The sequence below is a fragment of the Melitaea cinxia genome, chromosome Z (assembly GCF_905220565.1).
Source record: "Melitaea cinxia chromosome Z, ilMelCinx1.1, whole genome shotgun sequence".
In the NCBI taxonomy this organism is placed as follows: Eukaryota; Metazoa; Arthropoda; class Insecta; order Lepidoptera; family Nymphalidae; genus Melitaea; species Melitaea cinxia.
In genome coordinates this window covers 16,813,224-16,957,402 of record NC_059424.1, presented here as the reverse complement: position 1 = coordinate 16,957,402, position 144,179 = coordinate 16,813,224, and the positions used below count along the sequence as shown (strand labels likewise).

Sequence of the window (144,179 nt, the reverse complement as noted above, 5' to 3'; positions counted from 1 at the left end):
ATATTGTATAATGGTTCAGACCATAAAAATGACTTAAAAAAATATATATTTTTGATTCATATTTACAAAGACTCGAAGAAATAAAATTAAGTATTTGGTATTTCATAATTATTAAATTAACTACTCGGAGTTTATTACGGTCTTAATAACTTTCACCATAGGAAATAATAATAAATATAATAATCATAGGCTCTAAAACACATAATATAAACCGTCACAAAAACAATATTTCCGTTAATATTTTTAATATTTTTTTTTTTCTATTAAGTTCATTATCGACATCCTTATATCTACACCTAATCACAGTCAATTCAAATGTACATACATATTTGTCTCTAAGCAATAAATATGTTTTTCCTACAAGAAATAAAAGACTATCGAAAGCGTAAACATCTCAAGAAATACATTACGCATACTAGGAAATGAAAGAAAAGAAAAAGAAACAATGAAAACAGAGATACACTTACACAGATAACTTGCACTTGCCGTTAAAATCAATGAGAACACACTTCCTTATAAAAATAGGAAATAATAAAAGTGCATTGCATAACGACTGAGTCTATTTTTGTTATTGTTACGCGGATATTGGTTTATTTTTCAGTTGCACAACTTGAAAGTGGAGCACGTCCGATTTGTTGCCTTTTTGGTTGTCTCGCTAACCGCTAGTGACATAATTACTATGAATTTTATATTCACTGCATTTAATTCGTGCGTACATTATACAAATATATTCACTTATTACCTATATTTTCATATAAATTGTTTCGTATTATAAATTTTTATTTAAAGTTGTTATTATCTCTGTAAAAAAAATATTAGGGTCGTTATTGTATTAATTAGGCATTTTAATTGAGATACTAAGGATTTTATTAAAATTATCTGTTCTAGAATACTTTTTTTAATATAATAAACTCTACGAGTAGTACTCTTCTCTCTCGCATTCGAATATGTGCGTACATTTAATATAATATTATATGTAGCATGAAATCGTGTTACAGGCGATCTTACGCCTTCTAAGCTTTTTTATATCTTTCCTTATTAATTTTAGCATTAGCCTGCACTTAAAAGTGGTTTAATGAAATAATAAGTAGTCATAATAAAATTTCGCAAAAACAAGTCAGGATTTTACGCAGTAAAATTAAAGATAATTAAAAAGTATTTTGTGACAAAATAAAATAATCAATTTTATGAGTGATAAAGCAATCATTTGTTTTAAAAAGGTATACTTATTATTTTTATACAACTAAATTCAATCGTACATATTAAACTCATATGTATTCACAACGTAAGCAAATAATAGACTTAATAGAAAAATAAAGATCACCAATTTTATATATTTGTTTATTTTAACAAAACAATGTAAAAAGATAACAAAAAACACTAACAAAAATTACAAAACTAAAACTAACAACAAAAACTAGGTTTATAAACTTATTATTATTATTAAAAAATCATATTTTATTGCGTGTGTTTTAAACAAGTGCAATTTTTAAAAACAAATTACCGATTAATTGATGGTATAAGTTAATTTTTTTCTTAATATCATGTATATGCAAATGCACTTATGATTAAGGATAAGTCCTTGATAAGCAGGTTATCAAGCAAGTTTTAAAACAGATGAAGGATTGTTGTAAACGTTTCGCACTCATAAATTAATAATTGAAGCAAAGTGTGAGACTATTACTAAAATTAATACCTATTAAATAAAAGCTATTTGGTATTGTTTTCAAACTTAATTACTTATGTTTTAGGCCTACTACAGCTTAGTAGACAAAACTTTCGACGCCTCCTGTTTTGATGGTTTGCTGTATACCAGCTTCCCTACTAAACGAAGTAGGTGAATCGTCGTTGAAACCTTCACCTTCAGGAGACAGATAAGCAGTGCTACTGACATCTCCTATTATTATATTATCGGGGTCATCAAAACCCGTAGCTCCACTTATATCATTGCCAACAAATTGAGATGGTTGAACACTTGGCAAAGCAGCACCGTGAGTTGGGATTGATGTGGCAAATGCTGCAGCTGATCCAGTAACACCTCCAATATTACCATATGAAGTCGGCTGTTCTATTTCTGCAAAAGGATCGTGACTGGGAACTTGAGCGGTACTTTGCTGGAATGTCGAGAATTGATCGTTTCCTGAAGTAGGTGCAGCGTTTCTTACATATCCATAAGTTGATGGATACGTTTGTGATAAAGAGTTAACCGCCGTGTATACATCATCATCGCCTTCGTCTTCTTCTTCTTTTACTTCGTAGCCATGAGAAGGTGTTTTTTCGAATCCCGATTGCGTTCCAGGTACCGCACCAGGTAAAGAGTCAAATATTTTAACCTGTTTAACTGTATGTACTACACCATGTAGGTGCGGTGAACTTGGGATATTTGGCACTGAAGGTACGAAGGAACCATAATCACTTGAATATGAAGGGCCAGTATTGTAGTTAAATTTAGGTGGTTCGTAATTTGTAATTGGTTGATCATAGCTTATTGATGGCGGATCGTAGCTAATAGAGGGTGAATCGTGATGCTTATGCTCATGGCCGTGGTGACCATGATGGCCGTGACTGTTATGACCATGATGTTTATGATGGCCATGATGTCCACTATGTCCACCATGTCCGTGGTGGCTAGAGTGACCCTTAGAAACCGAGTGTGTAGACGTTTTCTGATGATGGTAATGATGACCGTGAGGCTTGTGTGGCTTTGGTTGGTGATGATGATGATGATGATGGTGGTGATGTTCCTTTTTAGGCTTGTGATGATGATGATGAATAGTTATTACTTTTGTGTGGCGGTCATGGTGAATAAATTCTGGAATGTGCAACTTTACGTGATCACTGAAAAGAAAATATAAGTATGTAATAAATAAATATACCCATAATTTAAAAACAAAGTGCAGTAGAGTCGAAATATATTCAAATCCTAGTTACATTTCTTTAACACGTATATGGCATTAAATTTATCGCTTAAGCGGCATAAAATTATAATAATCTGGTCAAGATTACAACTAAATTGTTAATACATGCGCATAGCTTTACACAGGCCACATACATAAAAGTTTTAAAATAATTATTGTAATCTAGTGATACATACTGATGTTTTTTTCCGTGACCTCCCGCATCGCTGTCGACGAAAAAGACGAATAGTATCAAAGAATACTGAATTAAATCCATCTTCAATTCACTTCAGTTAACTTTTAATTTAACGCCTGTTATGAACTATGATGAAGGGGAACAATATTCACATTTTGTCAACTGCTCTATATTATATTTATATAAATCGGAAATATTTGTTATCGTAATCCACCACGAGATATCGAGCACTGCACCGTTCCACAGCGGCACTGGTATGAGCAGCAAAATATTGTGAGATGACCATTTATCTAATTTCACTTAAATAAACCCGCGATGTCAACAAAAAGACCACAATAGACTGTATCAGCTAAGTGGGCAAGTGTTCTCGATAGCTCCTTTCATTTTATTTCAACTCTTGCTCCTATCATATAGAGTTCAATTTACAATACATCTTGATTTATTTGAATTTAGCTTTTATGGGTACTACATGAAACTAATATTTTGCTACCATTCCAAAACATTCATTGAATGAGGCTACAGATTGAATGCCGTAACTTTATTGCATATTAAAATTATTGGGTTGAATTGTCCGCGTTATAACTATTACGGTACATTTACGGTACATGCTATAGGGCTATTGTTGATTTTTAACTATATGTTCAACTATCCATAAATATAATATATTTAAAATTGTCTTCGCGTTGATTGAATTAATATTTTTTAACAATCAAGCTCTAATAAATAAAACTGCTGATCCCTGTAATAATTTCAGATTATATGTGTATTTAGGACTCATTTTGTTTAAACTAATTTCAAATATTATTTGGCTTAACAATTTATTAAAGGCTTTTTAGCAATTTATTAACAAACCTTGCTCCTTCTGCTGAGCTTTTTTTTTTTTTTTTTAATTTCAATGGAACACCATCAAATTTTTTAAATTACCTTAATTATTGTATATCATTTTGATTGTATCATGCCCCTCCATTCTAGTACTTAACTTGACAATAATATGAGATTTTTTTTAATTCAGATTAAAAAGACAATACTATATAATAACTAATAAATACATTTTTGATACGTTTTAATTATCATTAAAAGTTCTTGATTTCGATACACTAGGTACAATTCTAAGGTAATATAAATTATAATAATTAACAACGTTATGAATTTATAGAAATAGAACTAATTTACATAGTAATTTAAAGAGAATAATGAGAGAGAGAATATATACGCGGTTGAATTAACAGAATACGAAACTTGTCATATACAATCAATACGAAGTCACCTTGTTTTTTGAGGCATCATATGTTTAACATTAACAGCACAGCACAACACTTGATAAAGGAATTCAAAGAAAAATAAGAGATAAAATAATAAATGCTAAGTAGCTATTTTCATGATTATATAATTGTAACGTGACACAGTTTCATGACAAAAGTATAGTTAAGTAACGCAATTTGGATATAAAAATATGCACTGTTAAATAACGCTTCATTATAGTACTTTTATTTTCTATAGTAAACCTTTTGCAATTGTATTGGTCAGAAATATAAATAGTACTTAGAGATAATAAAAAATATTATACGTACTTGGTATTAAAAAATCAAAGATTGAATTTAATTCAGTATGAAAAAAAAAAAGAATAAGAATATATTTATATAAAAATATATTTTTTTAGTAAATTAAATTTATATCATGAGAAAAGAAGAATTAAGTTTTAAGAAGAATTTCTTAATTTACTAACGATGTTACAGTGTTAGGTTAAAATACTTGAAGGTAATAAAAGTAGGTAGTACTTCTAAACAGATCTCAATATTTTGTGTTTTTATAAAATTATAGTTTAAGATCCGAACTAGACATGATTTTCACTCCCCTAACGGATAAAACATTTTTTATATCTACTTTAGTTAATAAAATTTGCAATAGGGTTGGCCGAAAAATTCCTGGTCAGGTCTATTATATTCACCGACCGCGATTCAAATCAGATTTTAGCAGACAACCGCAATAAAAGTGTTAAATTTGATGAAAGTTTTATTTATCTACTTGTATCTGTCAATCCAGTAGTTATGCTGCCCTATACCCAAAGGTTGTCTGGAAGAAATCGCTCTTTTAACGATAACACCGCCTGGGGTGCAAGAAAGAATATTATTACTAATATTATTATTCCAGTAAAATAAAAGAGAACCCAACAGTTGCATTTTATACAGGCTTCATACTGTCGATTGGTATTAAATTTATTTTTTAAAATTATAGGTGCATTTTTAATTACATTTTTTTTCGGTTTTGAGTTAACTATATCCCTATTCAACTTATTTTTAATATACTAAAATAAATATAAAATTATTTTCATTCCATAAACAGACGTGTGAAGTTTGTCCCTAGTTCGGATCTCCTACTATGACCGTTTTTAGTTGTCACTGATATTATGATATACTAGCTGCTGCCCGCGACGTCGTCTGTGTGAACACTATACACCACCAAAAATACCTACGATTATACATTTTAAAATAACATTCATTTACCCGTTTCTTCTTTACATTTCATATCTACAGAAAAATCTCATAGACGGCGCTGCTTTAAAATTGTCTTGTCTACTTATATTCATTTAATTATGTTTATCGGCTTAGTAACTTATATTGCGTAATTTTTATAGTGTGAAGCTAGCTTATATAGCATGGTTATTAACATAATAACAATAACATTCAAATATGCGTCGTTAGATTACACGTTGTTACAGAATGCGTTGAGGAAATAAAGGTTCACTGCTCGTTCCCGGTAGGTGATAGCATGATAATATGTAGACTATATGTTGACCCGACTTCTTAATAATATTCGTGCCAAATTTGAAGTAAATCTATGCGGTGCTTTTTGAGTTTATCCCGGACATATATACAGACAAACAGACAAAAATTCTAAAAACTATATTTTTGACTTCGGTATCGATAGTAGATCACACCCCAAGTATTCTTTTAAAAAAAATATTCAATGTACAGTTTTGACTTTCCTACCATTTTATTATATGTATAGATAGATGTACGATTGTACGTGCATCATAAGTACATAACCTATTACTTAGAATAGGATTTTATATCATTTATTAAACTTGAATTTTAAGGTTTTCATAATACTTTATAATATTTCGAAAATTATTACAACGAATTTATGGTAATAATGAACAAAAAAGATAGATTTATTTTGAAGAACAAATATAATTAACAGTTTTCCGTAAAGTAAATGTTTGTTTAAATACGAATACATTTGTCAAAGTTGTATTAGTACCTACGTAAGTATTATATTTGTTTGAAGTTTAGTTATTATTGTGAAAGCTATAGAAGATAAAGTATAATTACAAAAATGTAATAGTTTACTTCCTTGGACGTTATATTTGTGATAACTATAGACAGCGATCGCAAACCCATAAAAATCTGCCGTTTTTGCTTACTTACTTTGCATCTACATTTTCTTCGTCAATATTGCCGAACTATTAAAATCTGCGGGTTAACGAATATCAAAATTATATTATACTAGCTGTGTCCACAACTTGATCCGCGTGGAATTTAACAAAAACGTTATTGTTCAGTTGACAAAGTTATTACTTAAATAAATAAATTTCTAAAATAATAGCAGTCTAAGTTATTCCCTACTACATCAGCCAGCCAGTTAAAGTCTCGTCAAAAGCGGTCCAGCCGTTTCAGTGATTAGCCGGAACAAACAGACAGACAGACAGACTGACAATATAATAAAATACATATGTAAATGATGCTAATATATATGTAAATGATGTTATTTTAGTAAATGTACTATGTATATGCTTTTAGTAAAAAGCGATTATTTCAATATTACAAACAGACACTCCAATTTTATTTATTTGTATAGATAAAATTAGATTTTAAATTATGAACTTAGTTTGGTAACGTGACTGAACATTCGTCGATCAAAAGTTTGTCAAAGATTCTGTATATCCTCATCATATATTTGCAGAAACGCAGGTAAGCCACCTGAGAAACACTTAAATCTATCTTAGTGACTAACTTTCTAAGATCTTCATCACTGCGGAATAAACACATAGTACTAGCATAGCACGGGCATCCATAATTTAGAATAGCTTAAGATACTATTTAATATTGAATACAATCTACGATTTCAAATTGAAATTTTAAAGGATAATGATTTTGGGTCGTTCGTAGCTGGATTTACTGTAAATCTATTTCATTTAGTTCTTCATCTTGAGTTTTATTTCCAATTAAATTTATAATTTCCTCCTAGGATTTATTGGTATCCCTCTAGAACCAATTAAACCATTATAAATGTTTAATTAATCTATTCTTCATTCGTTTACTAGCTGTAATAGTGTTCGTTGTAAATAAAATAAAGTTCTAACAACCGTAGCCATTATTTATTAGTACGTGGTGTTCTTAATTTTAAATCCACTTTAAGCTATTTTATCAGGTTAGAGGGCTTTTTATAGCTTTTCTAAAAACATGCTTAAAAAAATAATATATATTTTAAGTAGATTACGTGACAAGCGTGTCAAAAATTCTCTTTATAATTAATTATATAGCAGATCAACCGCTCTGGTGTAGTGGTACGTGTACCACGCGTTTAAATGCCGACGGTTTTGCGGGATCGATTTCCGCTCCGCTTTCCAGATTGGATGTCTGTCCTTGTGGGTCTCTCCATCTTGCCTCAGAGAGCAGGTTAGGCCGTAGGTCCCGGTTTTTATTATAAATACCTGATAGCGAATGTTACTCAACAGACATCGAAACCAGTAAGGAAGAGAAAGAATGTTTGTATAAATACAAATATCCATCCCGTGTGGGAATCGAACCCGCAAACCGTCGTTGTTTTAGACGACTACCCGTACTACTAAACCAGAGAGGTTGTTTGTTTTGTGCGTTAACTAAACTTAATTCTTGACAGCTACAATTTTAATATTTTTCATATCAATTTCTGTTAGTGGAGACCGTGTTTTGGCAAACGAAGTGTGGGACGTCCTCCGGCCCGCTGGATCGACGATCTACATAAGATGCTGGTGTGGGCTGGATGAGGATTGCGGAAAACCGAGAGGCGCGAACTTGGGGAGGCCTATGTCCAACAGTGGACTGCAATAGGCTGAGCTGACTGACTGTCTGTAAATTTTTTTTGGCACTCAGCGTAATACTTATATTCGTCAACTTGCGGTAGAGTGGTGAAGTGCAATCAATCCTTTTTCATAAAAGTAGATACTTTTAGCCCAGTGTTAGAACGTTTATGGGCTCATAAAACTTGGTGCAGTGTATACTCTGCTGTGCAAAAAGTGCTTTTGGTGGTATGGAATAAAACAAGTTTTTTTTTATAAAACGTTACTGTAATTAAGCATAAATAACAATTGAACTCGTCAGCTCTTGTGATATCTACAATAGTCAATTAAATATTTTTTATTTTTTTATTTAAATATTTATCAGCATGATAATATTATCCGCAGTAATATTTGTCGTGAATACGTATATTACTAAGACTACACTTATCCGTTAAGTTCAGTATTTTAACAAAAACAATACCTAAACATTTAATTTGATAAAATTATAATGAAACAATTTTTTCGGATTTTATCGCGGTTTATTAGGATTTTTACATGTCCGACGTTTTGGATACTTTACAGCAACCATGGTCAGAGGAGGAAAAGTTGTTTCATTATAATGAGTGAAATTCGCGTAAACATTAGAAAAAAATAATATGATATCTTTGAATCTTTGTTAATACCAAAATATACATATATTTTTTTTATGAATACGAGAGTATTCATGAAAAAAAAATAATTATTTCGGTAATAAGTTCCATGTTCAAAAAGTTTTGCTACTAGGAAACAGTTAGTTCGAGTTATTTCAATTTTTTTTTGTGTGATTCTCTTGTGGTTCTATTTTAAAGTTATATTGGTTGTTTCCTAATTTATTTATTTTTACAAAAATATCCGTTTTGAAGGATATTATCCATGAAATGATGAAATGTGCAAGGCATTGTATTTGGCTGTTTCCAGAATGAATTTATCTCGCTTTTAATATTGCATGTCAATCTTCTCGCTGGTGTTAATTCTCGAAGTGATGACGATTGCAGCTTAAAGGGAAGGAATTTTTGTATTAAACATAAAGATGTTATATATATCATGAGAAGTTTGTGAAGTTTTGATGATAATTTATTTTTAAGTTTGTTGTTTTTTTATCTCAATAAAAGCATACAAACCATCAAATATTTTTTTATATAGATTCTTTCATAATTCATGCAGTAAACAAAACAAAATAACTTCGCATAGCGTGTATAGATATCACTAGCGCTGGCGTTACAAGTAAAATATTAAAATAACAATTAATAACAATTCAATTAGTTACAAGCATAGAAAAATTAATTATTAATAAGAAAACAGTCTTTGGCATAAAGTCAGAAATACCGTAAATCGATTCTTAAATATTTTAATTTATGTTAATACTACTAAGTTTGTACAAATTTTTTGGTTTTATTATTATGCACCACACAATGTTATGAACACCAAAAGATATCTAGGTGAACAGTCTGAAGCATGAAACCAGGGGCTTGTTGTTCAATGTAGTCCTGAAAATAATAGATAATTATTCTTCAAACTTTTTTCCTTGATTCATTTTAGGCAAGGTTATAATTTCGAAGTAAAAATTCAAATAATTTATTTCTTCCAAAACATTTCTAGCACGGTTATTTCTGTTTACATTTTAATAAATTAAGAATATCATTTACGTAAATCTTATTTTCCCTCAATTTTACAAAGAAATTATTTTTTTAACATAAATTTATTTAATTTATCAATAAATATTACCAAATTTATAAATTAATTGTACCTAGTTCAGTAGCGACTTAGACCCGTAAAAAAAAGAAATTGTGAAGTTACCTATTCCAATCTGAACTTAGGAATTTTAAGCCGCTTTGTTTTCACTGACGTCTCACGTGGAACATCTGGTAAACCTGCTAGAGGAAGATCTAAAGGTGCGTCTGGTAAAAATTCCGGAATTCCTATTTCCGGAATTCCAATTTCCGGATACACAATACTTGGTATGGGATGATTGGGCGCAATGATCGGCGGCTCATCAAGATGCATGTGGTGAAAGTGTTCGTGCTCCTCCGCCGGCAGTATTTCATCGAGATGTTCAAGATGATCATGGTAGTCATGATGATCATGATGCGAATGATGGTGATGTATGGTCTTGAAAACGGTGTGCGTGTGTTTGATTTTCTTCACCTTATACGGCACGTGAATGACCACCTTTTTCGTTCGTCTGAAAAACAAATGTATTCAACTTCTAATTAATTTAGTTCCCATCTAACGGCTTGGATCAATTTGTAGTATGACTATTATTTTTTTGGCTGTGTTTTTTTAAAAGAATATAGTACTTCAAGGCTTACATAAATTATTCTGTTCTGTTTGACGACTTTTTTTAGTTTACATTTTTTTTACGTATCTAACAAAAAAGAATATTAAATTCAATTATTCTCACGTAACTATTAATCAAAGTTTTACATTAATTATATTATTATTAAAGTTATAGGTGCGTGAAGATACGGTTACATGTGTATTACGTGATTAGGAACAAACAGTTAACGATAACCCCGCTAGTAGTTTTATAACAGTAATGTACGCTTATTTGCGTTTGAAAAGTTAATGTTTCCGACATAGGCCAATGATTTCAAGATTTCCTTGTTATTGCACGTTACAATATTGTATAGATACTAGGGCTCCCTCGCGTTTTCACCTGCGTTTATACTTATACCTGAAATTTCGTTAATATGGATCGTAGCGTGATGTTTTTGAGCATTTATAGTTTTTACATAGTACAAGATGGCAATGTCTAAATATTAAATATGAATTTATTTAATTAATGACTTAATTTGCGACTCGGCAGGAATGTCGGTTGAAAAGTAGTTTATGTGTTATTCTCGATATCTATGTACAATAAGTTTAGTCGTTGTGACTCATGCAGTGACAAACATCCATCCAGAAATTCTGGATTCTTTGTTAGACTTTATTAGACTAGGGGCTTTGTCACGTTGAACTCAGGTGGTGGGACTCCTGAACTTCGTCTCCCTCCTGCAGACGGCGGAGGGATTGACTTGGAAAGGTTGAGCATCCCCACTAAAGTGCCAGCGGAAACAAGATGTGAGTTTTAGTGGATAGTCTGGCATTGCACTTTAGGGTGCTCCAAACTCCCGTCACCCTAGGGTGGCGACTGGCGGTGCGTAACCTGCAATTCCCCATCTAAAAAGAGGTTTTGTGATGTCTTGCGTCATGACTCGAAAAATACTACGCACTTGAATTAAAGTGAAAATGTAACGTAGCTTATACGTTTCAGGTCGTTAACAAATGTTATGTAATACACCTTGGCTTTCTTGACGAAGCTTAGTAAATTCTGATCTCATCTTATTTTCTATATTTTTTTCTTTTCTGAGAATAACATTGTCATACAATAAATATATATACTTTTTACTCTTTTTTTCATACATTTTGCTGTAGTTATGCTAGTTTGATTAGTTTAGGAATTAAATAGTTACTTAATTGATTGCAACAAAGCACGCAGAAAATGGTGTGCAGTGATTTTTTTTTATTTAATTGGTCAAGTGTTTCCTAAACATTTTCCTAACAATGATTACAATGCGGTTACAAGAAAAACAATCAATTGTTATGAAAATTTTAAATTAAAGTTTAACTTTACTGCCATATTATTAATTTTATTTATGTAATCATAAACAGTACTACATATCTTAACTCATTAAAAAAAAATCTCACCGCAAAGGTTTTAATAAATCTGTATCGCTGTCATAAGTATGCAAATATTATCGGCCTTCAAAATATACAATTTTTTATTATCATTCACATTTGTAATATAATTTTTCTTTTTATTTAATACTAGCAGTGCCTGCGATTTCGATTCTTTAAATTGGTATAACTTTTTTTATTTATTAACCGATTGACATAAAACAAACACTAAATGTAAAGTTAAGCTTACCACAATATACTAATATAACAAACGCACAGGCAAACAGACAAAAATTATAGCAATAATTGTTTTGGGTGCTATTTGCGTTGATAAAGGTCCAAATATATTTTTTTCATACATCTCTCATATGTATAGACAGCGATCCGTTACATTTTTATTATATGTATTGAAGTGAAATTGACACGGTAATAACACATAATCAACACAATTATTTATGCAAGGAGACGTAATTGACACATTGGGTAATGTGACAGAATTTTTAAGATAGCTACGTTTTGTTAACAACAAATAAAATTATTAGACATTTGTATTTTTATCTGACTTCAAAAGAGGAGGAGGATACTCAATTCGACCGTATATATATTTTTTATGTAGGTATGTTCGGGGATAACTTCGTCGTTTATGAAAAGATTTTGATAATTCCTATTTTGTTGGAAAGGAGATACCCAACTCCCAATAGTGGTACCATAATAAGGAAATCAGGATCTGATGATGGAATCCCAGAGAAATCTAAGGAAACCTTCGAAAATCGTAGTGACGACTCGTGTGTTTGTTAATTTTTTTCGTCTACTTACGTTGTATTACTTGTCGATGTGATTGATCGTTTTTTTTCGTTTGCGAGCAAACACAATTATTGTTCTAGTTCCTTAATATGTAATATTTATTTGTTTTTATTAATAACTAGTTGTGCCCGTTTGGCGACTTCGTCCACGTGGAATTCAACAAAAAATTAGTTCAGACCGCAGCGTTACAACATAAATAAATTTCTAAAAAAAAAGTAGCCTAAGTTACTCCTTACTATATTAACTATCTGTCAATGAAAGTTCCTTCAAAATCGGTCCAGCCGTTACAGAGATTAGCCGGAACAAACAGACAGACAGAAATTGTAAAAAAAATATGTAATTTTGGTATATGTATCGTGTTTACATCCATATGCATTTAGTCAAAAGCGGTTATTTTAATATTAAAAACAGACACTTCAATTTTATTTATTTGCATAGATAAAAATTGAATAAAACTAACTTAAATTACACAGAAAGTATTGTAGATTCGATTAAATACAATATAAATAAATGAAGTGTCGTTGTTAAAGGTCTAAAAATTTGAACAGTTACGATAGAATTACTCACCCTTCAATGTTGGTAACAAGGATCGCAAGAAATACGGCCAGGCAGAAAAGTAGCTGTGGAAATACATATCTATATGAATACGACATTTAATTCTAACTTAAAAAGACGTCAACTCTAGGAGATACACTGAGCAAGCATAATTTAACTATTATAATATATAAATAAATAATATATACATATTTTAGATAACTGTTTACTTATAATTTTGATAGCTGTATGTGTGTTGTGTGTGTGTTACAGATACTAAAGTTGAGTTCGGTCTGAAATGTCAATTAAATCTACAATTCGAATCTAATATTATACCTACGGATTAATTTATTTCACAAATGATATTTATGAATTAATAATTAGCAGCCTTAGATCCAAAATTATTATAATGAAATCGTTGTCGTTTAGCGTTATCTAAAAATTAATGAAAATATATATTATTGAAGTACACAGAAGTACAAATATTTTAACTACTTTTACAAAATTATTTTAAAAATATTGAAAAAGCTAACACAGATGGAAATATTTTGGTTTTAGTAATTAATAAAAAATACGTCATTACGAAATAAATATAACTTACTAGTTGTCGCTCATTGGACGAAATTCGACCATAATTATTTTAAATTATAAGTTTGAGTATTATTAAGGTCGTATTGTCAAAGACTATACTTCTATAATAATAAACAAAAGAGTATATAAACGTCTGTGTGTCAAATACACGGTTGTGTGTGTAAAGTTTTTTTGTTGATTTAATTTATTATTTATTCACAATTTAAAAAAATACTGGCATTCTGCACTCCTTCGTAAAAACTACACACATAGTTTTTGTTTCACGTATTAATATATAGACAAGATATTTATTATTTTAATTTTTATTTCCTTACAAATTTAACTGAATACAGGATTTTCCTAACGTGATAATATTTTGGCTATTTAATATGTATACGGTAAGAAAAGGTATTCTAAAATATCTATTATCAAAAAATATCAGTAAATCACTTTCAATTAAAAAAAAAAAGTTTTAAAATGTGTACAAAACTACCACCACGTAATTTGATACTGTTATACATTTTTAACGCCCACGGTCGTTATTAACACTCTTGATTCTACGGGACTTACCGATTCTCATTTGAAACTCTAAATATTTCGGTGACGTTGCCACTCCTGATCTTGGGCATGTAACGTCGTCGAAATATCATCCGTTTCAAAATGACAATCGCATATAATCAAAAAAATTAATACTTCAGCCTTTCGCAGTCCACTACTGGACATAGGCCTCCACAAGATCACGCCAAAAATAGCGTGAACTCATGTTTTGCCCATAGTCACCACGCTGGGCAGGCGGGTTGGTAACCGCACGGCTGGCTTTGTTGCACCGAAGACGCTGCTGCCCGTCTTATTATCCCGCTATCGGTCGGCTTGTTAAGTTTCAAGGTAGCAGTGGAACTGTATTATCTCTTAGTCGCCTCTTACGACGTCCACGGGAAGAGAGGGGGTGGCTATATTGTTTAATGCCGTAACCACATAGAATCCCGGGGTATTGCGTGTTTATTCCATAATCAAATTACAATTTTTTGTCACATCCTTCACTAAAAACATATTCTAGACTAGCTGTGCTCGCGACTTCGTCCGCGTTGAATTAAAAAAAAATCACGAGAAAACAAACATAAATTTCTTGAGTTTATAGTGTTACTACACTTTATTTTATCGTTGTTGGGGTGGTAATAGTTGATCCAGTACAATAAAAATTTAAAACAGCCTATAAAATAAACAAAAACACTGAATCCTCGTACCTAGTCAGGTGTGAGAAAAATACTGCATTCATTATCATTCATCAAAATTAGTTAGAGAATTTGAACCGACTTAATATTATGATTTACGTGGAAATTTTTGTTTCCTTTTTGTTAACTATATAAACTTTTGGGTTATCGGAATTACAAAACGACTCAAATAATGACTACTTTATGCGAAAATTTAAATCTTTTTGCACCACACCAACATGATGTTAGTTACTACGATGCTAAAACAAATTTTTAGCGCTAAATCATATTCTTAAAATTATTTATACAATCGCCGATAACAAACAAACACAATAAAAACCGCAAGCAAAATGAAAATTGAAAGTTAATAGTTAAATAATTAGCATCGAGCATAAGTGTAAAAACCGAACATACCACCGAACGGCAATCCATAGTGGTAGCTATTGTGTACAAACAATGTAAATGAAAGCACCACTAAAAAAACTGGGAAAAGCTCGCGACGGCACCGCGGGAATCGATATTATTACACGATGCAATGTTACTGCACGTGAAGACGATTTAACAATGAAAGCCGATGCAATTGTCAATACTTATATATGGCACACAAATAAGCAGATACGAACCCGCCCATCCCTCATTAGAAACCTACCACCACACACACGTAAATAGCTAGAACGCTAGATGATCTTTCTAGAATTTTTAAATTGATTTTCCGATCTATTTAAATTTTAAATGTTTTATGTCAATGACTGATGTAATTGCTATTTTGTAATTTGAATCATACTCCATCTGGAACATCAATTATCATGGTGGTCTTCCTTGAACTTCAATTACACGCGATTATCTCTTATTATTTTTAAATATAACGCTCCAGTTTGTCTTAAGCATTTTGATCGGAACTAAGTAGTGGCTTCGTCAATTGAATATATTTTCATGTAGTTAATGAAACTTAAAAGATTATCAATTAATTAACCAATCAATGACAAGTAAATAAACATTAGAACATGAGTTGTCAGATGATTATTCAATCAAATATCATTTTTTAATATAGTTGCTCAAAAAGTGGCGTATTGCAGGGACGTATAGCGTTCGGGATGTGGTCTATTACATGAGCAATTCTCAAAATAATGCTGAATGATCGTTGTATTGCTGTCCCATAAATTGACTTAATTTTTTTAAATGGTAGAATAATATTATGTTCAAGATAATACTTAAATAAATAAAATCACTGAATTACTGTTTACATTCCTGCTTTCATTCTTATGACAAATTGATAATTTATGAAAAAAAACAAAAAAAGATAAACTATTGAGTGTGCAAATGTATGGAGAGTGATGTGTCCCATTTAGCAGTGTATGACTTTCTATTAGTTTTTTTTTTAATATTATGGGCTGACATTTAATTTTATGATGCTATTTTACGCTGTTACTATCAATTTATCACTCGAATATACAATTTTGCGAAAAACATTGCATATTTTAAAAATAAATATATTTTATAACATGTCTTTAAAAAGTTCCTTTTGTATTTTCTTATTTTGTTACGTGTTTTATGGAAAATATTTAAAAACAAGTTAGTAGATTATGTTTTTCTGTGCACCGGCAACATTTGAGAAGAACGAAAATCTAAAATTAGCATTGCATCCACTTTTCGAATTTATTTGAAAATACGTTTCATTGTGTGGTGCGCGCCGGATTCAAAATTTTCTTCTTGTTTTGTAACTGTATTAACAAGGGTAAGTTTATAATTTTTAATGTTTATAGTGTTAAGAATTGATAATTGTTTAATACATTTTTGATATCTTATCACCTACAGTCGATTTTATCAGATTTTATTGTAGAAATAGATGAAATGAAACTTCTGGTCTATGTTCGTTACTTCCTCTTTGGTTACTTTTGTTTGATTATGTATAAGAAGAATATGAAGTAACAAAATAGGAAAACGTAAGGCAGAGTCTACATTGCATTGTTACCCAACTATAGCACAATATAAGGGAGGGTTATTTTTGACTTTATGTCTATAAGTATTTAGTTCTTTTCTCGGGTTCGAGGTTCTCAGTTTGACCTGTATGTTTGTATGTATGTACGTTGTGTTTGGATGGGGTTTTCACCATTGAGTAGCACATTTATTCAAAGTATAAGCTTTTGTCCGATTTCCAATGATTTTTTGTGTTTAAGTGGGTCGTAGATGGCTTAGATTAACAATTAGACCCAGTAAGTAGGTGGCACTTCAATCGGGTTCTAGGGTTAAATTCTACGATTTTTTGTTGTGGTTCTGAGTGTGGTTTCCTGAATTCCCCTGATAATCCTGATTCCTGATAATGATTTCATAATTATAACTAAATAAATAATAATTAAGTTTATTTGATATTCCATTTGTGATTTAGATATACTAACCTATAAGGATTTTTGATTTATTTACTTTAGAATAAGTATAATTAATTTTTACGTGAAATGTGATTGATAGTACAGTATTCAACATATACATATATTTAAAATACTATGCTCGAACAAAATTTGTGATTTCTAAGATAGCTAATTAACATCATTCTCAATCTTAAGTTCGAATTATGTTAAATAAAAACATTGTTTTGAATTGTGTATTGTATATACTCAGCCTTATAAGTTCTTGTTGTGTTACCAAAGTTCCTACTTTGTTATTGTCCTGATAGAGATGACCGATTCTTCTATTAATATTTAAAATTTAACAATTTTTTATAATAATTAAGAGTGTTACAGCATAGATTGTTGATTTATTTTGTAATTTTAATTAAAAAATGATTGAGATTCTGCCTGTGAACTTAATAATTTAAAAATTTTTCCAAGCAGGTGTTCCAAAGGTAACGAAATGGACAAAATGTGGTCTATTTCTTCTAAAGTATTGATCTTATAATTAAAGTTTTCCGTTCTCTGTCTGTGTTTTCATTTAAAATATTTAAAATTTATTAAAAAGGTTTGCAAACTTTTACGTGTTTTCATTTTTAACGAATTTTATTCGGTAACGTAATAAGAACATTTTTAGACCATTGTCTTAAAAACTTATATTTTTTCCAAAAAATATTAAATAAATAAGGTAGTTTTATAAAAAATAGTCAAATTTGATTATTTCTTTATTAATTGGAAACATTAATAAGTAGGATACTGTCATTTTGTTTTTTAAAGTCAAAATAAAAATTATTCAGCATTATTTTGAGAATTGCTCACATACTCGTGCTTTTTTTACCTTTCCCGAACTCGTGCGTTCTCTTTCCTAACTGTCAAAATAATGTCTATTAAAAAGAAAAACCAACCATGAAGTTTTTACTCAAAAAATTCATAGAAGTTTTTATGATTCATGCAAATACGTATATTTCTAAAAAGAAGCTACTAATTTGTTTCAATATCAGATTTAATGATTTGATTGAATGAGTTTGGTTAGGTTTCATTTCATTTCATCTCATTAAATTTCATTTCCATTTCATATCAATAAAAAACTTCTACTGAAGACTTGGCTGTATGGGCATAGTTCCCTTTGCCTACCAGAATGGTTGAAGAAAAAAACTCTTCTTATATTCTACGGTTGGCGCCATTTTTTTTTCAGAAATTTTCTTTTTATTATTTTATTAAATTGCTTCATTTTTTCGCAACTGTATTAAAAATAGTCGTTCAGTACACGTGCGGAACCGTCATTGCAACTTGTTCCGACTGTCAACCCTCGCCTTCGGCTGCGCCTCGGCTCGGGTAGACATTTGTCGGAACTCTTTGCAATGACAGACTTTTTCCACACTTGTAATGAAATATACTATTACATAATAAACAAACGGAGCCCATTAAAACCATTATCTGTTTAGGAAATATGTATGATTGACTACTTAATTATTAATACGCTGCTAGATTGTATATATGTAGTTCATTTTAATAGAAACTGTGTCTATAAAAAGTATGTGTACTATTCGACAAACATCGCGATTTTTGGCTGAAGGTTAAATTTAATCTGCCAGGAGTATCCTTCGGGTTAGAAAATAAATACCAACATAGCATTCATAAGTTAAGCTCCACGTCATATTTGTATTGAATCATGTCAACTTTATAAATTATATGGTGTACTGTAGTTTAATATTTATTTTTATTCATCATCATCATTACAACCTATACAGTCCACTGCCTGGACATAGGCCTCCACAAGTTTACGCCAAAAATAAAGTGAACTCATGTGTTTTGCCCATAGTCACCACGCTGGGCAGGCGGGTTGGTGACCGTAGGGCTGGCTTTGTCGCACCGAAGACGCTGCTGCCCGTCTTCGGCCTGTGTATTTCAAAGCCAGCAGTTGGACGGTTATCCCGCCAACGGTCGGCTTCTCAAGTTCCAAGGTTTGGTGGAACTGTGTTATTCCTTAGTCGCCTCTTACGCCACCCACGGGAAGAGAGGGGGTGGCTATATTCTTTAGTACCGTAGCCACACAGTACATTATTTATTTTTATTACAAAGTAAATAAAAGTGATACTGTGTAATCAGATCTACAGAGATATTATATAAATTTATGGATTGTGCAAAAAAGTAATACATACCTGAGCAAAACACATGAGTTCACGTTGTTTTTGGCGTGAACTTGTGGAGGCCTATGTCCAGCAGTGGACTTTATAGGCTGTAATGATTATAATTTTTTCATTTCTCATTCAATCACTCGTCTCAAGCTTTATTTTAAAATAATGGCAATAAATTTTCTTCACCATATTTACTTCAGATGCCTAGTTATTATAAGCTATATCTGCAACTTTTATTAGTTTGGAGAAGTAGCCGATACGTACGATAAGTGCAGATATTAAAACTTTCCAGTTACTAGATTGATGTAATGTGCTGCCAAAATAATCGAAACTGTAAAAATAAGGATGAGTGCCTACGTTTTATTATTCTAAGGTGAGAAAGCTTCTTGCGTGTAAACTTCATGGAACTTTTTTAATATATAGCTAGATCAGCAAGCAAACGTACAGCTCACCTGATGGTAAGCGATTACCGTAGCCTATAGACGTTTTCAACACCAGAACCATCACAACCGCGTTGCCGACCCTATCTCTAGTTCTCCCAGGAGCTCTGGTCACCTTACTCATCAAGAGGAATACAACACTGCTTGAAAACAGTAATTTTTACGTTCACGTCGGCTAGTTGCTGTGACAACTATGCATACACGTCGTCAAGTTTGTAGTAACTGAGGTAGGGCACAGCAGGAAATTTCCTGCTCAGAATCCTAAATTTTCCAGCAGCCCGACTGGAGAAGCAACTGAACCTTATAGAAGTCACGGCTAAATGACACCCCTCAAGTACGAGTATTCTCTCTTAAGTAATGTAAAGCATTTTTTATCATTATTATTATCAGGTTTTTATTTCTGTTCTCGGAAAATCATGTGTTCCTTTAAAAATATTTACATATTTACGTTATCGACAAATTTTAAGATAATATTTTTTTAACATTGTAATAGAAGTACGTTAAGCTTTTAAATAATTGTAAAATAGCAAAGTAATAAAGATTTTCAGTAGTAAAATACTTTGCCAAACTCTAATAGAGTGAATGATTGCGAATATAAATCAAATAATCATTCAATTTCCTCGTAACTTACAAGTAATAGTTACGATTATTACACGCGGTATTCGTATTTCGATTGATATCTAGAACACAATGAAAGTAGTGACGTAACTTCCTGCCTCTATCGGCTGCCACGTTTCTGCAAAAAAAAAACAACGTACACGCAGATACGTAAGAAAAGTGTAATCATTCACTTACATTTTGTCACTACTATGGTATTTGGTGAGACGTATACGGATTGTTCTATTTTTATGAACATTGTGAAAATAAAACACCCAAAGCCACTTATTACACAAAAGCCATACTCATTATCCTCTTATTTTAATAAAAATTATGATCATTATTGAACTGTATTTTTGTGATTGCGTTATATTTAACAGTAGTTTTCTAAAAAATCTGTTTTTGTTTTATATGACACGAAAAATTTAAAATAAAATAAAAAAAAACATTTATTTATTTTATTATTAATTTATTACCAATAATACACGACCGCACTAAATCTATCAGTCTTATGTAAATATAAATAGAGAAGTGAAATAAATTATAACACACACGTATCATTGGTGGTATATGTAAAGTTTACTGTTTAGTTGTCGTCTTAGGAGAGTCGGCGACTGTCATTTGCTGAGGAATTTGGTAAGACTGGGAGTAAGTTTGGGCGATGTAGGGACCTGCTCCGGCTTGTTCCTGTAACTTCTCAGCTTCCTCCGGCGCCACTGGACACATGCAGGGTACAAGTTGAACATGCTGAAGGGAAACTGGAGTGAGGCTCGCTCCAGCGGGCACGCTTATCGGTATCGGTGCCATGTTATGTTGCATTTGTATTTCAGGCTGAGAATACTGCTGAGGTTGGACTTGATAGATCTTTCTTGACTCGTAGGGGTACATGTATTGATATCTGTACGGTGATACAGGCTGCACCCAGGACTTCTGTGACGATTGGCTGCTGTAACAATGGGTTTCATTTTAGCATGCAAATCGTCATCAGAACGGCATCGAAATTAGATACAAATAAATAAGTCGCAAAGGCAATATCGCAAGCAAATAAACACTCTTCGCAAATGCACTGTTTTTATAAAACAATGTTTAGTAAATAAAATAATATATAAGTTTTACAAACTAAATTTTACGTTGGTATTATTAATAAGCACCTGTGAAAGGTTTAAACCTAAGTAAAAATTGTAAATGTACTACTCAAAACAATATCGAGGCCACCGCTAACATTATTAAAACTGCAATAATATTCACCAATAACTATAATTTTAGTATATTAATTACACACTAAATTCCTAATATTATATAATAAATATTTGACAATAATTATTTATTAAACATATTAATTTTAGTAGGTTGTAGTATTTAAAAAAGTTAAATACATATAATATATATATTACTATTTGTATGTACGGAATTTTCATATATCTAAATATTTAAAATATAATATTTACTTATAACATTTAGAATCACTGTTGCCTAATAAGGCCAAAAAAATATTGTTTTAAGTAGTACAATGATTGTTTAAAACCTACCCTGAATCTGAACCCCATTTCAGGAAGAATGCTTCCGTAGATGCTATTAACGCCAAACTGAGAATGATGCTCACCTGAAAAGGTAGATTTTTTTTTACATAGAAAAAAAAACATCTAAAATTAATCTATAATTTGGAAAATTATAACAAAACATTATTAAACTAAAATAAAATAATTAATTATAATAGTTTCTTCGCAATAGCATTATGTTTAATTAATATACAATTATGTATTCGGTGTTACATAAACATTTATACATGTACCTCATTATTTAAGCGTTTAAAAGTAATCTTATAAAAACAGACGCAGACATCGACATTTTATTGTGTTATTTAATAAGGTCAAAAAAGTGGTGTAAAGTTTAAAACAGTACTTCAAAAAACCGACGCTTTGCAAAAATTTTAATGCTGAGTTTAAATTACCAAATTCGTGATTGTCATTTCATATATCTGAACTAGGATAGGTTTTGTTTCTAAAACATAACAAATGAAAATTGATTTGGTAACTATAACTCTATCCTTTATTTGTGGATTCACTTTCTACGCTGAGTACCGCAGATACAGTTTTCTGAGTAAGTATGTCGTTATGATTCATCAATTTAGAACAGGAGGGCTGGTTCAACTTTTGTTCTAAGAATCGGAAAAACAATTCAACGGGGAAATACTTCATCACACAATTCATCACATATACAATCATCATGTTTTCCACCAACCCACATAGGAGCAGCATGGTGGATTAAGCTCTGATCCTTCTCCTACAGGGAAAGCAGTAGGATGAAGCGGAGTGGCTACAGGCTGAAGCAATTTTAGTAATCCAAAAAATAAACCTTGAAACCATTAGTACAGAAAACATTATTGTCTTAATAATTGTGTTTGCAGGCAAACGAAGAAAAACCGACTTCAATAATATCGACAAGTAATACAACGTAGGTAGACGAAAAATTAGTCAAGTAAATACACATTATCAAAGATTACTCCAAAAGTTGTAATCAGATCTCGATGAAATTTGTATGTGACCACATGATAAACATTGGCTTTCGATTAAATTAAAAATCATTAAAAATCGGTACAACCAGTAAAAAGTTATGCGGATTTTCGAGAGTTTCCCTCGATTTCTCTGAGATCCCATCATCAGATCCTGGTTTCCTTATCATGGTACCAAACTAGGGATATCTCCTTTCCGTCGAAAAAAGAATTATTAAAATCGGTTCATAAACGACGGAGTTATCACTGAACATACATAAAAAATATGTATACGGTCGAATTGAGTAACCTCCTCCTTTTTTGAAGTCGGTTAAAAAACTCAATATTATGTCAAAAGCTAGTATTATTAATTAGCTACCTGTGATCAACCACAGACTAGAAATCTAATTAAAACTGAAACTCAAAAACTGATTGAGAAATACAATCAAAGTTTGACAAAATATACGTTAATCAAAAAATCATATAATTTTTGTTTCCTAATATTTTTCGTCCGTTATGATAGGTGATAGAAAAAAATATTTTAAAACAAAAGTTATTTTGATAAATTAACTCAATTTTATATGAGTTAGCTTTTGCGTCAATTTTTATTGGTAATGTACATAATAGATTAGGCTTATGTATACATATAATAACATTTTATCAGCTCTTTTTTAGCTTTGTATTGTAGAGGCTGAAATCAAACTTTATTATATTAATTTTCGTTTGCCTACGTGTCTATCTATATGTCTCTGCATCTTTTCTGCGGATGTCGCCAAAAACTTTTAAATATATTTAAATCATACTTGATGTAATTAGAGTACATACCACTAGTAAGCACACTGCGTACTTTTAATACCAATATTCATCATGGTACGGTGGGAGAGGGGATGAAAAACAAAATTTGGAATCGCAAATAAAGAAGCTTGAATAGTTAGTACTCGTAGATATGTTAATTTTCATTCCTAATTTTCATTGATAGGAACTATGTAACTCTTTGTTTGATTTGTCATCTTACTAAAACTATACCTAATCTAAACATTAGATAACGATCGCTAATAATTACTAAACTTACTTTATCCTACAACTTATTTATAGACTATAACACAGAAAGTAGCAGAAGTGGTTCCTATACTTAAGGGTGTATGAAAGGAGCGAGTTCCAAGTCCAGTCCTCAATTTAAAGGTTTAATAAAAGTTATACAAATATGTTTATCGTAAATTTAACAATATATGTTGGTATAGATGGGAAGAAAATGTTGTAGCCACAGAGACATTTTTTATGTTAATGTAAAATTTGTATACGCTCTATAACTCCTTGATAATAATAGATTAAAGAGTAATTACAAATTCGCAATGCAATACACACACTTATAATATGGTTGTATAATGAAATAGATAATTTATTTTAATTTAATAGATTATTCATTAGCGGTACTCATTGTATAAGCACCGTTAAATAAATAAAAATTAAATATTTTCTTCTTTTTATAAATAATGAAAAAAGCGTATTACAAAATACCTTGTAACGTTCTATTTTTATGAATTATGTAATTAATAATTAAGTAATATAATTATTTACAGTAGCGTTTTATACTTTTATGAGTGAAATAAAGATATAACTAATTTAAAATGTGTAAAATGTTATTAAAATAACTCAAAGTTCAGAGTCATGTGAGTGTCAACTGTAACATTAATACTTACATTGTTCATAAATATATATAGCCTATAAAACTGACCAAATACAAAAAAAAAACTGTATTACAAATTAAAACTGTACTAAAAATTTTTTTTTTTTTTTAATTAAGGATTTGTACTAGGATTTTATTGGTTATTATTTGTTATAGTAGCTATCGTAACAAATTTTGGGAGAATTTTCTTTACGGAAGGAACAAAAGGATGCACAAAAGAGTCTTTGTAATATGAAAATAGAATAACAAATAAAGGCAATTGTCATTCGTACACTGTTAAAGAAATTCTACTTATATCTATAATATAATTAATCATTGCAGTCATTACTTACAGTTAAAAATTATACATTCGAAATCATTCAATGATTAATGACCCTTTATTATTTTAATAACGGTTTGTCAGTAATCCTTTAAATAGACCTATAATCACAAACTGCAGACAGACTTACAAATGTATCCAAGTAATGTATCATAAGTCAATTACTGTCTTGTTAAAATCAAACCCCATTATTCATCGTAACACAATTCGTAAATGATAAATTACAAAATATTATAGGCAATATGAACCCTTCTAGATTGTAGGCGACTTTCTTTTGTTATTACTTATTTATTTTAATAATAATGTGACCGTATTTTGTTCTTGAAATTAATATGCTATTTTCGTGTTCCTAAAATAATATATTCGTTACTACAAGAACTATCTATTGTATAACAAAAAAATAATGAACTGTGCATGCATTTTTCAGCTCGAATGTCCATGTAATAGTGAGAAAACGGCTGTGCCACGCATTTTGGCTAAGGTGTAATTAGGTTTTGTCGAGTTAGGACTTGCAGATTAGTGTTAGAAACTTAAGTCATCAACATCAACGTTGGTCTCGTCTGGCCAATATTTTACATGAAAATTGTTTACTTTATAAAATTAAATATTTACATTTTGATTATACCTATATTCTTTGCTGGGATTATATTTTTTTTTTCTTTGTAAAATTGATCAATTATTAATGGAAAACTTTTTTTCTGACTGATGTCAAATTTTTAGTTAAGTTTTAGTTAAATATTATAAAAGTAGATATATATTATATCGTACTTAGGTATATCGACTTTGCAATAATAATTTTACGCAATTCATTGAGTAAGTATTCTATCCACAAAACAATTAATTAAGTTGTTGAATAAAAGTTTTATACTAGAGTATATTCAAACAGTTATCAAACATTACCAAAATGTAACAACATTTAAATTAAGTTGTTCACACATATGTAATTTGCATTTAATTACTACAACAGTTGTACAATTACTCTTCAGGTAGACTAGACAAATTATTGTGGTATTATATCGTATATTTTATAGTATTTATTAACAAACAGTAAATAGAATAGTATTCTTAATTACTAAATTACTATAAATAAGTTAGTTACTCGATATTTTAATATAATCAATCGCGAAGTTACATGTAACTACATTGTTTTTTTAAACTCATTTTTACTTTTTTGAATGGGATTGATTTTAAAGAATACGGTAAAAAATAACTTCATTTAGTTTTCAAGCACCAAGAAGCAAAGAAGTTAAAATAAGTTGCAAGAGTATTAGGAGTTACTTTTATAAGCTAGGGTGATGATTTTGTCAATTTTCTTTTTATTTCTTTTGATTTACTTAATACTACTTAATTACCCCAATTGATATTGGACTCTTTTGAAAGTCAAATATTTGTTAAATATTTGAACAAAGTAATCGTGAAGCTGATCGAAATAATCGTAGATCGTTTATATTAACAAGCAAATTTCAAAGATTTTTGACAGAACGAAGTCATAAGTATTAGTAAAAAATATATATATATATAATAATGTGTGTAATATATATCAAAGCTATAAGGGCCTAAAATAATCTGGTAAAGTATGAACGTTATAGGATTTTGTATCGTTATAGGATAATTAACCGTAATTGGTTCTACACACACGAAATATACAAAAAATATATTCAATTCTAATATGACAAAGATATATATCGTACGTAGCATTAAATTTATACAGATATATACACACATCTGTCTACACGTGTTTACTGTACATTTATATTTTCTGTTTCGCTGGTAAGAGTAATTACTCGTGTTGGTTAACATCTTTTTCAGTTTTTTTTATACTACACACCAAGTTTATTATACGAAACACAAGAAAAAATTGATAAAGCATTTTAAAATAAAGACAAAGTTAAATTAATATAACCCAAAGCGAATACTAAAAACACTTGCGACTAATTCATCAAATTAACAATGAAATTAATCTATACAAATAAATAAAATTGGAGTGTCTGTTTGTAATATTAAAATAACCGCTTTTTACTAAATTCATATGTATGTATACATGGTACATAAGTAACATTTAACAACAAAATAACACCAAAATAACATTTTTTATAAGTTTTTTCTAACTAGATAACTGGTGTAATAAGGAGTAACTTAGAGGCTGCTATATTTTAGATTTATTTTTATAACTCTGCGAACTGAACAATAACTATTTTGTTAAATTAAACGCGGACGAAGTCGCGGCCACAGCTAGTTAAGTTGATTTTTTTGCATTCATTAATTTAAATTTATTAAACATCATTATCATTTATTTCACTGAAAGGCGAGACGAGGTAAAACAATGTCATTTATAAATTGATAAATTTGAGATTTATATCACCATTCGCTTACCTATACTCTTAGGTTTATACTAAGCCTTGTATAAAAGAAAAATTTCTATAATAAAGTTTCTACAATATTATTTATGTATGGTTTTTATTACGTACGTTTTCTTTTGCGCAATGGTCAATGCATACGTTTGTGGCTTTTGCTCTGGCGGTTGCAGGTTCGATCTCCGCACATGACTGGTGAGGGTGTTTGTGTAGTCATTGTGGGTCTCTCCACCGTGCCTCGGAAAGCACGTTAAGCCGTTGGTCCCGGTTGTTATCATGTACACCTGGTAGCGATCGTCATTCATATTAGGGAATGTATCAGCAAGCCCCCATTGGAGCAGCGCGGTGGATTAAGTTCTGATCCTTCTCCTAAATGGGGAAAGAGGCCTATGTCCAGCGATGTGACATCACAGGCTGCTTCAGCTTCCTTATGAAATCGCCGTCGATTTTGTTTTAACTTTAAAATAACTCTTCATGATAATTAATAAATTATTTATCACATTAATCCATTTTTTTAGTAAATTTAAAGCAACAAAGTGTCTAAAATATAATTATATCTGTTGATCTATATTTAAACGTATTTATTTTCGCGTAAAAAGCAACCACGTTTTATTAATTTAAAGAACCCATTCATGATAAGATCGGTCCGCCGATCAATTTTTGTTATTTTCTAATTAGTTTAACTGTCAAACCCAGTCGCATGTTTGGTAATCATGGTTAATTTTCGGTTAGTCAACAATCAAGTTTGCTACGACATTACTGTAATTGTAGAGATTATTTATGCGGCTGACTTGTCTGCCGGTGAACGGCCGTCTTTATTTATCAGAGGTGTCGGCAGCTGTCACAATGAAAGCGTCAACAAAACCCATGATTCGATGCAACAATGACTTGCTACTTTCAGCCTCTCATTCACCGCCACTATGTAAATTGAAATTTCGACCGACAATAGATAATCGTTGATGGAAAAGTAAGCACTAAAGATCAGTAAGTGTACACAGAGGAATTATTTGTTTGTCGGATATTTTATAGACGTCAACAGATTTCTTTATTACAGTTTTTGGAGTTATTTTTTGAGTCCAGAGTTTTTCGAGTGCTCTGATGATTTGTTGATTTTTTTAAAAATATATTTGGTTTCAGAAAAATTAAAAGATGAATAATTGTTTAAATAATAGAACTATTATGTATAATTTGACAAACAATGTATTAATCAGAAATCACAAATTAATTTAATGTAAAATAATGTCATTTATTTGTTATGAAAAACACTTTATACAAATAACTCACCACTGCCTTCCTACAGCAGTACATTGCACTTGATTTATTTAGCAACTAACTTAAAACCCTAGCACACCAATTAACAACCCAAGACAAGGGCAGGTTATTTTCGTAAATCTTATAAAAAATAAAACTTGTATCGGAATGAAGATGCGCGCACCCAATCCAAACGCGGAATGACCGATCCCCGGGGACCACTCGTTTTTTATACACGATTTCAGAAACATTCCGACCCTAAAAAGCCGGTCCCCGACTCGACCATGAAGTATAATAATAATCTTATTAACTTATCTACACTCCTATCTTTACTTAGAACGTACCGTTATATTCGCCCGAATTTAAAAAGGAGTTTCTTAGACACTGGCCACTTAAGATAATTTCACACTTTTTTATGGTCCTGGCTAAGTGTTACTGGGCGAAGGGAGAGGTTCGACGGCGGCGCTCCGGTGCACTAGTAATGGCATGGGAAGGATGTGGCCGACGGCCGTGTCTAATCGAGACGGCTCTATTACAAGTCGCCTTGCTCAAACCGATCCATGACTAGTCATGTTTCTCGACGCGTGAAATCCTAAATGGGTGTAGCGTCAACATTTACAATGAAAGAACAAAAAAATTTCTATCGGTCCCGTAGATGCTTAATTACCTCTGATTGATATTTTACTGAGGGTCTTCATTACTTTTTTGATTCATTTCCGCTCTACGTCGGGATCGGAGGATTGGGTTTGTGTTTCGAGCGACGGTGTGGGATTTATCGGTGGGTGGGTTCATTTTTATTATGCCGTTTTAAAAGGTTTATAATGTTTAATTTTGATTTGGATTTTGATAGGAGATTAACAGAAGACTAGCTATTAAATGTAAAACAATTACGTATATGTATATTGTTTCAAAAGTATAACAATTTATAATTTATAATCTTTCTGAGTCTCGAACAATTGCTAACGTTTAATTTACAACATAATTATGAACATACGTTATATTAATTAAAAATCATGAAATATTTTATTAAAATAGAAATATTTTAATTGCTAGATTTTTGAGCACATTTTATTTCTTGAAATCGATTACCGTAATCAATCACATATGTCCTCACCTCTGTCTGGATATCAGGTGCTATTTAGAATTTTTCACATTATGATCTTAGAAATACGAAAATGGAAAAATTATAACCGGTAATGGAATACAGGCATTAGAAATATTAAGTAATATTACACATTGTAAATAGTATCAGTAAAAATTGTAATGCACTGTTATGGTTCTAATGTTGTTCTAGGCCAGCGACGGAAAATGGTAGCGAGATAAGTCGATTCTTAAAATAACATAACGTAAGGGCAATGTAAGATATTACGACTTAAAATGATTTTGCATTGCGTAATACATCGCGTAGGCCTTTGTAACATTTGTTTATACTTGTCAGCGGCGACTAGAGACCACTTCAGGTAACGCGAATATAAGTGACATCGTAAGTCAGTTTTTAGCCATAATGACTGTTTGAGCTTAATATGTATATGTACCTAGGCTCTATGGCTATGTAGCGTATATGTATCCCTAGAGTTAAGGGATTATCTACAGGATTTAGTAGTATCCGTTATTTGTTTATTTATTTACACGATGACTAAACTAAACTGACCTATCAAATTTAGCTACAGTTTAAAGTTAAGCGTTTGCAGAGACGTAGCGAGCTTAAACGCGCGCCCGGGGCACAATACCTTTTTACTACCCCTTGCGAAAACCATATAATATATCCAGAATTTTTTTGTTTTGTGGACCATTTGGCGCTCCTTTGTGAGTAGCGGCCAGGACAGGATGCCCCGTCTTGCCCCTACCCCCTCCCCTCTCTACGCCACTGCATTTGTTCTTACTAAAAAATAATTATTTCAAAACACGTGCCTCTACGATGTAAACGTACTTTAAGCTATCCATTCAGACTAATATTAAAACCTATTAAAATATTTTCAGTAGAAACGACACATCACTACTTTAATGGCCTAAACAGGAGACCCTCGAAACATTAAAATAAACCATTGTGATAGCTTTTATTCCATGAATTCACTTAAACTGTCCGTCTGTCTTTCTAGATAACAAATAATGGTCATTAACGGCACCGTCCTCTATGATATATAACTGCTATCAAAAATAACGAATGACCCGTCTCCGTCGAGATAAGCGAGAAAAGCAGCCGTAAAGGCACCAAAAATCCCTTTTACAGTTACGATGACATTCTTAACCCTCAAAGTAAGACAAACAACATTATTACCGATATAAAGCACTGCTTATACTTATGCTTTGCATATGAAAACGATTAAAATTTCAACGATTTGGATAAACGCTACTCGATTTACATTAAAAACAGCTCTCATGGCACAGCATGCTGATTCTGTATTTGAATCCAAATGAATTAGTTGCATCTGTACAAGTTATTTTGAAAAGAAATGTTAGAATTGATCTTTATCTTGACATTCGATTTATTATATACATATTTCTTTCTAATCGATTACATATCTTATCTTTTTTATGTTTGGGAAAATAGTTTTATTTTATGATTACAGTTAATTTCCTCGTGACAGATAACTAGTTTGAAATATTTAAGGCTCTCGATTAACGTTGAAATTTCTACTCTACGGTTAAAATTTCGGTTCTGCGGGTTGCGGGTTCGATTCCCGCCTGAGTCTGGGTGTAATAAAATTTTTGTATTTATATATTTATATATGTATTATTTCTATGTTGTTGGAGTAGATAATCATCATTAACGATCTGGTGCCTGGAGAAATACCACAATAGTACCATACAGAGGAGGCTCTGTTTACGCGTGTGTACTGGAATGTGTATTTTTTCCGAAAGTCTTACTGAGCTTGTGGTGATAGGAATTGAAGCTTTAACTGCAGAAAAATATGTCGTCAGCACGCAGCCCTGACTTAAACCCCATTTAGCACACATGGGACGAACTGAGACTACGTGTATGTCTGCGGAACCAGGTGCCAATCACGCTATAAAATGAAAGAAGCTCTAATAGAGGAATGGCAGAAACTCTGCAGTATCGCTTCAAAAAACTAGTAGAAAGTATGCCAAATCACCGTATTGTCAGTTCGCGGAGGACAACACAAAGTACTAAAATGCGTGAAAACGCACATCTGTAACCAGCCTACATTTACGATAATACTGGTAGAACTACGCATTTTTATTTATTTTACATTTGTTAAAAATAAATGTTTGAATTATTATTATTTTTTCATTTCAGCAATTACAATATTTTATAAACTTAGTCTTTATTTCATAAATCTAGGTCAGACTTTTGACGATATTGAAGTTTATCTAACCAATCCTTTTTTTCACTAGCCCGTTGGCGTAGTTTGTAGTGCTTTCTGCCCGGATTGCGGGTTCGATTGCGACCTGAGTCTAGGTGTAATATATAGGTGTATAATATATAATGTTTACTTACATGTATAATATCGAAAACAAAAATAAGTAGCTACCTTAACACAGGTAAAACATCCGTTACTTCTGCGACTTCGAATCGAACCCTTCGGACCGTTCAAACTCCGCAGAGCAGTTGTCAGGACGCCAAAGAAGACACACCACTAACTCCTTTGACTTAAGGACCGAGTTACCACGAGTGAGTTATTACAATGCGAGAAGAAGGGGTTTTGAGACGTTGAGGAAATCGGAGAGGCTCAGATATCAGAGAGGAGATCTCAGATGAGATCAAGGAGGCGTTGGGGTCGGCGAGAAATTAAAAAAAAAGTATAGGGACGCTATTGAAACTTCCCTAAAAGAGTACCATAGAATGGTGTAAGGACGAAACTGGACAATATCATGCATAACACCTTCAGCAGTGACTGCCCAGTGAGAGGGAGGTGGGACGAGCTGGCGCGATCGTTCGTCGGGTATTGCTGAGGGTGCGTTGGTCGGCACAGTGGTGCATCAAAAAGAAGTCTCCACATCCATGGCACAGACGGTCTGCTGGAACTCTGGATTTGGAAGAAACTTGAAAGCTTGTTGCAGAACAACCTTCCTGCAGAACACAAAGGAAACAGCGCGCGTCCTCCGAATCCCGCAAATGGTTTACAAACGGGTGCATGGGCACAATCTGGGCAGTAGTTTGCGGTATTATTTCTGTCCCTTTAAGGTGCAGCGTGATGCGGTGCGGTGCGCTGCGGTGGTGTTGGTGCTGCTGCTGCTGTCTCCTTCTCGTTCTTCTATTGTCACAATATATATATATATATATATATATATATATATATATATATATATATATATATGAAAACTTCGCGTCACGATGTATGTTAATATCGTCGATAAACTCCGAAACTACTAAACTAATTTTTATGAAATTTTGTATCTGTAATTTAGTCCAGATTGGGAGATAGGGTAGTTTTTATCTCAATATTTGTTATTGCAAATTAAATGTTTGTTATGCGACTTTAGAGTGTATTTATCGGTTAGTGCTATAAAATTGTAATAGATGGCGATTTAGCTTCTACGTTACACAGATATCCGGTAGATGGCGCCGTATTTCTATTTCTAGTTTATAGATGGCGCGATTTAATATGCAATTTACTTATATTTTCCTGTTATATATAAAATTTAATATAACAAATTTTGAAAATATTAATTTAATTATATCAAAAGAATCAGTAAAAAAATGATTCTTATTGACTACGCCACAGCAACGCGTGGCTGGATTACCATAGTATAGTATAGTAGTGGATATCAGGTACCTTATAACTTTTTACTGAGTTTTCGATTTTGATGATCCTTGTTTTAAATCAAAAGCTGATGTTTGGTCCCACTTAAATTTGATCGATATCTGGTCACTACTTTTTGAGTAATCTTTGATAACACGTTGACTATTTTTTCTTATACTTACGTTGTATTACTTGTCGATGTAATTGAATTAGTTGTTTCATTTGCGAGCAAACACACAGTTGACAAGGTTAGTATAATAATACTAACCTTGTCAACTATAAGCATTAAAAAAACCTGATTTGGTGCAGTCGTTTAGAAGTGATACACGTATACACAATATTTTCAATTAATTCCTATGTAGGTATATAAAAGATTAAAGTTAACTGTTTGTAAGATGTTTGATATTATTGATTACACATGATTTATTGATCTTAATTATACATACGTTTATTTCGTACTAGCGACCCGCCCCGGCTTCGCACGTATGCAATGCTGATAATAAATATACTACAGAATGTCTTTATTTATAGTGTGAAGCTAGCTTATAGCATGGTTATTAACATAATAACAACAACATTCAAATATGCGTCTTTAGATTACAAGTTGTTACAGAATACGTTGAAGAAATAAAGGTTCACTGCTCGTTCCCCGTAGGTGATAGCGTGATAATATGTAGTCTATATGTTGACCCGACCTCTTAATAATATTCGTGCCAAATTTGAAGTAAATCCATGCAGTACTTTTTGAGTTTATCCCGGATATACATATAGACAAACAGAAAAACAGACAAAAATTCTAAAAACTATATTTTTGGCTTCGATATCGATTGTAGATGACACCCCAAGTATTCTTTTAAAAAAATATTCAATGTACAGCTTTGACTTTCCTACCATTTTATTATACGTACAGATTTGTATAAATGTCTTAAAGGGTGCTAGCATAGGATTTAAACTACCTACTTCAGTGACCCAGTTACTGTGAAATTCGATTAAAATTACTTTATTGACAGAACTTTGCTGTATTGCTAATATTCTACTACTTATTAATAATTTGAAATCATAGAAATATTCAAATATTTATTTAGATGGTAAGCCAATTAAATATATAAATAAAATTGTAATATTTGGATTATGTGCCGTTATAGACATAAGCATTAGCATATTTATTGCGCTAAAGTATCTTCAAAACCAACTATTTTTTAATTAATTAAAATACCTTGGAGTGAAGGACAGTAATTTAAACTAAATTTACTTAATGACTTACGCGTTTCAAACTATTAAAATATATCTTAATATAGAAAAATTAAAAAAAATGGACAGTTATTTTAAAACTTGTGTCAGTAACCCATTCCCTTAGAGACTAGGCTTTTTATATAATTAATGTTTACGATTCATATCCCGATATTACAAGAAAAGAAAATTAACGGGAAATCATTGAAATCAATAATAAAACTTGCAGGTGCATTTATATACGAATGAAAATCTCATGCTACAAACAAAATATAGGTATATTTCGTTTAACACAAAAGGATTATTCTTCGTCGTCAAAGTTGAATCTTCTCATACCGTCAAACCGAAAACCGTAGGCGGCTGCGTTTTTCACATCAACCAGCGCTGGGTTGCGGTGCTTGTAGAAACTTCCATGACCGTGCGCAGGTCGCGAAGATCCATTTGGTATTCCATGCGCTTGACGTGGATAAAACGCCTCAAATTCACCGTTAGATGGCAGCACACTCTTTAGCTCTGGATCTTCCGGATCATACGGTCGACAGATAGATGTCGTCACTACCATCAATAAAACAATCACGTGTAGTAACAACTGCAATAAAATACGTTGTCAGAAACTTTCGAACGAAAAATAATAAAAAAGACAGATTACGTACCATAACGGTTGGAGATGCAAATGAAGTGAGCCTTGTTAAAGGTGCGTGTTGCGTAACAAAATGTGACAGGTCTGTTCGATACTCGATCACCTTGGCGGGGAACGTGGCTAAGCCTAACCGCCGTCTGACCTGACGATCATCCAATACGCAACACTTTCCCTTTACAGTATCTGTGTTACCTCTTACCATTAACAGGCGGACAACTGCGCTCTAGCAGTTTGCATTATATCCATACAGTTGACAAAACGTTTTAGCACAAGGATAGACTCTATCTATGTGAAAACAAATTACTTTTTTCTTAACTCATGAAACATGTATTTCTTTTATTTTTACTCTGTCAAAACCACCTTGAAATATTTTTTTTTTCTCTATAAATGATATTAAACATTTAGTTTAAAATATTTTGCTATTGTTATGGTGAATAGTCTTTGAAATTTATCTATAGGTATTGCAGATAACAAAATTGTAAGTCTTTACGCGTTACCACAGCAAAACATTAATTTATTACATATAGGTACTTTTATAAAATAATTTCTAACTACTTGGCTCGCACATTTAAAAAGTTCTAACAATAATCTGACTCAAGTTTTTTGGTCACGAATTACGCTACGGAAAATCCTACATGGACAAAATGTTCAAAATATAACACTGATAAATACTTACTGATATAATAATTAGCAGGGATCGATTTATTGAGAAACCTACTATTTTGCTACTAAATATTTTAGTCACTAAAAACTATTTCATTTTTTTTTCTTTTAATATCGGTACGTAAGTGACCTTGTTTCTAAAGTTTCGAGGCGCATAGCCAACATAATACTTCTGACTAGCTTTTATAAAGCATAGTTTTGTGTAGTAGCCACGTAGTTAACGAAGCGCAAAATAGATACTAATTATATTATTTTGGTATATAATACTTGGTAAAATTGTTTTATTGTATTTTAATTTTACAATCGTAGCGACTGTCATATAATTTGTTTCAAACAATTTTAAATCACATCTCTGACAAGACCCAATCAGACAGCCAGACACGGAGGAACGAAATGTGTTTCACTACATTGCGTAACTAAAAAGAGAAAGTAGACTTTAAATGACCATGAACTGACGAAGATACCAAATGTACTAAGTATTCTTTCTTTATGATAAAAATATATAAGTATTAAAAAAAAAGAATATACCTACTGTTTATATTTATAGATGTAAGTATTGTCATTACATGGATAGGTCTCCTGCTTTTTTTTCAACGTGGGGAATATCATTCATGGATCCCTCCAGGGCGGGGACGCCATAGGGTTATGTCAGACTCCTACTGACTAAAAACAACCACGTGTGAGCAGTCGTCCGCCTGAGTGGGGCGAGATGGGGTCGCACTAGCGTTCACCACCTCGCCCAGGCGGTAGGCCCGGATGACACTTCCGGGCCCCGGCACAATGGTGGGATGGCCTCGCTCACAACAAGGCCACCCCTCAGACGTGTGGGGTCGTGTCGTCCGGCCCCACTATTACGAGGGGGGGGGGAGGGCCAAACCATCTCCTCCTTGCCCCCGTACGTCTGCGCCGGAATGGGTCATCTACTTAACTTAACTGGTGAAACAGGCCCTTAAAATCTTTACGAAATGATTCGAAATTTGGGATTGTAACTGTAACGAAAATGCAATATGGTAGTCATCAACATTTACCTAGCGACTTATATAGTTTGTAATTTTGTTTTGTTTTGATCTTATTATAGACTAAGCCCGATTATGCCAAGTATAAAAACAAAATTAAAATGAAACGTAGCCGAGATCTACAAAATTATTGGAAAGTGAATAATTTACGTACTTACTTAGCTGTTATTATATATTGACCTATATTACTTCTATTGATATTACCTTTCCACTTCAAAACCGTTTAAAAATCTCGTATGTTAATAGATTTTTTGTTTTAGCTGGAACAAAATGATGATTATGATTCGATATGATCTCGAAGACGAGTTGTTGATGTAGCTCACTGTTTTCCAAAAGACAAGAAAAAGGCTGTCATGGGATTTTCAACTTTGGCATACAAAGTATGAAACTTATAAGGGAGGGATTTTCAAACTATTCAGATGCAGTAACAACACTAACACTAATTTCATCTTCAGAACCTCCGAAAGTATCGTGTAGTAGCATCCGTTCTCAATTATATGAATGTTGAAAACAAGTTTATCCTAGCTATTTTCGTTTTCAAGAACCTATAGGTAAACACTTACCTGATCATCTTCAGAACCTCAGAAAGTATCATTCAGTAGCATCCTTCTTAATTAGATGGATGTTGAAAAAATGAGTAAGTTTCTCTAACTCGTACATTATTTATATAAATAAATATTACCTTAATATATATAACTTACGCGTAACGTTGTCTGTCTGCGATATACTCCTAAACTGTCTAATCCATTTTAATCAAATTTGCACTCCGTCTGAAGTTTGACCCAACTTGAAAGGTAAGCTATATTTTATTTCGGTATATATAATTATTATATTCAAGAAAAAAAAAGGCGGTACGACGTTCGCTAGGTCGGCTAGTAATATAATATAATAAAACAAAAATAAATAACAAAATAAACAAAATTTCTTGTCTCTTAGAGAACGAATAAAACAGGTAAATACAATAACAACGCTGCGACATATGTGTTTTCTTGCATAATCTTCAGGTCCTTCTAATCTGTGTGATTATTAATACGTATGCATATTGATAGATGGCGCCAAAGTAAGAAATACTTGCACAATGACAAAATCTTCCAGGTAATTGAGCAATGGAATGCCCTAAGACCCTAGTGATGCTAAGTGATCATCATGAACAATGGTAGAAGTCAAATTTTGTCTATACTTTCTAAGAAATTTTTACTTTAACTCATTTTATCAATAACATAATAGATTTATTATTAAAAACTATACAAAAAATAAATACACCTCTAATTTTCAATTGATTTATTTCTTCTTTAAGTAAGCCCCCACAAAACAAAAAGATATTTAATATTATGTCAAATAGTATAATAGATAAAATATACATTTGCTTACTATATTTTTACATATAAATGTCTAGATAATTTGTTGCTCAGACCAATTTACTTAAAATCTAATTCTTTCAAGATCGTAAATGAAAAAAGAAAATTTCTTTTGACCAATTATAATTACTTAATATACAGTGAAATTGTCTAATGATAAATAATATATAACGGTGATGTTCCAACCCGTCGAGGATTACGAATTATTGCAAACACTACGTAACATTAAAAGTTTAAGATATCTACTGGAATATAATTATTATGATGGAGAGCATAATACTTATATATCAAACAGTCGGAGAATTCGGATCGTCAATGGAAGTGATATTTAAAAAAAAAGCACTTTTGACTATTTGACTACTGTTCAGAATCAGAAGTTACAACGACATAGTGGTAGAACTGCTACCACAAAATGTCGTCAATTCAAATGTCATTAGTGTCAGTTGGAATGCCTTTATTCATTCAAATAGTTATTAAATTCGTTTATTATGAATCAACTTTGAAGAAAAAAAGGCCATATTTCCGTTGACGACCTTTCCTTCTTATTGTGGGCGTAACACATACGTTTGCCAGGAACTTGTAACATCGTTATAATTTACATATTCGTAGGTGCTTTGTGTTGTTTAAATTTTCGTGACAAACGAATGCATAACCGATAGGCCCTTTAATTACATGACATAAACCAACATCTTGTCGGCAATAGTAACAAAGTAACTTGTTCCATGTTTATTTATTACACTCTAATTAACAAACTCGCTAATCAGCTAACGATCCTAACATACAATACAGGCTTGTTCCGTTGACAACTTTGAATAAATAGCACGTACATATAATTATTTCTACAACAACGAACGGTTTTGTTCACTATTAAAAATATAATGTGGCTATTGTACGCTAAACGCTAATATTATAATGTTCATATAAGAATGTACTCGAAGATTAATTTAAAAACTGCTACTATCAGTGCAGAAATAGCGCTTTGTAGCTGCGGTGACCAGTCTGCATGCATAATCATTCCACAATGTTAGATTTTTTTTTTATGTCACTAGGTCGGCAAACAAGCGTACGGCTCATCTGATGGTAAGCGATTACCGTAGCTTATAGACGCCTGCAACACCAGAAGCATCGCAAGCGCGTTACCGACCCAATCCCCAATCCCCCCAGGAGCTCTGGTCACCTTACTCACCAACAGGAACACAATACTGCATGAAAACCGTATTATTTTGCTGTGATCTTCTGTAAGGTCGAGGTACTACCCCAGTCGGGCTGCTCCATATTTTGAGCAGGAAATTCCTGCTGTGCCCTACCTCAGTTAAAAGATTGACTGGACTATTAACGCAATAATTCGACAATTTCAGAAATCGATTAATAGAATACCAAAAGTGTCAAAGTCAACCGTAATATCGATGATGACCGATCTAACATTGTGACACGACCGTAATAGCAGACTAAAGAGTTATTGTGTTCATTTTTTTAAATTACAATTACCAATGTTCTTTGCACTGTAGTATGAGTACTTATATACCTATTGTTTTTTATACCAAATATAAATAAGACAACAGCTTATAATTGTGTCGGTAAGGCATGAATTGTATTGCATGGTGTTTTAATGGATAACGGTATAATATATTTAACTATCATCATGAGGTAGTCGACTGTATATAAATACATCGACTACGAAAAAAATATTAGGCACATTCATTTGACTTTTTTATATTAGTTTGATGTGATATTCTATTTTGCATATTACTATTTATAACCTTTGAAATAATCATTAAAATGCACATTTTTGATATAAGTTTTATAAAATAACTTTTTTTTTTGTTTGGAATAACAATTTTATAATTGATTTTTCGATTTTTTTTGCTACATACATACATATATGTATGTTTGTACTCTAGCAAATATTTTACTTTTTTTCTTTTGTTTAAGTTGTTATCAATTTCAAGTTTTACTAGGCGTTGATTTACTATTGCAAAAAAAAAGAAAACAGAAAAATGTTTTTGTTATTATGTTTCTTCTAGTTGTTATGGTCAGTTTGTGTCATTATAAAGATTTGTTCTCGTTTATTATAATTTGTATATAAAAACACAAAAAAAAATATAGAACGCCTAATTTATATAATATTTTTCATTTTACTTTTAGAATTTAGATTCAATGTTACTAAAGCTGTTATTAATAGTTAAACTTTATTAAAATTATTATTGCTTTAGTTATAAGCTTAATTATACTTTTATTAAAAATATGCATTTGACTTACATAATCGAACTCCTTTATAATCTAAGAACACAAAAATGTCACATACAAATATCGATAACTAACCCACAACAAAATTTAATTAAAATTACAAATTACTAAAAATATGTATTAAAATTATAGCATTAGAAGCACCTGTGAACATTTTTTCCGAATATTTTATCTATGACAATGATGGGTATATATTATCCGGTTTCTATATTTAAAAACGATTCGTTTTACGAACCGTTAAAATTAGGACATGTTATCTTTGGATTCTACGGGACTTACTACGAATAATAATAAGAAACTCCCGATTTTTCGACGTCATTGCAGGCGCCATAAAAACTTATATACAACATGTAATGTTTAAAATTTAACCGTTCGTATACAAAACGAATCGTTTGTAATACAAGTATGTAGTTATAATAACTGTTCATTTTCACTGAATTTTAACAATAGAGGCACTGAGTGTGAACCAGTTGCGTTAGTTGTTTCAATATAATATATGAAATATAAAGTTTATATGTTGTAGACTATTAAAATATTCTAGGCACGCTATGGTAGTATTTCATTGTATACAGGTAGTTTCAAAATGAACAACTTCAATTACCTTACACGTTATTAAGGTATACCTACCTATTCAATCATTTTTGCAGTAAATTTCGATATGAACCAAATTGTTTCTTATTCACGTCCTACAATCTAAGTCATTAAACTTCAATATGTGAGTCGCATTTCTTTATCGTAGTCTATGTCGTATAAATATTTAGATCTTCATCAATTGATCAAAAATTACAAATATACGATCCACTTACAATATCCAACACGGTTTATTGATAACCGAAAATCGGAATCGTGCCTGACGATAAATAATACCTCAACGGAGGCCCGAACGTATAAATACTTCAAAGATTTCGAAAAAAATAAAATCTATGTATTTAAAAATAAAATTATAAATATGTGAATTTTTTTTTTGATGAATGGTGAGGATATTAGGCGTAATAAAAAGCAAAGATCAACAATCAGAATATCCAAAAGATACAGTATCAATTTCAATCTATACCTAGGCTATATTACTTACTGTGTAATATATATTATTAATAAATAATTATACTAATTTAAGGAAAAAGACAAATGAAAATATATGCATATATAAATGAAAAATATAGTTGTAAAAACTGGATTTAGAGGCCGAAGATTCCGCCGAAATTTAAAAGAAAGAGTCCACTGTTAGTGTATTATGATTACCCGTAGGTATTATACATTCGTAAGTATTAAATAAGATAAATTACTCGTTTTTAATATAATAATAAATGTTTTATATATAACAGGAATTATATCCCAATAAATGTTGCAAAGAAAGAAAAAAATTCAATTAAAATCATCTGCTATCGCTGAAATAACCTACCAATTAAACTAATAAACCACTAGTAATCTGAATCACAACTGCAAGTATTGCCTAAATTAACGGAATAAATCAGGAAATATCAAGCGATAGAACGAAAACATTGTAAAAACAGCAGAAAAAATATTATTAAAAAAATATTTTTAACAGTTTTTTATTTTATTTCATAACTGTATTTTTCGGATACTTTTTCAGATAAAGCGTTGTACGGAACGTTAATTCTTAACATGTTTAAAAAGCTGCAAAATATGTTCGTGTCGTACAAGTGTAGAAAAATAAATACTTTTTTTAAATATTGATCGAGGAAAAATCACCTCAAATTTAAAATATTTAAAAAAAAATAAAGAGATCGTTCCTATAATACAAGATCTGTACTAAATTTTAAAATTACACCTTTTTTTAAATTTTTACTGTAATATATATATATATAGAAAATAACAAGACTTTTACGACATTAAGCGTTCATTACACTTAGATTAAATACTTAACATACGGTTTTTGTGATTTGAACTTTTTAACGCATGTTTTAGTTTCACATGCAACTGTCGCATTAATATTTAAAAAAAAAAAAAAATGTGATTTCAAATAGTGAATGATTTGAGTATTCTTATGACAAAAAAAAAATATGATACGAAGTATCTACGGTAACTTTTATTCTGCTTCTGAATATCAGGCACCATTTTTTTATATGCCCGTAGTAATAAATGAAAAATAATTTACTTTTTTCATTTATATCAGTGATAAGTTCTCTTAAAAATGAGAAAAATCACATGAAAATTACATTGTGTATTTTTACTACAGCTTATTCCTACCACCCTTCTAATTTTCTTACTCCTAACACTTTTCCCCTTTATTATTTGTGATGACGTTGCAGATACATTGTGTAAAATTTACTTAATAAAAAAAAATATATATTAAATGTACAAAAAAACAAGTTAAATTATGATTTAATATAATATCACATTACGTATTTTTTCGCAATGGCAACACTATATTATTATTAAAAACTGTATAAAAAAATAAATACACGGAGAATAATTTTCCCATATCAAGACGTACTTGTTACATGTATTAGTTATTTTCGCCGAAATTATAATATAACAAATAAATATATTACTATATATATATATATATATATATATATATATATATATATATATATATATATATATATATAACGCGACAGTTGCATGGTAAAATTCCTTTTAGTTCATAAATGATATCCTAATTTATATTTTAGGTAGAGTTCAGTACATCTAGTTTTTCCTAAAAACTAAGCAAGATATTTTTTCTGTGCCCTCAGAAGTCACTCTGGTGTTTCGACTAATATAAAAATAATAAGGATAGACCACCACAAAAGTAGAAAATACGAATTATAAGTTGCTGTTATATATGAAAAACCCTGGTATTGCGACGAAAAGTCGCGCGGCATTTTGTGAATTAAATGTTTTAAAACTTACAAATTACGAATAATTTTAGATCAACCTTTACAATAACATTATCGTCAAAATGTATATTACCTGTTAGTAACTAGGAGCAGCTAATAGTTAATATAAACGTTTTAAACATTAGCAAAATTGTTGAGAAATAGATCTTCATCCCAAAGTTACTACAACATAAATAGGTACCATTTGTATGCAAAACAAATTCGTAATATAAAAAATAACATTTCACAGTGATATTAACACTGTAGGCAAAGAATATTTTCACCTATTAACGTCCGAGCTAGCGTGATTATTTTTCAATATTAATGACATCCAGGGTTTCTCATTAAAATAGCGTAAGCGCATACCGAAACTTAGGCCGAAATAAATCTATTGTCTGATCAGTGCGAGTGCGATGAGTGAGAATCAACATCTAGACAGGTTGGAATCAAAAACAGACTATATATAAAGGGTAAGCCAACACTCGATATATATTTCAAAAGCTCTAACATTCATAATCTTCCCTGAATAATGAAAAACATATTAAGACCCGTTCCTATATTCTATAAAAGATACGCTTTGGTCACGAAACACGATATATCGGCAATAAAAACGGTCCGTAAGCAAAACGAAACGTTTCGAATATAGGAACCTGGCTTTAGACATTTGTACTATACGTATTCTACCGACTACTTTTGTGGTTAATCCCTTTGAAGATCGACACCTATGATATTAAATCACGATATTATAAGGCTTAGATTCTCTTGAATATGTAACATATGTTAAATGCACGAGTCGCCGCTACACTACACATGTATAAACCGCATCAGTCAATCGTAAATATAATTTGTCATTTAAACTTATAAAGAGAAATAAATTAAACATCTGAATATACACATAGACAAAAAAATCACTGTTGTTCTAGCTTATCGGCAACATAGCTGTATTGCCACGCATAATGCGTTTCAGCTAATAGCCATTTCGGCTAGCATAGCCATTTTTGCTATTATATCTAGGTTAGTGGTTTGAATGGTGAATACTGTTTGTTTTACACACTATACAAGTAACTCTCCAGCTTCGTCTTGGGCGAAGGTTGGGTGAAAGGCGAGAACCACAATATAGAAAAACGACCAAACACTGACTGTATACTCTTCCATCGAGATTTGCGGACCCATCGCGCTTGCTCTTTCTTCAATTGTTCGATACCCTGCAAGACAATACTTTATATTCATCTGCTCTTGACTGACTCAAAAAGATGTATAAGGACTTTGACGTGTGCGTATCTATAAAAAAAATAGTGGTCGCTCAGTGGTCGAAATTTGACTATAATAAATAATTAATTTAAATTATTAGTTTGAACATTATTAAGATCCTGTTGTCAAAGACTATACTTCTATAATAATAAACAAGAGTATATATGTATGTGTGTGTGTGTTAAATACATGGTTATGTGTGTTAAATACATGGTTGTGTGTTAAATACATGGTTATGTTTGTTAAATACATGGTTATGTGTGTTAAATACATGGTTATGTGTGTTAAAAACATGGTTATGTTTGTTAAATACATGGTTATGTGTGTTAAATACATGGTTATGTTTGTTAAATACATGGTTATGTGTGTTAAATACATGGTTATGTTTGTTAAATACATGGTTATGTTTGTTAAATACATGGTTATGTGTGTTAAATACATGGTTATGTTTGTTAAATACATGGTTATGTGTGTTAAATACATGGTTATGTTTGTTAAATACATGGTTATGTGTGTTAAATACATGGTTATGTGTGTTAAATACATGGTAGTGTGTGTAAATTTTTTTTTTATTAATTAAATGTATTTATAATGCATAATTTAAAAAAGTATATATTAGCATTCTACACTCATGTCATGGATAGACAAAAATACTCACAGTTTCATCGTTCCATATAGCGTGAAGTTGTGTACCGAGCATAACCGCAGTGAATATAGCGAAGAGCAACGCCTCAGCGATAAGGAACAATAATAGCACGACAGTTGCTGGCGGGGAGTACGTGCTACAATCGCGCCACTCGTGCCTTATACACGTCACGAATTGATACACTGATAGAGTCAGAGAGTGGATCGATATTGCTGCTATGTAAAACTGGAAAGAAGAGTAAACGATATAATTATACGAGAAAATATAATTAATCAAATTAAGTAAGATTTTGGAAGCAGTTCTGTTTTCATTGTTTCTTAATATAATTATTTGCTCGTAAACGAATTTTTGGCAGTTTTCTGATATATACTCATAATTTATTAACTTAGGGACCAAAACGGATTCCAAATTCGGGTTCAGCGCATCGAAATACATAAACTTAATTGGGTCTGGTTATTACAGACATTTCTAGGAATAACTCAAAAAGTACTCGTCGGATTTAAATCAAATTTAAATGGTACCACAAGATAAACACCAGCTTTCAACCGAAAAAAGGAACATCAAAATCGGTGCATCCACTAAAAAAATATGAGTTTAATGTCGAATCGAGAACCTCCTCAAGTTTTTTAGTCAGTTAATAAAGTTTGCCATACTAAATATTTGTGACAGCTTAAACGTTTGTAATATAGCATTAAGAACAATGCTCTGCAAATTTACGAATTATTTCTCGAGACGCATAAGCTCTTAAAACATTAATTAAAGACAAAGAAGCACACCGTAAAAAGCACAAAATATTTTTGATTGTTCTCGCCGACACAGTTATTAACCCAGGGGCAATGGTGGTCCATTTTTCTTATGCAACGCTGGCATACAGAACAGTGGTGGGCGCGCTCCGGTTTTATACTACAACACTTTGTGCACTTGAATATCACTTGCCCTTCCCGGAAACTCATTTGTTTTATCATCTCTTTTGTCGCGTTTCCTTTTGGTACTGCGCCCTGAAAATGCAATATAAATATTTTAATATATAATAGTTTGGTAATAAATAAAAATCGTATATGATTAATTACGTACAGAGTACGTATCAAAAATCGTTGTACGTACATCCGCACTATATCTAAATAATAATTGTGTTTGCTCGCAAACGAAAAAAAAAACCGACTTCAATTACATCGACGAGTAATACAACGTAGATCGACAAAAAAATAGTCAAGTAACTGCGCGTTATCAAAGATTACTCAAAAAGTAGTGATCAGATCTTAATAAAATTTATATGTGACCACATGACAAACATCAGCTTTCGATTAAATTAAAAATTATTAAAATCGGTACACCCAGTAAAAAGTTATTGCGGATTTTCAAGAGTTTCCCTCGATTTCTCTGCGATCCCATCATCAGATCCTGGTTTCCTTATCATGGTACTAAACTAGGGATATTTTCTTTCCAACAAAAAAATAATTATTAAAATCGGTACACCCAGTAAAAAGTTATTGCGGATTTTCAAGAGTTTCCCTCGATTTCTCTGCGATCCCATCATCAGATCCTGGTTTCCTTATCATGGTACTAAACTAGGGATATTTTCTTTCCAACAAAAAAATAATTATTAAAATCGGTACACCCAGTAAAAAGTTATTGCGGATTTTCAAGAGTTTCCCTCGATTTCTCTGGGATCCCATCATCAGATCCTGGTTTCCTTATCACAGTACTAAACGAGGGATATCTCCTTTCTAACAAATCGGTACATCCAGTAGAAAGTTATGTGGTATAATACAACGTAGGTCGACGAAAAAAGCGTCAAGTAAAAACGCATTATTAGATATAACTCGAAAAGTAGTTGTTAGATCTCAAATAAATTTAGATGGGACCAATTCGCACACACCACCTTTCGATTAAAAAAACATTTGTCGAAATCGGTCCACACGGTCAAAAGTTCTGATGTAACATACATAAAAAAAAAATACAGTCGAATTGAGAACCTCCTCCGTTTTTGGAAGTCGGTTAAAAACCGGAACACTCGTTATCTAATATATTTTAAACAGGATATAATCTCTCTTAAAATTAAAAAGCTACAGTTAATTTTCTTGAAGTCACTAATATTAAGAGTTACTGGTTCGTATTTAAGAATATTTTAGGCCCGGTATCTACCCCCGTGAAAACGATTCGATTTGCTTACGAACGGTTAATTTCGAACATATCGTGTGTGTGAATGATCATTTTTTTAAATATAGAAAACAGATTTTAGTGTTAGACACCAAAAGGAATGCTAGGCTATATACGAATTTCGTACCGATTTTTTTTTTATATTTCCTTGTAATAACGGAATTTTTGCGCGATTAATTTTGATAAAGAAATGTACTCTTAAAGTATATATTAGAAAATAAAACATCACACGATGGTCAAAAGGAGCGCAGTACTAACGAAAATTTTTACAAAATTGAGGAAAGTCAGTAGTCACAGTCAGTTAACCAAACTGTTTCGACTTACAGGATCCGTGAACATTGTCCTCAAGTGTGAAGCGAAGGCGAGAAACGCGAGACTTTGAAAGATGAAAATATTGATGTAACTGTATATAGGGTACGTCGACACTCCAGGTAGAAGCATAACCATCATTACTACGAACTCTGCATACAGTATCAACAGCCATGTCAGCACCGCGCATATTATGCCGCATATATCCTGGAATAAAAATATACCAATAAAATCTCATCTCTCATATATATATGAATGTTTGTCTGTGTGTCCTTTATAGAATCAAACTATGCATTTAATCACGTCATGATCTTCAGCAAAGTGTTGTGGATAAGCCTACAAAGATTTCTGAGTTGGTACGACATAAAAAAAGCGTAGCAAAGCGCACAGGCTAGGGCTAGTGCTGTGTATATATATATATATATAGTGGAATAAATGTCTTGCCAAATCCAGCCCCACTGGACAAGTACCTAAACCTTATAGAAGATCGCAGCTAAATAATAGTCCTCTTAAGAGTATTTATTGTGATTCTGTGGTAAGTAAGGCAGCCAGAGCTCCTAGGGAGGGCTCCGGTATCAACAGCGAACAGCCCTTCTGTCCGTAATAATAAAACTGTTTTATTTTGAATGTTTGTTTTTTTATTCTTTTACAATAAAGTAAACTTAAGTCATTTGTGTATTATTATATAAGTATTATTATTATAATACTATTAGTATATAAAGGCAATAAATTGGTCAATCGAAAGCAAAAAATATGTCAACAATAGCACTGTCGTACGGAATTAGATCGTTCGATATTCAACTACCCTCACTTATTATATCACTCGAGTTATTCTGACGTGTATAAAACGAACAGTGCAACCGCTGCTAAGGCAGTCTTGGCTCTGGCTTGGCACGATACACTTGTTGTATCCTGCTAGTAGCTTAACCTAGACTCATTCAATAATTAATTTGTGCAATCGAATTAATTATTACCTATTACGATTAATTTGGCTAGGCGGGACGTATAACTCGAGCAGTGAAGGTGAGCGTTGATGCGCATTGCAAAGGGGGCCTCCTTAAACCTACACCTGGGTCGCAAGTCCTAGGCACTGCTCTGAGTTACTCCCTATGCCACACGATAGATTGGATCGTTATAATCATTTTAAGTACTACCTACATGGTATTGTAAAGAGTGCGAGTATAACCTACGCCCGTGCCTTGCAAATATAGAAAAGGAGCCTTTCCAATCAGTCGAAAGACTACATCAGAAGTGGGATAAGATCCACCCCCACTTTCAAAATGTAACTAATTCAGTTAGTTACATTGAACGAAAAAATGTCTCTCTTCGCTTTCGGTATGGAAGCTATTTCAGAAAATAGCTGAAGCTATAGGCCCTCCTACGACCTCCTGACGATACATCTGTTTTTAGCTAGTGTGCAAGTTAGTTGCAATATTTGGTGGTGATTAGTGGGTACATCGATCATCATTTTATTTTCTTTTATTAGTGGGTACATCGGTATTTTAGTTCTTTCCGTTCGTTCTGTTGTATTCTTATCGGTTAGTAAGCTGGTTAAAGGGGCCATGTACGCCCGGGGCACGTTATGTTACGAAGGGATGAAGGGGCCTAGCACGCCCGACCCACGGTTAGTAAGCTGGTTGAAGGGGCCACGTACGCCCGGGCCATGCTATGTTAGGAAGGGATGAAGGGGCCCAGTACGCCCGACCCGCTAGTGTATTACAGTCTCAGCGTTTTGGTCAGGAATAGCCGAACAGTTATTAATTTCACTCGTTACAGTTGTATAGGTCGGGAGGAGTAACGCCGAGTTGGCGGATGCACGACATGGACGCACGAGGTCGTGCGATTGTCAGGGTTGGCCGTGTCAACAATAGCACTGTCGTACGGAATTAGATCGTTCGATATTCAACTACCCTCACTTATTATATCACTCGAGTTATTCTGACGTGTATAAAACGAACAGTGCAACCGCCGCTAAGGCAGTCTTGGCTCTGGCTTGGCACGATACACTTGTTGTATCCTGCTAGTAGCTTAACCTAGACTCATTCAATAATTAATTTGTGCAATCGAATTAATTATTACCTATTACGATTAATTTGGCTAGGCGGGACGTATAACTCGAGCAGTGAAGGTGAGCGTTGATGCGCATTGCAAAGGGGGCCTCCTTAAACCTACACCTGGGTCGCAAGTCCTAGGCACTGCTCTGAGTTACTCCCTATGCCACACGATAGATTGGATCGTTATAATCATTTTAAGTACTACCTACATGGTATTGTAAAGAGTGCGAGTATAACCTACGCCCGTGCCTTGCAAATATAGAAAAGGGGCCTTTCCAATCAGTCGAAAGACTACAAATATATATAAAAAAATACACAATTTTTGTATTTATGTCTATATGTATGTATATGTGTATGTATGTATGTACGTATGTAATGTATGTATGTATGTATGTACGTATGTATGTATTTATGTATATGTTTATGTATGTATGTATGTAAATAAGTAAATATATTAAACGTTGATGTCTCAATTTGTACACCTACACTGACACAATACCATCTCCTCTACCCCTAGATTGCCTGGAAGAGATCGCTTTTTAGCGATAAGGCCGCCCTTTGTGCCTGATGATACTCTGTTTAAGTCCATAATATATATTATTTCTGTTTTGGTGTACAATAAAGTGTATTGTTATGTTATGTTACAATTATCCCAGATAACCACTTAGAATTCCATTGGTAATTTTTGATTCAGAAAACAATTATACATACTTGCGTGTACAGTCGTCATGCGGACATTAATTATTAGACTCAGCGATTGAAGAAAAAGTGCGTAAATTCCGTTCAACTTTGAATATCCAAATTATTATATATAGTATATTTACGGTAAAAGTATTTTCTTATTTACTATTGTTTATACGAAAATTATTTATTATTGCAATGAATAGATTTAATCTTTAGCATCTCACAGCTGAGAAAAGGCCTCTTCCTCCATGTAGGAAAGGTGTTTGAATCTAATCCAAAACGATGAATGGGGGAGAATTTTCCTACTAGGACTCACCACTGTAACCAGGTGCCTACGCTAACAAAAGTTTACATACTCTCCGAGGCACGGTGGAGAGACCCACAAGAATCCAGAGAAGAAAAAAATATTTTTACAAACACAATTATCTATAAGCGGGGTTCACAGCTACTACACTACACGTATTACCACATGAGAGCGTTTGTCGAGTTATAATATTTGACGACTGATAGGTTCAGTGTTCACGGGAGCTGGAGATTACGGTAATAAGGTTCGATTCTCACTCGTAACCTGTTTATATGATTATATAGGATATATACATATATTTCACTTCATCATCATCAGCCTATTTCAGTCCACTGCTAAACGTAAGCCACCCCCAGGGTACGCCAAATGATTCGATCACCCGCTTTAGCCATTCAGTCACTACCAGCTACCCTATTCCAGTCGTCATTCCGTCTGGCTGAATGGCGCCCAACACTATGTTTGCCGATCATGGCCTTCATTCGAGAACCTTCTTGCTCTACCGACCATCGATTTGACGAAATATATGACCAGCTCACTCCCTCGTACACTTCATATGTCAGTCACTTTCGTCTTCTGCCGGATCGTCTCATTTCGGACTTTGTCCCTTAGTTAGGTACCGAGCATAGACCTTTCCATAGTTGTCTGAGTGACATGCAGTCGGTGGGCTATCTTCACCGCCAAGTTCCACGTCTCTACGTCATGACTGGTGGGCTCATTGGTCGAATACCTTGGGTTTAGAACATTAGGGCAAGGATGTCACAAATACGTGAAGCGTTGTATCTGAGGAAGGGCACAGAAAGAAATTTCCTGCTCAAAATATGGAGCAGTCAGGCTGGGGTAGTCCTCGACCTTACAAAAGATCACAGCTAAATAATACTGTTTTCAAGCAGTGTTGTGTTCCTGTTGGTGAGTAAGGTGACCAGTGCTCCTGGGGGGGAATTAGGGGTGGGGTCGGCAATGCGCTTGCGATGCATCTGGTGTTGCAGACGTCTATAAACTACGGTAATTGATTACCATCAGGTGAGCCGTACGATTGTTTGCCGACCTAGTTATATAAAAAAGGCCTTTGTTCGGGTCTGGCACAAAACTCTTTTGATTTAGAAACCATCTAACGATCTCTCAAAGTATTATACAGTCGTTTTTTTTTTTTTAATAATAACAACGTACGCGACCCTAACATAAAGACAGCATTTACAGAAAAAAATTGATGTATTTTATACAAATAATAAAAAAAAAAAAAAAATAGTAATACAAGAAAATTAAAATTGTTTTAACAGCTCCTAATAGATATCGGACTAATATTTCGAATGACAGATATAACGGAGTAAGATCCCAAATCCCCAATCCCCCTTCTTTTTTTTAACCACATGAAAATAACTAAAGTTAGTACCATCTTACACTAGTATATATAGCAGCTAATATTAAAAATTAGTCCATGGGTCTCAGCTAGTGCATATGTACATACTCGTATATGTTTACTGTAAACATTAATACTACTATATCTAATATATAAAATTCTCCTGTCGCGGTGTTTGTAGTTAAACTTCTCCGAAACGGCTTGACCGATTCTCATGAAATTTTGTGTGCATATTGGGTAGGTCTGAGAATCGACCAACATCTATTTTTCATAGCCCTAAGTTATGGGGGGGAATAAGGGGGGTTTATAACATATACTGCAAAACAACGTTTGCGGGGTCAGCCTGTATATTATATTTTGTCTATCAGAAAATAATAAAGGTCGGGGGTGTGAGACATGGACCGTAACGGTCAATAAAGTAGGAATTAGTCGATTCTCGCTTTCCAAAGCGATGTGCAATATTAATCGCCAGTTACTGTAATTGATTATCAAAAGGTTTCTTTTCTATATTTACTATTGTGCACTACATAAATAATAGACTTATCTACGTATTTAAATATCTGAAGGTTTCACGATAATAAGAGTAGACAAGTATGTAATAACAATAACCAAAGAATTGCATTATCTCACATCGTTAACTCGTATGAAAATAATACTATAGATGATCTTTGCCATCTTGAACTTCATAAATTTTAATGACAAAGCCCTATTTTCTTTTTATTTTTAAAACTAAATAATAACTGTATAAAACTGAATAACTATATATTATGACTCTCCGATTCTTCGTTATTTACAAAAGTTTCTTTTGTTGATAGAAGAACACTGCTAAATGAAGTAGAATTTAAAATACGGAAACTCAAAAATATATCCAATGACGTACCAAAAAAAAAAAAAAAAAAAAAAAATTAAAATAATAATAATAAAATTAATCTATCGTTTTGTGCTGGACGATCTTGTAGGAAAAAATGGATTAATCGGGTTAGACGGCCTACTAAATTCTAGTAAAAAAGAATGGTTACATGGCCAACTAACTGTAATTTCTTCGCTTATTTTTTTAAGATGCTAAACATCGTGCTAACTAAGCTGAAGAGGACATACGCTGTACAAACGACCCAAATATAGGTATCGGCACCGATATTGAGCGTTTAGTGAGAGTGGAAATCACTTTGCGCATCGTGAAGGGGTCGCAAACAAATACTGAACAATTAGTACAAAAATTAGTTATATATTTAGTTACTAATTAAATATTTAAGTAAAGTTCAACCTTTCAATATACGTTCCGATAAATATAATACAAAATAAAATAAATCATAATCAATTTTCTTAACTTTTTTACCATATGTATCTTCTATAAAATGTTAAAAACTGAAAAAAAAAAATCGGCTGGTTTAGTTACATTTAGCGATAAATTTTTATTCATATCAATAGGTTAAGATTAATATTTCCAACAGTGTAAGGTTTTTGCCAATGAAAAAGTATTTAAAATACTACTTTTTTAATCATATGCGGATATAATTATGATCTGATGATAATATATGATATATGAGATTAATAGCTTTCGAAGGTAGTATACTAAAAATCTATGAGCTATTTTATGTAGCTTACGATTTGATTACACGTCTGATCCTTTACAATTTAAAAATAATTAATCCTTCATAAATCACAATATTCACTTTTGCAGTACGTACAACTACACATACTTCACGTATTAGTAAATGGTGATTTTAAAGAAGCACAGTTTTCGTTAGAAACACGAATTACTGATAACGTCGCTAATAAAGACAAAGTAATAAATCTGTAATTAAAAAGTCGTACAAAAGAATCTGGATAGATAAGATTAGCTTTAGATAAATAGTGTGTAACACAAGACTGAATAACATTGAACTTCCTTTATAGAGGCTGTTTAAAAATATCTTACTTGCTTAATTGACTTGCTTTCCGCTCGCGACTACGCTTGCATTGATTTTTTTTAATAAAAACGTTTGACAGAACGAAGTAAGCAACTAGTATGAAATATATGTGACAGATATTTTGAAAGAAAAAATGATTAGTGTTTACGAGATTAATAGATAACAAAACAATTATTTTTAGTATTTTTACCAGTCTCTATGTTTTTTAAGTCATGAAGCAAAATTTGCTGCATAAAATCGAATAGTGGATTTTATAGTTTTGACCCTACAGGTCTAACTTTGGTTAATTAAATAGGTTTGTTTCTGACACCTAGAAAGTATCCACAATTCAAGAGTAAATTACTCCTTAAAAACTAGTCAAGTCCTCTTTTAAACGTTTTTTTAGGCTATTTTTAAAATAAGAGTCAACTTAGTTTGTTAGTAATTAAGATAGATCTAATTCTTAGTAAAAGCACCTGATGTACTGTGATAAACTTTTGAATTATGATCGAATTTTTAAAATGAATACCTAAATTTTGGTAAAATTGTAATAATAATTTCTATGAATATAAATAATAAGCAAAGTAGACACACAATGTATTTGCTATAAAGAACATATACGCACATATAATAAGCAAGATAAGCAAGATGAAATAATAAATAAGTAACTTTTTTTTAATTATAATAATTAATTTAGAAATTTTAAATGAGATTAAAAAACAAAAATTTCGTTCCTATTTTACACCTTTTCAATATCTGCTAGTAGTAGTAAATAAAGAGTGTTGTATAGTTACCCGTATACACCAAGCTTTCCCTCCGCAACAACGGTTATGCATATCCTTATCTGGCCGAGTGAGAACCAAACATTCTGGATCTATCTGATACTGACTTTCCATTTCATCTTCATCTGAACTATCGTAAAATTCTCGTATCATTTAGTTTATCTATCTTCTTTTGCTGTAAATAAAAATTAAATTATTTATAAACATAGTTTACAAGGCGCAGAACAAAACCATTTCATTTTAATCAAAAATTAAAAAAGTATTCACAAAAGAGGGTTTAAAAACGTGGATTTTACTTTTTTTTTTAATTTATCAACACAACACAAACAACAATGTTTTTATTTTATTTTATAATTATCATCTGAAATAGGTTTATGTATAGAAACACAAGTTATTCCCGGCGAATGCAAGTTGCAACTGCAGAATTTGGATGGAACATCATTGATTTTACATATTATTTATTCTGAACTCCTTTGACATTTACAAGACATTTAAAATTTAACAGAAGACGGAAAGGAAACCAATTAAAGTTATGAATGCAAATGCTTCTATGTATTTGCTGCAATGGTTTATTAAAAATTAATATGATATGTTAATTAGACATAAAATTGTTTTTTTTATTTTTATTTTAAATACTCAATAAAAATCATTTTTTTTTATTCAGTTGTAGACATGATTCAAAATATATATTACTAGCTGTGGCCAACGTTTTCCCTCTAGTTAGTTTGATGAAAACATGTACTAAAATTATATAAAGCCTATAAAACCTTCCATATTAAATGGAGTATGTAACACAAAAATAAAATTTTCCTCAGTCCTCTCTGATATTAGTACATTCAAACAAATAAACAAACAAACTCTTCACTTTCATATGATTAAAATCCAATGAGTCACAGACTAAATTTTGTTAGAGAATTTAACATTTACATTTGCTTTATATTACGTATATGATTAAAAGATGCATTACAGTACATAATGATATAATATAAACAATCAAAGCCTTCTTAATATTTATGTAAACATTGCATCTCACAGTAAAACAAATAAGCCAGAATAAGTATAAACATAGCAAACAAAAGAAGAACAAGATAAACTTAATTTAAAAAGTTTGTTCCTATTTTAACTTATTAAATTTTATATTTTAATGAAATTTAAAGTATTACTTTTCATACTGAATTGATGCAAAAGATAAGTATGTCAATGATTAATTCAAAAGAACCATTTATGTATAATATCAAAATGGATTTAATAAACCAAATTTATTTTATTTTTCTGTTAAAATATATGAAAAGAGTAGGTATTAAAAAAAACCTAAGTTATGCAGTGCAGTTGCAAGCAATATTACGACTTACATCTTAAATCATCAATAATTAGAGAATAAAAATTCGCCTCAACAATGTAAAGATTTTATGTGAAAGATTTCGCATTGCTAATAAGAATAACAAATTCGACACGTTTAGAATGGGGCTAGGATTCTTATAATATAAACGATTTCGTTAAGCTATTAAATAATTTGTTAAACACGCTTAACTTCAAAATCATAAATGAAGTTAAACGTATTATTTATATAAATATTTTCTTAAAGGTGTTTGTTGTAATTACCTTGTTTTTTTTTTTTCGTTAAAGTGCAGTCAATCAAATTTGAGGGTCAAGGTTTGTACACAATGTTTTTTTGATACATATTTTTTGAACCTGAAAACAACTATTGTACCGATAGGTAGCTTTAAGTATTTTATTTTTTCACTTAGTTTTGCATTTCAGACTTATTCATTCAAAATCGATAAAACGATACGAAATCGCTCTCTCACTCGGCACGGCGACGATGTAGCAATTAGGATTGCCATTTGACGTAAGATAACATTTTTTTTTTGGCTTGAAACCCTCTCTAGCTTTCCAATTACAGAGCATAATGCGGCTCAGTGGTACAAAATGTCGAACTGTGCTAGATGCTTAATTGGAATGAGAATTATTTCAAGTTCACCAGCAGAATGCGCTAAATACAATGTTGAAAAAAAATAGACAGCAACCTCATCAATGTTTAAATAAAGTGATAAATAATAGTAATTAGTCGAAAACTATTTACGATTATTTTAAGAAATTCGGATTTTGATTATTTCATTAATTTTTTAAATTTTTTTCAGTAATTTTTTTAAATGAGTTCTATATATATATACTTTTTAATTGAATAATCTTACCAAGATGATAGTGATGATGATGATTTATCGAATACTACGAGTTTAAAACAATCAATTAGTTAATTATAAAATAAAATATTTGATGACAAGCTGTCGAAAGCAAAGAATAGATAATTATCTCGAATGTAGTCAAAGCTTTCGAAATTTTCGATTATCACGAACTACTGTATATCATCTGATAAGTACGCATTTTAAGAATTCAGATTTTTGAGTTTTAACTATTTATACGGTTCTTAATATTTAATTGAATTTTTTATTTAAGTTTCTTAATATTTTTGTGGTTTATTGCAAAAATGGAACCATTGCGGTCTATATCAATAATAATTAATATTCAATTTCATCAACATTCCGAGTCATTCGCTGTGTCATAAGTTGGATTCTAATGAAACTGAATGATGGTATGTGAAGGTTGATGAAGATGTGAAGGTTTTCACACAAATAAAATATATATATCAAAAAATATCTTATCTATCTTATTCGTTCGCTCGCTCGCTTCAGCCTGTAATATCCCACTGTTGGGCATATGCTTCTTACCCCATGTAGGAAACGGATCAGAGTTTAATCCACCACGCTGTTCCAATGCGGATTGGCAGATATATTTCCTACTATGAGTAACGAACGCTATCAGGTGTACATGATAACAACCGGAATCGACAGCTTAACGTACTCTCCGAGGCACGGTGGGGAGACCACCAAAATATTTCCTTATAAATCTTCAAGCAGTAGTTGATTCCAATATGAAGTTTACTAATATTTATTGTGGTAGGCCAGGATCTTTACATGATGCTCGAGTTCTACGAAGAGCACCTTTTTAAGAAGGATCTCACAAAATATTTTCAACAATTAAATATTACTAACGATATTCTAGATATAAAAATTATTCGATTAATTAATTTTCTTCTACTGAGTTGGTATCGATTGTACCGTTATACGCATCACGCAAAAGCAATACTTTTGAATGTGCTCGATTGTGCGAAGCGCTGCTATCGTTGAAACATAATAATAAATAAATAAATAAATTTGTTTAGAGATTTTTTTACCTGGTAAAGGAATTAGTAAATTATTGGAACTTATATAAACATATAGGGCGCAATAATTAATTTAAAAAATTTCAGACAAATGAAATTAACTCAACATTGTTACCAATGTTTTCACCCTATGGAAAAAAATCTTACAAAACATGGACAAATGCAAACCAAATTCTCATATAGGGTTATGAAAGTCTATGAGATCTGATAGATTCTTATAACTCGGTATGAGAATTTGGTCTGCATTTGTCCATTTTTCATCAGAATTTCCATAGGGCTAGACATGTCTCTAGGCTCTAAACAAGTCTTTAACGACGTATACTCAAATATGGGTGCGAAAAAAGAGCATTAGCTACTTATGGCAGTTTAACTTTTTTTTCTTTACAATTCTTTATTAAATTTCTCTATATGGTGTACAATAAAGAATAAATAAATAAATAAAACTGTATGTTTAAAAGCATTAAGGTGATTGATAGTACAGATCTCATATACACGCAGATTAATATTTAGACAAGTCTTTCTTCTTTTTTTCACGCACAATCTTAAACAGACGATGATTTATTTATTCAGCGAGTTCACGTGTGTTTTAGGAGCGATGGCCGCTGAAGCAGTCGTGTCGTGTGAGAGTTATGATCGTGCAAATGCAATGTGAGAAGTCCGAAGGGGACCGATGAGGACCGATAATCTACGTAATATTGCGGAAAACTGGGGTGCTTGGCCTAGCTTTGAGAGCCTGTTCAGCAATAAACTACGATAGATTGAAATGATTTTCTTATTTCTTTTTGACTTACCGTTGTTAAAAGTCAGACGGCTCAGACATGAAAATTAAATTAAAATTGCATTTAACAAAATGCACGTGTTTGATAACGTGCCCTTAGAAGTATACATATATTTTTGAGATGATTATTTGTTAACCATCAATACATATCGTAAAAATGTAACGGATTGCTGTCGGTATATGGAAGATATATGAGAAAAAATATTATTAGGACCTTTATCAACGTAAATAGTACCTAAAACAATGATTATTAGAATTTTTATCTGCTTGTCGGTGCGTTTGTGCACGCTAATCTCGGAATCGGCTTATCAGATTTAGATGTGGTTTTCTCTAATATATTGTGATAAGCTTACCTTAACATTTAGCGCTTGTTTCATGTCAATCGGTTCATAAACAAAGAAAATGATGCCAATTTAAATAATCACGTTGAAAATGTAAATATTCAAAATGCGAACAAATTCGCAGGCACATCTAGTGCATTTTATAATTATTTTAATAAGTCAGCAGTGTGCCTACAATACTAATGTACATAAATAAAAACATTTCTTGATAAGATTTTTATGTTATTCAGAGTTCAAAATTTAAATTGTTAAAATTACTAAATGGTTTTCATAATAATAATATTTTAAAACGTGGCAAATAAAATAATGAAATTAATTTATTTAAAATATTGAACAAAATTTAAAGGAATTTCTGGACGTTTGCCACATAGAACAATGATTTTTCGTTTCAAATTGTGACGTATTATACAAAAGTTGAAATCTGTCACTTTGAGTTTGAATAATTGAATAGATCGTATGAGTTTAGGATACCTAATTACCTAATAATACTATTTTTCTTTAAAAGTCTAAAAGAAGTCAGATATATTTGGACTAGCTTGTTTGTAAAATAAATTTTTAACAGTGCTATTTAAGTATATCTTGTGTTATTTTGAGTTGCCTGTAATTGATCTCCTTATTGATATTAATTCAGGATCCCATTTCAAGGAATATTTCCAGTTGTAAACTTAACATGGTACCGGTAAGTACTTCTCCATAAACATCTAATGTGATATACAAATTCTAATCTTTAAAAAAAAAAAAAAATTTAACAAATAAAATAATTGCTTTTCTGTTAAATCACATATATATTGGAGTTAAACACCCAAATTTTTCAAGAGATAAATTAATCCAAAAAATGAATGAACTTTACATGGGATGTTGGATATTATTTTGGAATTAATTAAATGCAAAAAATCAATATATCCATCAGCTTAGTCAGGCCCTGATTATGCTGGATCCTTCATTGGTACATGTTAATGATTGTTTTTTTTTGCATATTTCAGCCACCAAAGGGCAAAGCCCCTACAAGAGGTGCAAAACAAATTCACACCGAGAATACTGCATCAATATACTTCTATCGTAATATATCTCTTTGTGCGGCTTTGGTTTACCATACTGTAACTATTGGGTTTTACTTTGATGAGATATCGGCGTTTACTATTGTAAGTTTACTTATATATTTTTATATCTCTTAAAGAAATGTTTTAACATATTCAATTTCTGTTGATAGTAAGGGATATAATAGGAAGGGTTATTTATTATTATTTTCTAGTTGTTTAAATAACACATATGTACTCGTAAATAATTACACTTTTACCAACCGAACCGACTTTCAAAAAAGGAAAAGGTTTTCAATTTGATTGTACTTTTTACTGTGTATACTGATTTTGATGATTTTTTTAAATCAAAAGGTGGTGTATGTTTTGTAGTCCCATTTAATTTTTTTTTTGAGATCTAACAAGTACTTTCGAGTTATATCTAATAATGCATTTTTGCTTGACTATTTTTCGTCGACCTATGTTGTATTATACTATGTGACTTTTTACTGGGTGTACTAATTTTGATGATTTTTAATATAATTGAAAGCTGATGCTTATCATGTGGTAACATTTAAATTTCATTGAAATCTGATTACAACTTTTCAGTAATCTTTGATAACACATATTTACTTGACTATATTTTCATCTACCTACTTTGTATTACTTGTTGATGTAATTGAAGTCTATTTTTTTTGGTTTGCGAGCAAACACAGTTATATTTGATTGTATATTCTAACTTAAATGCTTTGCTTCCATTTTAAAAAAATATATAAATAATTGTGTTGCTCGCAAACAAACAAAAAAAAAAAACAACCGACAAAGCCAGCCCTGCGGTCACCAACTTGCCTGTCCAGTGTGTTGACTATAACATAACACATAAATTCACGCCATTTTTGGCACGAACTTGTGGAGGCCTATGTCCAGCAGTGGACTGCGATAGGCTGGAGAGTGAAATGACACACAACACCTTTCAATTAAAACAAAATTTACCAAAATTGGTAGACTCAATCAAAAGTTCAGATGTAACATACATAAAAAAAAAATACAGTCGAATTGAGAACCTCCTCCTTTTTTTGGAATCAGTTAAAAAATGTCTTATAAGCTAGAAATTAAAAAAAGAGCTTTTATCTAATTTATTCTGCTTTGTTAATTATGAATATGGAAGTCAAATTGCGAATGTAATCATTTTCAGTCAGTTTCTTGTACGACTTAGCTGTGTTGGTGAGACAAAAATTATATTAAGAATTGATATTAATTAAAGTTATTTGAATCTTAATTATTAGTTAATAATTGATTAAGTTATAATGGTCTTTAATAACCTATAAAGTTGTTCTTTAAATACATTAATCAAGTTGCTACAGCTTTGTTGACAGCAGTCCTGTAATTTCACCTATGTGCAGCATATAACACATATATATTTAACTAAAGAGTACTTTCCAAATAATAATAAAATATTCAAATGTGTTAAATGTACAAAATGCATATTTGAAAGTTCAAATGACATGACTAAGTAGTCATAATACCAATTTAAGATTATTCTCTTTACTGAGATCTTTTGTCTTTGATTTTTTTGAGACATTTCATTTTGGAAAGTTTTTAAAATTATTAATGGTTGTTCAAGATTTGCTCTCAACTAAATCGTCTTGCTCCTCCAAACATTGTATATAACTAATAAAAATGTTATGTACATGTTTTGTATTAGCAAATAACATAAAAATAGTTTTGCTCATGTGAGCTGCTTCAGACTTTTAGCGTCTATTAGTATTTAAACATCTTGAAATGATTTTCAGATCATGAACCTTATAGTCTCAATACTCTACGTGGGTTGTCATCAAGTTATGTCCCAACTTAGTGCTCCGCGATTTTCGGAGAGTGGTCAACTCATTGATCCTGGCCTAGATCTGAACATGGAAGGAGGAATTGGAGAGTAAGTTTTAAGCTTACTACTTACTTATTTATTTATCAATTAATATTATACAATATATGTTGTTGTTCTTGTGGGCTCAATTTTCCGCATTTAGACTCAATGCTGGTCCATTATGCGTGAAAATACAATATACAATATATATATATATATTTAATTCTTTGTTCTAAGTTTAGATTAAATTTCGAAATATCAACATTTTAGTGATGGTAGAAAAATAAAATGTAGCTCATAGACTTATAATACAACTCTTAGTTTTGAGTGCTTCATAAGTTTGTTTCTAAATATTATTTTATTATTAGAGAACATGAACAATTAATACAAAAAATTTGTATAAAAGTTTGACTATGTAATAATTTAAATTAAAAATCTTTCCAGGCATATAAAAGATATTGTGATCCTGACGGCAATGACTCATGTCCTAACACTCTTTTCAAACTATTTTTGGTTTATGTTGCTGCTTCTACCAATCCGGGCCTTTTGGCTAGTCTGGGTTAATTTCCTTGGGCCTTGGTTCTTTGAAAAGGCACCAGAGGACACTGAACAAGATGAAAAGAAACGAAAAAAGATGGAAAGGAAAATGAAAAGGTATCAACAGTAAATGTCATCGAGAAGGCTATGAATTTATTGTCAATGTCTCAAAGTTTTCTTATCAATTTCAATGATATTGATCTTATTGTACCCATTATACAAAGGACTAATACAGTCAAACTTGGTGGTGTGCTGTTGAATGTTGGGTATGAAGAAAAGTTGACTGTGATTTTTATATTTGAAATGGGTAATTAAAAAATATAAAGATACATTTCTAGGACATCAATAGGTACTGTTATGAATCAATAGGTTAACTATACCAAGTTCGTTTGTAAAAGAATTTATTGATATGTAATTTAAGATGACGATAATTTAATTATCTAAGTAATGTTAGTGTCAACTATAATTTTTAAATATGATTGTGATGTAAAACATCTTTAATACATGTGTTAATTATTACTTGTTCGATAATGATAAACCAATAATAAATGAGCTGTTTTTTTATTAAGTGTTACATTTCAATACAATTATGTTATTTTAAATAAATATAATGTAGGTATGACTTGGCAAGTCAATTCTCTAATTCGTATGTATTAGCTAATTGAATATTCCGTGTTTTCGAGTATTGTATTGAATAAATGTCGGGCTATTTTAAATTTTTACAATTATATTCTATTTACTATGCCAGTTACATGTATCTGAATTCTGAATAAACTGTCATCAGCTCTCATATTGTTTTTTTTTTCATACAAGGGTATCTAAGAAGTGGACCTTTTTGTAAAATTCTTGCAATATAATTTATCTGCAACATAGTAATAGAATAAAACAAAGGATAACTATTTGCTTGCAAACGAAAAAAATAAATAAATACGATTTCAATTACTAATATAAAATAGTCAACTAAATAGGCATTATTAGAGATAATGTGCTCGGCTGATCTCTATTAAATTAATGTAAATGGGATCACGTGACAAGTATCAGTTTTCGATTAAAAAAAGTAAATAATAGTAAAAGGAAATGACTTCACCCAGTAGAAAGTTCTAAAGTATAATACAACGTACATCGACGAAAAAATGGTCAAGTAAATATGCATTATACTAGCGATAACTCAAAAAGTACTAGTCAAATATCCTTGATATCCACCTAGTAAAAAGATCGAAGGTAATATACTTAAAAAAACGAATACACTTTTAGACCACACGACTAAAGTAAAACTTACGAAACGCAACTCTTTCTATCTTTACTAGCTCATATCTACCTCTCAACTTCCATTCGCCTCGCCTGATCACACTTTTCGTAACGTTCTCGTCACGTATTCACCAGCTTACTCCCCAAGTCAAGTGTGCCGTCCAATTGAGAACTCCTCCTTTTTGTGAAGTTTAAAAAGTATAAAATTTAAATTTATGACAATTGAAATTTTTGAAAAATTGTTATTTTTTAACCGACTTCCAAAAAAGGAGGAGGTTCTCAATTCGACTGCATTTTTTTTTTATGTATGTTACATCAGAACTTTTGAACGGGTGGACCGATTTCGAAAAATTTTGTTTTAATCGAAAGGTGGTGTGTGTCAATTGGTCCCATTTAAATTTATTTGAGATTTAACAACTATTTTTCGAGTTATATCTAATAATGCGTTTTTACTTGACGCTTTTTTCGTCGACCTACGTTGTATTATACCGCATAACTTTCTACTGGATGTACCGATTTTGATAATTCTTTTTTTTTTTTGGAAAGGGAATATCCCTAGTTTGGTACCATGATAAGGAAACCAGGATCTGATGATGGGATCCCAGAGAAATCGAGGGAAACTCTCGAAAATCCGCATTAACTTTTTACTGGGTGTACCGATTTTGATAATTTTTAATTTAATCGAAAGCTGATGTTTATCATGTTGTCACATATAAATTTTATCGAGATCTGATAACTACTTTTTGAGTAATCTTTGATAACGCGTAGTTGCTTGACTATTTTTTCGTCGATCTACGTTGTATTTATTACTTGTCGATGTAATTGAAGTCGGTTTTTTTTCGTTTGCGAACAAACACAATTATTTTCTAACTTTGTTTGAAAGGTACCTTTGTGTTGACGGGGAGATAGGAAATTCAACAATATCCAAACTAATGGAGCGAATCGTTCGGGTTAAAAGTTAATTTAAGACTAGCCCGTTGGCTCAGTTTTTAGTGACCCTGCTTTCTGATCCGGGCGTTGTGGGTTCGAGCACCCCGAGTCTGGGTATATATATATATATATATATATATATATATATACTATTTTATCGAAAAAAAAAACGTAGCTATACCAGTCGGCTGTTACTTATAACACAAGCTTTAAGTTGCTTACTTTAGGAACAGATGACCGTGTGTGTATGTTGTAAAAATGTATTTATTTATTTATTATTTATTTGATCCTTCAAAATTCTAGGTCATTATTGTGGGAAGTCCAAAGTTGATCAGATCTATACATAGATTGGTCACTTGTATTGAAGACGATGAATTGACCCCACTTCGTCGTCTTCAATTCTTTCTTCCTTTGCCTACTAAAATTGCATTAGCACAATCACTCCTTTTACCGATTCTTGAATATGTAGATGCATGTTTCTTAGTTCTTACAGAGGAGCAACTTAATAAGCTTGACCGACTTCAGAATCTTTGTATACGGTTCGTATTTGGGCTTTGCAAATATTTAATTTTAAAATTAATGTCTCCGATTTCCGCAAGAAACTCAAGTAGCTCCGATTCGCTTTCACAGGAATACTCATCTACTTTTTCTTCTTTACTGTGTATGTACTTTTTAATCCTGATAGTCAATACCTTAAAGAATGGTTCACATATCTTTGCAATACTCATAAACGTTCTACTAGACCCGACTCCAATTTACTTCTAAAAATTCCTTCTCATACATCCTCCTATTCTAATTCCTTCGTTGCTAAAGCTGTCCGCCTTTGGAATTCTCTTCCGCTTCCAATAAGACGTGCTTCTACTCCAGCCTGTTTTAAGCAACGTCTAAAGAAGTATTATTTGTCGCCTAACATATAATAATTTTCAGAATTTAAACATACATATTTTATATCAATATATATTTTACATTTATACACGTATATTATACTATCTTAATTTATTTATGTATGGATATTTGTATATGTATATGCGTATGAATTATTGAATCTATCATACACTATTTTTATTCATCCTTAAGAATATTGTACACTTAGTCTTCCTATCCGTCACTACTACTTTGTGTCCTGTGCCCAAAGGTGGAAGACATCGATTCAGCGATAAGATCGCCTTTGAACATCTTTTTTTTTGTTACTACTGTTTGTTTGTATTTTGGTATATAATAAAGAAGTACCTGGGTGACCGAGCCTAGCTCGGTATTTTTAGTAAATCGTGTTTTTTGGAATTCATATTTAAATTCGAATTACATATTTATAAAATATGAATAATATTTTTTTAAAATAACGAGTGCAATTAAAAAAAAGGAAAAAAATAATTGATCAGGGGACATAGGGATTTGAACCATGATCTCCTCGGTTGATCCCGACCGGCCGATTTCCCACCGAGCTATTACAACTTTAATGACAGTTGCGAAATTTACCTTCGTATTCTAACGATATTGTAGCTATTTTTTCACTCCCTAAAAACAGGGATAAAACGTCATTTTCTAAAAATGAATCCTAGTTAGATGGATTTATCTCCCCCGAAACCTCCTATATACTAAATTTTATGGAAATCGTTGGAGCCGTTTCCGAGATTCAGATTATATATATATATATATATATATACAAGAATTGCTCGTTTAATAGTATAAGATATAGTATTATTATTATTACTAAAATATTAGTGTATATCTATGTTTTTGTAACCATCCTCTACTATAAAGTAATTTGAAAAGAATGTTTATAGTTTTTCAATCTAACGTATTCCAAGATGGATAATTATTGCTTGAAAATCATAAAGCAGGTCATGCTTTAATAAATTACACACACACACACATGTATGCAAACAGTAAAATCGATACTGCGGTTCCTAGGTAACGGGCCGCGCAGTTAGCGCATCAAATCCCTACCCTACTCTACCCTATTGATTTGTCTGAGTCGTGTCGAAGCCATTGGTCACTATAAATAAATTCGAGATCCAAACACCTAGCAACTAATAGCTGGTACTTTTAAATCAATATAGTAGTGTAAAGCATTGGTCGCGCATCAGGCACCCTTATGTACCCTACATACACTATTGATTTATGAAACAAACTACATAGTTTACATTTATGCTATTACTTTTTGCAATTTTTAGTCGACTAGCGAAGAAGAGTAATTAATACATTTTCAAGCATTGTTTACTTCTATTCTTTAAAGCCGAGGTTCCCAAACTTTTTTTTCTCAAAGACCACTTTCAAAATTTTGCTGGTTGCGGTGGACCCTCTGCAGCTATATGGGGCCATTTTGATTGTTACCCCATAAATTAAGTGTAAAAGGCCTACGCGGGCGATGTGTCGGGGGATTCGTCGTCCGACTTGCACGGTCCCCCCAAGGAGGGGAGGGCGCGCTTCGTGTTCGAGTGCGTCCTCCGAGGTGCTTTGCACCGCGGTGGGCCCGAAAGGGCAAGCGCCGGCGGGGTTGCGAAAGAGCTGACAGCGTCCTTGTGATCCCGCCACATTGGCGTACGGCAGAACACACGTGGCGGTTTTTATTCAGTAAGAGTCTGAATCCCCTCCGAGCCCCCCCTACCGGAGGGTGTCCATGATGGATTTTCCCAACGTTAAAAAAAAAAAAAAAAAAAAGTGTAAAAGGCCTGCCGTTCCATAATTCCATTAAATAAATAATTGGGAGAAACATCCGGATTATATTCCGCTGATATTTTTAAGGCAGCCATTCCATAATAGAATCGAGTCAAGGGAAAATATGTTCTAGCTGAAGGTTGTGGACATGCCCACCGTATTCAAAACGGTGGACCTATCGACACGTTGTACTGAGATAACTTTTCGTGAACTTGTGACTTACGAATTGTGAGCTCCCATTTTTTGGCCATGCCAACGTAGACCCCCGTCGAGTCTCCCGTGGAGCCTCTGGAGTCCACCTGGATCACTTTGGGAATCAATGCTTTGACAGTCTAATGACTGTCATCATCAATGACTTTTAGTTACACATTACAGCCTTAAAGGCTAGATGGAATGTAACGTTTTAGGTGTTAGTCTGTAGCTATATTTATGCGTAGGCACCTATTCCGTTTATGTTACTCATTTATTTCGTATTAATTAGCAGGGTATGCGGTATCGTCCGCACATAAATTCAAATAACTTGCATAGCCAATTTTAACTAAAATAAAAAGTAATTGTTACTTAACATATTTTATGTTTTTTTTTAAATATTTATATAATTCTAACAATGTGTTAACAACAGAAAGAAATGTTCAAAAACGATAGTAATGCCTTGCTATCATATCAGTGGTATATCCATCGTTGTGGGCACCGTGGGCTTGCCGATGACCGTTGAAGTGGAGCCTGTGTGTTAGCAAACGCAATGTGAAACGCTCTCGTGCCGATGATCTGTGTAAAATCGCCGATGCGAACTGCGGAGTGCGGAGAACCGAGAAGTATGGCCTGAACTTGGGGCTGTCTAGCAGTGGATTGCAATAGGCTGAAGCATGCGTTGTATTTTGTAAAGTTCTATTCATGTATTTTTCATTGTGTTGTTTTGATGCGGCACTAGCGCCACGTTACGGTGTGACCGTGGCGCTAATGCCCACGGCATGCACTGGCTTATGACTTTTGAAATATGATCATACATCGTTTAACGATCTTTTCAATATTTTCCGTTAGTTAATTATTACTTACATACTACTTTTTTTACTAAATTTCGGCTACCTTACTTAATACAGGTAAACAAGACTATTCGGTAATAGTATTATTGCGCAAAAACCATCTGTATTACGGTACCTATTGGTAAGTATCTACTTCCCCGGTCGAGTTGCTCCAGCTTTCGTGCACAATAATTCCCGCTATTTCCTACCTCATGATTATTTGTAAATTACAAGTCAGTTTGGACGATATTCATTATTAGTGCTACAAATTAATCCTGATTTTAATATTAGTTTACGCTTCAGCCTGTAATATACCACTACTGGGCATAGGCCTTTTTCCTCATGTAGAAAAAGGATCAGAGCTTAATCCACCACGCTGCTCTAATGCGGTTTGGCGGATATATTCCCTACTATGAGTAACGATCGCTATCAGGTGTACATGACAACAACCGGGACCGACGGCTTAACGTGCTCTCCGAGGCACGGTGGGAAGACCCACAAGGACTGCACAAACACCTAGACCACGGCAAACACCTGTATGGCCAATACAAATGTTAGTCATGTGCGGGGATCGAACCCGCAACCGCCAGCGCAACAAGTTAGAATTCATGGCCGTGACCGTTGCGCCAACGTGGCGTCAATATTAGTTTACAGTAGTGGTATTATATACTTTAGCAGAATGATAATTTAAAGTTTTTACGACACATTTATATCGTTTCTATAAAGTTGTAGTATATACCCGACTAGAAAAAAGGTCAGGCTCAACCAGATCATGTATCTGGACCAGATCAGGATAGAATGAGGCATGCCACATCCGGCAAGCTCTATCAGGACCAGGTCTGGTCCAGACAAGAATAGCCTGATGTAAAATATAATCAAGTATGGTAAGGCATACTGGATCAGGACCCGGTTCGGTCCAGATCAGAATAGCCTGATGTAAAATATAATCAAGTATGGTAAGGCATACTGGATCAGGACCCGGTCCGGTTCAGATCAGGATAGCCTGATGTATAATATAATCAAGTATGGTAAGGCATACTGGATCAGAAACCAGTCCGGTCCAGATCAGGATAGCCTGAAAGAAATTACGCGAACTGAGCCTGAATCGCGCTATTAATATTTTTAAGCGCACTTAGTATATATACAGTTATCAGGATAGTCTAGTAGGGAGTCCATTTCTACACAATGGGGCAGTCGTAAGTAATAGGAAATAGTTAATTAGTAGCTAATTATTAGAAGTTAATAAATAAAATTTAATTAATAATAATACATTAATAACATAAAAATAAATAAAAACAATTAATATTTAAAGTAAAACATAAATAAATACTGCTTCCACTTCTGCCACCTATTATTTTTAACAACAATATCATTCCTTATAGTACAGAAATGAAAAATTTTGGCGTCATTTTTGACCGAAATTTAGCTTGGAATTCTCAAGTAAAGGAACTAAGCCGTAAGATGTTTTGTGCGATCAGCTGTGCAATTCTCTAAGCGTAAATATCGTTACAGCCTAGATGACAGCCGCTGTTACAGCGACGAGGGCTATAAGGGTATTCCCTAAGATTAATTTCTACGCTGTTCGACACTAGCGCCGCATGGCTGTAGACGGCGTGATTTGAAAACAAATATTTGTATGTTCTTAATATGAAATCGGTATTCTCCAAGCAAAACAGCCACAAATTTCAACCGCAGCCTCGGCGTACGCTTACAACTTTTAGTGTCAAACGAAAAGCTACTATTTCGTGGCTGTAGCCAAGGATTTTCAGTCCATTTATATTGTGTTTAGTTTGTTTTAGTGATATTTTAAGTTGGATTACTCTATAAAAATGTAAGTATTTAGTAGCTACATAATATGTTTCTTTTAAATCTATTTAGAACTCAGAACACATGAAGCAGTAATTTAAAAAAATATAGGTACATACTTATACTTATTTTTTTTGTGATAACAGGGCCGCAAGAGTATTGTGTATGTTGTACCTTCTAGAAGAAGCTAAAAGGCTAGACGATTTACACAAAAGACGTCAAAGTCGCAGTATACGCAATCTTTATAAAATATCATCAGACAGAGATTACATACGCAACTACAGGCTCACCAGGGATCTTATAGAAATATTGGAAGACGATCTCATGCCTTTTTTGCCCCAACAAGTACGGCGTGGTGGGCTCAGTCATCACACTAAGGTGATACTACCGGAACTACCTTATTTGTCTACTTATTAATTGATCTTTGTAGTAAAATCTTTTGTGTTACAACATACATCTAGTTCACACTGGGTTTATGTAGAAGCCTCAGTGTAAGTATGTACATAATTATATTGAGAGTTATCCAATAACAATAGTTAAGCGAATAGTTATATATTAGTATAGTAATATACATATAAAAATATTACTATGTATTTATATAACATTGATAATTTATAGTGAAACCTTGTTTTTCTATTACTAATCTATTATTATCTACGACTATATGAAATGACAATAATCTTATTTCTTCCAGATTCTATGCACCATATCTTTTTTGGCCACTGGAAGCTACCAGAATATAGTTGGAAAATCATTTTTTAATTATGTATCACAACCATCTGCCAGCCGAGCTATTAATACAATTGTCAATGCACTAAATCATCCTGACATAATTAAAAAGTATATAAGATTTCCACAAAATCGTAATGAAAGAGAAACTCTGAAACAAAGGTACTTAAAGTAAATATATTTAAGTCACCTTTGTCGACACTTCTGTTTGACCTTTATCTTTTGTTGCAGATTTTTTGAGAAATTTAAAATTCCTGGTGTGATTGGATGTGTTGATGGTACTTTGGTGGCCATGATTCGTCCCAAAATACAAGAAGAAAGATATTACTGCAGAAAAGGTTACCATGCTAGAAATGTTTTAATTGTGAGTGTTGTATTATAGAATATAAACACCCATTGGTTTATTAAAAGATAAAAATACATTACCTATAAATAAAAATATTTAATTTATCTTGAAAACTGATTTTTAACCGACTTCCAAAAAAGGAGGAGGTTCTCAATTTGACTGTATTTTTTTTTAAATGGATTATTCCGTTTGGTCTGTGCTTATGAGAATAGAGATTATATTATATTATAATTATGTATAGAGACTAGTATTGATCATTTCATAATTTAGAAATAATAAATATTATAATATATATTAATGTTTAAAAATGAATATTAGTATTAACTATATAATGATGTTTGCATTGCAGATAAATGACTGTGATCTAAACATATTACATGTGGATGCTACATTTGGAGGGGCTACACACGACAGCTTCATTTTTAATAATTCTGTCATACAGCATCACCTGGAGCAACTAAACAATGCGGGAGAGACAGCATATTTGTTAGGTATGAAAAAAATAACATTGTTTACAGTTGACATTGAATAGTGGAAAGGCAGTTGGTAATTTATTTAATATAATATTAATTGTTCACAGGTGATTCTGCTTATGGGCAGAGATCCTACTTGATGACCCCATGTGCCAATCCTGAGCCTGGTTCTCCAGAGGAGCATTACAATACACTGCATAGTACAGCAAGGAATAGTGTTGAAAGGACAATCGGAATTTTAAAGGGCAGATTTAGATGTCTTCTGGTTCATAGAGTTTTACACTATGATCCAGAAATGGTGTCTAAAATCATTATTGCTTGCTGTATCTTGCACAATATTTGTAATCGCGCTGGATTACCAGTATTAGAGTTGCCACATAATTTGCAAGAAGAAGAAATTCGCGCAAATGAAGTGCTACAAAGCGAGGGTCATCACATAGAGCCGGCATCTCTAGGCGCCCCAGAACGGGTCTCTGGTCGGGCTTCCCGCCAGCAACTTATAAATATTTTATGGCGTGGGAGGCATTAAATAAAAGTGTAACCTGCTTTACTTATTATATATATATTATTATTTAAATATTATTACTTATAATTATTTAATTTTAACATTGTAATATTAGAGTACAAAATTAAATCATAGCTATTATTATTATTTTTTTATCAAAATAATGAAATAAAAATAATATGAAAATAAAATTGTATTATTAACTAACAAAAAAAAAAAACAAAAATCACTTAAATTTAATTCTACGTGTTAGAGCTAGGTATCAGGAGCTCTAAAATGTAGAATTGCTTTAAGTGATTGCTGTGTGACGTCGCGTATAATGTCACCGAGGCGATCTATTGCTGCCGCCATTATGATGGGACCTTGTGCATCAGCTTCCCGCGCCCGTGCTAAGGCCTCCTGAGACCGAGCTGAGGTAAGCTCTGCCTCAACACGTTGCTCTTCGATGGCTATAAACCTTTGGATAAGGCTTGCCATCTCGGAGCGACGCTGTGACGGGGGAGACCGTCGCAGAAGACGTCGGCGTCCCGCAGATACCCCTCCGCGAGGTGACGTCATTGCTGTGCGGCGGCGTTGTTGCGAGCTAGAAGTGGGTCTTTGTGTCGGTGTAGGCACGGATGAGCCCCTGCGCTGACTGGGGGAATCGAAACAAATGCGCCTTCGCGCGCCACCGACACTATCGCTTGGTATTGATGGCATTTCCCCTGCCTCTTCAACATTTCTGTCTCTTTCAGAGGGGGATACCTATAAATAAATAAGAAAAAACTGTTGAATATTGTCTAAATTTATAGATTAATATAATATTAAATATAATTATAAATCTCTGCCTAATAAACATGTATAAATTTACCATTTCAACTTCATCCTGTATCCGTACACCTTCAGACTCATCTGGTGGAGTAGAAATCGTTGGTGTCTGTAGATTTTCTGCTACTGTGTCTCCGACAACAACAACTACAGTTTCGTCCTAAAAATTAATCAATAGTTTTTAATACCGAAGTACCCAGTTTTTAATACCCGAATACATTGAGTAAACAATTAAATATCTAAAATTATTATTGACTTATATTTTACATAAGAGAAAGTGATAAGTTTTTTTTTAAAGTAATTCAGGACCTTCTACAAGTGTAAAAATTTTGGTAATTACTGATGGATACTATTCCTACTATTCCTGGTGGATCAGGAATTTTCTAAAAACATAATTTAAGACACTGCTAGTATTTTAGATTATTAGTTTTATAAATATTATATTAATTTTATGATATTAATTTAAATTAAATAAAAATATTACTCTCACATGAAACTGCCGCAAGATGCTTTCTGAGTGACCGCTAGTTTCAGTGCCTAGAGGGGGCTGAACAGCATTTCCTTGTTCCTACAAACAAAAAATAAAAATCAAATTAATTCTGACAATAAATTTTTATGATTAATAAACTATGGAAGCTGTTGTTGTAAAAGCTTAAATTTTGTTTATCAAGACATGTCTTATATACATACATGAAATGGATTGATTGCTAAATTCCTATCACCAGTAGCAAAACTCAGACCACCAGAAATGGTCAGAATTCTTTTCTCCAGATCTGACAGCTCCACCACGTCTACATCGACCCCACCACCTGTCCTCTGCATAGCAGTCTGTGCAATATTTGCCTTCCTTTTTGTGGCAGCTTTTTTATCTTTCCAGTACTATAAACAAAAAAGATAATCACATAGAAAGTTGACATTTACACATCTAAACAAACTTAAACATTATGCATATATTTGTACTAACACTACTATTAATTAGTTACATACCTTAGCCCACTGCTTCCACTCTTTTATGCACCCGTTGCCAACACTGTTTAACACCGTAGCTATTTCGGTCCAGCCATTTTGCATACGGGTCCTAGCATTCGCTGTACGGGCATGTCCAGTGGCAAGGTCTGATCTCACTTCCATGAATTCAATCAATTTCTCCAATTGTACTGAGGACGGTCCAGCGTTACGAGCCACTGCAAGCAAGTGTTTAGATTGTAAACCAACTTACATTAGAAAAAAATACTGGTACGTCGTACGAGAAACATAATATGTGATAGTAAAGTAATACTTACTTGTTCAATTTAGATTTTTTATGTTTACTATGCGATGCACAACAAGTTGGCACAACAGTATAACGTTTTGTTTAGGCAATACTGATTGACTGAACACATTATTAATGCACATGTTCCCAAGTTTCACAAAATATTTTAAGTGGTTTTCGTGGGTCGCTCGAATCGGCCCCATATCCAATTTAAAGTGTATACAAGTGTGGCACTTGACTTTCTAACATTCGATTTTATTTTATTTTATTTCTTATGACTAAGTTTAATGTGTTTCACATGTTTTGTTTGTTTTTGTTTACTCAACTCTATTTTAGATTTGACGTCGATTTTAATAAGTGTCATTTTTCGATTTGACGTAGAGCTAACTTTTTTATTAAGTGTCAATTTAATATGCAAAGACCACATTTACTAGAAACATTTTTACCTGTTTGTCGGCAATTTACTATTATTTTTAAGCAAATATACTCAAATGATTCATAAATACAACTGTGTATTCAAAAATGCTTATAACATAATTGTTATCACAAAGAAATAGTCAATATTTACGAGACAAAAATATATCGATAGTGCAGATACGGCTCCGCCCATCCCTCAAAAACAGCCTTGCGAACAGCCGTGCGCTCACGCAGCCGAGAGATCGTCGGCGAGATAACAGAGCTTAGAGAATACGAAAAATAACGCCTTGAACTCAGCGAACGATGCGACGGCTGTGACATCCGTGATCACAGCGACGAGTACAGCCACAACACGTCGCTTAGAGAATTGCCTAGCAGCTCTTTGCGCAGGTTACGAAATATTTTACCTATCCTCACAAAGATTGTGTTAGCAAAAACTATCCTTCTACCTATCCTTGATTATGCCGACACCTGTTATCTTGACCTAAGGGAAGACCAACTTAATAAACTCGAGCGTATTCAAAATCTCTCTAATCGGTTTATTTTTGGGATAAGGAAATATGATCACATCTCTGATTTTCGAAAGCAACTCGGGTGGCTCCCAATTAGATTCCGCCGAAATACTCGCTCTATCGCTTCTCTACTGTTCACTGTTCAATCTGAAGACGCCTTGCTACTTAAAAGAACGCTTTGAATTGTTATCGAATTCTCACGATCGGAAGAGTGATACTAGATAACTAGTACTAGACCTTTCTAACAGCTTACTATTTATTAATTCCTATAATCATTGATTGATATACATTAAAGTCTGTTTTTGAGGGTTTCTTCAAACGGATTTTGTTTGATCTTTCTTTTAAAAATTGGCTAAACTAAAACAGCTCTTCGATTCAAAATAATTTTATTGCAGGTATTAAATTTTAGAAAGCGTTAGATAATTAATTTGACATTTTAGACCGTCATCTTTTTAAATAATTTACATTTCAATTATGACAAAAATTTCAATTTCCTTAATAAATGAAACGACAAAGTACGACCAAAACTTTAACGACACTAGAATTATTATACTCCATTTTATTACAGATAAAAACCAATTAAGTTATTTTTTTATCCTGAAAGCATAACTTTAGATTAAAAAATAATCTATTCATAATTTGAATATTTAGTGTAAAGGTCACAACCTTATCTATTGTATCATCATAATCATCATCATCATCATCACTTCAGCTTATCGCAGTCCACTGCTGGTCATAGGCCTCCACAAGTTCGTAAGTGTGTTACCCATAGTTACCACGCTGGGGAGGCGAGTCGGTGACTGCAGGGCTGGCTTTGTTGCACCGACGACGCTGCTGCCCGTCTTCAGCCTGTGTATTTCAAAGCCATGGATTATCCCGTCATCGGTCAGCATTTTAAGTTCCAAGGTAGAAGTGGAACTGTGTTATCGTAGTATCACCTAGTCATCTCTTACGACACCCATTGACGACATCTATCGTAGACATATCTTGTATACGTGATTGCATTTCACAAATTCCTTAATTATCAGCAAATTGGAATGAAAAATTTGCAGATGAAGTGCTGCCTCCCCAGGAGCTCAGGCTATCTTACTCACTACAGAAGTAGTGTTGTGTACTTGAGAGCAGTATTACTTAGCTATAATCTTCTGTAGGTGTTTCTGAGGTTGAGGCCCTTCCATAGGGGGTTGTCCATTAATTACGTAAGACTTGAGTCTTGGAGGGAGGGGGTCTCGGAAAAAATTACGAAATATCACAAGGAGGGGGGGGGGTTGTAGTTATTTTTTGTTCAACACGTGATTTCTAGACCAATAAACAACCAACTAACACCTCACAACCTTGATGCTAGTCTGGAAATTTGTATCAAAATGCCTAATTATAAAAATTTAATCACACTTTACGTGTTTTAAGGATAATATTTTAAAATTTTGAATATAATTTGCACAAAAAATATGCACATGATTTCTAGGTATGGGGGGAAAGGGTTTAATACAAAATCTCACCACATATCACCGAGAGGGGTAGAACGAATTTAATAAAATACTAGCACATATGACCTACTGTCTATACCAGTATTTAATAATTGTGTTTCCTCGCAAAGGTGTCATTAATCACGTGATATTTTCTAAAACTTTTTGGACACCCTACTCCTCCTGGTCATATTTGATGACGTTTTAAACCTCCCCCCCCCCTTGCCCTTACCAAAATCACGTGTTTTTTTTCTGCTAAGTAAATTGTAATTCTCAGAATTGTATTTAAATACAAGTATAATCTGATTAAATTTTGAAAAATTAAGCATTGTGATATTTCTAGACAGTCATTAGCGTTTTTAGTTGTTGTTTTTTTTTGTTTAGAAATCGCGCGCTTGACGAAAAATAAATGCACGTGATATCTCAATGTACTAGTACCCCTACCTCCTTGTAATATTTTGTGATGTTTCTCTTCCTCTGAGAAACCTCCTTTTTTCAAATCGGTTAAAAATACGAAATATTCTACCGTAGTTCCATAACTTTTAGAAGTCCCTCATAGTTAGATTCGAATGAAACGTTATAAATATGACTCAAATTTTTTCTTTTAAATAATATGAAGTTCCTTGAAGTTATTGCTTCTGGGAATATTGTCGCGATTTTTTCGGCATACTTTTACATACAAAACCTTTATTTCGTTAAAACTTCCTTGAAACAGGAATGAAACTTTAAATAAAGGATGTAATTTAGTGTTATTGTCTATCCATGATTAGTGTAAATGTGATCAATATCTTTTTACGTCAAATTTTCTATTCTAACCCAAATTAATAACACAACCTTGTTAAATGAAGAACTTAGACCTATATAGGCTTACGTCAACTTGATTCAAACCCGGTGAAATTCGTATCGCCTTATTTTTCTTCTTAAATATAATAATAACATTTATCAAAATATATCAAATATTAACATATAACATAAATTAAATATTACAAATTATCTTTCAAGTTAGATCAGACTGCACATGGTGTGCAAATTTGATTAAAATCTGTTAAGTAATTTAGGAGCGCGGATCATCGCAGACAAACAAAGTGATATGATATGTATGATGTGTATTTTGATAATTTCTATTATATAAATTAGAAAAACCTTTAAAATTAATTTTATTTCAAACAGGAAAGCTTGTTCGTTCTTTGAGGTCGTGAAGTATCTTTAAATAACCACAGCTATTTTATACTCGTATAATGTTTGTAACAAATGGTTATTACTAATTAAAATAATAATTTTATAGTTATATATAAGATAATCGTAAGTATATATATATATATATATATTTAAAAACTTTTTTACATCTGATTAATACGTATATAGGCATTCTTGCTTCACTGGTGGCACAGTAAGCTATTAAAAAAAAAAGATAGAAGCAGAGTGCGTCCACGCACTTTATCCATTGCTCGCTTGTTCGTCGTTGAGTGAACTCGCTTTTTGATTTGGATATTTCCGCGAGTTTTTTTTATTTGTGAGTATTTTTTTTTGTACCATAATATATGTGCGACACATTTTTTAATTTTTTTTTTTTTGTTTCTGCTAGCGCTTTTACCTTTGCATATAGTGTTTTTAAATTTAAGATTACAATTTATTAATTTTTTATTTTTTTATTTTTTAACTTTTTCCTGTTGTTTAGTAAAATAAAATAAAAAATAGAATATAATTTGATATAATCGTAATTAAAAAAGTTAAGTTGGGAGATTTTAACAGTTTAGTTTTCAAACAATTTTTAACGAGCGATTACTTTCCGTTTCCTTTGTGAAGAACTAACAAGTGTTCCCATGTTTTGGCAATTTAAATTAAGAAATAATTTTTAATGATACCATGTTCTACATTTTTAGTTACCACAGACTTCATATTTTGTCGCTATATATAATGTATATTTATATATATTACTGCTTGAAAAAAACCACTTGTTTACATTTTCAGAGTAAAGAAAACTTTACAGTGTTCTTTAAATTATTATTACAACTATTTTCCTAAATTCGTGTTAAAAAAAGCAAAAAAAAATTAAGCTATTAGGAATAATTAACATATATTAATAATTATATTAATAGCATGCGAATACTAATAAATATTATACAGTTCTAGAAAAATATTTATCAAGTAGCCTCCAAATTAAAGGACCTTGAAGAAAAACACAAGTTATAAATTTCATATTAGCAGCAATATAAATTAATTCGAACATTTCCGCAATAAATTTCCATGAAAATTTTGGGATCTCGTGTATTATGAAAGACTCTTTCGAAACTTAACATAAATTAGTGGAAGTGTACCACTCATGTTGTGATACTTTATGGCTGTTCACATAAGTCAACGTCGAATCATCTCGAATCTCGAATAATCATATTAATATTGCCCCCCTTTTTTTGGAAAAAACCTAACAATTACTCCACATAAATTATATATCATTTTATAGATACATTGCTTGCTCTACCGGCATCAAGAACTAAGTAATTTATTATAGCTTTAGTTTTTATAAATTGATAATTTATTAAAATTATATATATGACGGCTTTAATTTTGAAACAACGTCAACATAACTGATAATTATTATGCTTATTTAGTCCATGCGAATGCATGGATATTATGGCTAGTATTTACATAATACCTATCTTTACTAAAATTGACTAATTTTTAATTTAAGTACTTATTTGATACAAGTGCACGTAACACTGCGACAATTTTTGAACTTATGCGATAAATAAGAGTAAAAATAGAAAGAGAGAGATTTAAAAAAAAAATAAAGTAAATAAACATTATATCTTCAGAACAGTAATGTCGACTCACAAAGCAAGTAATATAGAAATCGGCTCAATATTATTTGCTCGAAAATCACCTATCTATTCATGCATCCATCTTTTCCTATATGTACCCATTAGTAGAGTAAGCAGGCATAACAAGATGTATAGAAATTACTTTTAGTTTGCTTGTGACTTCGATCACTTAAACTTTATGCTGGTAAAAATAAAGTGCCATCTAATATATAAAATTCTCTTGTCGCGGTGTTTGTAGTTAAACTCCTCCGAAACGGCTAGACCGATTCTCATGAAATTTTGGGTGCATATTGGGTAGGTCTGAGAATCGAACAACATCTATTTTTCATCCCCCTAAATGTTAAGGGTGTTCCACACCTAAATTGTTTTTTTTTTTTAATTTTTAGATAAATTAATTATTTTTTATTTTATTATGATTTGGCGTTGAAAAATACATACAACCCTAAATTTTCACCCTTCTACCACCAACCCCTATTTTTAAATAGCGTTTAGCGGCAAGACAACGTTCGCCGAGTCAGCTAGTACATATATAAAATCATAAAGTAATGTTGACATTAAATAATTAAAATAGTATTGCTAAAGAATGAATTATATTTTAACATTACATACCTAATATTCGCTACTATTAAAATAATTTAGCGATATAATCAATAAAATATTTTAAACAAGATTGAGATATAAATAATTTCATAAGTCTCACAACTACTCGTAGTATCTTTATAATACTCAGAGCCAACACCCACTTTATCAATTCAATATTTTAATTACTGAAACTTACTTTACTTAAATTTTACTTTATCTGGCAATTTATAAGTATAAAAAATACAATAAAATTAAAAAAAAAAATTATATAAATAAAATTCAACGGTTGCATTACTAAAAAAATATAATTATCTTCTCTTACAACGATCTTATTTCTGTTTAACGGTAAATATATAATTATACTTTGTATTAAAATTATATTTGTACAGTATTATATATATTATTGATATATATACGTAATAATCTCGGATCACCACCGTGAATAAGAGAGGAGCGGTAATAACCTAAATGTCATCAAATTTGATCTGCCTAAACTGAATGCAGATGAATTAACGAAGGTCGTCTAGTATTCAAATGCAATGCTAGTATTCAAAAGTAAAAATAATTTTATATTAAATCATTTAAATTAAAATATGTTTGTTTACATACTTTGATATCCTGCTCCTGAGCATGTTTAGTGTTTACATATGACGATATTCGTAACTTGTTAGGTAAACATTATAAAGCACGTGACATGGAAAGTGTCAAAATTAACACACAAATGAAAAAGTAACACGTAAATATAATGTAGATAATTTAACTAAAATGTTTATAAATAGACTGATTTCATTTAGTAATGTTATGTAATTTAGTTAAAGAGGATAGGTTTCGACTTCCAATTTATACTAAAGGTTTTATATTTCCTTGTTTATAAATATAAAGTATTTAGTTACAGAATGTAGACGTGTACATGATTTTACTAAAATGGTAAAATTATTCATAATAATGATCCATTAACCCCTACATTACTAAGCGAAGTAGCGAGAGTGAGTCTAAGTATAAATATAAAAATATTGAAGGTAATTTCTATTTACGTCAATTACTACCATTGCTGGGCAAAGCACTCTTTTTCCACGTAGGAGAGGGGTCGATAGATATAGAGGATGGGATGTCTAAATTTAACGAATGACTACACTTTTTTAAAAGTATTTTATTAACTATTGATCATTAAAATAAGATACAAATTTTAATATATATATTGAAAAACAGGAGATACAAAGTAAACTTCTGTCATATTTATTATATATTATTATAAATTTACACAAAAAAATATTCTAAATTAAGATGTTTCTTATTAATAGTTCGTTGACTATAATTATAATTATACTAGCTGTACCCGCGACTTCGTCTACGTGGAATAAAAAAAGAAATAATAAAATTCTAAAATAAAAGTAGCCTATGTTACTCCTTACTACATCAGCTATCTGCCAGTGAAAGCCCCATCAAAATCGGTCCAGCTGTTTCAGAGATTAGCCGGAACGAACAGACAGACAAACAAAAATTGTAAAAAATGTTATTTTGGCTTATGTATCGTGTATACATCCATAATATGCATTTAGTTGAAAGCGGTTAGTTTAATATTACAAACAGACACCCCAATTTTATTTATTTGTATAGATTTATTAACACAATAATTGAGAACGTGCATTCATCATCATTAAGTGATAGTTTAGAATACAATATTAAAATTGACATTAAAAAAGGTTATTTTACGTAAAATATTCTTGTGTACATTTCATTCTACATTGTTTTAATAAACCAGTTGTTAGGTTTGGTAATGAAGGCGTACGTGGCGTGTATGAAGAAATTGAATAGTTATTATTAGTCCAAAGCAGTATTGAACTATGAAATATTAATTCATGTTCACATATCACGCGATGTCTTTGTTCATGGTTTCTATAATTTTTATAATAAAACAATTAGACACAATAAAAATTAGAATTCTTTGCAGTTTTGCTTGTCACGGGTTTGTTATTGGTTATATTATTAGTTTCTATTAATCTTTACTTATCTGAGTATTGAGCTCGTCGAGATTGTTCATAACCGATATAGTATGTTCCAAAAATCGGTATTTGAAGAAATTTGGCAAGACTAGAGTTTTTAAAGTTTTTGGCTCTAAGAGAATGTTATATAGGTACTTAGTCAATATTTTTCATCTATTATTATTTGTAATAAAATTTTAAATCGAAAACTAAATGGAATGCCGTGTGTTCAAGTCATTCTTATTTTTAATACAGAATACAATTATTTTAATTAAGATACGATAACTTGTTATGTAAAACATAAATGACAAACTATAAAAGAGACAAACTTTGGTATTAAGACACCGCTTAGTAAAATTTGTGATATTAAGTAACACACACACACACACACACACACACACACACACACAAACACAGACACACACACACGCACACACACATATATATACATAAATATAATGTATACTGGCTGCTTGTAATACATAAATAATATCATATTGCAATAGTGTATGATCACTTGGAGAAATCAACTGTCAAAATGTTATCAACACTTACAATAAAATCAAAAAAATCAACATTTGTTAGTTATTTCCAATATTTCCATCTGATTAATTTACGCCGATTTTTCAAAATGTATAATATACTTAACACCTCACACTCTACGGCCCTCAGTAGGAAATAATTCTGCATTTTAACTTCTAACTACAGACTGCTATCCCTACATCTCACCTGTTAACCTACCACAATGTTACCAGTAGTTGTAGCGTGCCCCTCTGTACTGAATTAATATTAAAAGTGTAAAGAGTCGATATTTAAAAACGTTAAATTTAAAACCAAAACGTTAAGAAACACCCAACTCACGAATATATACCAACGTGACTATTTGACGTTCGGCAATTTAAGTAAAGTTTTTGTAATTTGAATTGCTGCAAAAATAAACGATATCAATAGATACATATGTATATTGTATATTCTTGTTAAACATTTGCGATGTCTCAAAATTCGTTGTTATTTGGTTTTCCCATCTTCAACTCGTTTTTCTTTTATTGTAATGATGTCATTGATCAACGTTGATGGTCGGTAGGCCGAAAGAAAAATGTCTACGAAATTTATATGGATAAGATTATGTGTAAAATTTTACGTTTCTGTCTTTATCTTTCATCGACTCATGTGTTCAAGGAACACCTTGAGTATTAACAAATTTTATTAGTAAATACTTGCGATAGTGAAAAGAAAAGTATAAAATAAGTAAATCATCATTTTTATAATAAAATAGTTATTATTAATCTGTCATAAAAATTAATCACGACTGCATCGTTATTAATTTTCTTTTCACTTCTGTAAGGTTAAAAAAGGTTCATTTAATATAATTTAATTTTAATTTCTTTGAAAAATATTACTTCGGTAAAAAAGTGTGTACATCTATACATATGTACATAGGTACACTACATACGTAACACTTAAAATAAAATAAATAAATTTTTAAGTAATCGCAAAACTAGCGATTTATTTTTACGTCTATAAACTAAATATTATTGCTTATAGGTATATAATATGTATTCTAATGGAATTGGTTTTAGATTAACTTGAAACGCTTGATTCAAGACGAACACCGAACCGGTTATAAACTATAACTTATAGAACATCTATTCGTTAGTCGTAAACTCATCGCAACAATTAATCGGCCACCTACCTTTTTTCCTGTTTCTTAAATCCGCCTGCCCAGCGTGGTGACTATGTGCAAAACATAATTATGAGTTCGCGCCATTTTTGGCGCGAATTTGCGGAAGCCTATGTCCAGCAGTAGACTGTGATAGGCTGTAGTGACGAAATTACCCACACATTTATCAATAAAGTTTCCACTAACAATAATAAACAAACATGTCATTTGAAAAGTCGAAATTTTAAATTAATTAACAGAGTACAAATTGAAATAAACAAAATATACAAAATAAACGTACAAAATAAAAATTATGTAATTAAAAAAAATACGAATTAAAAATACATAGAGATTAACAAATATAATTCATTAATTTATTTAACCAGACGTGTGTCTTCCTAATAAGCGCAAAAAGAATGGTACAAAAATTATTTATTAATAAACTTTCCACTAATATTAATAATAAATAGACAGGTAATTGGATAAGTCAAAATTTAAAAATATGTCATAAAATGTCATAAAAAGAGTCAAATATGTCAATTATGTCAAATGACAGAATTATAATTTAAAAAGAGGTCAAAGATTAAAATTAAAATTAATACAAAAATTACTGTAATAAATCAAAAAGTGTTACATTATTATTTTTTACTTTTTATGTAGTATAAATTAAATTCATAGGATTCAATGCGTGCTGTGTGGCTACGGCACTAAAGAATTTAGCCACCCCCTCTCTTCCCGTGGGTGTCGTAAGAGGCGACTAAGAGATAACAAGGTTCCACAACCACCTTGGAACTTAAGAAGCCGACCGATGGCGGGATAACCATCCAACTGCTGGCTTTGAAATACACAGGCCGAAGACGGGCAGCAGCGTCTTCGGTGCGAGAAAGCCAGTACTGCGGTCACCAACCCGCCTGCCCAGCGTGGTGACTATGGGCAAAACACATGAGTTCACGTTATTTTTGGCGTGAGCTTGTGGAGGCCTATGTCCAGCAGTGGACTGTATAGGCTGTAATGATGATGATAATGATGATTCAATGCAAGTTTCATTTATTTTGTTATAATCTAATATTGCGTAACGTTTACAGAAACCAATTAAATACATGGAAGCTTTTAAAAGATTAAATTGAGAAAAAAAAATCTAATAATGAAAATGTGCATGTTTCTACATATTGGTTATCCATGTTTCAGAAATGCGAATCATTTTTTACTAATCTCTATCAAAATTCTTCTGTTTCTAAAGTAAGGAGATATATTCTATAGTAAAAAACTTTATAAACTTAAGCGTGTCTCTAATATTTACGGCTGTACGATAATTAATAAGTAAACCTTCCATTACGTATTATTATGTTTATTAATCAATAAAGACAAATATATCGCTACTCTAAATAATCCAGTGTTAGACTTCTTGGGACGCTTCAAAGTCAAAGTAATAATCAGTAGCTGTCGAATTTTATATAATGTACCTACGTATCGTAGATTACAATATATAAAATTGATAATATATTGATAATTGTACATTTTATGTATCATTTTATCGTTAAATTTTTGATTTATAGTTATTATTAGTTTTCCCTATGGATTCAACATGATTCTTAAATGCTACATAATATACATTAAAAAGTAGTAAATAAGCTTATTATTTATTATTGTAGCCGTGTATTTATCATATTTGCTCCTTAGTAACATAGACACGAGTAAAGTCGATATTTGTAATGTTATTAAAATAACATATTTTAATAACAGCGTAATTTATTTCGAAGGCTCTCCTCTTTAATTGTTAACAGCACGCATGAATGCAAAGCGACTGATAATAACTTAAAAGTATATTAAACGAATTAATGTGAATAAACGCGATCGTACTCATGCACACATCCGCCGAGAGCTGCTATATGGAAAAATTTTATCGAACTCGCTGAGCTATCGGTTCTGTTGTGAATGCTTCTTGGTTGTTGTCCGATAAAGTACCAAAAACAGTGAAGATCAGTAAACATCGGTTATACATAGGACAAACAATAGAATAACTTATGAAATTTTGAATGTCGATACATTTTTATACGTGTAGATTATTTATTTAAGAGTAGGTGGTATATTATCTAATTACCTCTTAAACTTATTCATTGTTACGATAAATGTATTATTATCTTTTTTTATTTTATTATACTCGACAATAATGGGATGTAAATGACGAACACAGACAAAAAATATTTCCGTTAATACTGGTTTAATAGTTTTTATTTATTATAAAACAGACGTCTAATTATTATTATTTTTCGATAAATTAAAATATATAATATAATTTAACAAAAATTATAAGCCTAATATTTATTATTTTAATAAATTGTCAAATAATTAGCATAAATCTTTATTGTAGTCCTAAATCCATTTAAAAAATTCTTCTCGCTATGTAAGCCTATTCGATTCGGCTGTAAACAAACATGCTGTGATTCTTACAAGTCGGTCCGTAAAAATCGTATGAAAAGGTCGAATCCTTTTCTAAATAACATTTAAAGACATCAGATTCTAATTTTTGAAAAGATCGTTGTACGATTTAATAAATAAACAATTTATTAGTGCCTGAATGTTGCTCAACCTGGCACTGTCTGTGTTAAGTCAAGGTAGCGAAACTCGCTTCAAAACATTATAATATTAGAAGGATGTTACAGGCGGGTTCTCGAATATCCTGGCCTGGTAACGCGTGGTCTAATTAAGTCTGTTGTAAACGCTCGCAGTCGTGACGTCGTTCTGAATTAACGTTGTCGAATCTATACCGCTATGAACATAAGTAAGAATTTCACACAGTTTGGTTAATTAAGCAGCTCCATGCTGTTGAACTTGCGAATGCGGGGCCAATGTGCAAGGGCTCATGAAAAATGTGTATGTGGCACATAAAATAAATAAATTATACCCTTACACTCAACAGCTCCCATTACGATTGACTATTGTATCGGGGGTCCAGAAACACACAATACACAAACACAAACGCCCAAACCAATGCAAATATATGTATTGCCTGTGCAACGTTTTGCCATAAGCAGGAATGGTAATTGCGTATGATTTTTTGTTTATACAATGTATTTTCCGATCCCTGGACACAAAATTCACATACTACTGGAAGGCGTTATGTGTAAGACGATTATTTTTTTATTCCATTGGCGCCTTTTAATCCTGGTGTTCCTGTAGCATAGATAATGATTAACTTTTTATTATTCAACAGATTTTCAGATAACTTTAATCCTATTATATCCTAACGCAAATTTCGGTTTGTTAACCTCCTCAAAACTACCTATTACTTATAACACTTATAATTGTGTTTGCAGGCAAACGAAAAAAAAAACCGACTTCAATTATATCGACAAGTAATAGGTACAACGTAGGTTGATGAAAAAATAGTCAAGTAAATATGTGTTATCAAAGATTACTACAAAAGTAGTTATCAGATCTCGATAAAATTTAAATGTGACCACGTGATAAACATCAGCTTTCGATTAAATTAAAAATTATCAAAATCGGTACACCCAGTAAAAAGTTATGCGGATTTTCGAGACAAATTTAGCTTCATCAAATAGATTTAGTATGAAAATCTATGTATTAATAAATAATTATGAATAAGAGATTATATTACGCTTAAAACTTTTTTGAACGTTTTGAAACCTCATAACATAGCCACCATCAATTTTAAATTATTATATAAATATATAAATTAAATAATATGTATTTAAAATTAAAAAAATATATATATTTTTAGGCATTTAATAAAACTACTGACTAGACTAGACTTAGACCCCACCTTCTACAAGGGATTTTTAGAATAAGAAAGTAGGTGTACATAATTATATCACTTATATACACTTACGATTTTAATTTAACAACAAATAATAAGGTAATAATAAAGGTAATAAATTTTTAACATAATTGCCCTAATCTTGCTTCAATATTCTGCGTCAGCCTACTTCCGCCATAACAACTTTATTCTATCCTTAAGCTTTTGAGCAAGTAGATTTTCCTCAAAATTGCTTGAATAGTAAGTAAACAAACAAACAAATAGATAGTCTAGTGAAATTACTTCAGAGATGTTTCAATTTGCTAGGTGTTTAAAATAATAGTTGTTACAAGCAGTTACAAGGACATATGAATTAGAGTGCCACGGTTAGAAACGTATGGATAATATATTGTTCAATGCCAATGTCAATCTAATCGTAAGGTCACTGAACATCAGGTGAACGTTTTGTTATGACTTCTAAGAGCTTACTTATGAAATCTTATGTAATTGCCACGCAACTTTATTGCAATCAAATATAAAAATCAATTTAATTCAGTTTCATCATTTTCATCATTTTTATTCAAAATAATGTTATCGAAGTTCGTTCGTTGGTCTCTATATAGGTACTTATGTTTTTTATTTATATTACGGTAAATTCAAGTTGTCGATGTGAAAAAAAATATTAGTAAAAACAATTTCAACCACTAACTTTATCATATTTATGACACGCGATTGTTAGTAAATCTAGTTCTTGGATGGAAAAATTTGATCGCACATATTCAAAACCCAGAAAGCTATATACCTATATAATGCGATTTTGTTTATTATACTAAAACTTAAATCCACGATAATATTTTCTATTTCCCACTAGGGAAAGGAATTTTTCTACTTATTAGAGGATTCCCAACTATTATAGATATATAGGTCTCTACATATCGTACCATATACCTACTGCTACCATATTTTATGTGGCACCCCTATGGGTACATATCATATGCGCCTATATTATTTGATGAAATTCAATTTATATTTGGTAAGCAGATTACCTCATTTGGAATCGTGGACTGTCTAGTTATCGCTACTTTAAATAATTGAACATTCTAGTTTATATGTAAAATATCTTAACATGTAAAAAGAAATATAAATTATCGATTAGCTATTCTAAAAAAGAATGTTACGGTTTAGTGGTCTCTGCGTAATTTTCCATTCCAATTGCTTCAATAGGAATGGCGGACATGTTTAGATAATATGATATCCTTACAGTTTGTTTGTCGATAGATAATTACTGAACAGATATAATTTTTTGTTTGAGGCCAATTGTTAAATAAATACTTTATTATTCCGGTCCATACATTTTAACTTAATCGGCGGAGTTTATCAATCTCCAAACTATTTTGTTTAGAGTCTGTTTAACCGGTTGTAGTTAATGAACGCTATTTGACATATGATGGTATCCAACGGAGAAAAATTTACGATATGTTATTTTTCACCATCGAATTGCACCGTATTTTTATTCTCTGTCTGCGAATCTAAAAATTATAGTTTATTATTTGAGCTAAAAAAAGGCCGATATTGCATCTCTTCCTTTCTGCCGTTAGAGTCTATTCGGAACTGAGGTAGGGCACAGCAGAAAACATGCTGCTAGATTTTCCAAGCAGCCCGACTGGGGCAGTACCTCGACCTTACAAAAGATCGTAGTTAAATAATACTGCTTTCGAGCAGTTTTGTGTTCCTGTGGTGAGAAAAATGACCATAACTCGTGGGAGTGATTGGGGGATAGGGTCGGCCACGTGCTTGCGATGCTTCTCGTATTGCACAGCCGTAGGTAAGTTACGGTAATCGCTTAACCATTAGGTGAGGCGTACGCTTGTTTGTCGACGTAGCAATATAAAAAATACGCAAGAATAAACTTTTTCCTCAACAGGTAAAACATGGCCTTAGAAATATAGTTATAAGTTAAAGATATTTCTAGCAAACCACATAATTAGTTTTATTAGCACATTCATAACACGACATTAGATTTTATTATGCCATACAAAATAATAAAGATTGCAATTTACCGAGCAGTTATTTTCACACGTGCAAAGTAAGTAAGTACTCTAAAATGACTAGCGAACTTCCTTGCAAAGTATCAAAAGCTGTTTAGCACCTCAAAATATATTTTATCTATTAAATCACATTTGCTATTCGAAAGTGAAAACTTTATAAAAAATTAAGAAACCTTTTCATAACCTAAATAAAAAAAAATTGTATTTACCTATTAACGTTTAAATTTAACAAATAAGTATAAATTTTCACGAATGTTTGCACATTTTATTTATTTCATGTATTTCCTAGTGTGTTGTTTACTATAGAATATGAGTGTCATCAAACGTCAGTTATAATATACTGGCGCTTCGCCCCGGCTTCGCACGGGTGCAATACAGATACTTAAATATAAAATAAATAAAATATATGCGCAAAGAAATGTGTTTATTTACGACATCAAATTAGAAACTTCTAAAACTATCAGTGTTCCTCTACTGTATTATGCATGTATTATACATATACCTAAACCTTCCTCTGGAATCCCTCTATTTACTAAAGAAAACCGCATAAGATCGCCGCAAATCCGTTGTGTAGTTATAAAGATCGAAGCATAGAGACAGCGTGAAGCGACTTTGTTTTATACTTTGTAGTGATATACAAATAGTTAACGTTATGTACAATCTACCGTGAATTTCCGAAATAAGCAAAAATAAATACAACTTAAAAACTATGAAATAAAATTGAATTAAAAAAACCAATTTTCATGACGACAAGAGAATTTAAAAACAACGCTTTTCATTCAAAGAAGGAAAAAATATCTTATTCCAAAAAGTTAACTCCTAATAAAGGTAAATTGTATACGACATTGACATTAAAAGGAAGTTGGACGAATTCCGTGTGACGTCCTTTATTATTATTAACCGACTTCCAAAAAAGGAGGTTCTCAATTCGACTGTATTTTTTATTATTATTATTATTTTTTACTAACTGTCATTTGGAGCATGACTGATTTCATGCATCAATACTTTGATAATTTTTTGCATGGCTCGTATATATATTTATTTATTTTTTGACTTTTCGGACCAGACTTTTGGACCATCTGCCCAGGTATCATTGACTATGAAGCAATTAATGCTATAACAATATTTATTTAATAAAGTATTCAGATAAAGAGGAAAAATAATTAGCTCAACGTTCTAGAAGATCAATTGCTCAGTTTAGTTTATAAATGTTACCTATAATTATCACGTTAAAAAATCACCATCTAGTTTCCGCATGGAAAATCATCGTACAATATATTAATCGATTACAACGTCAATCACGAATGATTATTAAAATAAAATAATTATAAAACGAAGCGGATCGTGATGTCGATCTAATTAGTCTGCAGCAAAACTAAGCATCGATAGCTTCAAAAAATTACAATAAACTAGTAAATTGTAAATTAAATTTCTCGTTGAACTAATATACCTTGTTCCTAAAATTTTGTCTCGATATAGATATTTAGTTAATGGAAGTCTATGTGTTTATAATTTAAGTAATTATTTGAGTCTAATTAATTTATTATGTATTTGAAGATTTTAACAACATAAAATTAACAAGTAAATTGTAAGATGTACACATTTAATTTTTAAATGACAATTTTGAATACTAATATTTTGATTTATGAATCAAATAGTTAGAAGTCAGTGTTTTTGCTATTCCGTATAAACATAGATTATAAACCAACCCCGTTGGTTAGTTTTTGGACAAGTAATGTTTGAAAAATTGAAAATAAGAATATACAAAATTTTATTACATGAATTTTTGTTATTTATTTATTTTTTTGTTTTGTTTTCAACAAAGGAGTTAAAAAGAACAAATGTAAGTAAATTCTCATTATGCAATTGTATTTTCACTTTTTCTTGTTTTTACTTATGCTACAAGTTAAATTAACAGACAATTATAAAAATAATTGTATTAACATAAACGTTATGTACTTAAAATAACGATTAAGTTTTTGTTTTACGTAATTGAAATCATTAATGTTTACGACTACACTACTTATATGAGATAAAATTAAGTAAGTATAAAAAATAATAAAAATGTACTGGATGATATTAGTTTTAAACATTATATAGTGGTTGAAAAAATTAAACGTACTTCTTTCGTTACAATTTAAGCACCTTATTAGATACAGAGATAATAGATTTTATTTATGCATAAGCCGTTTTTATTTAATTTGTGAGACACGATAAGCTTCACAATACCTTTGAAAGTCGACATGAGCAACCGTCAAGAAACAATGTTTATATTGATTATTATTTTCTTAACGATTCAGAACACTTACAGTTTAACGTGCAATGACGTATTAGATATGCCGGAGAATTCGAAAATAAAACTATACAAATTGGAAACTTTGTCACCGAAAGAAATTGTTGATTGTTTATCTCATTTTGGAAAAAGTAAACTAAGCATTTCCGAAGCAGAATTCATTTGGAATTCCATTATTAATTTTTATTTTGAAATATATTTAATACCTGAGGAAATTTTATCATCCCTAAATTGGGTGACAGTTGCCATTAAACCAGAAGAATATCAAAACTTAACATTGAGCAGTATTGACGTCATAACGAATTTTGGTCGAGACTACAACTTAAGCTATGATCAGCTTTTGGCAATTGCGGAACGTGTCCGTGAAGACTTTGGGGCCAAACAGCCAGAAGACTATACTGTTTATGATTTAACAGCCCTTAGACAAATTTTGTGTGCATTTGAAGAGAGCGAAATAAAAAGAATACATCCTAAGGCTTTCAAAGGAGCGGCGTTACTGATCGGAAACATAAAAAACTGTTCCAATGATGTAATGGAAGGGTTTGCTAGTTTGGCAAGTCATAAAGATGCTTTTGGACCACCGGACAGTTGGAAGAAGGACACGATCTGTATTTTAGGTGATGTGGCCAAATATTTATCAGACGATGTGGTTTCGAAATTAAAAAGAAATCTAGGGAATGATGTTTTTAAGGAAATCGATAAAAAGCGTGAAGAGGGGTGCAGTTTAGGTTAAGTCGCAGTTGAGTTTGCAAAAAAAAAAGGAGTCATTTATTAGCATTAACGTATTGATTACCAATCAAAGCTGACAGCTGATAAGCCCTTGGGATAAAACCTCCGACACGTTGACTTTGTTATTTCTTATGCTGCCTTAGACTCATGTCTGATTAACAAACGACGAAAAACATACGAATAAAAATACAATACACTTTTAACAAGTCCTATTTGAGGTGTCTTGTGGAGTGAAGAATTCTTTGAATACTTTAATTTTTTGTCTGGTCTTACAATTAGTTACAATAGCTGCGTTCAAACAGAAAACCTATCAAGCACACTACATTATATCACTTTCAAAGTACATGTAGTTTACCAGCATTGTACCATAACTTTGTCAACAGTAGGTACCATATCATATGTGATAAATTAAGCACGACTATACCATGAAACAAAAAAAAAAAACTACGTAATCGACCTTCGGTTATTATTTATTGCTCAGCCTTCGCAATTACGTTACAAAATCGTTATGAGATATTATTTTTTTTCCAAACACGTTATCGATTTCATGCGTATATGTGTGTTTATGTTTGTATTGTTCAAAACTAAAATAAGTTATTGAAAAAATGGTTTGAAATCGATGAACTTAAATAGTGCAAAAGTGATTTTGAAATTCCTTTCACGAGAAGAATGCTACGTTATCACCGAGTGACACAGACTATATTTTTACGGGAGAAAACTGTAGAGTCAAATAGTGGAATCCATAGACGCAAAGCCGCGGGCGAAGAACTAGTAACAAATAAACCTAAGCAACATCTTTACGTAATAAGATGATTATACTATACTATATTATAATAATTACGATTAATCGTTTTAACTGACCTTATAAACTTGTTTGTGGTATATGTATTGTTAATAAAATCTGAATATCTAATAACATACGGTTCTAATCGAAGATACTTTGAATAGGATATATGACGTAATGTGGTGTTTTAACGTCAATAAAACGAAATCAAATGTAATGGCGCGATCTGTATTGAAATGTTTAAGTATCTTATAAATTAGATATAATGAATTCGCTAGATATGTTTGCTTAGACTATATCCAAAATAAAATGAAAATGAACATATAAAAAAATTAAAACTTTGTAATAAAAAATGTCGTCAGCATCGGATCACGTCTTAGCTTCATTAGGCACTCACAGGACTGTCGAATTGTAGTATTATGTAAAACCTGTACGATAAGTGCAAGGCATAATGTTTATAGAAATTTTCAATTTCTGTGAACCTTTGGATGAAAAACTTATAGATGTCCCTTTAAATAAAAAAAAAAACATAGTTCACTTAAATAAACAAAAAAATAAATAAATAAAGACTTAAAATGCGCATTATTCCCGAATAGAAATTTTCTCGTATTCCTTAGAAGGACCGGACCGGGCCGGGCATGCCCGAGGTTATTGTGTCGGTTTTTTTTTATTTAATTTTAATTATATACTTTTTATAGGTACAGTTATTATAATATAGATTTTGTTTCTCCCCATCACATATATTTGCAGATATTGGGTATTTTCCCCACTTTTACCCCCAGAGTTTTTTCAGGGTTCAACCGATTTTCATTGAACACATTATTTTGTAATGTGCATGTGAAGCGCTTTCATTTGACACCCCACTAGATTATATTTGCAGACATTCGGTTATTCTTCCCCACATTCACCCCCCACAACTTTTAAACGACTAAACCGATTTTCATCAAACATATCTAAAAAAACTTGCCCGTAACTCACCTGTCATAGAAAAAAAAACTAAATTGAAATCGCTTCGTCCGTTCGCGAGCTACGGAGTCACAGACAGACAGAAACGTCAAACTTATAACACCCCTCTTTTTGCGTCGGGGGTTAAATTTTTTTAATAATAATTATCTTACATTAAAATACAGATATTCTTGAACAGTTACGCTTAGGACATAAGAATTTTGAGAAAAGCTGGTTAAGGAATTATTAAATTATAAGCACAATAAAATAAAATCGCCTTAAGTTCTAAATTTAGAAAATAGTTCTGTATTTCATAATAGTTTTTTTTTTTAATTTTATTTAATAATATAATAAATTTTATTTAACAGTTTTTTATTGGTTATATATATTTATTATAATTTTATTGTTCTGGTCTGAAACGAATTGAAATTATTCTTATTTATAAGTAAATAATTTAAATAAAAATACGTCTACGAAAAGTTATAAGATATGTATAGAATGTACGACGCGGCGACGATGACCGGTGATGGTGGATATGGATCCAGGATCAGCGAACGAGACCCATTTTCCTTCGTCGCGGGGTAAGAAAGGGTGATGTAATGTCGCCAAAACCCTTTACCGCTGCGCTGGAAGATGTCTTTACGACGTTGGATAGGGAGGGAGGGGGCATGAATGTCAACGCGGAATATATCTCGCACCTTCGTTTCACTGACTATATCGTCATCTTTGCGGAGACGTTGGATAAGCTAGGCCAAATGCTGGGCGGCCTAGAACTAACGAGTCCTCCCGACGAGTCGGTCCCGGTATAAACTCGGACAAATAAAAGTTATGTTTTACAACCAAGTCATACCGAGACCGGTCGATGGTACCATGCTCGAAGTTGTTTAGTACTATATTTACCTAGGCCATACCATCCAACTAGGCCTCAACAATTTCGAGAAGGAGGTCGACAGAAGGATTCCATTGGGCTGGGCGGCGTTTGGCAGGTTTCGTCGATCCTTCACTTCAAAGATTCCACAATTCTTAAAAACAAAAGTCTTCGAGCAATGCGTCCTGCCTGTGTTAACATACGGAGTCTAGACATGGAGACTAACGAAGGGACTGGACCACAAGCTTAAAGTTGCTCAACGTGCAATGGAGCGAGCTATGCTTGAGGTTTCTCGCAAAGATAGGATTAGAAATGAGACTATCCGCGAGAGAACGAAAGTAATTGACATAAACCACGGAATTAGCATGTTGAAGTGGCAGAGGGCTGGTCACGTGTGTCGTGAACTTGGGGAGGCTTATGTCCAGCGGTAGGCTGAACGAACTGACTGACTGATATGAAACGTTATTAAGCTGTTTAAATTTAGTAATATAACAATCTATTACGTCTCTGTTACGTTTTAATTAACCAAACATTGATCTGTATACAAAACATATGCCATAATTATTTTAGTCTTCTACTTTTCTCTTGACCTCATCATTACAGCCTATACAGTCCACTGCTGGACATAGGCCTCCACAAGTTTACGTCAAAAATCACGTGAACTCATGTGTTTTGCCCATAGTCACCACGCTGGGCAGGCGGGTTGGTGACCGCAGTACTGGCTTTGTCGCACCAAAGACGCTGTTCTCTTGACCTATTATCCTTTAAATCTAACTAGTGGTCGCCCAGTAGTCGAAATTCCCACCACACATTGACCACAATTAAAAATTTAAACCAAAAAATAAAAAATAATGAAATTAAAGACGTTTTTTAAAAAAATCAGCTTGACTACAGACCAACAATAAACAAGAACTTTTTGTTTTACGTATTAATATATAGAAGATATTTATCATAATAATATTTCAAATGTTAGTTAATCACGTAACATTGTGAACGTATTACGTAACGTAACATTTATGAACATTGTCAAATACATATATCTCGGTAATTTAAAATGTTTTATTTAGTTGTAATGACAGAAAACAAGACGATGGCATGGCAAAATTTCATAATAAAAAATGTTACACTTTCTGACTATGTGTAACTGATCTAAAAATACGTCTACCTTGACATTTTAAGTGTATCACGTATTGCTACACTTGAATAATAACCATAAGTTATATAACAAACAATTTCATTTCGAAATGTTGTAAACAAAGAAATTTTATGTAACACGCTAAGTTGTTTAATGAACATTAAAGGCGAGCCTACAATTACGTTTGAATGAATGAATTGCGTTTGAAAAGCTTCGGCTATATCCATTCATTCTTTCAATGAAATTTGAAACAACACTAATGCTGCTATTTGTGTCACGCAAATTACTTTGATCTCATTATAGGATTTGACGAGCGTGAAATTAGGTGAGTAATGAATTGAAAACATGACTTAATATCTCTTATTGCAGTAAGTAGCTACCTACTTTGATGTAAAAGTGGATTAATTAATCAAATACAATATTGTTCGAACAATAAGTTGCCTTAGTCGAATAACGAAAAAAATGATGAAATAGTTAATTTTGAAGCCAGATATCATTTTCGAATGTCACTTAAACATCTATTGCAAAAGTGAAGGTATTTGATTTTTCCAAAATTTCTCATAAATTTAATGTACCTACACGAAATGTGTAATTTAAGGAGCCGCGATTGCAGCTACATTTATACGTAATACTACAATCAATACGGCAAAAACTAAATCAGGTCACATTTCATGTCTTAACCTCGTTAAAACCTGCTCGGGGTGTCGTTTTAAATATTGTTAATTATAATAGAAAATATCACAAGAATTAATGAATATTATGAATTTAAGGTGGTCGCGGTATCTGCTGCGCGAATTTTATTTCTTGTTAGATTAGTTGATATTCTTCTTCACGAGTAGGTATTACAATCCTGCTGCTAACTAAGTCTCAACACGATTTTAACACGGAATTGGTCTATTCTGCGCGGGATTTTGCGGTATCCCGCACTCTTAAAATAAAATTACAAAATCGAATTTAAGCAGCAGGTTTTCGTTTTTTTATAGTTATAATATTTCTGAATTGATGTGCTCACACGTCGGAGATGTTATATATAGCTATGTGAAAATTATTTATCAAACATTTCATTTTTAGAGTGTCCGTTACTAGTAAGTTTTTCTGAAGGGTTATAGTCGGACTCTCCCGCGGCGACTAACCGTAATGGGATCATATTTTATGATAAACTTTTATTTGGCGCGTCTGATTATTTTACTACCAAAATAAAAATAACATCATACCTAATCAAGTAGAAAAAAGCAGACTTTTTAGACCAAAATGGATCAATGAAATCAATCAAATGGATCAAAAAAAAAAAAAAAACAATCGGAAAAGCTTACGATTAGCTAGGATATAGTCAAACCTAATGTATGTCTTCATCTTACTCTATATATCTCACTTTTATTATCATCCCTTTCAAATTCAAAAGTACATATGATTTGCTAATTTTACCCTGACTTCAATCGGTATTATGACACTGCTTAATTTAGTTTTATTCGTATAATTAATTACAATTATCTATTACTTTACTTAGATTGTATTACAGTGACTAATCTAAGATACCTTTTAACTTTTTGAAAAAACACTCTTAAGAAGAAAATGGCGATTACAGTTTCATTTCCCAGCCGGCTTCTTATATTAACAACATATATTTCCTGAAGCCAAAAAGGCTACTGATCACTACTATCTAGGCTTCTACTTTTCGGTGTTGAACCACCAGCTGGTCCGTCATAGACAAGCAACAGGTACGATGCTCTGATTCCATAGAACTCAAAGCACGCTATTTCTTTTTTGAAAAATTTCCCATAGTCCTATCGGTTATTGTATATGTCTTTTGTTTAATATTTGAAAATAGTACCTGTATCAGTAGCAGATGTTCCCACATGTACATTCGAAAACGTCATTTTCATACTTATAATGGTCTCCAACTGCAGTGACTGTTTCTATTGTATACATTTTTTATATTTTGGCGTGTTTTCGAAAGATTTAGCACAATTTTTTAAACTTGCGGGGATTTGCGGATCTGCGTTATGATGATGCGGGATTAATCTCTATATCACAAGTCACAGCGTAATATTTCGAAGCCTCTATCAATTAAGCAATTAATTAATAAAAATATTTTAAGCTATTTTCCTTTTAGATAGTACAAACCAAAAGCCTATGTGGCGTGTTCACACATATACAAACTGTAATTTCAAAATAAACAAAATTCAAAATTATTAATTATTACATTCTCATAAAAACAAGCAGATTATTGATGATTTCAGTAACTGATAATTTAATCGCAATTATTTAAACAAACTCGAAGTTAAGTTTATTTTTATCTTTTTTTCATTTGTTATATGATAAAAATATCATAGCAATATACGATTACCTACTAATTTATCATAAAAAAAGCCACGATGGACCCCCGGTCGAAACGAAGTTCCTTTCGCTTTTTGGTAGACGTGTGTAGCTGTACTGTCATAATTTATATTGTAAAATATCAGAGTTAAATTGAAAATTTTGATAATTTTTATATATTTTTTTTATTTAATGTAAATTGTAACGAGTATATGTAAAAAGCACTAATCTCTACACGAAATAAATAAAAAATGATAAAGCAAACGTCGGTAGGTACTATAACAAGAAGTGTCGAAATAGAGTCATGTCATCTTTTCTCGATGTCGTTCCCATCTTGCTCAGTGCGTGAACCACGCGATGAGGAACTCGTTCCAAAAAAATAAACAGTGAAAATAGATCCCTGGAGTAAATTGTATGTATTTCCTAAGTAGATAAGTTTGTGTCATGAAGGAATATATCAGTATTTAGTTTTATGATATAATGTAATGTTAACACGTTATAACTCGCATAGATTTAGCATGGCCTCTCGTTAACATAAGCGACTTCAATACAAACTGCTTTTATTTCCTGTGTAAAGATTAAAACATGTTCCAAAAAACAAACAAAAGTGTTAGCTTTAATACAAAGTATGTTCAGAAAAGTATGTAAATAGAAAAAGTGGTAAGAAATTGTGATTCAAAATATTTGTTAATATATGTTTTATAATTAGTAATCATCTAATATTGTCATTAAACACGTTAATAGTATTTACATTAAATATTTTCTTCTTTTGCACAAACCAGCTGTAGCCTTACTAAGCTTTGCGTACCGTGATCGATTCCTAAGATATTTACTCGTCTCTCTTAAACATAGAGCAAAATGTAGATCCCGTCGTGAAATGGGTTATGTCTAGGCTATTATGCTATATATTATTTATTATCTAAGAATTAAGTCAGTCAAGTTGTTTATCTATATACGAAACAATTTCTTGACTTCACCTTTTTTAAGTGTCGCACATATGTGTGGTATATAATGGTTGACTGTTTATAAAGACGATGGCAGGTTGACCTAGTCACAGCAACTGACTGTTGTACCCACTGACGGTAATTTGGTCCAATCAATCTAATCCCCTTCTTGACAAATGTTATGTAGGTAAAACCGGACGCATCGAGTTTTATAGAAAAGAAGTAATTTAAATTTGATTTAAGTACATTTATTATTTAAAAAAAAAAAAAAAAAAAAACTTATTTAATTTTTCAGTAGAAGGTTTACTAAATATTCAGGAAAATCATTTTTTACGTGCTTAATGTTTTTGTAGTATTTGGCTTTTGTTATTTCATTCGACAATGTAAAAATTTTATACCTGAGGCTTCTTGATTGGGAAATAAATTCAATAAAATATTTTTATTAATACCTAAGTATTATAATATATATAACCTAACTATAACGTCGTTGTTAAGGCAAATGTCTCTAAATGTTAACACAAATAAATAATAAAAGTTAAGTGAATATCTAATACTTTAGAGGTCAATGTGAGTGGCAAGAAATTACCTTGTACCTACTTATAACTTGTTTCAGCCTTCACGTAAACCTATACTTTAGCCTAGGCTTTGACATAGACCTAGAGTAGAGCCAGTTTAATTAAAATATAAATTAGGAATTTGATCTGTTGTAACAAATGATATGATTAAATAAGTTGCTATTTAATTTCTTCACTTTGTATCAATTCAAATTTCGAATTTCGTCATTTTTTATCAACGACAGGAAAAAAAAGTAAAAGTGGTAGCTTTCTCGATCAAACAAAGTCGTTTTGTTATTTACTAAAATATGAGGAAAAAAAATAAATGTAGGCAATGTATTTCATGTCTAGATCTGCCTTATCATTAGATTGTGCTTCGTCTATAAATTAAATAGAATTTTTCAAATAATTCTGTTAAGCCTCTAGTTGCTTTTGTTTCTGTTCACAGAATAAGAATAAAAATGACGACCGCAAGCGTTTTGCTCACCGTGAGCACTACGTGGTCCGCCAACAATGACATTTGCGAGAAAGAGGAACGCGTTGGTCGGTGTCTCAAGAACATAGCGGAAGTAGCAGCGCACGAACTGAGGGAAACTCCAGCGACTAAAGAACAAGCCATACGTATCATGCGAGACTGGATACAAAAAAATAACGACATAAAAAATATTAGACAAGGTGAGATTTATGTAATACTTAATTATATATTTAGAAATTACATTTAAGAATATAACAATAGTTTGACTTTCAAGTGCAGGGTAGTGTTATCACTAATTGTGATGTTCATACAGTCTAGTAAAGTTCAAAAACAAGTTAAATAGAAAAAGCTCCTGAAAATAAATTATATATATTATTTCTAAGTTACGTTTAAAGCTGTATTATATGAATTTTGAAAATTTATACTAAAATATTTAAATTTAAATAGGTAACACAACGATCACAACCAGAATTTTATATTACCTTTACATATATTTTTTTATTTATAATTTTTTTCTTCCTATTTTAATTTTGTTTCTACATGTATTTTTCCTCAATGTTATATATCATTTTTCATTATTAATCATTACAATTGTTAAATTTTAAAAATTAGTCATTTCTTATAAAAATATGTCATTCAAATTAGCTAGTTAAAAAAATTTTACATTACAATTTCTATTTAATAATCATTACTTGTTGTATTTACATCATGTTCTCAAAATTTCTTCTATGTATGAATATTTCTTCTATGTTTCTTCTATAGAGAATTTGATGCCTTGAAATTGTACAAACCAAAAAAACTTAATAACTTAAAATTGTGCATATTGTTACATTACATACAGCTTTAAACGTAACTTAGAAATAATATATAATTCATTTGGATTTAGAATCTTACATAATGAAAGAACTTTAATGAAGAGATGTCGATTGACTGCTACATGTAAAGGTACTAATGTTTTGGTTTTCTTTGGTTGGTTGTTGTATGGATTAATTAGTTGTACAACTTTCTTCAATGTTTGTATGTATTTTAGATGCCTGATGATGGTCCAATAAAGGATCGAAATGTCGCATGAATTTGCAATTAGTGGTTTGATTGGCACCTTATGTCCACATTCTTGCGAACCGTCAAAGAGTTATTATTTAATGTTACAAATGATGATGATTATATGATATATAATTAAATTGAGATTTAATTATACATCAAATACTTTTTGATAAGTATAAATAGAATACCTCGATTACACACATATATATATTATAACAATTGAACAAATTTAAACGCTTAAAAGATTGGTTTATTTAAATATTACAAAATAATATTTTGAAAGTCCTGTGTGCACGTTAAAATATAATCAGGGGGCCGCAAAAAAAACGAAAGTATTAATAATATAACCGGTCCACCAGCTTGCTCAGCACTCAGCTCGACAAAATATGTCAAGGTTTATGTTATGGCAGTAGTCATAATATAATACAAAATAGACTGAGAGTTACCTAAAAATAACATTACTAAAAACTTTGTAAGCTTTAACTCTAATGACGATACGTTTTATATTTCTGTGTCAAATTCTAATGCTAATGGGGATATGAATGACTTTAAAAATGCTTTTCACATTCATGCATTCACACATGAAATTAAATTACCAAAAATATGCTTTTATTTTTCGAAATTGATCAATAATGCCACTTTACTTGGAACATACCTAACATAGATTACGCCAACTTTGTACTTACGTACAATAACTAGTTTTATGGTTTTAGTAATCTTGACTAAAGTTATACTAGCTTTACAGGAAGAAAGAATATGTTTTTATTTTATTTTATTATACATACATATCTAGCTGTGTGGTTACGGTTTCCCGTGGGTGTCGTAAGAGGCGACTAAGGGATAACACAGTTCCACTACCACCTTGGAACTTTGAAAGCCGACCGATGGCGGCATAACCACCCAACTTCTGGCTTTAAAATACATAGGCCGAAGACGGGCAGCAACGTCTTCGGTGCGACAAAGTCAGCCCTGCGGTCACCAACCCGCCTGCCCAGCGTGGTGACTATGGGCAACACACGTAAGTTCACGCTATTTTTGGCGTGAACTTGTGAAGGCCTATGTCCAGCTGTGGACTGCGATAGGCTGATGTGATGATGCTAAATGTTTAAAATAATTTTAGTAGAAAAGTGTGTCTAATCTAAACTCTAAACGGTCACAATTTTTATAAGAAAAAAATAATAAAAGGCCCTATTTATTTCAGATGAATCATTTTTACTACGTTTTCTTCGCCACAAGAAATACAGCATACCGATGGCTCAACAAACACTTTTGAAATATTTGAGCTTAAAAAAGTATTACCATGATATTTTCACCAATTTGGACTGCGAAGATCCTAAGATAAAGGAGATTCTCGATAACGGGTAAATAATTATTGATATAACTTAAAAATATCTATTATTTGTAGGACTTTATTTTTGTGTTACCCACACATTAGGAAATTCTAAACATTTTTAGTATCATAGCAAAAAATAACTATTATTTTAAATAAGTATTATATTTTTGTAGGCGATTTAAATAGAGCACTAGGAAATGTGTTATTATCGATAGAATATCATTACCCTAATCAATCGATATTAGCCTCAATTTGCAAAAAACAAACCAACTTACACGGTTACAAAATAAGGCGACCGTATTACATAAAAACCTTACACAATTTAAAACTTTTCGGTTAAAAAAACGCCTATGTGCGTTCGTGCGTAATGGGAATAAAAAGTATTCAAATATAATCTTTATTATAGTGTTAATAAGGTTGACATAGCTATTTAGCGCAGTATGTGCGTAGGAGATATGTATCATCAGCTATTTGAAAGTTCCCAAACGAAGCCTTGAACTCTGAGCGTTGCGAGTATGTTATATAAACGCAGTTTTTTTTATGACATAATTAGTTGGCATTACCAAATAATTACTTACTTTCAAGGTACATAGCCGTTTCGCCGGTTAGAGACAGCAAGGGTCGTCGGGTCATCGTTTACAACATGGGTAAGATCTAGTACATTGACATTAGGTGATAATCAGTTACATAAGCTGTGCGACTTGCTTTATTTGTAAGAGAGTGCGTGCGAGACTACACCTATAGCTGTTTGCGATGTTATTGACTTTGACACCGTATTAAAGTGCGACATGATCTTTGACATTATATCCGCATTCATATTTCAATACCTTGTACTTTGCTGAATTTTTGTATTGTGATGCTACTCGTATCATTGTTGAATCATAAAATTAATTTACTCACGTCAATACTTAAAGAGAAATTATTAGGGTAATGTAATATGAATTTTACCTGCAGGTAAATTTGACGCGACCAAATTTGGCTGTTGGGATATGTGCAGGGCACATATGATAGTATACGAGGCATTGATGGAAGACCCAATCGACCAGATTTTCGGTTTTACACACGTGGGCGATGGTTTCGGAAGTACGACAGCGCATGTGACTACTTGGAATCCTGTTGATTTCGCGCGTCTCATCAAGTGGGGCGAGGTAAGAAATAACCACGATATATTTAAATAAAAAAAATAAACATTGTCCATATTTACACACATTTCAAGATAGTATCAGTGGTCATTTTTAACCAAAAAAATCTGTCTTGCGATACAACAAGGAAATGCTAACAATTTTTTTTCCATCCGAAAATTATTAAAACTACGATAAATAATAATTTTTTTTTTTAAGTTTGCTTAATAAATCTGTATAAAAGTGTAATTTTTGTTTTAAATATATGTATATCTAGAAATTAATATATGTTTTAAAATATACGTTATTATTATGACTGCTCAAAAGTATATGGTAAAATCGAAATAAAAATAAAATTAACACACATACATTACATAGTTTGATCATTGCCATAAAATGATAATTCCAAAAAGGTCTTTACTCTCGAGCTTGTTTTATAAAATTACTTAAATTAAGTATGATCCAACGTAACGTAATAATGTTCTCGTGTAGATAGTTATAAAACTTGGTATTACGACGACCTGAAGACGAATCAGACGAGTCGGTTTCATCTTTCCCTTATTTGTACCCACTTAACCTTCACCTTATTTCAACTTTCGACATGTGTGAGGTAACAACGAGCAGAATCGAAATTTTGGGTCTCACACACGGCCTGCGTGTTTGTGAACTCTTTATTATATGTTACCAACTGCACCTCGTAGTACAACCATATAATTTTCAATTTTTTCAAGTGAACCCTATTCGTATGAGAACAGCGAACATAATTTATATGTACAATAGTAATAAATTTATTAGAAACGTACGTAAACGTGTAACAAGGCTTATTTCCGTAATCGTCTTTTGGAAGTTATAATTAGTTTTATATCAGTCACGTGATACTTCGAAGCAAGGCTTTTTATTACGTTTGGATAGGTATATTTTTTTTTCTGAAACGTCTTTGTATGTAGATATGTACTGTAAATACTTGCATTTTGTACTTACTCCGTTAATATTGATTAGATGCCACAGCAAGTTTGTTTGTAATGTTCATTTATTGTAGGTTTATCCAAATGTCTGTAACAATTCGCTACCGATGTTTATAATTAACACACCCATGTCGCAACCTACTCATTCAACAAACAGGTTATCCGGTAAAGATTTGTTCATATCGACTGATAGATCGAAACTTAGTGCGTTTTATAATATTAATTGTATTTCTACTAAGTATTATACGGTCAAATAAAAAAGATGAATGAAATTGGTGAAGAAATTTAGTCGACTTCAAAAAGGAGGCGATTCTCAATTTGGTTGGTATATTTTTTTTATATAAGGAGATTACGAACACTTTTATAATATTATACTTAGGTACTAATATTATCAGACAACACGATCTAAGTAGACGGAAGTGCCATTACTAATTAGGTATATCAAATGTTTTTATTTATTTATGTTTTTTATTGCGTACGTATGTATATAATGTATATGCATATATAATTGTTATATATTCTATTTTTTTTTCTTTTACTTATTTAAATCTGTATACCACCTGTCCATCTGAAAAGCAATATCCCTTTCATTATCAGGTTGTCTGGAAGAGATTGCTTTTTAGCAATAAGATCGCCTGGTTATACAATTTGTTACTATAATTGCTTGTAATTTTAATTTTGTTCTTTATTTAAATGTGCAATAAAGTATATTATTATTATTATTATATTAATATTTAATTTTATAATATTTAGTCACGTGTTTTCACCAGAATGTTATTTTCTCTCATTGTAATGTTTTATAGCTTAAAACGTTTCCTCATAGAAAACAGATACTATTTTAATCGAAAATGACAAAAAAAAAACAACAACAAAATTGTTACGGATTTGGCTTTAAACAATGCAGTTAATTTTCATGTTCATGTTTCGGTTTCATATAAACAAATTAAGTGAGTGGTCGTATTTCAATATGAATAAATTAATTTAATTTTTTAAAGTGCAATCATGCGACATCGGTTGTAAGAAAGTATTTTACACAACTGTTGTCCTTGACATTTCAATGAAATGAAAGTTTTAAAATGAACACTATACAATGAATACTATACTATAATAATTATGGTACACGCTTGTGTCAACCTTTCACTAAATTATTGTGAAAATAATACTCGATGAAATCTATATATAATAAGTATAATCTGTAAAAATAAAAAAGTAGTAACGAAAAAAACATACCTACTTATTTATCAAAGCAATTTTTTTTTGTTTCTTTTCTTCTTTTTGTTATTTGTTTATACGTTAATATATAAAAATCTCGTGTCACGGAGTTTGTGATCGCGCTCCTCCGAAGATGTACGAAAGATTTTTATGAATTTATTTTTGTGTACATACCTTTTCAGTATTAGAATAGGTCGTTAAAATTGTTTCATGCAAGGTGGTATTTGGCAGAACAACGTTTAGTATACAAAAGGTTAAGTATTTTTTTGTCTGACTAGGCATTACGAACTAAATATAATTTTATCGCTTCAGCCTGTAACATCCCATGCTGGGCATAGGCCTCTTTCCCCATTTAGGAGAAGGATCAGAGCTTAATCTACCACGCTGCTCTAATGCGAGTTGGCGGGTATATTCCCCACTATGAGTAACGATCGCTATCAGGTGTAACCTACATGATAACAATCGGGACCGACGGCTTAACGTGCTCTCCGAGGTACGGTGGGGAGACCCAAAAGGACTGCACAAACACTCACACCACAGCAAACATCTGTATGGCTTATACAAATGTTTGTCATGTGCAGGGATCCAACCCGTAACCGTCAGTGCAACGGCCACAAACCAGTGCTGTGACCGTTGCGCCAACGCGTCGTCGTCGTAGTAGTTTTATAATATCGTGAAAACTTCATGTTACGATTCACAGAAGAAGATTTGCATCAAAGCTTGTTACCCTGTACAATTCCTATTATGTTATATATGCCGACATACATTAGTAGATACAAAATATGTTTGGCTATCAGTTGAACGACAATTCGCAAATACATCTATAAGGATGCAACCGACTACCTTACATATTTGGTTTTGTAATTTAAAATCGTTATCTTGATTTTTACTAATTTAATCTGAATTAATCGAAAAATCATAATATTATAGATAAACTAGCTGACCCCGTAAACGTTGTTTTGCCATAAATATGTTATTAACCCCTCCCCCCCCATACCCCCTTATAAGTTAGGGGTATGAAAAATAGATGTTGGCCTATTCTCAGACCTATCCGATATGCACACAAAATTTCATAAAAATCGGTCGGGAATTTTATATATAAGAATTGAGTTGTTCATCACGGATGAACTCCTACACTATTTAACCGATATGAACTCCTACACTATTTAACCGATATTAATCACCTTTGCACACCGTGTGCAGTTTGATCCAACTTGAAAGATAGGCTATATTTTATTTTGATATATGTAATTGTTATATTTAAGAAAAAAATAAGGCGGTACGAAGTTCGCCAGGTTAGCTAGTAACTTAAAATAAAAAACTACTTGACATCATTGCAAAATAGTTGAAATGGTATACCCATTTCTTTTTAATAATTTGATGCTAATGTCCAAAATTCTTACTAAAAAGGAGTGTAAAAATTCTTATTTATTTTTGTTGCAGCAATCAGTACCAATGCGTCACAAAGAATTCCAGCTTGTCAACGTTCCGGCAGCCCTAAAATATATCATCGACTTTGCAAAATCAAAAGTTTCAACAAAAATAAGCGAGAGATTGCATGTAAGATGATTATTTCATTAAAAAACTAACCCCCCCCCCTCACTATAAATGATATTTCAGGGTTTGAAAAAATCTCAATAGTTGAACAAAAGTATTTCATTAATTTATTTACTATATTAATATGCAAGAACTTGTAACGACTTTATAAGACCTATTCGTTATTAGTAATTCTAAAAAAAAATCAATTTTCAAATGCTGAAAATCCTCAAATAGGTAAGATATATTACTAAAGTTAAACAAAGTACTAATATTTAAGCACAGCAGGAAATATTTCAAACTTACAAAAGATCACTGCCAAATAATACTCCTCTCAATTAGTGTTGTGTTCCTGTCGTGACTAGGGTAGCCACAAATTCTGGGGAGGGTCGAAAGCAAGACCATAGACCAGTGTAACCGCTTACTGTTAGGCGTACCGTACGCTTGTTAACGACACATGTAGTATAAAAAACAAGTAAATAATTAAATGTGATCAAAAGTTACAATCACATCGCTGTTCTAATAATAAGCGTTATATACGGACAATTAATTTTTATTTTTCCCATGATAATAAAAAATATTTGTACGTATACGTACAAATGTTTTTTATTTAAAACTGAAAAATTACATGTATGATAGGTATTGGCATATATATATATATATATATATATAGGAGCTGTATAACAATTGCGTTATTGTTATGATTAAATAGGGAGATCATCAACGAGATCATCATAGATCTTTCGAGAAAATATAATACGTACCTACTACGTACCTACCTACGTACCTAGTGAGTAACAAACATTATCGTTGATGTGTTAGGTGTAGGTACAAAAACTTTTTTTTTTAAATTTGAGATGTTTTTTACGTTTATGGTTACCGTTTTCATGCTTAAGTGAGATGTTTTAAAACCTACAAAAGTCATTATAACAGAAAATTTTACACAATAAGAAACTAAAATTATGGTGTTATTGTATTCAAACACTTACACAAAAGAACTGCATTTTTGACTAATAAACCTACATATTACTATGTTTATATGTCATATATGTCAAATATATATTGTATGATGCTTTGATGTAACTACCTAAAGTCAAAACAAAGTCGCGTTAATCGCTCCGCCACGCTGTTTTACTCACGCTATCAGCTTTTGCTTTTCACCTACAAGTTGTGGAGTCCATGTTTTGTGTCCTAGACTTTCAATAATAAAAAGATTAGCATAGCATAGAAATGTAAACATTTTGCTTCTTAGACACCGTTTACTTCAAGAACTACCGTAGTCGCTTTAGCCAAGAACACTTTTGTGCCTGCTAATCTTTTTATTATTGAAAGTCTAGGACACGTTCCAATCTCAGCACAATTTTAAGTTCACATGGACATGTTCCAATCTCAGCACAATTTTAAGCTGCACTAAGTTTAATCGTAGGTAGCTATTGCATTTATGATTAAAATAACTATTTCATATGATATACTAATCCATTCAAGGGCATAACATGTACAATGTCACAAAGAAACGACCTATAAAATATATTCTATACTATTCGCATACGTTTATTAAGTTGACCTCGTGCATAATATATGACTTGCCTTTTAGATGTTATCAAGGAAGTACGAATAATAAGTAATTTTGTATAGGTCACATATGTTCGTATTAGTTTTACTCCGAAGGTACCATGCATAAAACGGTTACCTTTCATTGTTTCCTGGTTTTCACACTATTAAAGGGTAATCAAATGTATACCGGTAATGATAGTCCGATATTTACGATATTAACTGCGTTTTATTTTTCAATGCGGATGTGATGAATCAGGTTGAGTGGGCAGGAACTTTCTGATTATGAAATAGTCTTTTTTTTTAATTGAAAAGGGCAACGATTGTTCTTTTAAATTGAATATGTGGTTTCATAATATAATTACATATTATTTCATTGTATTGTTAACAAAAACTAATTTTACTCAAAACAGCTTGTCTTAAGCTAATTACTTTCTGTTTTGGTGTACAATAAAGTGTATTGTTATGTTGTTATGTTAAGTTTTGAAAGGCTTAGTTCGTAAACTAAGTATGCTAACTTGTTGTAAATGAAGAAAACGTTATAGGTAATTGTATAAAAAGTTGTATGTATGGAAAATTGTAACAAATAAACGCGGTCAGCGTTGGACGACGACCTAGCTTTACTAGGCAGTCATAAAACTATCGAACTGTAGTAATTTATTTAATTAAATCGTCGGTAAGATAAACATAATGTTTTCGAAAAAAAGGCAAGGGCAAAGTAGAACCTGTGGATATTACTGATTTAAAAAAATCTGTCCTTATCCTAGTAAGTAGTATAGATCCAGTGCAGGTGCGCTCACTAGCTGCTTTATTTAACTTATTCTACCCTTTTCCAGATTTACACAAGCATTAAGAATCTGCATAATCACGTAGATGTCGCGTGTCTGCCGACAGCTTATGGAGGACATATACCTTTACAAGATATGATTGAATATACAAGGAATCTGTTGGTGGAGAAGAGACAGATGACACTTGCGCTAGACAAAATGGAAATAATTAGTACTGCGGGAATTATCTCCTCAAGAAACCCAACAAACACTAAAGGCAATGGCGTGTCAATCGAGGGCAGTTTTAGAAAGTTAGAAATAGATTAACTGTGATGCGTATAATTAGACTAATTTAGATTTTCTAAGCATTTACGTAATATATGTAGGTTAAGGAATACAGGTGTATATGAAATCTGGGAAGACTATATTATATTTTCGTATGATTTTCGATGAACTTTATAAAGGTGTTTAACTTAAGTGTCTTTGGAAATATTAGGGTATAATTGGAAATTAAAATCCTGGCAAAATGTCTGATAGTTTTTTTTTTTTTTAATTATAAATACTTAAACTAAGTCATGTTATGTTTATATAAATAAAATAACATAAATTAAGAGTAAACTGATATGACTTAAAATCATAACTTTCGGCCAGCCACATAAAATATGAATGAATATATACCCAATTATGAGAAATAATAAATAAGGAATGAAGTTTTTAATGTTGACAGCTACAAAATATTATCTAAGCGATAATAAGTCTTGTATAAAACTATGTAATTATGTAATTATCTATAGTTAATTAAATTAAAAAAAAAAAACAAATTATTTACTTTTACCCCACATTATCATCATCATCATTGCAGCCTATTGCAGTCCACTGCTGGACATAGGCCTCTGCAAGTTTTAAAGCCTATCATTAAACCTATATTTTAGAGCTCCTGGGGAATTGGGGATTGGGTCGGCAACGCGCTTGCGATGCTTCTGGTGTTGCAGGCGTCTATAAGTTACGGTAATCTCTTACCATCAGGTGAGCCGTACGCTTGTTTGCCGAACTAGTGTTACAAAAAAAAAATTATTATTATAATAAAATTTAGTCTGTTGAAAAAATTCAATCACTTCAGTCTATCGCAGTTCACTGCTGGATATAGGCCTCCACCAGTTCGCTCCAAAAATATGTGTTGCCACGCTGGGCAGGTGAGTTAGTGACCGCAGGGCTGGATTTGTCGCACTGAAGACACTGCTGCTCGTCTTCGGCCTGTGTATTTCAAAGCCGGCAGTTGGAGGGTTATCCCGGTCGACTTTATAGGTTCCAAGGTGGTAGTGGAACTTTGTTATTTCTTAGTCGCTTTCATACAAAATGTAAGATTTAATCTGAGACTGTAATAAAACCGAATGGTTTTCATTATCTTCAAAGAAAAATCTTATTTAGATAAGTTTGTGTGAATCTCTTAGTCCTCTTTCCCACCTCACACTTATTTTGGTCAAATTAAAAAAAAAGTCGATCCTTCTGCTCTTCTGATCCTTCCTCACTTGATCGATCAAGCTGAATGCATATCACGATACCGAGGTTGACACACAAAATAAGGTGATGTTCAGTATAGTATGATGGGATTGGAATGGCATCATTCATTATGATCTTTTACTTCCGGGCTAAACTTTCGGTTCGAATTTCTAGACTTAACAGCTCTATTATTCTCAATTTCTCGCGGTAAGTCTCATCAACTTACGGCAAGAAATTGATATTAAGCACCCAGAATTTATTTACAGAAAAGATGCGGTCTTTCATTACGACACCGCCCGACCACATACGTCTTTAACAACTCAATTGGGAAGTTTTAATACTTTCGCCATATAGCCCCGATTTTGCACCCTCAGATTTACTGACCCCGCAAACTTTGTTTTGCTATATATGTCATTAACGCCTCCTACTTTTAAATTAAGGGTATGAAAATTAGATGTTGGCCGATACTCAGACCTACCCGATATGCACACAAAAAAAAATGCACATATTATTAGTGTGTGCTGCATTAAAACATATTTTACTTACTATTCGTTTGACTAATAACAAGAAATAATCAACAATTATCAACTACAAAAGATATGTATCTATTCTATTAAGTTCGTTTTTTGAACAAAAATACTTAACGTAGTATCTCTAACATCTTAGTATTTTCGATACTTAAAAATAGTTGCGCTAATACGAAGTTGTCTTAACTCTTAATTAAAACCAAGATCTTAACAGAAGAAATACAAATTATAAATTATGGTTTTAATCTAATCCTATCTAACCTAATGTACTATTATAGTAATAAATGCGGTTTAAAAATTAACCTTAATACCGACTAAAGTACGAACATACCTACTTACAATTCCGAAAAAAAATTACGCGTTAAAAGCAAATTGTCTTTAAAAAAATCACTTTAGTATTTAAATAGTAGTATACAATTTCAATAAGTACGGATTATGTTGTTGCGCTGAAAGGAACGTTTCTATGTTTTTTTTTTCTCACTAAAGTTCCGATAAACGCGAGCGATCGCTGCTAATCGTAAGTTCTATAGGACGAAGTGCGTTTTTTTTTCGGAGTGTTTAGTGCTGTTGGCTAGTGCCCTTGACAGTGTCACCGGGTGGGGGTGACCAGGTACTGAGACCCAGCCATGCAGGGAAAAGTATAGGCCTTTAGGAGAGCGCGGGATGTCCGTTCGTCCTACGGGTGTCTCCTAGCGAGATCGCATGGCAAAGCGCTGCCATCGATGCGCTATTTTTAATATTATTTATTTAGGCACGCGCCCCCGGCCCCCCTGGCCGGTACCGCCTCAACCGCTTTGTCCCTGTATTTTAAATCTGTAATACCTTCGAAATTATTCATTTAAATTTCATGTCGTACAGGGCCATATTGATCTTTATTAAATGCACAATGTATTTAAGGAATTAAATTGCATAAGGATTGCTGTATTGCATAAAATCGCTTCGTTAATAAGCCATTGTTACTTCTCGTAAAAAGTAAAGGATAAAAAATAGTTATCTGTTATTTTTGTTTAAGGCGTACAATATTGTGGTACATTATTTTGATTTATCTCAACTCAGCCAGCGTTTGCAATATAAGCGCTAAATTTTTTGTTTATTTACGACATCACATTAGAAACCTCGAAAATTATCAGTGTTTTTCTACTATATTATGCATGTATTATACATATAAACCTTCCTCTTAAATCATTTTATCTATTAAAAAAACCGCATCAAAATCAGTTGCGTAATTTTAAAGAACTAAGCATATACAAGGACAGACAGACAGCGGAAGCGATTTTGTTTTATACTATGTAATGACATTGGCGAAACTATTTGTCTAATTGATAAAGCTAAAGGCCAAAAAAATACTTCCAATTGAATTAGTTTTCATTCTCACGGTTTTTAAGCCTATTACTCATTATACATTTAAAAAAAAAATATATATATATATATATATATATATATATATATATATATATATATATATATACAAAATGTATCTTTTTTCTTCTGTAAATAAATAAATAAATAAATAAATAAATAAATAAATAATCAGTAATGTTTTTTTATACATATATGAGCACAAGGTTTTTTTTTGCAGGAATCACAAACTTCCTAATTTAGATGGACAAGTCGTCATTCTCTCTTTAAAAAAAGGGGTAATTTCGAAATATAAAATCGAATTTAATCTTGTCGAAGTCTACGATAATATTAAAATCTTTACTTACTTACTTATAACATTTGACTTCTGCCGTTTGTGAATTGGTACACGTACTTTTTTATCGACATATACACTTACGCACATACATATATATATCTAAAACGTATATTGTAATACCACTCTATATTTATAGTATTACTAGATCGTTCAATAAGTCCCGAGACTAACCTGGAAATGGCGCATATATTAAAAACTCTTTTGATTTTTAAAAAGTACTGGCTATCAATACAAGAATATGTGTCAAATTTTTAAAAATGGAACAATAAAATTATTGATTTTGAAACATTTAAGTGACGCTATGGTTGTAATTTCGATACAATGAAAAAAAACGAGTTTCGCGTGTTGATAAAACATTGTTTTTTAATGGGAAAAAATACCGTTGAAGCACAGCAATGGCTTATAAAATGTTATGCAGGATCAGCTTCCTCTAAAGCAACCATTTGTCGGTGGTATGCCGACTTCAAACGCGGTCGCATGGACACCAATGATGGGGAACGCTCAGGTCGTCCAAAATGAAGCAGTGACTCAACAAAATATTAACCAAGTCCTCAAAATCGTATTGGAAGATCGGAAGGTAAAAGTGCGAGAGATAGCCGAGATAGTGAAGATTTCAGCTGGTAGTGTTTTCACTATTTTACATAAAAATTTGGCCATGAAAAAGCTTTTTTCTAAGTGGGTGCCGCGTTTGCTTACAACTAATCAAAAGGAACAACGTATCAATGATTCAGAGCGATGTTTGGCGCTGATGAATCATAATAAAAAGGATTTTTTACGTCGGTATGTAACAATGGATGAAACCTGGATATACCATTTCACTCCGGAATCCAATCGGCAGGCAGCGGAGTGGAGAGCGGCTGATGAAAGCCGCCCGAAGCGTCCAAAGACTCAGAAATCGGCCGGTAAGGTTGGCCGGAAGGCCGTCTATATTTTGGGATGTGCATGGAATACTTTTCATCGACTACCTTGAAAAGGGGCAAAATATAAATAGCGACTATTACATGTGCTTATTGGAGCGATTGAAGTACGAAATTGCGGATAAACGGCCTCACATGAACAAAAAGAAAGTGGTGTTTCACCAGGACAACGCGCCTTGTCACAAGTCCGTGAGAACGATGGCCAAAATTAACGAATTGGGCTTCGAATTGCTTCCTCATCCCCCTTATTCGCCAGACTTGGCCCCCAGCGATTACTGGCTGTTTGCAGACCTCAAAAAAATGCTTCAGGGTAAGAAATTTGACTCAAATAGTGAAGTTATCGCAGCAACGGAGGCTTATTTTGAAGCCAAAGACAAATCGTTCTACACACATGGGATAGAAAAGTTAGAAAAGCGTTGGAGGGACTGTATCGCTCTTGGAGGAGACTATGTTGATGAATAAAAATTAATTTTATAAAAAAGACCTTTTTTTTAGTACTTAGTCTCGGGACTTATTGAACCACGTGTTATTATTATACAGTGTAAATCTTGAAAAAAAGTGGCAATGGGTGGGGTACATTGTTCGAAAGACCGATGGATGTTAGAGCCCCAAGTTGTTAGAATGGCGGCCTCGCACCGGTAAGCGCAGAGTTGCGAGATCCCGACAGCATTGGACAGATGAGGAGTGTCTTTAAAAAAAGGGGATATTTGCATATTTGTATTTTTTTTTAACTGAGTAGGTATACAATATTGTTCTTAGTGCTAAATCACATAATTTCGTCACTTAAAACCTAATAAAAACGCGATATTCCCCAAGTAAAGTAATTTAAAAATGTGATTTTGTTTCAAAAGGGGATATTTCCACCAATAAAATATAAGTAGCTATGTTCTGGTCGAATTAATTTCATAACGAAAAAGGATATTTACAATTTGCTTATATGGTTCCGATTAATCTTTTCAAAACGAGATATTTACATTTACATAGTGTTCTTTTACTTTCTTTCAACTTCATTGTATTATGTTTTATTTTTTTAAACGAAATCCAATATACGATTATCGTAACAATAGGATAAAAACTGTAATATCATACACATGCTGCAGCACTACCTGTCAAATGACTCTCCACTCTACCTTAAAGACATACCTAATGATATTTTTCTGGAGAAATAAATAAAAAAGAAATCATTTATCACTAACAAAAATGAATATCACAATATTTTCAAGTAATATGTTCATTTAAAATCCTTGGGGAAGACTGGATTCTTATAGATATATAAAGCTTGGAAAAGCGACATAAGAAGCTGGATAGTAGGTGTTAGGTTTAGGTACAGTCGGTCTTTAAAGAGAATTTTCCTCTTTAAGAAAAGAGTTGGTAGTTTAAACACTGTCCAATTGAAGATCTATGAAATTTATAGATTTGAAACTGTTAGAGCAGAGCCTATGTTTTTATCAAATAATTGTGTTTGCTAGCAAACGAAAAAAAACCGACTTCAATTACATCGACAAGTAATATAGCGTAAGTAGACGAAAAATAGTCAAGTAAATCTGCGTTATCAAAGATCACTAAAAAATTATTAATTACATCTCGATCAAATTTAAATGAGACTACAAAACAAGCACCAGCTTTCGATTAAAACAAGAATCATCAAAATTAGTATACCTAGTGGAAAGTTATGCGTTATAATACATAATACGTAGGTCGACGAAAAAATAGTAGAGAAAAATCCCATTAGCAGATATAACTCAAAAAGTACTTGTTAGATCTCAATTGTATTTAAATGGGACCACAGAACACGCACCACCTTTTGATTTAAAAAAAAAAAACCAGAGAAATCGGCCCATTCCACTCCAGTAAATACATATATATATATATATATATATATATATATATATATATATATATATATATATATATATATATATATATATATATATATATATATATATATATATACGCACTACATCTCGCTCTCTATATCGACTAATTTCTCGAGCCACATCCAAAACACGCCGACGAACCATTTAAGAAACTTCATGAAATAGGCATGTTTTTTAAACTATGTGCTATATATGCCTAGGTCTCCCTACGCTTTTTTTTATACCACAGGTGCTCAAACTTTATCATAAAAAATTTGAATACACTATTTTCCATTTTTAAGTATTTAAAAAAAGAAACAGTTGCAGCTAGAAATATTTTGTGATGCGCATTAGCAAGGCCGATTATCCACGGTTATTTCCAGAGAATATCAATTCGTTATTATTGAATTTGCAAGGTATCGAATTTCGTACTTATTTTTTTAAAATAAATCCTAGACCGTTGCGGATAGATTTTTTATTTTTTTCTGGGTTTGCCCTGTGCCCCTCCACAAGCGCCTGCAGGGTTATCCATTAATTGCCGGACAACCTGTATATAGAATTAATTGAAATGTTGGGAATGTTTTTTCACAGTCATTTAAGTTTTTGTGTACGCTCTTATACTTATCGCATTAACTGAATGAATGAATGAATGAATGTGCTTATACCTACCTACACTACTAATATTTTGAGAATAATTTGAAACTAGTTTTTTTTTTTTTTAATGAACGCATAATTGAATCGTTAATCGAACATTTTACAGATTCGATTTGATAAAATGAGTAGTCTTCGTGAATGAGTATTTTTTTACCTACCTTCCTTACGTTTTAAACATATCAGAGATTTTAAATAATTTAGATATATCTAGAACCCTGATAATTTTAGGAACTACTGGTTTGAATTGATTTTTGTGTTAGATAGTCAATTTAAAGAGGGCATATTATTTTAGTATGTTTTTTTTTGTAGCTTCATCTCTTTTTTTTGACAGCATTTTTGCTTTTCAGGTGTTGTCAAATTTTGCTCGAACCAGATAAATGCTGGTTATCCAATTCATACTATTAGTTCGTTCTTCTTGTATGTTTATATATTTCATTCAAATTTTAATCGTTAAGTATAGCTACGCATTACTTCACTACAATGTGAAAGTCAAAGTATGAATAGTACAATAGATCCAGAGCCCGCGAGGGCCAGATTTCGTCGTTTTATAAAGGCTGTAAGTTTCTCAGTTCATGCTCCCAACACAGGTAGCAACAATGGCCAAATATGAAGTTTCTCTCAGTGGCTTTGGCAGATGCTAGGTAGCAAAGGCGTACAAAAAGAGAACTAACTTTCGGCATAACACGTAAATTTTTAACATTTTGTTCGAAGTAATATTAGAAATCACGTCAACTATTGCAAGACGTTTTGCGTAGTGGAAACCCCTAGCCAGACAGACACCCTTAAACTTTTGTATTAACAGTCGAATTTTTGCATTAATAGTCGAATTTCTCCAGGCTGCATATTTTTTTAATAGGTATACGACGTTACTGGTAATAAGCCTGTGGAGAAGAAAGGGTATGACAAAAGTAGCACAAGTAATTTGAATTGAATTCTCAAGCTTGCTATTATTGAGAATTCAAGAAGGCCAGAAAAGGACAAGTTTGTACATTAGAGATAATTTATATGTGTGATAATAATATGGAAGTGTTACGCATATCATTGAAATATTTTTATTTTTAAAACACGTATTACAACAGTAATGTTACAAATAGTTAATTACACCTGTTGAATAATCATTAATGACACGCCCGTCTATATATAGAATTACAATAAAAATATAGTATTATGACAAAAATAAATAACATGGTTTATAAGAACCTTTAACAAAATATTTATGTAATAAATTGTTGCATTTGTTGTAAAGAATTATGAGAGACGAGATCACAAACCATATAAAAGACATTTTCTACCGAAACATCTTTGTTAGAAAAATCTCACTATTTGTCTTTTGATATTTATTATTAAATTGAAGTTATGAACACTTTAAAATGTGCGTTACTATGTCACTGTACGTGACACTTGATTGCACTTTTTTAAAATTTAAAATATATCAAATATGTACCTACGATATACATATAAGATAAAATGTAGATAACAAATCTACTTTTCCTTAAAATTATAAAAACTCTCACTTTTGTCTTGGTACGAAAATTAAAGCATGTTACATTCACTACAATTATAACTTAGGCTTGGCCAAAAATCAATCTTATAATTTTAGTCAATATTTATACATTATACCCATATTGGGATAATGTGTATTTAAAAGTTACAAAATCGTAATATAAATGGTAGAACAACACTCGTGAGTTTTAAATGTGTAGGTTTAGTTGTATAATACATAAATAGTTTAGAAAGATACATACTCATTCCTTTTTAAGTTTTGAGCACCATATTATATATAATAATTATGCTATTATTAGGAATATTAGTATATCATATAAAGCTAAAATTGATGAAAAGGGTAAATCTCACTGTAAGTCTCACAATATTATGAAATAAACACGTAATAACTACTCCTTATATATATTACCCTCATAAATTAAATATATATTTACTAGTTAAATGTCACCTCGCGATGGACTTTATGGACACTAAATTTCGAAAATTGAGACGGAGTAGGTGTTGAATTTTAGTTAAATTGTATTTTTTTTTTTGTATAATATTTAAAAGAATAAAAACTTCAATATATCGACCTCTTGGTACTCTGTATCTTTTTTATATATTAATTTTTTAATAAGTCGTAGAAAAGTATGTGCGTGGATACGATTTACTATCGAATATTGCACATCAAAAAAGACTATTGATGCAGTAAACAGAAAGGACAGTAGACAGGCGGACATTTAACATTACCTTATATAAATTCATCTACGTCAAGACTTCTGTATATAGTTGAAGTCTTAAATGTCTCTATCACTATGATTTTATTGATAGAGGGTGGAGGGTTCGGGGAGGGGATGTAGGTTATTTTTATATTATAATGACTACGTTACTAAGAGTATTTTTTTTTTGATTAGATATATCATGATAGTTATTATTTTTTAATTTGCTATATGCTATATTATGCTCAGTTTCTTTTAGTTTGGATTAGCCATGTCATGTTTAGTTATTTTAATTTTTATCAGATCTAAAGAAATAATGTTTGGCTCTAAACAGATGTGTCCTTTCAATAGCCGTCTCGAATTGATTCAAGATAGTGTTTCGAATATAGCCTGATCCTAGTAATGTATCGTTTTTGACAATAAAAGTGAAGTTCCTGTTCAAGTAGCCGTTGCTAACCGATGCCGTTAGAATGTTGCCCGCGGATTGTAGTTGCTTAAACGATGGCATTTCGTAGGTAAAACTACCTGTAAAAAATTTAAGAGAGAATGATTGCATTAATCGGCTTTAGTAACATTTATGGCCTATTTTGAGAAAAAGAGGAATTATGTACTGCCATGCTTAGGTAAAAGGCGGTAAAGTTTAAGGATATCAATCAAAGACAAGTTCAGTTTTGATTTTTTTTTTGCGGTCACCAATCCGCCTGCCCCGCGTGGTGACTATAGGCGACACATATAAGTTCACGCCATTTTTGGCGCGAACTAGTGGAGGCCTGTGTCCAGCAGTGGACTGCGATAGACTGAAGTGATTGAATTTTTTCAACAAACTAAATTTTATTATAATAATAAAATATAGATTAAAAGAAATAGGTTTAAAGATACGCTTTAAAAATTGTATTTGATAGCATTAAACGGAGTTTACTGTGTTTTGACTAAGCATGGCAGTGGCTCTCAACATAATAATAATAATAATAATCATCTTGCTAACGGTGAGTACTTGCACAGACATAACCAAGTAGCCAGGATTATACACCAAGAACTTGCTATTCGATACGGCCTCGTTAAAAATGAGTTGCCTTATTATAGGTATAACCCAACGCCATTTCTTGAGAATGGTCATGCATTGCTCTACTGGGATCGATCTATTGTCACTGACAGGTTTATTGCAGCCAATAAACCTGATATAGTGCTAGTAGACCGATCAGCGCGCCGAGCAATTATTGTTAACATTACAGTTCCACATGACGATAATCTCGTAAAGGCCGAAAAAGAAAAATTAAGTAAATATTTAGACCTTGCCCACGAGATTACCGGCATGTGGAATGTAGACTCAACAATAATTGTTCCTATTGTTGTATCGGTTAATGGTCTATTAGCGAAGAGTTTCGACCAACACTTTAACAAACTCTCACTTGACTGTTGGATCAAGGGTCGGATTCAAAAGGCAGTGTTGCTTGAAACGGCCCGCATTGTGAGGAGGTTCCTCAGCCTAGAACCTTAACTACCGGTGGCCTGGACCTCAACCTGCCACCGGAGGACTACTATTTTTATATTTTTAAATATTTTTATTTGTCTTTTTTATAAATATATTTAAAAATGTAATCATAAGAAAATATATTGAATAAAAGAAATAATAATAATAAATATCTACACAATACACACATGGTCTTCTGTTCCTAAAGTAAGCAACTTAACAGCCGACTGGTATAGCTACATTTTTTTTTCGATAAACATTCTTATAAATAATACATATATAAATATATAAATAAATATTTATATTACACCCAGACTCAGGGTGGGAATCGAACCCACAACCCTCGGAGTAGAAAGCAGGGTCACTACAAACTGCGCCAACGGGCTAGTCAACATATCAGATTGGCGCATTAAAAAAAGCAAAATATTTAGCGTTATGATATTATTGTATTATACATTAGCTGTTTCTGCGACGTCATTCGAAATTATCATGGTAAGACTAAAGCGTAGAGGATAAAAAAATAAATAAATATTTAATTAAAAATAAAATATACCTATAAATGCAATTAACAGGCACTGTAGTTTTGGATATAATTGTGAAGGACTGTCCCATCCGAGATACTCGTAAATATATCCATCAGATGAAATCATGAAATTGTACGGCAAAATCTTGTTCTCATTAATGTTATCCTGGAAATAAATATTCATTTAAGTATATATATAATGTGTCTGTAACGTTTTACAGGGGGTCATTGTAGATATATTATATCAAGTGGTGGAGCAAGTCCTTAATGACCTCAACTGAGAAACGTTTTTATTATTAAAGAATAAGAGTCATGTTCTTCCTACACATAGGCTTTGCTTTTTTACATATAAATCTACTAATATAATGAATTAGCCTGTAATTACAGCGTATGATGATAACCTATACGATAGAGAGACGATATTATACTGTTTATTTTTATTGATTTACTAGCGATCTCTGTCCTTCTATATATTTTTACACGATAAGTAATCACCAACATATCATTTATACTCAAATCTTCTCCGAAACACGCTGCATCTTGTGGTATAAGTATTATTTAGATCGGTTCAGTCGTTTTTGCAAAATAATCGAACAAAAATCCATTTCTCAAAAAATCATTCTTCAACATTAGACAGATAGATAGATTATGGCATTGTACACTGTGTTTGCTTCCTATAAAACAATAACTGTCCAACACTTAGGAGTTGATTCGCAAACATTCGCTTTGCCAACAGTTTGGATTGGAAATGTTTAGAAAAATAATAAGTCCACCATAACCAGCTATATTCGTATAAGCCATCAATGAAATTCGCAAGTAAAGAAAAAGCCAAATCTAGCACAATTTGAAATATATTCAGATTAGATTATTAATAGTAATTACCCAAAAAAATATTCACATAAAATTTAAAGGAATAACCCAAAATTTTTGCTGTCATTAATCGAAATAAAACATAGCACATATTTTTGATGGGACAATGTTACATTTCTGTGCACAAATATTGTGAGACGAGATTATATATATACTAGCAGCCCGTCCATCGCACGTGTATTTAACAAAAATTTCAAAATTATAATACACACGGCCCGAACCCCAGTGACGCCTAACTCGCATAAGGCTAGCCGAGCAGGGTGAGCACGCAACATTTTTCTAATACTTACATTTTTAAACTCGTAATATCTTTCAAATGGATTCTAATTGAATAATTCAAAAAGTTATATAAAGGTATTGTAGCAGTATTGAACATAGAGTAATTAATTTAGATAAGGATTAAGTAAAGAGCACATAGGAAGAAACAAAGTGTTCTTTTATTTAAATTGTGGCATAACTATAATAGACATAATTATGCTGTCTCGACACTTTTTTGTAAATAATGAATTGTTCTACAAAGTCGTAGAACATTATTTTATTCTATCATTAATAGCTTTCGCAGCTCACGCGATGTTACACCTTTGGTTACATTGTTGGAGTTTTAGTAAGAAGCCCTATTTTAGTTTATTTTTAAATTATAATATAGTTTAAGTCACCCGCGGATAGTGTAGCTTCCCAACAGTTAAAGAATTTTTAAATCGGTTACTTAGTTTCGGAGCCAATTCCATGCAAGCAAACAAACAGATAGATACGTAAAACACTTGAAATGTATATTTCTAAAAAAATCAAAATATATCAAATTAGTTAATTTAACATATCAATTAGTTTATTATAGCAATGAAATATATGTCATATTTTAATGTATTAAGGTTTACACTCTAAAAAAATATTTGGATTATGGCCTACAGTTCATTTAATTAAACATGTCCTGTGAACCATAGATTTCTAACACGCAGATAGCTGGCAATCAATATTAACAAATACAATTCAATTAATTAGTACTAGAATCTAAATCTAGTGCAAGGTAAGTAAAACTGGGTCGCATAGGGCATAGATAGTTATAAAGCTAGTCATATAAAAATAAAATACCTCCAAATACGTCATTAGTTCGATGCAGGATTCCTTATCAGAGCAATGTCTGGTGTCAGTCTGGTCAACCACAACAGATTTGGCCCTGAAGACAGGCTCGGGTTTGGAGAAATTCGGACTCATAGCGTCCCATTCCGCACGGGGCACGAAAAGAGGCGGTACTTGTACCGGTGGCAGCATGTTCTCTAAAATTGAACAAAAATGTAGTTATTTTTATTTTTATACAATACAAAGGTTAAGTGAGTAATATTTATATCCGGCCTGTGTCGGTGGTCTCCCCGAGGAGAGCACGTAATAAAGATGTCGGCCCCGAGTGTTATCGTAAGCACCTGATAGTAATCGTTTCTTGCAGTAGTTATCCATGAACCCTCAGTGGAGCAGCTTGGTTGGTCAAGTTCCTTCGCTTCTTCAACAATATAGAGACAGAAGACAGCCCAGCAGTGAGATGTTAAAGGCAAAATTAATGTCAAAATGGATATATACGTATAAAAATTGTTTCATTTCGTTCTACATATTGATGTAGTAGGTATTATAAAATACAATATAAAATAATACATAATCAATAAAACAATCAGAGATTCTATTTACCCGAATCGTCTTCGGTGATCAGAAGGTAAATGCCAATCGATAGTCCGCACATCAAGAACATTCCCATCATGATGACAGCCATAATAGTCAGCAACTTTATACGTTCGTCGTTCCGAGGGCAGCGAGGCAGCAGCGGAGTCTCCTCAGACTCGTCATCTTCTTCGTAATAGGAGCCGTAGCGCGATTCATGATCTGGATGGTCAAAAACGTTAAACTCTTCAAAAGAACTGTTCCTTCGAAAAACGTTTCGATTTCGTTGCGGACCGTTTAATGTCAAACATATTGTTAACGAATATTACCGCCCAGTAACGAAAATGAATCGCAATGTATGTATTATATATCGCTTAAGGACAAAGGATCTGTTTCATTGATTGCCGCTGAAGCTGACAGATCATGGTAGCCTACAGATTACATATTATATTTTTTTTCAACATTAAACGGCTCTTTATCAGTCAAATATTTCTATTCAAAATCCGTGAAACCAAAAGTTGTTGTTTATTAGTTAAGGTGAAACAAGCCCTGAGGGTGGAAATATTTTAAAAGTAGTGTGATTCAGACGCTAAAATATATGATATACATTATTTATTTTATTCAATGATAAACTGGTAAATATAATAAAATACATACTCATTTCCCACACCGAACGGGCAAAAATGTCGTAAGTGTGACAAAAACTGTACAAATATATACTTTTCCCTCATATTCTATATACATATATATTCCCCTTGGTCACGCCATAACTTATGATGAGCAGATGACTAACACAGTTAATACATGGAATAGTCAAAGTTTTCTTTATACAATATTTCATAGCAGATATTATAAATTTATCAATTATTATTTAATGAAAGGTAACATTACTGTGATATTCATAAATTTACACATTTAACATCATTTAACATGAAATGCTTTCATGACTTTACATAACATAAAAATTTTAAAAAAAGTTATTCTAAAAACATAACAGAAAAGTATTCGTCTACCCTTGTCACTCAAGCAAAAAAGTTCGTCTACCACTTAGTTGTGTCGCCTTTGCTCTCAATGACAGCTTTAATGTGAACAGGCATGGTTGCAACTAACGCTGCACACTCCTTAGGCATAATTGACTCCCAGACAGCCAAGAGTTTAGCCTTTAAGTCACTCTTCGATTTTGGTGGATTTTTACGGAGATTTTTTTTCATTTTCCACCATAGGGTTTCGATCGGCGACAAGTCTGGGCTGTTAGATGGCCATTCGATTGTAGGGATGCTGTTCGCCAGTAGCCACGTCTTTGTTGTCTTTGCAGTATGGCAGGAAGCATCATCCTGTTGAAAAATGAAGGAACCTTGATGCTTGAGTGACCGAATATGGGCAGTAAATTCTAAAGGGTTTAAATTCTTCTAAAAGGTTTTGATTCCTTGCAGAATTGATAGAACCATCCACAAACTGCACCACCAACACATGCAGGAATGCAGCCCCATATCATAAGAGATGCCGGAAACTTCACTTTGCGTTTGAGACAATCAGTATGAAATGACTCTTTTTGTTCCGAATCACTTTTTTCCTTTCATCGCCGACTGTCATTTCAAATTTGGACTCGTCACGCCAAATAATATTACTCCACTGATCAGAAGTCCAATTTAAATGATCACGAGCAAACTTCAACCTTTTTTTCTTTTGTACAGCAGTCAACAGTGATTTCTCCTTAGCGGTGTAAAATCCGTAACCCATTCTTTTTTTTAGGACTCTTTTGCAAGTATCAACTGAGACGTCTTTGTGAATCATGTCCTTTCAATGCACCGTGAGTTTTCCAGCTCGAGCACGGCGATTATTTTCGATAATTTTCTTCAGGATTTTATTTTCTGCTGCACTTATGATGCGTGGTCGACCAGTTTTCTTCAAACAAGAAGTCGTTCTATTCTTTCTATAGTACTGAATGTCGAATGATGAAGTCTTTAGATATTTGGTAACTTGATTTGCCAGCATCAACCCCACAAACTATTCACTTTCACACGGGTTTGCCACGATCCATTTTTATTTGAAAAATAATGAAAAAAAACTGAAATTTTCAGAATTTATACTGTCTCACTTGACAGATGACACAGAATTACTTTTACAAATTTAAATTAAGCAACATAATTGTACAAAGAAGGAATAATCACGGATATACGAACTCGACGAACTCTTTTGCATCGATTAACAATTAGACGAAGTATTTTGTTTATAACTTCTTCGAATTTAAAATAGGATATGTATAAATTTAACAAGCTAAAATAGTTTATTGCTTCATAATTAAAAAATGGTATAAGTAACACGACATGCGATAGTAAAACAGTTTAATATTTTATATAGATATACAAAAATAATGAAGTTAGAAAAAATCTCACAGAGAAAATTTCACACTAAACGAACTATTTTGCATCGGGCTTATATACTTTACTTACAATTAAATATCTTAAAAACATATATTTACCTCTTACTGACATTGATGATAGGATTTATATAACTCAAACTTTCTTAACAAAATTAATTATTTAAATTAAGAACAAAATTTATGTGATCAAAAGCAATGAGGTAACTTTATGTAATACAACTATCATATTAATATTAGTAGTGTTCACAATTAAACATTAGTCATTAATAAGTCAATGTCATGTTGTTATTTAAATAATTACTCATTTAAAGAAACACAGATGTATTAATACTAAATGAGCAAATAATTTAGTATGAGATCTGGCTTGAGAAATCCAATGAACGCACTAGCATGGTTATAATTTACAATGAAGGGATGGTTAATTCAGACTTTAATTACCTTATTTACTTTATTAATTTAATTAATATTGTTTGGACATTTTCATTGACAGCCTATCAGATATAAGTCGAGATATATATGTATTATCTTGCATATGTATTGGAACATTATTATTGAACACATGAGGGTATATATTATGTGTGTTGGATCTTAGACAGAAACTTATCTAAATTGATAGTAATGTCAATGTTTTAGGAAAGTAGTAATTAGTTGTATATTTGAAACAGCACTGCATACACTGTGTTGTATTTTACATGTAAGTTAATTCAAGTATAACTTTCAGATGACTGTTTTCAATTTTTTTCTTAAATTTACTATTACTATATACTGACGTAAGCCTTGTCATGTTTGAAAGAGAATGGTTTGTAAGGAGAACAAATAGTTTATAGTATATTGTTTTAACAAAGTAAACCATGTCCATTTTCAAGTTATTTAATTTTTTATAATACGCATGCGTGATAAAATCGATACCTGCTACTTTATAAAATAATAATTAAAATTTAAGCATGATAAAGACCATATCTAATAAGTTCTTACTTCGGTTAATTATGTGTTATCAAAAAGTGGTAAATCTTTAGTTAAGTGGGTTCCAATTTATGGGGTCCTGGGGGAAGAGGGGGTGAAGGGAGGGGGGAGGGTGGGTTTTTTACCCCCCTCGTAGTGTGCTTTTCGCGTAAACCCCGTGGTTTCGAAGATATCGTGTTTGAAGTTTTGAGGTTAACTTTACGTGATTCAGAGATATTACAATACCTTAGAGCTCCGCGTCTGACTCCACCTTAACTCCGGTGCTGCGGGAAGTGCACTCATATGCTCTGTTCACCAACTTTCACACTTTATTTTCGAACAAATTTACGTAAAAACGATCTCGATTGCAAGATCAACAAACGATACGAACTGACGTTTAACGACTAACAAATAGACACCGTTGACCAAAATAAGGCGTCACTTAGCATTTCCTTTAAAACACAAAGCTTTAGATTAGGAAAAACCGAATTTCGGGACCGTGGGGGGAAGGGGGGGGGCGCTACCCTTGGTACCACTGTCACACCTCAGAACCCCATGGTTATGGAGATATCCATGGTTAAAGTTTTGAGGTTAGAAGAAGAATTTCGAAAGTTAGAGGAACGCTTGGCTCCGGCGCTGCGGGAAGTGCAGCCCTTCCGCCCTTGCGTGCGAAAGCACGCTCACTCATGCTCCGTTCCGCAGCGGAGGCTGGTCGCCTTCGGCGACCAGCCTCAGCCGCTCCTCTACGCATTCGTTCGCGCGCTTTCGCACGGCGGGCGAGGGCTGCCCTCCCTCCGCGCCTCCGCGGCACAAAAAAAACACTCTAGGGGTAGGACAGACCAAGACCACGTGGACAGTGGGGTGCTCCGATTCGGTTTTGGGTATTTTTCGAATTTCTAAACCTATATTCTAGCACGCAATGTTACTAATTTTATTAGAATATTATGTCTGACGCGTTATTTTGTTTAAAAGTGTCGATTTGTCAGTCGTTAAGCGTCAGTTCGTATCGTTTGTTGATCTTGCAATCGAGATCGTTTTTACGTAAATTTGTTCGAAAATAAAGTGTGAAAGTTGGTGAATGGAGCATATGAGTGCACTTCCCGCTGCACCGGAGTTAAGGTGGAGTCAGACACGGAGCTCTAAGGTATTGTAATATCTCTGAATCACGTAAAGTTAACCCCAAAACTTCAAACACGAAATCTTCGAAACCACGGGGTTTACGTGAAATGCACACTACGGGGGGCTAAAAAACCCACCCTCCCCACCTCCCTTTACCCCCCCACCCCCATTTCACCCCATAAATCGGAACCCACTTAACTAACGAATGACCTCAAAAAGTATCAATAGCTTGGAATAGATTTGAAAAAAGATTTTTCTAATAGTTTATCATTTTGTTCCTTCTAATTAATATTAAAAGAAATGTCTTACCTACAGGCGATATTAATGACTGCATTATGATTTTTTCAAATGTTGGCCATTGCTTGTAAAAACAGTACACTATATTTTTTTTCGCAAAAAATACCTTTTTAGTAAAATATTTGTTTACCTGTTGATCAAAATCTACATTTTATGAGTTTTGACATTGAACTTAGGCCGAACTTAGGCTTAAAAAATTAAGTAGGTCTACAGCAGGGCTGCCAGGTGCAAAAAAGGTGCGATCGTACGCCAACTATAAAAAAAATCGTATACCAAAGAAATTTTGAAATAAAAAAATCAAAGCAAAATTCATTTAGTTTTAGAAAATAAATGCATTAAACTATTTGTTAGACTTATAAAAATTTTCCGTGGTCATATTTTTTAACCGACTACAAAAAAAGGAGGAGGTTACTCAATTCGACCGTACATATATTTTTTAATGTATGTTCGGGGATAACTCCGTCGTTTATGAACCGATTTTGATAATTCTTTTTTTTGTTGGAAAGGAGATATCGTAGTTTTGTACCATGATAAGGAAACCAGGATCTGATGATAGGATCCCAGAGAAATCGAGGGAAACTCTCAAAAATCCGTATACTTAACTTTTTACTGGGTGTACCAATTATGTTTATTAACAAAAGAATTTGTTGACTTAAAATTAGTACAATTTTCGGTTTTTCTTATTAATTACTTGGCCAATAATGTGCCCTTTATATCATGAGATAAACTGTTTCTAAGTTTTGTTTTCATTAAATTAATTTCGCTGAATACTCGTTCACAATTTGCATTAGAATGGGACAAACATAACAAATTTAAAGAAAATTAAGCCAGTGTTTTATAATTTTCAAATAGTTTTGTTGTTGCCCCCCATAACTTGTCGGTATTCATTATTAAATCAGTTTTATACAAAACATTACTTTTTTGAAAAAAGAATAATAATAATAAGTTTCGTAAGAATACAAACAAATACAGTCTTTATATGTATAAATGTTTAAAGAGTCTTCATTTAAATAAAATATCTAGGCACGCGTTAGGTAGTTGGAAAATATTCCAAAATTCATGCTTGCCGGTGGATGAAACTTGTTTCATTATGAAACGTTTCCAGGTAATAGATATATAAAAATCGTATATTTTGCGTACGATCTTGGTCTAGCGATTGTATTTGAGTAAAAGTGCTAAAAATCATATGAGTAATTGAGTACGATTAAAATCGTACATCTGGCAGTCCTTGTCGGTAGGTGGGTACCTATTGAAAAAGATACCAGTGCTGCCAACTGTTTCTCGGTAGTCATAGAGATATTGATTTTTCTCTTCGGTCTCATGTTTTCCTTTTTCATAGCTGCTATTTATATCCGTCGTTTTAAATTTCTAAAGTAACAGTGACGATGAAATAAATGCCTTGTTAACTTAGGTACATATGTTTTTTAAAATATTGAAAGATTCATACAAAGATTCAATTCGTGTATTATAATATATATTATTACTAGCCGACCTTGTGGACTACGTATCAGCATATTTTTTTTTCTTGAATATAATAATATTTTATATAAAACACAATAAAATATACCCTTTCTTCCACGTTTGATCTAACTACACACGGTGTGCAAATTTAATTGAAATCGGTTAAGTAGTTTAGGAGTCTATCGCGGACAAACAACGTGACGGGTAATTTATATATATTTTAAGATTTCAAATTTTTTCATAGTTGTGGTTAAATTTTTATCTAAAATATAAAATATTACAAATATCTTCAAATACTTTTGAAATTGCAACATAAATATATAGATATGAAGTCATTCTTTGAGAACAATAAATCTATATAATTATATCTATAAAAATGAATATTTGTCTGTATGTCCTTTATAGAATCGTAAACTATGCATTTGATCATGTCATGATCTTCAGCAAAGTGTTGTGCATGAGCCCACAAAGGGGGCAATAAAATATTAAAGTTAAAATCACTGCTGCTTTACTTATCGACCTTTTAAGCTACTCACCGGTTAGATATTTCTTGAAGTAATTTGCATTTAATGTGAATTTTATATTGCCTTTAGAAGTAACGAAATAAGTTAATATTGTTGTATTAAGCATATAAAATGATTTAATGATATAATAAAAAAATTCTATACTAAAAATTATCTCGGTAAAATATTCTTATAGTTAAAACTTACCGGGTGGGTTTACAAAAACCTGCATTACTTTATTTCACTAAATTTAATAATGTTAAACTATTTTAAGAATTAAATGCTCAAAGCAAGAGTATTTCAGTCGAGAGATGAAAAAGATGTGCTACAAATAGCAATTTATAAGTTATTGATTTCGATACGGTGCTACCAACCTAGATGATCGGAATATAGCTTCTGATTTAAAAGTAATTTAAAAGATAAATAGAGCTGGCAACACAGGAATCGTCATATTCAATTGACAGATAATATTTCTTTACATTACTCGTATTCTTATTTCAAAGCCATTTTTCGACGATGAAAATTAAAATCTTTAAGAACAATTAAGTGCTTACTAGTATTTGTTAAATTTTTTATTTCATAATTTATATAATTGTTTAGTTATAATTGACAATTAGCAATTGTAATAATTACTTGATGTCTTAATGAAGTTGTTTGATATTTACAACAATAATGTCAAGAATTAAAGTATAGTAATTTGTATTTCGTTGAACACTATTACATTGTTGTTACATTTAACTATGGCCAAATATGCGTTCCACTTATAAAATTCGCCCACAACGTCTACGGCTTTTTTTACGTTAGTGGAACGGCAATTTCAGCGGTCGTGATCGATAGCGCTGTGGGTCTTAGGTGGAACGCGCCCTTTGTTATTACCACATATTACGTCACGCGCTCTCAGATGACATAACATGGCGTTATGTCGGGATTTTTAAACAAACAATATTAAAACATGATTTTGAGTACCTAAAAGGCTATAAATAAGTAAATTTTTATTTTTTATCGAAATAAGTATCCATAAAGATTAATTTAAAACGCTTTCTGAAAATTTGTTCGAGCAGTCCCCTATTAAGCATATGGACCGACCGTTGGGATACTTGAAACTGAACTTTGTGTATTGTCTATTAATAGATTTTTATTAGGCTGACAAAATATTTTACATAAACATATATTTAAAAAATGATATTAAAATTAATCACTTCACTTCAGCCTATCGCAGTCCACTGTTGGACATAGGCCTCCACAAGTTCGCGCCAAAAAATGGTGTGAACTCATGTGTCTTGCCCATAGACCCCATAGTCACCACGCTGGTCAGGCGGGTTGGCTTTGTCGCACCGAATACGCTGCTGCGTCTTCGGCCTGTGTATTTCAAAGCCAGCAGGTGGATGATTATCCCGTCATCGGTCGGCTATCAAAGTTCCAAGGTGGTAGTGGAACTGTGTTATCTCTTAGTCGCCTCATACGACACCTACGGGAAGAGAGGGAATGGGGTATATTCTTTATTGCCGTAGTCACACAGCTTAAAATTAATGTATCAATACAATTTAAATATTAACACAAAAATAAAATACTAACAAAAATAAACTATTACAGGCAGCATTGCATTTAGTACTTTTATATTTTTATATCACTTTGTTTTAAACTTTTTAAAATTGCCTTACCTTTCAATTTAATAATAACATAAAAATTTGACAAAAAGTGGAAAGGATGCACTATGCTGCACTTTATTGATTATTTGAAACCAGAGCTGCCAACTTCTCTTGTTTTTAAATAGTATATACCAGTATATACTACGAAATATATTAATGTTGATAGCCCTGAGATGTTTGACAAATACCTATACATGACTAGCCTGATGGCGGCCCGTGGCCGTTGCGGGTTACATATATTCTTTTTATGTATAAATTAAAAGAAAATATATAGTTATAGCAGTCGGATGTTAAAACGGACGACCGTCTGTGTATATGATATGATATTTATTTATGTCTCTTGATCATATCGAATAATTTGCTCCATGTCAAATATATTAGCCAATTTTGACACAAATCTGTCTGTTCTGGCTACACTTTGGCATACTTATGAACAGCAAAATACGAAATCAGGCATGATCACAATACAACTTAAACTGCAATATGTGTTTGTTGAACATACAATTTTATGCGCTAATCTATATATAATCTATATATAGGTATCTATATATTAATTATATACATGACATGATTTGAGTGAAGTCGAAAAATTTCGCACTATTTTGATGTATTTTCTTAATTTTTACATAGTTACGTTTGTTTTATGAGACTTGTGTCTGGATTATAGTTCTGTAAGCTTGTATGTAATAAACAAGTAAATAAAAGCCACTATGGAAATTATGTCACAACTTAAGTATAACGATTTTGTGTTAAGAACATGACGAATATGTAGGTACTTTAAACTATAAGAAAAAAAAACAAATCATGTTAAACTACAAAATTTATAGAAAAATAAATTTTATTATTAATAAGAATTAACTTTCATCAGCTATCACAACTTTGTCTATATACAATTTTTTATTTTAATAATTTATTGTAAAACGTATATACAACAATAGGAACACGATTTTTGGCCTACAAATTTTTAAGAATAAAAAAAAAATCTTAAAAAAGTAAAGAAGATGTGGTTTTCTTCATTCATAATATAGTTTTAATGTAACAACTTTAAACTTCTAGGATAATATGTTTAAGGTGATTTTTTTACGTGGGGAAAATCCTCATGGATGATCCTCCGGCACGGGGGCACCGGAGTGGTATGTCAGACTCCTACTGACTAAAAACCACCACGTGTGAGCAGACCTTCGCCTGAGTGGAGCGAGATGGCATCGCACTAGCATGCACCATCTCGCCATAGAAGGGAGGCTCCCACAAGACCACCCCTCCCGACGTGTGGAGTCTCAAGCCAGCTGAAGGTCTCCCGACCCGTAGGCGGCCACCCCACTTAAGAGACGCTCTACCGGACCAGTCTACCGTCTGCAGAATAGGGACACAGGATCCAGGAACGTTCCACCTCCAAGCACAACAAAGATGACCTACAACGCCCGGCTGCAATAGTGTTGGAGGTCAGGTTTGCCCGACCTTCAACGCCGGATCGCACCGGTAACCGAGCAAAGCTCCAGGGAGCCAGTACAACCCAGCTGGCACACCGCGCTTTCGCGCTACAGGGCAGATGAGCGAAAACACCCGCCTCGTTCCTCCAGGCCAGGCAAAAGCCTATTCTCCACCGTTGGATCGCGCCGAGCAACCGAGCAAAGCTCCAGAGAGCCCAGTGCGACCCGAGTACCACGCGCTTTCGCACCACAGGGCGGGCGAGCGAAATCGAAAATCGTAGTGGTGACTAGTGCATTTGTTAATTTTTTTCGTCTACTTACGTTGTATTACTTGTCGATGTAATTGAAGTCGTTTTTTTTTCATTTGCTAGCAAACACAAGTATTTTTATATATTAACTTGAGACCTGCTTTAATAAAATTACAAGTTTTTGGAATATTTTTAGGCTGACAGACATTTAAACCACCATACACTAACGGCCGAACCCAATATTCAATCTATCTCTGGTTATGTCCTACTAGAGACAGAAATATCTATCTATCATTCATTTTACTGACCCAATAAACTTGTCGACGATAGGCAATCTTATCCTTCAAAGCTGTCTATCGACGAGAGGGAGGATAGCTTACTAGAGATAACAGTTCGTATGAAAATGACAGTGTAAGCGTCCCAATAATAATAGAGTTCTATCTGTCAGTAACGTTGGTTATCTTTAGTAACAACAATTTCCGATCTATAGTTTTCGGGGGATAACTAAGATTTATTAATTGAAAAAGTATTTTCTTTGTTTAAAATAAAATTAATTTCGAGTGAAAAATAATGGCAGACTCAAGTTCAAGTAGCAGTTCAAGTGATATTGCTCTTTTGCAACTATTAATTGAATAAAAATAATATGTTTCTTGTGAAATAATACTTACTTTACTCATCTTGTGAATAAAACAAACAATTTGGTGAATGATTGTACCTATAATTTGCAATGATTTGTATAATTTGATTTGTAAAAAAAATATACAAATTCAAACGAAACAACGATTCAATAAAGCGTAATGGCGTCGTAGCGTCTTTTCGTGTCGTGTTAAAACGTTCCGTTACTAGATTTACCATGGATTCCATATTAAAATAATATCATTTATTATAAATTAAAAAGTCTGTGTAAAAATTAATTTGTCCATATTTTTATAAAACAAGATTACTTTAATATGAATAAAATTTGTATGACAAATTTAAATACTACAAAACATCTGTGTAACATAACTGAGGCCGTCTGTGACGCTGCGTATACTGGAATGTAAGGAAGAGCTCAGGTAGCCGGTCTATCTACAGCTAACTGGAGATAGTAGTCCCCTATGCGAATTATTGGGACAACTACAAAGGATAGATAGTTAGTGATTAGCAGTCGATGATAACTACCTATCTCTATCTTTAGATTGAATATTGGGTTCGGCCGTAAGACGTTCTGTGAAACAAATATACGTTGGAGTTTCTCGGATCTGGATAATGATGACTTTGTCGTAGGTCTGCCCCTGGGCTTCATGGATAGTCATGGTGCGCGATCCTTCACCGGTTCCGTAACCTTGGTCCAACAAGGTTTTCTTTTCCTATTTATCTATAAATCAAGTACAGCGTTATTTGTTTATGAACTTATTTTTATTTATGATTTTATATTTTCTACATTTTTAAATGGGAACCCCTCTGCGGATAAAGGCCTGCTCCAACTTTGTCAATTGTTTTCTATTTTTCGCCTTTGATTGCCACTCGTCTCCTGCTGCATCTTTGGAGATCGATTTTATTTTTCTTATTCTTTAAACTGTCTTTATTGATTGGTTGGACGTTTGCAGTCAAGAGAAGAACCCATTTCTTTCTTCTCCCTCACAGTAACCAACTCTTTTGGGTTTTTGAATGGTAGAGGGCCTCTTTTAATTGCTATGAGCTGGATGTAGAAGTTCTAGTTTTACCGCCTAGTTAGACCGCTTGGGAACACCACGTGATGTTGGCTTTTTGTTTTTTTCAATTGCTTTGCCAAAGAAGTTTCACTTCTGACATGTGTAATACTTTTTGTGGGTAATCCTCCTTATAATATGTAGCGCTATTTAAACTATTTTTTTGTTTTGTTATAATCTAATTTTTCCCCAACTGGAGGTTACTGTAACCGGCCTGGCAACTTCCCTATTTTCTTACTTATTCGTTTCACTGATTCAATTCCGTTCCGCCCACAAGATATATTAATTCCTTGATGTGCTTCATGGATTCCAAAAAATACCAAGCTTTTCTCCTTGATATATCTCTCCCTGCCATCCAAAATATTTTCTTGATTTTGTACTAGTGCGTATAATCATATATATTACTAGCTGACCCCGCAAACGTTTCTTTGCCATATATGTTATAAACCCGCTTAATCCCCCCCCCCCTCTTATAACTTAGGGGTATGAAAAATAGATGTTGGCCGATTCTCAGACCTACCCGATATGCCCACAAAATTTTATTAAAATCGGTCGAGCCGTTTCGGAGGAATACAATGTTTAACACCATGACACACACGAGAATTTTATATATTAAAAGATTATTACGCTAAAGATTATACGCTAAGGTTAAGATGTTTGCCTCCCTTTTTAGAAAAAAACCTCATAATTACTCCACATAAATTATATTATAATCACTAAAAAGATATTGTTGCTTTTGTTTTTGTAAATTAATTATTTTTGAAATTATATAAATTTGAAACAACGTCAACATGATTAACGGTCGGTAAATTATTTAAATTATTTAGTGCGAATTATTCGCACGGGTATGCTAGTATTCTATATTCTGTTCATTTTTTTTTCAAATATTTCGCTTATGTTTTTGTTCATAGTTTTTATACTTCTTGTAACATTCGTTTTACTTTTCTCCTTTGTCTATTGTGTTCTGATATATCGATTTAATAATAATAATAATAAACGCTTTACACTCAATTGCCTCCAGTAGGACTATCTCCTGTGTCGGGGTCCAAAAACACACATAATACACAAGCACAAACGCCCAGACCACGACAAACATGTGTATGGTCAATACAAATTATTGTCATGTGCGGGGATCGAACCCACGACTGCTAGCCCAACAACCAACTATGTGGCCGCTGCGCCATCGCTTCGTCAATTATATAGATTTTAACATTTTCATTATGTCCTCTATATTGTTTACTATCTGCCAATAGATGTCGTTAATTTTCGCACTGATTTAAATTTTTGTTCATGGTTCTTATCTTGGTTGTGCGTGATCTCGTTACTCGACACTAGGTGGCACTGACTTTAAAGTCTTATCCGATTTATTTTTGAACTAGCTGTGCCTGTGACTTCATCCGCGTGGAATTTAACAAAAAATTTATTCTTCATTTTGCAGAATAATAAAATAAATAAATTTCTAAAATAAAAGTAGCTTAAGTTACGCCTTACTACATCAGCTTGCCAGTGAAAGCCCCGTCAAAACCGGTCCAGCCATTTCAGATATTAGCCAGAACAAACAGACAGACAAAAATTGTAAAAAATGTTATTTTTGTATATGTACTGTGTATACATATGCATTTAATAAAAAGCGGATATTTTAATATTACAAACGGACACTCCAATTTTATTTATTTGCATACATGTATTGTATAGATGACTAATTACTTTTAATTGGAAGCCATTAATCTGAATTTCCTTTAAAGTTAAGTTATGTTGGCATAATTTGATTTTCCTTAGTGTTTCATGTTGCTGCGACTTTCTACTAGATTGTTTTTCGTTCTTATTGTATAATTTTTGTAAAATTCTTGTTTCTACCTGATATTTCGCACTATTTAACTATGTTTATTGATCACTTGTTTTTATTGTTCGGCCGGTACATTAATTTCCAGCACTATTCGTCCCAATTACTATATTTCATATCTTCAGCACTTTTTACATTTTTATTTTTATTATTCTACAAAGTCTGCAAAGCGCAAATACCCTCCCTCGCCTTTCATTATTTATATATACATTTAGTTTAAAAATCCTATATCACCTGACTTTTGCCTAAAACATAGATATTAAGTTACTTTTCTTAGGACCAGACGTCCGCGGGTGTATGTTTAATTGATGGATTCAGCCTGTAACATATCACAGCCGGGAAAAGGCATCTTTCTCCCCATTTGAGAAGAGTTGGACATTAATCGTTCTAAGCTTTTTCGCTGCGCGTTATCAAAATTTTTCCCTATCACTACTTATGAATATATACTTACTACTTATAAGGTGTATGTGATAGCAAGCTGGGACCGACAGCGTGTTCTCTGATGTATGGAAGGGGATATCCAGCCCGAAAATTCGTTTCCGGCCGGTATTTAGGCAATCCTGAGTAAATTAGTAGAGAACGCTTTGGATTATGATTATATCCTAATCTTTTTGATCAAGTTTACCTCTATAGGTAAACTGGTACGTATAATCAATCATAATCTCCCTTTTTGATCAAGTTTACCTCTATAGGTAAACTTGTACGTATAATCATAATCTCATCCGAATCGATAAAGTTATCCTTATCAGGTCCAGACAAATTTTCTACATTATATACCTTTTCCGGTCCAGATCAGGCATGCCCGATCTGGTCCTTCTAAGGAAGGAACTAGAATAAAACCATGCTCGTATTATTATCTGGGGGCACGGTAGTGCCCCCGCCAAGACGAAACAAAAAAAAAAAAAAACGAAAAGCACTACCTATCTTTTCTCGAAGTGCTTCGTCGTTTTTTTTAACCCTCATAACTTGGGTTTGGATTATACCAGATAAACAAAATTCTGGGGATATGGTGTCAATAGCGAACTTATTAAACATATAAAGTTTCAATTGCATAGCTCTTATACTTTAGATTTTATTGATATCTAAAAAACCCCGATTTCGTCACTCACTGATGATCATCAAAATTCATAGAGTACTTCCTGAAGTCCCAGAAAGCTGAAATTTGGTATGTAAGCTAGTATTAGTACACAAACAACAAAAAAATTCTAAAACTTGACACTTTTACCCCCCAACCCCTTAAACTAGGAGATGGAAGTTTGTATGAGACTTCCGCAAATTTTGATGCTAGAGGTCTGAAAATTGATATAGGGATTCCTTGTTATTAATAATAATAATAAAATACATAAAAAATAAAAATCGGTTATTAGTTTATGTCGAAAATTTACATTTTGTAATTTTGGTATTTAAATTTTGGCGGAGGTCACCGTTTGCATATCAGTTTAACATAAAATCAAAAACAGCGTGCTTAAACCGAATATTGTGAAGATTGGATGATATTTATGGTATAAAATGTGTCGGAGGTAAAATGCAGCTATAATATTGTCATAAGCAACTTACAAAAAGAAGTGAAATCCCACCAAAAACATTTTCATGTAAAATGTTGCCAAGACGAGATCATATGGCTCGCACTGTCAAAAAGTTATCAGATCTCATGTAGAGCCAAGCTTCTAACTCTACACGCCCTAACTCTACAAACCCTAACTTTACAAACTCTACACCTTAGTCAAAATATGTGGCTTGGCCGTTTCGTACTACCGGCTGCCGATGTTGTAGATGACGACTTTCCTGTCTCATTTATATATATATTCTCTTTTCATTTTTATTTGTATTATATGTATATCAATTATTCTTCTTCTTTTTATTTTTTCTTCAATAGAACTATTGTATAACAGAAAAGTAATAAACAGTGAATACATTTTTCACCTTACGCCCACGTGACGGTAGCGAAACGGCCAAGCCACATATTTTGACTAAGGTGTAGAGTTTGTGAAGTTAGGGTTTGTAGAGTTAGGGCGTGTAGAGTTAGAAGCTTGGCTCTACATGAGATCTGATAACTTTTTGACAGTGCGAGCCATATGATCTCGTCTTGGCAACATTTTACATGAAAATGTTTTTGGTGGGATAAGTATATTACATAAATATTTACTAATGTAATGTGTATAAGTTGTTTCTATCGCGAGCTCAACTTAATTACTATTTTATGATTGGTTTCTGTAATTTTCTAATATGTATAAACTCTAATTGTATATTATTATAACTGTAAATTCACCTTAAATAAATAAATAAATAAATAAATAAATAAGATTGACAGTTAAATTACAGAAATCTCAATCCAAAAGTTACAAATAAAGAAAATTTGCAATGTTACTAACTGAATTTAAACTGAACGATCTCAGTCAGTATTTACGATATATCTTGAAGTGTGTGTTAGTGTGTGTATGTGTGTTAGTATGTGTGTATGTGTGTGTGTTTGTGTGTGTTGTGTGTGTGTTTGTGTGAGTGTGTTTTTATGTGTGTTTGTGTGTGTATGTATGTATGTATGTATGTTTGTCTATGCAAGTAAAGTGAGCTCGAGCAGGAGAGTCAGAGGGATCAGTAGCCCTACGAGTAGTTAGTCTCTTGGGATCGGACAGCAAACAAAATTACAGTCCACTACAATTAATTAAACACGAAGTATTTCTTTCGACTTGTCGTAATCCCAGGATAACAAGAGCCTATGATCCTGAGATTTAGCTTCTTTAATAGAGCCGTGTCTCAAATCACAGAGTCCCGATAATCGATTATATATGTGCGATAGAAGAAATCTGGCAAATCTCCCGTGCAGACGCCGTGTTGACGCGAGGCTTAGACATTTTATAAATTCGCTTTCGAATCATATCATCGCGATCTAAAGATCTCAAATTCTGCATGTGGACATATGTGACAGCACGCATTAAAAAAAGCCTCCAGACACTCAGAACTTGAGCTTCCCGGAAGAATTCAGAAGTAGGGTACCGTCGAGACCTTCGCAATGACACTTTAAAACAGCTTTTTGCGCCCTTTCCAATAGTATTAAGTTAGATTTAACAGAGCTACCCTACGCAAGTCTACAATAACAATATGGACTGACAAAGTAGCTGAGTATCGGTGGACTCCCTCAGCAGCTTCATCGTATATACAAGCTTACGAACCCTGCCTGCTGTCATAGAAATGTGATTTTTGAAGTTAAGCTTTTCGTCAAATATGACGCCTAGATATGTAAGTGAACATGCATTGGTTATGCGTTCACGTGCGCAGTCTGAAATTTGCGAGTTCCTTTGAGTCATACACAATATTCTATGAACTTCAAGCTAGTTAAGGAATTCGGGGGGCCGGGATGCAGCCATTTTATAAAAATTAATGAATTTTGTTTTATCAGCATTGAGAGTCAGTAAGTTGTTATTTAGCCACATGAATAAACGGTGGAGCCCTATAACTATAACCGCCATATCCCGTGCCTGCTGCCACGAGTCACCGTGAAAAACCATGTCTGTATCATCAGCGTAACACAATATATTACCATTCGGAAGTTCAAGCGAAAAAATATAATTTATGTACGCTATGAATAGTGTAGGGTCCATTATGCTACCCTGTGGTACGCCAAATGACAAAAGGATTAGAATCGCTAATATTTTTACCAATTTTCATCCGGTGAGTTCTTCCCGTCAAGCAACTAGAGAACCAATCCAGCGCGGTGCCAACGTATACTCAACACTCCCATCTTCCTTAGCAGTATAGGAATCGAAAGCGTGTCAAAGGCTTTCGCCAGGTCCAAAAAGACGCCGATACAACATCTGGCTTCGCCCAAATGTGATACGATAGTATCAATCAGATGTCCCACCGCATCCTCCGTGGATTTACCCCGGCGGAAGCCAAATTGAATATCTTCTAGTAGTCGATTACTTTCAAGGAAGTGGAGAAGCCGCTTGCTGATTATTCGCTCGAGTAATTTGGAGTAAGCTCCAAGGAGAGATATGGGTCGATAGTTATTCGACATATCCGTGGGTCCTACTTTATGAATCAGCACGATCGCAGCCGTTTTCCAATGCCGGGGAAACAATTACTCATCGATATATCGACAATAGCCTTTAAGAGACTATGGCATACCTCATCGTAACCGGGAATGCTACTCGAGTCCAACTTTTTGATGAGGCCTGAAACCTCAACAGCATCTGTGGGCGCGAGGTAATATGAGCCCGAGATGGTATTACACTTAGCGGGGCCTATTTTTCCAGCCAGGATCTCCTGGGTAACTTGTAGTCCACTCAGTATCGGTTCAGCAAGCTGAGATCCCACGTTCGAGAAATATGTATTACACTCATTAAGGGATTCGATGACAGTGGATTTAATGTTAAGAAGGTCATCCGCTGATTTGGCTGCAGAGGCCCTGTGAGTAATCTCCTCAATGCCCGTAATCTCAACCTCGTTTCTCAAGAGCATCTGGGCTTGATTATTCATCTGTTGTTGTAAATCCAAAACTGTAGCCCTCAACTCAATATTTTCCGTATGTAAAGACTCCAATGATTTGATTCTCGCTTCGAAGTTAGAGATTTTCTAGCTAATAAATTCAAGTTGAATTTTTAAAGAATTCCACATTTCAGATGCACTTTGTCGTAACTGGTTGATTTCCAAGGGAAGCGTTTGAATCTCGGCAACGGGGCTTGAAGTTTTTGTAGGAACTGATGGAGCAGGTGTGGAGTTGATCGAGGTGCCAGTTTTTGTGGCACTGATTATGTTGGCGGGAACAGACGCAGCGGTTGCACCGGAGCCGGCGGCGGCGGTGGTGGGGAGTGGAGCACCGGCAGCGTTCGCAGTGATACCTGTGCGTGGTTGACTGTTCTTCTTTAAGGTAACATAGTCTGTCGTTGATCGAACCGGGGTGAGCGAAATGTCACCGCTCTTCCTGGATTTTGCAGAACAGTCTGGACAAATCCATGAATTACCTTGGTCCGTTGTGAGGCGTTCTGCTTTCGCGCAGGCTGCATGGAAGGTTTGAATACATAGCTTAGATGTGCAGGTAATCAACGCTTCATTCTGCCGAGTTTTCTGTTGGCAACCACGCAGATCATTTTTTCGATACCAAGTTACTAAGCGATACGCAAACGATACTTAAGCGACAGCATCCGACAGTAGTCAAGTATTCTGGTACGGGGGCTATTCAAACCGTACGGCGATAAACGACCGGGCGACTCGTTGTAAATCTGACTCGTCGAAACACTTTACACTAGAATTGTACTTATATAGTTCAATTACTTAAAAAACTAATACTTTTACTCATATAATCACTTAACTAGCTACACTATGATGTATATTACAATCTAATTTTAGCTGGTTTTGCGATTAAAAACATTAAAAGAAACGGAGCGACAGAAGTTTGTCTGTTATTTCGTTCGTCGCGCGGGTAGTTGTAATTATAACAAAATTTGTGGCCGTATATATATTTATGAATCGAAATAAAGTAGTAAAATATTGGGATGATTATTATAGCCGAAAAGTTTAAATAAGAAACGAAGTGTTCCGTACCATTGACTAAACTAAATATAAATAAATTTCTGTAATATATTTAATTGTTAAATAAAACTAAATATTTTATGAATATTTTTACCTGGTGCTGATTTTAATATTGGGCAAAAAGCGCCAAAAAAAATCACTTTTGTTGTATGAAAGCCCCCTAAATATTTTTATTACTATAAGTTTACTATTTATTATTAAAGTAAATATACAATTAAGTATTTTGTGAATATTTCAAGTGCCTACCTCTTACTATTTATTGATATCGAACAAAAATAGGCAAAAAATCGCATTTGTTGTATGGGAGCCCCCTTTAATTTTATTTTGTTTTTAGTATTTGTTGTTATAGGGGCAACAGAAATACATAATTTGTGAAAATTTCAACTGTCTAGCTATCGCGGTTCTTGAGATACAGCCTGGTGACAGACAGACAGACGGACGGACGGAACGTAGGATAGACAGACTGCGAAGTCTTAGTAACTGGAACTGAAACAAGTACTTGAACACTGGTTGTTAGGACTGAATTATGCAAAAACAGAAAACTTACTATCAAAAAGAGGAAAACTTCTGTAATCACACACACGCACTCGTATACACAGTTACATAGACCTATAAACACACGCACACAACGAGAATATGTTATTATTACGTTTAATATTATATTTTTGTTATTTTATCTTAATTTTTTTGTTTAGGATTTGCATATAAAATAGTTTATATCGACTCGAGCTGTGTCTAAAGAACTATTCGTCTGGTAATTGCATGCCTGGCATCTGCGATACAAGCTTGCTTAGTGCAGATGACGTTAGAAATAATTACATTGTATAGTTTTCATGGCAATAAAGATTATTATTATTATTGGTAATAGGGTCCCGTTTTTTACCCTTTGAGTACGGAACCCTAAAAATCATCAAATCGGCAAAACTATTTTTATGTTTTAGCCAGACTTACGAACAACGATTGTCAGTGATGTGAAGTTTGCGTCAGCTAGTTTCGCTTACGTTTAAAATAGAATAAAAAATTACATTAACCTGCACGTTGACTATAAAAACATTACGGTGGCTTAAACTACATTTTCTTACTAATATTTTTTTTAAATCGCAGGATGAATAATATAGATTTTAAGACGCGATTTTTCCTTCAG

General features: G+C 32.4%; 10 protein-coding genes and 1 long non-coding RNA gene across 12 annotated transcripts; 4 read left to right on the top strand and 7 right to left on the bottom strand.

Annotated features, from left to right (window-relative positions):
* Positions 1–1,763: 1,763 nt before the first annotated feature.
* LOC123668874 (nuclear fragile X mental retardation-interacting protein 2-like) lies at positions 1,764–3,174 on the bottom strand. The gene is made up of 2 exons (XM_045602566.1): positions 3,095–3,174; positions 1,764–2,838 (listed from the first exon to the last, which is right to left on the bottom strand). The coding sequence occupies exons 1-2, from the start codon at positions 3,172–3,174 to the stop codon at positions 1,764–1,766; spliced, it is 1,155 nt and encodes a 384-aa protein (XP_045458522.1).
* Positions 3,175–9,970: 6,796 nt separating this feature from the next.
* On the bottom strand, positions 9,971–15,381 carry LOC123668873. Its single transcript, XM_045602565.1, has 3 exons — positions 15,367–15,381; positions 13,202–13,254; positions 9,971–10,355 (listed from the first exon to the last, which is right to left on the bottom strand). Exons 1-3 carry the CDS (start codon positions 15,379–15,381, stop codon positions 9,971–9,973), a joined length of 453 nt encoding a protein of 150 aa, XP_045458521.1.
* A 5,589-nt stretch (positions 15,382–20,970) lies between these two features.
* On the bottom strand, positions 20,971–22,736 carry LOC123668872. Its single transcript, XM_045602564.1, has 3 exons — positions 22,590–22,736; positions 22,038–22,111; positions 20,971–21,454 (listed from the first exon to the last, which is right to left on the bottom strand). Exons 1-3 carry the CDS (start codon positions 22,734–22,736, stop codon positions 21,088–21,090), a joined length of 588 nt encoding a protein of 195 aa, XP_045458520.1. The 3' UTR covers positions 20,971–21,087.
* A 12,069-nt stretch (positions 22,737–34,805) lies between these two features.
* LOC123668434 lies at positions 34,806–35,403 on the bottom strand. The gene is made up of 2 exons (XM_045602165.1): positions 35,200–35,403; positions 34,806–35,135 (listed from the first exon to the last, which is right to left on the bottom strand). The coding sequence occupies exons 1-2, from the start codon at positions 35,386–35,388 to the stop codon at positions 34,848–34,850; spliced, it is 477 nt and encodes a 158-aa protein (XP_045458121.1). The 5' UTR covers positions 35,389–35,403; the 3' UTR covers positions 34,806–34,847.
* An 8,894-nt stretch (positions 35,404–44,297) lies between these two features.
* LOC123668433 (palmitoyltransferase ZDHHC3) lies at positions 44,298–54,881 on the bottom strand. Its single transcript, XM_045602163.1, has 5 exons — positions 54,741–54,881; positions 47,674–47,865; positions 45,966–46,187; positions 45,202–45,414; positions 44,298–44,497 (listed from the first exon to the last, which is right to left on the bottom strand). Exons 1-5 carry the CDS (start codon positions 54,879–54,881, stop codon positions 44,339–44,341), a joined length of 927 nt encoding a protein of 308 aa, XP_045458119.1. The 3' UTR covers positions 44,298–44,338.
* Positions 54,882–59,463: 4,582 nt separating this feature from the next.
* LOC123669055 (transmembrane protein 208) lies at positions 59,464–63,274 on the top strand. The gene is made up of 4 exons (XM_045602718.1): positions 59,464–59,749; positions 60,054–60,212; positions 61,880–62,016; positions 62,392–63,274. The coding sequence occupies exons 1-4, from the start codon at positions 59,741–59,743 to the stop codon at positions 62,612–62,614; spliced, it is 528 nt and encodes a 175-aa protein (XP_045458674.1). The 5' UTR covers positions 59,464–59,740; the 3' UTR covers positions 62,615–63,274.
* Positions 63,275–69,983: 6,709 nt separating this feature from the next.
* On the top strand, positions 69,984–70,382 carry LOC123668971. The gene is made up of 2 exons (XR_006745650.1): positions 69,984–70,173; positions 70,295–70,382. It is a non-coding gene; the product is annotated as an uncharacterized LOC123668971 (long non-coding RNA).
* Positions 70,383–70,439: 57 nt separating this feature from the next.
* Positions 70,440–72,225, top strand: LOC123668871 (putative nuclease HARBI1). Its single transcript, XM_045602562.1, has 5 exons — positions 70,440–70,526; positions 70,843–71,039; positions 71,109–71,241; positions 71,573–71,714; positions 71,804–72,225. The coding sequence occupies exons 1-5, from the start codon at positions 70,473–70,475 to the stop codon at positions 72,223–72,225; spliced, it is 948 nt and encodes a 315-aa protein (XP_045458518.1). The 5' UTR covers positions 70,440–70,472.
* A 1,461-nt stretch (positions 72,226–73,686) lies between these two features.
* Positions 73,687–74,418, bottom strand: LOC123668870. Its single transcript, XM_045602561.1, has 2 exons — positions 73,996–74,418; positions 73,687–73,887 (listed from the first exon to the last, which is right to left on the bottom strand). Exons 1-2 carry the CDS (start codon positions 74,137–74,139, stop codon positions 73,687–73,689), a joined length of 345 nt encoding a protein of 114 aa, XP_045458517.1. The 5' UTR covers positions 74,140–74,418.
* Positions 74,419–78,025: 3,607 nt separating this feature from the next.
* Positions 78,026–110,609, top strand: LOC123668502 (clavesin-2). Its single transcript, XM_045602237.1, has 7 exons — positions 78,026–78,168; positions 100,523–100,749; positions 102,795–102,954; positions 103,512–103,573; positions 103,881–104,074; positions 107,668–107,784; positions 110,148–110,609. The coding sequence occupies exons 2-7, from the start codon at positions 100,536–100,538 to the stop codon at positions 110,403–110,405; spliced, it is 1,005 nt and encodes a 334-aa protein (XP_045458193.1). The 5' UTR covers positions 78,026–78,168; positions 100,523–100,535; the 3' UTR covers positions 110,406–110,609.
* Positions 110,610–118,257: 7,648 nt separating this feature from the next.
* LOC123668392 (peptidoglycan-recognition protein 3-like) lies at positions 118,258–128,873 on the bottom strand. Of its 2 annotated transcripts, none has more exons than XM_045602124.1 (5): positions 128,812–128,873; positions 123,971–124,162; positions 123,383–123,567; positions 121,454–121,589; positions 118,258–119,954 (listed from the first exon to the last, which is right to left on the bottom strand). In XM_045602124.1, exons 2-5 carry the CDS (start codon positions 124,050–124,052, stop codon positions 119,719–119,721), a joined length of 639 nt encoding a protein of 212 aa, XP_045458080.1. In that variant the 5' UTR covers positions 124,053–124,162; positions 128,812–128,873; the 3' UTR covers positions 118,258–119,718. The 2 variants fall into 2 exon arrangements, with proteins under 2 accessions (XP_045458080.1, XP_045458078.1); XM_045602122.1 differs by having other exon boundaries at positions 128,694–128,856.
* Between the last annotated feature and the right edge of the window lie 15,306 nt (positions 128,874–144,179).

Coding starts and splice junctions, on each gene's coding strand:
- LOC123668874 (XM_045602566.1), bottom strand. CDS start 3,174: ATGGATTTAATTCAGTATTCTTTGATACTATTCGTCTTTTTCGTCGAC. Junction 2,839..3,094: donor GGTCACGGAAAAAAACATCA/GTATGTATCACT, acceptor TTTTCTTTTCAG/TGATCACGTAAAGTTGCACA.
- LOC123668873 (XM_045602565.1), bottom strand. Junction 10,356..13,201: donor CTTGTTACCAACATTGAAGG/GTGAGTAATTCT, acceptor TTTGTTTTTCAG/ACGAACGAAAAAGGTGGTCA.
- LOC123668872 (XM_045602564.1), bottom strand. CDS start 22,736: ATGATGATTGTATATGTGATGAATTGTGTGATGAAGTATTTCCCCGTT. Junction 22,112..22,589: donor CTCAGAAAACTGTATCTGCG/GTACTCAGCGTA, acceptor CTACCTTTTCAG/GTGAGCATCATTCTCAGTTT. Junction 21,455..22,037: donor AAATGGGGTTCAGATTCAGG/GTAGGTTTTAAA, acceptor CCATTGTTACAG/CAGCCAATCGTCACAGAAGT.
- LOC123668434 (XM_045602165.1), bottom strand. CDS start 35,388: ATGGTAAGAGGTAACACAGATACTGTAAAGGGAAAGTGTTGCGTATTG. Junction 35,136..35,199: donor TTGCATCTCCAACCGTTATG/GTACGTAATCTG, acceptor ATTTTATTGCAG/TTGTTACTACACGTGATTGT.
- LOC123668433 (XM_045602163.1), bottom strand. CDS start 54,881: ATGATACGAGAATTTTACGATAGTTCAGATGAAGATGAAATGGAAAGT. Junction 46,188..47,673: donor GGACAATGTTCACGGATCCT/GTAAGTCGAAAC, acceptor TTGCATTTTCAG/GGCGCAGTACCAAAAGGAAA. Junction 45,415..45,965: donor AATATTTTGTGCTTTTTACG/GTGTGCTTCTTT, acceptor TCTTCTTTCCAG/TTTTACATAGCAGCAATATC.
- LOC123669055 (XM_045602718.1), top strand. Junction 60,213..61,879: donor AGATATCGGCGTTTACTATT/GTAAGTTTACTT, acceptor AATGATTTTCAG/ATCATGAACCTTATAGTCTC. Junction 62,017..62,391: donor ATGGAAGGAGGAATTGGAGA/GTAAGTTTTAAG, acceptor AAATCTTTCCAG/GCATATAAAAGATATTGTGA.
- LOC123668871 (XM_045602562.1), top strand. CDS start 70,473: ATGCCTTTTTTGCCCCAACAAGTACGGCGTGGTGGGCTCAGTCATCAC. Junction 70,527..70,842: donor GGCTCAGTCATCACACTAAG/GTGATACTACCG, acceptor TATTTCTTCCAG/ATTCTATGCACCATATCTTT. Junction 71,715..71,803: donor AGAGACAGCATATTTGTTAG/GTATGAAAAAAA, acceptor AATTGTTCACAG/GTGATTCTGCTTATGGGCAG.
- LOC123668870 (XM_045602561.1), bottom strand. CDS start 74,139: ATGGAAGTGAGATCAGACCTTGCCACTGGACATGCCCGTACAGCGAAT. Junction 73,888..73,995: donor AGTGGAAGCAGTGGGCTAAG/GTATGTAACTAA, acceptor TTTTGTTTATAG/TACTGGAAAGATAAAAAAGC.
- LOC123668502 (XM_045602237.1), top strand. CDS start 100,536: ATGACGACCGCAAGCGTTTTGCTCACCGTGAGCACTACGTGGTCCGCC. Junction 102,955..103,511: donor AAGGAGATTCTCGATAACGG/GTAAATAATTAT, acceptor CTTACTTTCAAG/GTACATAGCCGTTTCGCCGG. Junction 104,075..107,667: donor GTCTCATCAAGTGGGGCGAG/GTAAGAAATAAC, acceptor TTTTTGTTGCAG/CAATCAGTACCAATGCGTCA.
- LOC123668392 (XM_045602122.1), bottom strand. CDS start 128,718: ATGCAGTCATTAATATCGCCTGTAG. Junction 124,163..128,693: donor GTCATTAATATCGCCTGTAG/GTAAGACATTTC, acceptor TTGACCATCCAG/ATCATGAATCGCGCTACGGC. Junction 119,955..121,453: donor CCTGTTAATTGCATTTATAG/GTATATTTTATT, acceptor AATTTTTTACAG/GTAGTTTTACCTACGAAATG.